Source organism: Triticum urartu, chromosome 7A, assembly GCF_056163025.1.
Source record: "Triticum urartu cultivar PI428250 chromosome 7A, HENAU_Tu73, whole genome shotgun sequence".
In the NCBI taxonomy this organism is placed as follows: domain Eukaryota; kingdom Viridiplantae; phylum Streptophyta; class Magnoliopsida; order Poales; family Poaceae; genus Triticum; species Triticum urartu.
The window spans coordinates 500,519,191-500,663,369 of NC_141879.1; the positions used below are offsets into that span (position 1 = coordinate 500,519,191).

Below are 144,179 nucleotides of genomic sequence, written 5' to 3' on the forward strand. Positions count from 1 at the left end.
GCGCAGTTAAGAACGACTTACGGTCGCACACATGCATGTGGCCTCGAATCGATGGACGGACTGTACGCATGCTCGAGTCTGGATCATCTATTCTAGCCCGCCTGCCAACACGCATGGTCCAGCGATCTAGTCAGGCAAGCTGCGGCTGTTGCTGATTTCGACCAAAGGCGTCCAGGAGCGTGCTTGCCTGCCCTACTAGCATAGCATCGTGTGACAGACAGGTAGGGGTATGGATGCTGGACATGTTTTGTACTACAAGAAGCTGCCAGGCACGCCGCAGGTAGCTTGGACTTCACCAAGACCGGTGTTTATGAAGTACTACGTACTATACATTACACATACTTAGAAAATGTTTATTCTTCTTTCATTAGTAAGTACTCCCTCCGTTTGGAATTATTTGCCGTAGAAATAGATGTATCCAGATATATTTTAGTTTCAAATACATTCATATCCGAGACAAGTAATTCCGAACGAAGGGAGTATATGACAGTGCGTTATAATGGGAGATAAAAAATACTTACACATCCCTTTCCTGTAAGGGCATCTCCAACTCTGAGCGCTAGTGCACGAGGCTAGGAATCGTATTTTGGCCGATAAACAGCTAAGGTATTTAATCCCCAGCCAGGCCTGGCATAGGCGCACAAAAAAGCAGCAGGCGCTTGGATGCAGCTAGCGACTAGTACAGTTTAGCGTACACGTCGTTTAGTCCATACTTAGCAGAGCACTGCTACACAGACGACGATTGCGGACCATTTCAGCACGACACTCCATATCGCAGCATCCATTTAAAACGCTAATGTACAGGAAGTTGTTGGAGCAGGCATCGGCCCAGGATCGTGCAACCACATGTCGTCCGTGAAGTAGTTTCGTACTTAGCACGTGCCGTTAGCATCTATTCCTTCCGTTTCAAATTATTTGTCGCAGGTATGGATGTATCTAAATGTATTTTAATTCTAGATACATCCATTTCTGCGACGAGTAATTTGAAACAGAGGAAGTAGAAGCAGAGAGCGCTTAGATATTTTCTCAGCCTTATCATATTTACTTTTCTCTTTTTATAAGCATCTATCTAAGCGTCTCCCATCCCTAATTGAGTTGGAAGCCAAATATGATAAAGGCTCGGTTCTTTTGGTCGATTCAATCATAATATTGAGAATCGACCTTTCACCCAGCTTTTTTCAGAATCTTGAACCTATATTTTTTACAATCCTAACTAGTTAGGATATGAATAACTAGGATTGTAAAAAAGATATGGATACAAGATTCTGGGAGAAGCTGGGTGGAGGGTCGATTCTCAAGATTCTAGAAGAATCGGTCAAAAGAACTGGGCCAAAGTGCTCTTTGGTAGAACTATAACTCAAATGAAACTTACTCCAAACTGAATTTGATAGAATGAAACTGATATCGGTAAAGCGGAGCAGTCCCAAAAGGACCCTTAGTGGCAACGGTGTCATTCCTGGTCTTTTTCTCCTTCGTTGATTGGAACTGTTTCTACAAGTACATATACAACACGCCAAAATAGGGTTTGGTTTATTCCATGGTTTGAAAGAAAAGGCTTCGGCGAATAAGTTTGTGGTTGGATGGTTAGGTGAATAATGGTATCCCTAATCAATCAGGGTTTAAGTCTTAGACTTTACATTGGTGCTTGCATTTTTCTGGATTTATTTCAAGCCTTTCGATAATGTGCCTTCACTCTCTCGGATGTGATTGTAAGGATAGGATGTACGTGACTCCGTTTATAGTGGTGAGTGTATATGCGTATGTACAAGCATCATCATTCTCAAGATGATATGTCGGTTCGGTCTCTTAAATATGATTGTAAGGATAGGATGTGCGTGCGTCCGTTCATAATGGTGAATGTATATGCATATATATGAGCATCTAAAAATATATTTTTCCTAATGAATCTGAAGTTCAATTAAGAATTCCCCTTTATTTCTTCCGAACGAGCGAGACTAGCTTTTTTTTAGGGAAAATGAACGAGACTAGCTGACGTCGAGGGGGCCTCATATTCATGTGAGCCAGCGCATGTTCTCTCCGTTTCAAATTACTTGTCGTAGGTATGGATATATTTAGATATATTTTTATTCTAGATACATCTATTTCTTCGACGAGTAATTTGGAACGGAGGGAGTAGATGCGAGCGCATTTTATTCCTCCTGCCTCACTCGATCGCATTTTAAAAAGAGAAAAAATGCCAAAAAAAGAAAAAAAATCATGAATTCAAATATGTTCATGAAATTTGAGAAAAAATTCTTGAACTTGAAAAAACTTCATTGATTTGAAAAAAGGTCATCAAATTTTAAAAAAGTTCATCAAATTCCAGAAAAAATCATTGATTTTGAGAAAAAATCATCCAAATTGAAAAGTTCATGAAGAATTCATTCAAATTTGAGAAAAGTTCATCAAATGAATTTGAGAAGGCTGTAGAGCCCTCGGGCACTTGTGGACAAGCGCTTGAGATGCCCTGGTGGTTGCTGCGCTTCCTTTGGAAAAAGTCGAAATCACTAGTTGAGTACTCATTGCAAAGATCATTCTATCTCCCTGACCGTGATAAGTGGCGCACATGCAGCGCGTCACATGTCGCAACCTAGGAGTTTTCTTTTTTTTGTACATCTGTTTATTCAAAACGTTTTATCTCTCAAACCGTGTGTCCGAATCTCGAATCGCTTTCACCATTGGATTCCTCGCGTCGAGATCTTCAAAACTAGACCCCATGTTGATAAGTTTTGATGAACTTTGTTTCACGAAAAAATCGAACGAAAAACGGAACCGGGAGCACGTGTTTTTCCCTTTCGGTAAGAGGCATGCCCATGCCTCTCACGAAATCACAACCGTGCCTCTCGCCGAAGCAAAACCGTGACTCTCGTGGAAAAAAAAGAGAAAACTCATTTTTTTCGTTTCCGAGGAGGCATGACCGTGACTCTCGCGAAAGCAAAAACGTGCCTCTCGCGGAAGCAAAACCGTAACTCTCGCGAAAGGAAAAAACAGAAAACACTTTTTTTTCATTTTCGAGAGGCACGGCCGTGACTCTCGCGAAAGCACAACCATGCCTCTCGCGGAAGCAAAATCGTGACTCGCGAAAGGAAAAAAAACGCGTTTTTTTCGTTTCCGAGAGGCACGGTCATGACTCTCACGAAAGTACAATCGTGACTCTCGCGGAAGCAAAACCGTGACTCTTGCAGAAAAAAACCATATTTTTTTCATTTCCGAGAGGCACGGCCGTGACTATCGCTAAAGCACAACCGTGCCTCTCGTGGAAGCAAAACCGTGCCTCTCGCGAAAGAAAGAAAAAACAGAAAACGTGTTTTTTTTTGTTTCCGAGAGGCACAGCCGTGACTCTCGCGAAAGCACACCCGTGCCTCTTGTGGAAGTAAAACCGTGACTCTCGCGAAAGGAAAAAACAGAAAACATATTTTTTTTTCTGTTTCCGAGAGGCATGGCCGTGACTCTCGTGAAACAAAAATCGTGCCTCTCGCGGAAGTAAAACCGTAACTCTCGCGAAATGTAAAAAAGATTTTTTTTTTCAAAAAGCTAAGGAAGACCGTGAAAAACTAAAATGTCGAAAAAATCGAAAACACGTGCGGAAAAATAGAAGAAAAATAAAATCCGAAGGAAGCGCTCAGAGCGCTCGTTAGCTAGTTGCTCTCGGAAAAAGTTAACGGGAAATGGGCTTGCCCAGAGCGGGGGAGGGGGGGAGTGGGGGGAGGGAGGGGTGCGCTCATCTGCAAAGGGAAGGGGGGGAGTGGGGGGAGGGAGGGGTGCGCTCATCGCCTGACGTGCCGAATTGAAAATGCCGGTGTTGAGTGGGGCCTGGCTGGCTGGTCTTGGAGGCAAATAAGCTTGGGCCGATCCATTCTTGTCCATTAGCTTTCTTTGGTTTCCATTTTTCTTTTATGGTTTTCTTTGTTTGTCTTTTTTGGTTTCTATTGCATTTCTTTGTTTTTCATTTTCTTTGTCCATTTTAACAACTTTTTTTGTTCAACACATGTCAACTTTTTTAGATACACATACTATATTTTTTGTATACATAAAAAAATATTTTCTATCCATGTTGAATATTTCTGAAATACATGATTAATATTTTTTGAAAACCACTTTCTATGTCTAATTTTTTCCAAACATATTGTGCATTTTCTTCTATATCTACATTTTTATATCCACATTTAACATTTTAAAAATAAAATATTAGTATTATTTTAATACATGGCCAACAATTTTTTGTAGATGGCAACCATTTTTTAGTGGAAACAAACTTTTTTTCATAACTGGGTTTTGCTCTTTTTTTTTCTTCTCTTCTTCACGAGTTTCTCTAGGGGTTTTCCCACCGGTTTACTTTGTTTTTAGTTCTGGCTTTTACAGGTTTTTTATCTGTTTTTTTGGTTTTATTTTAATTTCTTCTTCGCTTTTAGTGGGGTTTTATTTTGTTTCCTATTTTCTTTTTTTCTTTGTTTTTCTATTTTTTGTTGGTTTTTATCGGTTTTTCTTCATTTTCTTTGTTTATTTCCCAGTTTTCACTTTTCCAGTCCTTTCCATTAGCTTTCTTTGGTTTCCATTTTCCTTTTATGGTTTTCTTTGTTTCTCCTTTTTTGCTTTTTTATTGGATTTCTTTGTTTTTCATTTTCTTTGTCCATTTTTAGCAAAGGTCAACACATGTCAACTTTTTTAGATACACATTCTATATTTTCGTATACATCAGAAATATATTTTATATACATGTTGAATATTTTTTAAATACATGATTAATATTTTTTGAAAAGCACTTTATGTCTATTTCTTTCCAAACATATTCTGCATTTTTGTTGTATATCTACATTTTATATACATATTTAACATTTACAAAATACAACATTAATATTATTTTAATACATGGTCAACATTTTTCTGCACACGGCGACCATTTTTTAATGGAAACAAGCTTTTTTCATAATTGGGTTTTACTCTTTTTTTCTTCTTTCTTTATTCACTAGTTTCTCTGGGTTTTTTCCACCGTTTCACTCTATTTTTATTTCTGTTTGTTACAGGTTTTTCCTCTTCTTTTTGTTTTAATTCCTTCTCTATTTTAATGGGGTTTTATTTTGTGTCCTATTTTCTTACTTTTCTTCATTTTTCTGTGTTTCTTTGTTGGTTTTTATCAATCTTTCTTCATTTTCTTTGTTTCTTTCTGAGTTTCCACTTTTCCATTCCTTTTGCAAATGTTTTATGTGTGTGTGTGTATATATATATATATATGAATATTTGGAGCTTAATCAGGAATGAAAATAAAACAAGAAACATGAAAAAATAGAAGAAAATACATGTTTATGGGAACAAAAAAGCAACAAGGCAGTTTAGGGAAGCGCCTGACGCGAGCGCGGCCTACGCTTTGAGCTCCTAGTCAACGCTTTAGCGCCGATTAGAGATGCTGGCGCTCACAAGGGCACGTAGCGGACCGGCCCATTTGTTTTTTCTCTTTTTCTGTTAGAAAGAGGAAAAGAGGGTGCGTGTGGAACCGGATGGATCCGAACCCGGGACCTCACCTTCACATAGCAGTGCCCCAACCACTACGACATCAAACGACCCATTGTCACTATTCTCGTTTGCTTTCTTTTATTCTTTCTCCACCCCGCGAAGCCCCTGGTGTTGATGCTTCCCAAACCGTCTTTTTTTTTTCTTTTTTCTCTTTCTCAGTAACGGCTTTGTTCGCATTTTTTCTTTCCTGCTTTTGCTAAATGCGTGCACTTTTACAAAAAAAAAATTCAAAGAAACTCTTTTCAAAATGCATGATCTTTCTCCGAATTTGAAAAAAAATATTGTTTTTTCAATTTCATCAAATTTGAAGCAAGTTCATCGAATCTGAAAAAAAAATTCAACGAATTTGAGAAAAGTTCATCATAATTGGAAAATTTTCGTCAAAACTTAGAAAAGTTCATCGTAATTAGAAAAAGTTCATGGAATCCAAAATAAAGTTCATCGATTTTGAAAACAGTTCAGCGGATTTGAAAAAAGTTCATAAATTTTGAAAAACAATTCATTAGAAAAATGAAAAAAGTCATAGATTTGAAAACAATTACACAAAAAATTGGAAAAAGTTCATCAATTTGAAAAAGTTCATCGAATTTCAAAATAATTTCATTGATTTGAAGAAAAAGTCACGTATATGCAAGACAATTCATTGACCCAGGAAGAAGATGAAAGAAAAAATAGAAAGCAAAAAAAGGAAAAGGCAAAATGATAAAAATTAAAAAAGAGAAAACGGAAAAGAAAGAATAAAAGGAAGGAAAGGTTCTAATTAACCTTTTTTTAGAACTAGGTTCTAATTAACCAGATCCGGCTGGTTGGTGGTGTGGTTGCACCAATCCGTATTGAAGAGGGAGGTCGTTGGTTTGAATCACCACAAGTGTGCGCATTTTTGGGGGATTAAAAACACAGAAGAAAAAATCTATATGGGCCGGCCCAGCGCAGCGCGCTGCAGGCGCCTGTTTGCAAAATACACGTGTGCAGGCATCAAATGAGGATTCGCCAGAAATGAGACATGGGCGCGCCCGGCTAAGGACGGCTTGACGAAAGAAGAAGCGTATTAGGGAACGTTACATTTTTCTAGTTAGAAGAGAAGATATATATACTTTTTTTAGGGGAGAATATATATATACATGTGGACGTGCTCTGCAACGGACCTCAATTCCTTGCTCATCCATTTCCAAGAAGAGCCCAGCAAAAGCCACAATCCTACAAAGAATTGACATCTCTACGGCTTGTTGCGCAATGCACAATTTCATATACGGCTACTTAATGGTGACAAGTCATCACCTGAGAGATATACCGAAGATACAAGAGAAAGTAATATGCACGATGTACCAGATGGAGATGCCCAACACATCGTTGATGTGCCATTATCTGACAGCATATGCAGCAAGCTGGGAATAAACATGCGAGATGCCATGGCAAAAGGGGCTACGTCGCAAGGCGATGAACCATATGTAATAAATCTCGAACAGCTTGGTTCATGATGCAACTAGTTATATTCAATTAAATTAAAAGGATTTGTGATCAAGCGCTACTTAACATTGCGTTAGTACTAGCACACCTGCCCAGGGATACATACACACAAAAGTTAGCCCTACACCTTAGCACTAAGATGCTAATTTGCTACCACTAACATTGCATTAGTTTAGCACCACAAGTGTCTAGAACCGCATACAAAAGGTCTTCTCCAGGGGGCATATTTCCATAGCCATTTCATGAGGCGTTCTGAATTTTCCTTCTTACCCAGCCAAGCCGTAATGCATTACTTGAAAAAGAGAGGAAGACTTCGCGATTACCCTTGTTGTCGGTGAAGAGGTCAGCTGCTTTTAGCACATCTTCCATTTGTAAATCCGGCAATCCTTCAAGCGCAGCAATGCATTTTGGTATGCCATAGGGATCCTCCAAGTTCCTCTCCTCAATGCCAGCAAACCGAACTCTCTTTTCTCTTTTGAGGCTCGGGTACCTCCCATGGGAATCATCAGCTTGTTCCAGTTTTGGAGTACCACCATCAGCAGGTTGCTTTACAAGGGGCTCCGTAGGTTTTTCAGTCGGATCAGGAGTTCGATCATGCAACAAACCATTCGCAGTTTCAGATGATTTTGGGACATCTCTCTCTTTTCTTTTGAGGCTCAGGTACCTCCCATGGAAATCATCAATCTGTTCCAGTTTTTGAGTCCCGCCATCAGCAGGTGGCTTTACAAGGGGCTTTGTAGGTTTTTCAATCGGATCAGGAGTTCGATTAGGAAACAAACCATTGGAAGTTTCAGATGATTTTGGGAGTTCATCGTAGGCCATCTGTACCTCCACCAAGGCTTCTTCAAGACCTTTCGCATGTCTTGTCGGGAATTGTTTCTCTCGAGCTTTATTTACCAGGTCACTCATCACCTCTTCCGTAAATGGCAAGAGATCATGCAAAGCTACAAAAGCACTGCAGGAGATATTCTTTCATTAGCAAAAAAGTAATACTTATACTTTAACCTTCAAAGAGTTGTTACAATAAGCTAAAAATAGCAAAGAGAACACAGAAGTGGAAGACAGCAATGACAACAAACCAATTTGTATCCCGAGGAAATGGTTACAGGGTTTTAAAGCAATCAAATAAAGGCTCGACGTAGAGAGAACCTTAGGCCATCATCTCCAACGGAGGCGCTTGTGGTAGGTGCCAGGTTCTAATTCCTGGCCGTTGTGGCAGAATCGGCATGATTCCTGGTCGTATCCCTTTTGTCAATGCCTAACGTTGCATTGGGCGTTTCGGCCGAATCCTGTGCACGCTAAGTGGGTTTTTGATTGTTTTTTTAACTATCTAAGTGTCTCACAATCGCTCAATGCATTGGAGGCTAGGTTCATAAGTCGGCGCTTCATTCCACGAAAATACATTCCCTTTCCGTAAGCGTCTAATTAAGCGTTGCTGCGTTGGATATGGCCTTATAAGCTAAATCAACCGACTGAATAAATCAAATTTAGTTATTTAGTTATTCTATTAGCACCAAAGTAATTTAAACAGATCTAAAGAGAATAAAATAGTCAACAATCTCTAGGCCAGTTTGCTGCACGGGCTAAGTTACAATAGAACTTAAAACATTCTCATTTTTACTACCTGAGAGAAAATGAAAGACCATAGGAATGGTCACAAGTAATTATGAATAGTCGAAAAGCCTACTATTTTTTCTTTTCTTTTTTGAAATGATCAAAAACACTACTCTAATTAGAAAGAAATAGTGTTAACTTCAGAATTCAACAAAAGTAAAAGTACTACTTTCATCTTTCGGTCTATGAATAATTGTACCTCCTAGACTGATCTTGCACAACAATGCATAACCTTAGATCATTGGGGGAGCCAATAATCACATGACTTAAACTTTTGCACCATAATATGGAGATTTAGTATAGACAAAGACATACCGAAGAATATCTAATTGATGCCCACCCAATCCCAAAGTCAGATGAAGTATCAATCAGGCAAAATAACATAGGAAGAATGAAAACTGAAAATTCTAAATCAGAATCAAATGATCGTTTTGTCTTATGATAACAGAGTGTGGTGGTGGAGGCCTCAAATAGTATTCCCTCTGTTCACAAATACAAGATGTTTTAGATATTTCAATATGGACTACACACGGACTGAAATGAGTGAACAAACACACTAAAACGGATCTACATACATCCGATTCAGAAAAAAGTTAAAACATCTTATATTTGTGAGCGGAGGGAGTACTTATGTATTTTTCCATCATTCATGAATTAGTAAGTAAAATTCATCTTGCCAAAAATAAGAAATATATTCTCATTATAGCAGACAGAGTACTTGTGTTCCCAAAAAAGAAAAGAAAATTGTAACTACTTACCCACACGTGGCGGTGCCTCGACACAGATGAACTTAGACAGATTAGAGGCAATAAATTGGGGATAAAAAACTAAATATCTACAGGAAAGTGTTAGTGTCTCCTGCAAGTGATCTTGACTGTTAGTTTTTGTGCAGCTGCTAGATGACTCTGAAAAGATGCGCGATGCAAAAAGGCAAATATGAAGTGGTGCATTTATCAAGAGTGTGGCGCAGTGCGGCATTTATGTATCGGATAAGTCATCCATGGTAGAACTGGCGGTTAGAATTCTGTTAAACATGGCCACGAAAAGGGCTAGTAGCTGATGAGCATGAGTGCGGTCTTACATCTCTTTGGTGCCGAAGAAGAGAACAAAGAACTTGCGTGGAGCAGGCTCCTGATTCCAATCCTCCGGCCTGCTCACCTGCATAGAGAACAAGCATTAACCCCGGAGACTGAAGCACATGGTCAGTATCCTGGACATATCAGAATTCAGGCAGGCAGAGATGCCAGGAAAGAAGCAGAGGGGGAGGGAATTGGCTAGCAATGGGGGAGGAAAACCCTGGGTAGCAGGCAGGGCAGGGGTGTAGGCTGGACCTTGGCTGGCCAGAAAGGGTAACCCTTGACCTTGGCGAGGACGAGGTCCCCGAGCTGTGGATCTCTGGTCCATTTGTTGCCTCGGGCGACCTGCTTTGCGGCGGGATCCATTGGGCGGCGAGGCCCTAGGCGACCTTCTTCCGCAGCGTCCGGCCGCACCCCGTTGAACGGGAGAGGCCAGTCGGCCATGCCAACGGCGGCGTGGCGAAACCCTAGGAGCTCGCAGAGCGGCACGAAAGGACCCAAGACCCTGCGGGGGCACCCAAAAAAAAGGGAAATGATATTCTTTTTTTAGGGAAGGGGAAATGATATTCTTTTTTTTTGAGGATAGGGAAATGATATTCTAGAGATAACAAATTCATATACAAGAACTTTTTTAAATGATAACTGACTAACGTCAGATAGTTTTTAGGCTACCAGCAAACGTCTTCAAAGCCGTCTGATCACGATTCAATGAACGGTAATTTTTCTGTCAAATGTGGCATTTTCTTTTTTGCTTTATTTTACACTACATGACACCTTTCGCCTCTGATCATGGCAAATCCTACTAAATTGCCATAGCCAGTTCAGTTGTTTTGGCATGACAAGTTTGGTGTTGCTAGTAAGATGCCCCGGGAAACGTTCTCCAGATATTGCGGTCCATTTTTATAATTCAAGAGCTTTATTAATTACTCAAAGGTAATACGTTCATGGGTAATACGATTACAGAAGAAAAAATTACAAATTTATCAAGAGACATTTCCGTTGAACCTCACTAGTCTGTTAGACGCAAAGGTGAACAGCCATATTGGCCTCACACCTAACAAAGTTATACAAGGCTAATAAAGTTCCCGCACATCTCCTTAATTTCCTGAAGAGGGTCTGCAATGTGGGTTCTTGAAAAAGTTTGAGAGTTCCATAGATTAACATCTTTTGGGGCACCGCTTTCAATTTAGATCCGTCATTGTCCCATATCATTAGCAAGTTTGATAGCATCCCGTGTTGCGAACGCCTTCATCATCCTTGAACTGCCTGAGAACTCATATCAACATTATTCATTATACCGGTAACATTAAATAAAAAATATTTATTGATCCAAGTAACTTATCAAATTCATTGTTGTGCTACTATACCAGTGCAAAGTTAACTAGAAAAAAATTATAATTAATGCATACATTTATTGTTGCGGTGAACTATCAATCATTGAAGTCTCTCAAAGTTTATACAGTATATCTATGGAACAATAAAAATTTCAGAGATCAAATTCATATTGTAATTCTCTTACTGTATGTGACATTCATGTCAAAATTACACATTATATTTATAAAACAATTAGATTTTCAGAGGTCAAATTCATAATGTAATTCTCTTACTGTATGTGACATTCACATATGTAACTAATTTTCGCAAACTTAAATTATATTTTACATACATATGTGAGTACATTTGTTTTATGTTTATATAATAATCCATATTCAAATATTTAGTAACTGTATTCGAATTCTTCTAAGTATAGCTTACAGTTGATCCGCAAAAAAAAGGGTACCATACAGTTCAAGTGCTCTAAGTTTCACTTTGTACAACTAAAATAATGCCCCAAGTTTCGGTGTCTGCAACTAACGTACTGTCCGAAGTTTCTAAGTTTTAATTTTCGATACTTACAATCACGTCCTAGATCCGTAAACCACATACGTACATCATTATTTGTTATTTGTGTTCTAAGAACCAACGTCAAATTTTTCCTTACTAGCAAGATTGGATAAAACAAAGATCTAAGTTCTTAAAACATAACAAACTAGTAGAAGACCCTAAAAGAAAAAAAAAGATTGAATAACTAGCAACCATATGCAAAACTTGTGCGAACATCAAAGATACAACAATGACTAACATGTGCCATAGAAGCCTACGAAATACTCCTATTGTCGCTCCGTCGTCCCATCTTTGAGCTACTTGCAACAGAATAGCCTGGATCCTTCTCATCTATGGCACTACTGCTAGAACACAAGAGTTATAAGAAGAGGAGCAGAGGGTATTTCAAGAGCAGATAGAGAGAGAGAAGAATAGACTGAACGATTTCAACACAAGGCTACCATTTTAATTGTAACGCCCCGAGATCGATGCTTGAAAAGACTTCCATATATTCCGGGTTTCGCCGTGTGTTTCATTTGTGCCTGCCCTCTTATTTTTGCATTGCATCATGTTACCATGCCATCTTCTCATAAATCTTTTGCAACTCAACTAAATAAATGGCATGGATATTTGATCCATTTAAACCGAGGGAATTCACCTGATGACTTCTCTTTATAACATACCCTCCCGATAGTAGGGAGCTATATTAAATATTCCATCTTTGGAATCACCCATAACACACGTGCAAAATATTTTCCATGTCTATTCCTCTTCGAGTTTGATCTTCAAACCTTGCCAATATTTTCTCATCCCTATTATCGAGGCTCCTCTAAAATTCTCAGGCCATTTAAAGTCCTTTCGAATGGGTTTCAAAATTTAAACATGTTGAATTAAATTCAACATGTGCGAATCTATTGTTCTCCAAAAATCCTCTTGCCATTTTATTTAAATTCCTCACATTTTTGTGAGTCCAAGAAAATTATCCGCTTGTCCAATTTCTTCCCCTAACACCTCCTTCCTTTTTTCTTCTCTTCTTTGTTATTTTTTTTCCTGTTTCAGATATGAGAGAGAGGAGTTCAGCCTATCTGGCCTTCTGGGCCTCTCAATCACCCGTCAGCCCACCTAAGCCCTCTCTCTCTACTAGGCCTCCCTAGGCCAACTCCCCCGCAGGCCCAGCCCGCACCGGACCTAACCCTAGCAGCCACTAGGCCCGACCTAAACCACCCTCTCCCTCTCTCGTTCCCATCCGCCGCCACCCACACCCGCGCGTTGAACCAGGGAGAGCCTTGCTCGATCCGCTCGCACGGCGCTCGCCCGATCCATCGCCTTGTCTCCCTGTTCCTTCCCGCAGCGCCGCATGCACGTTCACATCAAGCACCAGGAGAGCCTCCGCCACCCTATACCCTCGTCCCCTGCCGAATCTTCGTCCTCTGCGACCCGGACGACCGGCCAGAGCCGCCATCTCCCTGCGCCTCGCCCCGACTCCGTTCGGCTTCCTCGCCGGGGGCCGCCGCCGCGGCCCTGCTGGACTTCGACGACCCGGAGCGCGGCGCCTCCGCCTTGCTGCTCCGTTTTTGACCTCCGTCGTACCTTTCCTGCAGCCTCGCGCGCCGTGCTCCCGATCCCCCTCGTCCAGGAGCTCCATGAGGAGAGGAGCAACAACGTCGGAGCGTCGGCTTCGCCCGCTGCTTCTCTGGATGCCGCGCCGCAGCGAGCTTCCCCATCCCCTCCTCCGCCAGTTCCCCTGTCGGGCTCCTCTTCCTTCGCGCCGTCTTCGTCGAGCACCAGGAGCTCGACCTCGAGCCTCTCCACGCGCGCTCGCACCAACGCTTTGCTCCTAAAGACATGCAACCGCCCCGAGCTCCCTTTCCTCGCTTGCTGTAACGCCCCAGATATACTTTCCATATTTGTATCCAACTCTTGCCGTTTTCGGCATTAAGTTATATTTATTTCTTGGGTTCGGGTCTTTGTCTCCGTGTGTTGTTTTTCTTTTTCGTGCATCTCTTATCATGTCATCACGTGCATTGCATTTGCATACATGTTCATCTCATGCATTCGAGCATTTTCCCCGTTGTCCGTTTTGCATTCCGGCGCTTCGTTCTCCTCCGGTGGCCTTTTCTAGCGTTCTTTCGTGTGTGGGGGTTAAACATTTCCGGATTGGACCGAGACTTGCCATGCGGCCTTGGTTTACTACCGGTAGACCGCCTGTCAAGTTTCGTATCATTTGGACTTCGTTTGATACTCCAACGGTTAACCGAGGGACCGAAAAGGCCTCGTGTGTGTTGCAGCCCAACACCCCCCCAAATTTGTCCCAAAACCCACCAAACTCTGCTCCATGTCCTAGAGCGTTCGATCACGATCGCGTGGGCGAAAACCGCACCTCATTTGGACTCTCCTAGCTCCACTTATGCCTATATATACACCCCCCCATTCCTAATCTCAGATTCCTCCCCGTCCTCCTCGAAAAAAAAACAGATCAACCCCCCCCCACCGACGGACGTGTCCGGATCCGACCGGACAACGTCCGCCCGCCGCCGCCAGCCACCCAGCGCCCGCCACCTGTCCCCAGGGCGGGACCGCATCGCCGCCGGCCCGCCTAGCCCGCGCCCGACCCCCGCGCGCCGCCTCCCGGGCCCAGGCGCCCCGCGCCTCCCCGCCTCCAGCGCCGCCGCCCCTTCCGGCTCCGGCGGCCGGAGCAGCCGCCGCCGCCGCGCCGCAACTCCGCCGCCGGCGCACGCCTCCCCGTCCGAGCCGGCCGCCGCCGCCTCCCCGTCCCCGGCGCCGCGCCGCGCCGCCCGCCTCCACGCCGGCGCCGCCCCCGGCAACCTCCTCCCCGACCGGCGGCCCGCGTCTCCGGCGAGCTCCGACTTCGGCGAGCTACAGTACCCCGGCCGCCTCGGTTCCCGTGCCTCGATCTGGATCTCAGATCTGGAATTTTGAAACCCTAGGGGTTGACTTTCCCCTCCCCCGTCTAATTATTTTATGCAACTTTGACTGCTTATATCTCCGCAACCGTAGCTCCGTTTTGGGCGTATGATATATCAAAATCTTCGTCTCGACATGTACATCATTTCATTCCATTGCATCATTTGCATTTGAGGTCATATTGTTGCCCAAAATGCTGTTAGAAGGAGGCTTCGTGAGTAAAATTGCAGATCCGTTAGTTCATCATGCACTTTTGTCATTTTTGCCATGTTTAATTCGTGCATGATATGCCTGTGCCCCTTTGGGATGAATTGTTAAGCATTTTGTCTTCTTTCCAGAGGTGCCACCCATGCATTTTTAGGATGTGTGTGTTGTCTTGTGCAAGCTTGCGAAGGGAGGTGCCTGAGATTGCTGATTCCAGGGACTTAGTGATTTTCACTAAGTCTGGGATATTTTAGTTCATGATGCTATATGTCCAGCTTGTTTCCTAGTGATCCGTGCCTCTTTTGAGGAAGATCAGTAAGGGAGTTTTGATATTTATGTTATGCTCTATCCATCCATGTCTTTGTTTGCATATATGGAGTGCTCTAGGTTGACTCAATCGAGCTCAACTTTTGCTTCGTTGTTAACCTGGGCAGATCGTCAACTTGTTTGCGATTTTGCCGATACTACCGTTAGTGATCCATGCATGCTATGCCTTTGTTCTTGCCATGTGTAGCTAGCATATTGTGCCTTCTTGCTGGTTATATGCTTTCCTTGCCATGACTTGCACCGTAGTGAGTGCATCGAGCTCGTTTACATGCCTTCGTGGGTTATATTTCAGCATGTCTCAGTTTTCACTAAGTCTGAAAACTGATTGTGTTCGAGCTATGTTCGTGAGCTCGGTAGAGTATTTTGTGAACCCTTTTGGCCCCAGGTCACTTTGGGTGTTTTGTTAAGCTTGTTGAGTAGCTCCATGCCATGTTCTTAATTGTCATGTTCAGGTCATCTATCATGTTGTTTTGCTGCTCCGAAGAGGGCTTCGTGATCTGAAATTTCAGGCTAGTGTTAATTTCACTAAGTCTGGAATCTGTTTTGCATATTCATTTTTGCCATGCTTGTTTGAACCTCTTAATGGATGAATTTGCCTATGGCTCAGTGATAGTGTTTTGTTAACCATCTTGTGTACATCACTGTCATGTATTTTTTTTCATGTTTGGTGGCTGTAGCATGTTCATTTCGTTGCATTTAGGAGCCTACTTGCTGTATATCGCAGATCGGTTCGTTTCGTAAAACGCTAGCCATTTCCAAACCGTAACTCCGATTCCAATGATCTTTATATCGTTTTCAAGCGATTTCAGCCCCTCTATCCAGTGGCACCCTTGGAATTCCAAGTTGAGGCCAGGTTCATGCATTTCCTGTCATATCTTGCATTTTGCATCCCGCATCGCATCCCGCATAGCATATCATCATTTTATCATATTGCTTGGTCTTGCACGTGGTTGATTGTATCCTTGTTGCTTGTTTGTCTTGTTGGGTAGAGCCGGGAGACGGGTTCGCTACCGAGGAGCCCGTTGAGTTTGCTTGTGAGGATCCAGTCAACTCTGACGACTGTGCAGGCAAGATGATCATACCCTCGAAATCACTACTATCTTTGCTATGCTAGTTTGCTCGCTCTTTTGCTTTGCCACTGCTACGATGCCTACCACTTGATTGTCAGCCTCCCAATTGCATGATTGAACCTCTAACCTACCATTGTCCTAGCAAACCGTTGATTGGCTATGTTACCGCTTTGCTCAGCCCTTCTTATAGCGTTGTTAGTTGCAGGTGAAGATTGGAGCCGTTCCTTGTTGGAACATTTATTTACTTGTTGGGATATCACTATATTACTATGTTATCTTAATGCATCTATATACTTGGTAAAGGGTGGAAGGCTCGGCCTCTCGCCTAGTGTTTTGTTCCACTCTTGCCGCCCTAGTTTCCGTCATATCGGTGTTATGTTCCCGGATGTTGCGTTCCTTACGCGGTTGGGTTATAATGGGAACCCCTTGATATTTCGCCTCGATTAAAGCTTTTCCAGCAATGCCCAACCTTGGTTTTACCATTTGCCACCTACCCTTTTCTTTCCTTTGGGTTCTGCAGACCCAAGGGTCATCTTATTTTTTTAGCCCCCCCACGGGCCAGTGCTCCCTCTGAGTGTTGGTCCGACCGAGTAGACTGCAGGGCCACCTCGGGGCAACTTGAGGGTTGGTTTTACTCGTAGGATGTCTCATCTGAGTGTGCCCTGAGAAAGAGATATGTGCAGCTCCTATCGGGATTTGTCGGCACATTCGGGCGGTGTTGCTGGTCTTGTTTTAACCTGTCGAATTGTCTTGTTGTACCGGGTTACCGAGTCTGATCGGTGTGACTCGGGTGGAGGTCTATTCCTTCGTTGACCGTGAGAGCTTGTCATGGGCTAAGTTGGGACCCCCTGCAGGGATTGAACTTTCGAAAGCCGTGCCCGCGGTTATGGGCAGATGGGAATTTGTTAATGTCCGGTTGTAGATAACTGAACCTTAATTAATTTAAAATGAACCAACTGTGTGTGTTACCGTGATGGCCTCTTCTCGGCGGAGTCCGGGAAGTGGACACGGAGTTGGAGTTATGCCTGCGCAGGTTGTTCCTCTAGTTTCTCGCTCGCGCCTTGCCTCCTCTTCTCGCTCTCTTTTGCGGATAAGTTAGCCACCACATATGCTAGTCGCTTGCTGCAGCTCCACATACTTGCCTTATCCTTCCTATAAGCTTAAATAGTTTTGATCGCGAGGGTGCGAGATTGCTGAGTCCCTGTGGCTCACAGATACTATAATTCCAGATGCAGGTCCAGGTGATTCCGCTCCAGGTGACGAGTACGAGCTCAAGTGGGAGTTCGACGAGGACTCTCAGCGTTATTATGTTTCCTTTCCTGATGATCAGTAGTGGTGCCTAGTTGGGGTTCGATTCAGGGCCTTGTCGCATGTTGGGTTCTTTTCCATTTTGGCGCTGTAGTCGGGCCATGAGTGTTTGTTTGATGGATGTTATTTATGTACTCTGATGTGACGTGGTGAGTGTAAGCCAACTATGTTATCTCCCCCTTTTATTATGTATTACATGGGATGTTGTAATGATTGCCTGACTTGCGACATTGCTTTCAATGCGGTTATGTCTCTAAGTCGTGCCTCGACACATGGGAGCTATAGCCGCATCGAGGGCGTTACACTTGCCTCCGCCCGGAGCCGTGCCTTCGATGGGATCCATGTCCTCCTGCCCGTCTCGCCTCCTGCAGACCTCCTCGTCGCCATGCCAAGCTGCTGCTGCCGCCGCTGCTTCACCGGTGAGCGCAGGCCTCGCCGCGTTGCCTTGCCTTCGCCTCCCGGCTTCGTCCGCGTCCCGCTCAACCCTGTGAACGCCAAGTACCACCTCGGCCTGCAGCCCCGCACCACGCCCTGAACTGCCTTGCTGCTGCCCACCCGAGGCCTCCTTGGTCTGGTTTTCAATTTGGTTTTGACCGGCAAGTTCGTCTTCACTGAACGTCCACACGACCGCAACCGGGGCCTCGTTCTGCTATGTTTTGGACACGCCGAGTTCCTCGAAGGCACCGATGCCTAGTATGTCTCAAGACCCGGATCGACAAGTACCACGACGTCCGGAGCCCTCGGATCCGTCAAGTTCGTCTACCCTCGTGTGTACCACTACCGTCGCCCCGAAGACATTGGAGTCATCAAGTACCTCTCTGAACGAACGTGAACGACTACCATAGCAAGAACGAGACCGGCAAGTCCGAAGACCCCAAGTACCACGACACCGATGACATGAACATCTACGGAAACTCGTGCTACGATAAACATGTACCACTACCATCGTAGAGATCGCGAGAACCTCTACCGTTGACCCTAGAGCATGCGAGAACGACTAATTCCACTACGAACGTCCCGAGAACGTCTACTTCCCCTACACCGCATCGAATTCGAACCGCTTTGAGAATGCTCCTTTGGGAAGGTATAACCCTGAGACGACCGTCCGAGAATGATTGCTTGTATTGTATGTAATGCTCGCGTTTGCACCGTGCCCGACATGTGTCTTGCATGTTCCCCGTTGCCATACCGTCGTCTCATGGGACACACGGTAACCGGGATCACCCCATCATCTCTAACTCGTTCCACACATCCGCACACTTGTCCTTTTCACCGGCATCTCTATCGAATTACCGGAACCGATATGTTGCCGTGGCATCATTTTCAGATTCGTTGCCGTGGCACCCCTTCCGTTTCCGCCACGATGACAAATGCTTCATAATGCTCTTGTCAACTTTTAATAAAAATTGCACAAACTTGTTCATGTCATCCGCATCATGATAACAACAATTAAAATGTTTAGATTGTTGTTGCAATACATTACTAAGTCATATGGGGATTTACCGGATTCGTTATTTGTTATATCCGGCCCCATTTAAATTGTTTAGATAGTATAGTTTTGTTATGCTTCACCAAATTGCCATGTTAACCAACATTTAATCTTGTTGAGTACTTAACCGGGAGTGAACTAAATAATTGATGTGGTGTTCCGTCAATATGCAACCCGTTGCATATTGAGCTCCACTTAATTTGTAGTTTTGGTTGTTGCACTTTGCCATGTCATGCATATTTAAACCGGACATGCATCATACTTGGTTGTGCATCATGCCATGCTTATGTGATGGTTGTTTACCATGTTGTTTGCTTTCTTTCCGGTGTTGCTTCTTCGGGTTAGTTCCGATAACGTCGCGTTTGTGAGGATCCGTTCGACTACGTCCGTTTGTCTTCTTCATGGACTCGTTTCTTCTTCCTTGCGGGATCTCAGGCAAGATGACCATACTCTCGAAATCACTTCTATCTTTGCTTGCTAGATGCTCGCTCTTTTGCTATTGCCTATGCTACGATACCTGCCACCTTGCTTATCATGCCTCCCATATTGCCATGTCAAACCTCTAACCCACCTTGTCCTAGCAAACCGTTATTTGGCTATGTTACCGCTTTGCTCAGCCCCTCTTATAGCGTTGTTAGTTGCAGGTGAAGATTGGAGTTTGTTTCGGAGTTATTCTCAATTCATTTCAAAGTTTGACGTAAGAATGAGTTATCATCAGTCATATGTATTTCTCCAAGATCTGTCAAATTCTTTAATTGTTGATTCAACCTTTATAATTTTCATACCAGAGTGTCTCAACAACTCATGGTGGTTTTTCTCGTCGTCATTCTCAACATTTGAAGACCGAAGAAGAGTTTTCCTCCAAATCTTATCCGTTCTCTCAAAGATTCGTCATTCTAGCTTGTTGCCATCCTCTCATAATTGTTTTTAATTGTGAGAATTCTTTTCACCTATCCGGAGCAATTCAAGATTCTTTTCAATTTGATTCTCTGGAGCCCATCTTTTCAGAAGACTTACTCATTCTCAGACTTCAGCTCTCATTCTCCAAATCTTACTGGTGCATCATTCAAGTATTCTCTAATCAGTTCGTATTTTATTCGTTCATTTGTATCTAAATTCCCTCAAGTATCTTCATTTTTTCTCTAATTCTTCCTGGTGCTTCTTTATCTTTTCTTCAATCGTTTTCAATTCTTACGGTGGTTCTTCAAAGATTTTTCTTCCTTCGTTTATCATATCAATTTATTCGTTGTTTCAAACCAACCGGTGATTCGTTGAAGACCTTCTCAAGTTTGCACTATATCTATCTCATTCCTTTCTACGAGAATTAGTAGGATGCCAAATCCGTTGCTTGTCATCAATTATATTGGTGAAGGATATGCATAACATAATTCTTATTCGTGTTTCATCCAAGTGATTAATTCCTTATTCCGAAGGCTCGTCAAATTCGGTTTCACTTGATTCATCTTTTCTTTTCCCGAAGTTTCAAGCTCTCTCAATTTTCTCGTCATGAAGATCCATCTAATCATTGCAAGTCTTCACCTTGTGTTTTCAACTTCTCTTTCATTTTCGTTTGATCATTCTTTTATTACCGGAGTTCTTCATGGAGGTTCTACATGATGGTTCATCAAGGATTTAATTCCTTCTCGAAGTGTTCATCGAGATTCTTTTCAGAGAAGCTCAAGTATTCTTCATCTTGCAACCCGGAGTGCAATTCTTTTTACCTTATCTTTTGAGGTGGTGTTATGTCATTGTTGACAATTTCCCTTCATGTTTCATGATTCAAAAGTTGTCAGGAATGAGATATTTAAACCCATCAATCTCGTCATTGGAGTTATCTTGGGTTATATTTCACCTAAATCCTTCCCTAAGGATTGTTGCTAATTATGGTGCTTGTAAATGACACACGTTCTTCATAAGTTCCTCGTCTCCTTGTTCATATCAATCCAATCTTTTGTATCCATTAGTGGCAGAATTTCACCTCATAGTTTTGAAATGTTCTCCATAAGCCCACTACAACCTTGTCTTTGCGTTGTTGGTTTTCCAACAACTCCGCTCGAACTTTCCCTAAAGATAATTTTCAAGATCATTTGAGATAGAAGATATTGTTTTCTCCTCCATTCATTCCATTCCATCCTCTCATTTCTTCCGGAGGCGTTGTGATGTTGCTCTTTTCTCTCATCATCTTGGATGGTGTTCTTTTCGTGCTTACCCATTTAACCGGAGTGTTGTGCCCCTTTGCTCAAATCCTTTTCATCCTATCAAGTCTTGCATCTCTTTTCAACCGGAGTGCTATACGAATTTGTTCTTCCTTGTTCCTCTTTTCTAACGGAGTGTTTTAAACTTCGTTCATCTCTGTTGTATTCTTTCTTTTAATTTGTTCAACTTTTCAAGGTTCTTTAGTTTCACTCGTTTGTCAAAGAAGCAACTTAGTTTTACCTTTTCTCTTCTTCTTCCTTTTTTCCCTCCGGTGCCATCCTAGATCTCGGGACGAGATCCTCTCGTAGTGGTGGAGTGTTGTAACGCCCCGAGACCGATGCTCGAGAAGACTTCCATATGTTTCGGGTTTCGCCGTGTGTTTCATTTGTGCCTGCCCTCTTATTTTTGCATTGCATCATGTCACCATGCCATCTTCTCATAAATCTTTTGCAACTCAACTAAATAAATGGCATGGATTTTTGATCCATTTAAACCAAGGGAATTCACCTGGTGACTTCTCTTTATAACATACCCTCCCGATAGTAGGGAGCTATATTAAATATTCCATCTTTGGAATCACCCATAACACACGTGTAAAATATATTCCATGTCTATTCCTCTTCGAGTTTGATCTTCAAACCTTGCCAATATTTTCTCATCCCTTTTATCGAGGCTCCTCTAAAAATCTCAGCCCATTTAGAGTCCTTTCGAATGGGTTTCAAAATTCAAACATGTTGAATTAAATTCAACATGTGCGAATCTATTGTTCTCCAAAAATCCTCTTGCCATTTTATTTAAATTCCTCACATTTTTGTGAGTCCAAGAAAATTATCCGCTTGTCCAATTTCTTCCCCTAACACCTCCTTCCTTTTTTCTTCTCTTCTTTGTTTTTTTCCTGTTTCAGATATGAGAGAGAGGAGTTCAGCCTATCTGGCATTCTAGGCCTCTCAATCATCCGTCAGCCCACCTAAGCCCTCTCTCTCTACTAGGCCTCCCTAGGCCAACTCCCCCGCAGGCCCAGCCCGCACCGGACCTAACCCTAGCAGCCAACTCCCCCGCAGGCCCAGCCCGCACCGGACCTAACCCTAGCAGCCACTAGGCCCGACCTAAACCACCCTCTCCCTCTCTCGTTCCCATTCGCCGCCACCCACACCCGCGCGTCGAACTAGAGAGAGCCCTGCTCGATCCGCTCGCACGGCGCTCGCCTGATCCATCACATCGTCTCCCCGTTCCTTCCCGCAGCGTCGCATGCACGTTCACATCAAGCACCAGGAGAGCCTCTGCCGCCCTATACCCTCGTCCCCCGCCGAATCTCCGCGACCCGGACGACCGGCCAGAGCCGCCATCTCCCTGCGCCTCGCCCCGACTCCGTTCGGCTTCCTCACCGGGGGCCGCCGCCACGGCCCTGCTGGACTTCGACGACCCGGAGCGCGGCGCCTTTGCCCTGCTGCTCCGTTTTTGACCTCCGCCGGACCTTTCCTGCAGCCTCGCGCGTCGTGCTCCCGAGCCCCCTCGTCCAGGAGCTCCACGAGGAGAGGAGCAACAACGCCGGAGCGTCGGCTTCGCCCGCTGCTTCTCTGGATGCCACGCCTCAGCGAACTCCTACATCCCCTCCTCCACCAGTTCCCCTGCCGGGCTCCTCTTCGCGCCGTCTTCGTCGAGCACCAGGAGCTCGACCTCGAGCCTCTCCACGCGCGCCCGCACCCACGCTTTGCTCCTGAAGGCATGCAACCGCCCCGAGCTCCCTTTCCTTGCTTGCCTCTGCCCGGAGCCGCGCCTTCGACGGGATCCATGTCCTCCGGCCCGTCCCGCCTCCTGCAGACCTCCTCGTCGCCATGCCAAGCTGCTGCTGCTGCCGCTGCTTCATCGGTGAGCGCAGGCCTCGCCGCGTTGCCTTTCTTTTGCCTCCCGGCTTCGTCCGCGTCCCGCTCAACCCTGTGAACGCCAAGTACCACCTCGGCCTGCAGCCCCACACCACGCCCTGAACTGCCTTGCTGCTGCCCACCCGAGGCCTCCTTGGTCTAGTTTTCAATTTGGTTTTGACCGGCAAGTTTGTCTTCACTGAACGTCCACACGACCGCAACCGGGGCCTCGTTCTGCTATGTTTTGGACACGCCGAGTTCCTCGAAGGCACCGATGCCTAGTATGTCTCAGGACTCGGATCGACAAGTACCACGACGTCCGGAGCCCTCGGATCCATCAAGTTCGTCTACCCTCGTGTGTACCACTACCGTCGCCCCGAAGACGTTGGACTCATCAAGTACCTCTCCAGACGAACGTGAACGACTACCATCGCAAGAACGGGACCGGCAAGTCCGAAGACCCCAAGTACCACGACACCAATGACATGAACATCTACGGAAACTCGTGCTACCATAAACATGTACCACTACCGTCGTCGAGATCGCGAGAACCTCTACCGTCGACCCTAAAGCACGCGAGAACGACTACTTCCACTACGAACTTCCCGAGAACGTCTACTTCCCCTACACCGCATCGAACTCGAACCGCTCTGAGAATGCTCCTTTGGGAAGGTATAACCCCGAGACGACCGTCCGAGAATGATTGCTTGTGTTGTATGTAATGCTCGCATTTGCACCGTGCCCGACATGTGTCTTGCATGTTCCCCGTTGCCATACCGTCGTCTCATGGGACACCCGGTAACCGGGATCACCCCATCATCTCTAACTCGTTCCACACATCCGCACACTTGTTCTTTTCACCGGCATCTCTATCGAGTTACCGGAACCGATATGTTGCCGTGGCATCATTTTCGGATTCGTTGCCGTGGCACCCCTTCCGTTTCCGCCACGATGACAAATGCTTCATAATGCTCTTGTCAACTTTTAATAAAAAATGCATAAACTTGTTCATGTCACCCGCATCATGATAACAACAATTAAAATGTTTAGATTGTTGTTGCAATACATTACTAAGGCATATGGGGATTTACCGGATTCGTTATTTGTTATATCCGGCCCCATTTAAATTGTTTAGATAGTATAGTTTTGTTATGCTTCACCAAATTTCCATGTTAACCAACATTTAATATTGTTGAGTACTTAAACGGGAGTGAACTAAATAATTGATGTGGTGTTCCGTCAATATGCAACCCGTTGCATATTGAGCTCCACTTAATTTGTAGTTTTGGTTGTTGCACTTTGCCATGACATGTATATTTAAACCATACATGCATCATACTTGGTTGTGCATCATGCCATGCTTATGTGATGGTTGTTTACCATGTTGTTTGCTTTCTTTCCGGTGTTGCTTCTTCGGATTAGTTCCGATAACATCGCGTTTGTGAGGATCCGTTCGACTATGTCCGTTTGTCTTCTTCATGGACTCGTTTCTTCTTCCTTGCGGGATCTCAGGCAAGATGACCATACCCTCGAAATCACTTCTATCTTTGCTTGCTAGATGCTCGCTCTTTTGCTATTGCCTATGCTACGATACCTACCACCTTGCTTATCATGCCTCCCATATTGCCATGTCAAACCTCTAACCCACCTTGTCCTAGAAAACCATTGTTTGGCTATGTTACCTCTTTGCTCAGCCCCTCTTATAGCGTTGTTAGTTACAGGTGAAGATTGGAGTTTGTTCTTTGCTGGAACATGGATATTTGTTGGGATATCACAATATCTCTTATTTAATTAATGCATCTATACACTTGGTAAAGGGTGGAAGGCTCGGCCTTATGCCTAGTGTTTTGTTCCACTCTTGCCGCCCTAGTTTTCGTCATATCGGTGTTATGTTCCCGGATTTTGCGTTCCTTACACGGTTGGATTATAATGGGAACCCCTTGACAGTTCGCCTTGAATAAAACTCCTCCAGCAAGGCCCAACATTGGTTTTATCATTTGCCACCTAGCCTTTTCTTTCCCTTGGGTTCTGAAGACTCAAGGGTCATCTTTATTTTAATCCCCCGGGCCAGTGCTTCTCTAAGTGTTGGTCCAACTGAGCGATGTCCGGGGCCACCAGGGGCAACTCTGGGCTGGCCTACCCGACGTCTTGCTCATCCGGTGTGCCCTGAGAACGAGATATGTGCAGCTCCTATCGGGATTTGTCGGCACATCTGGGTGGCTTTGCTGGTCTTGTTTTACCATTGTCGAAATGTCTTGTAACCGGGATTCCGAGCCTGGTCGGGTCTTCCTGGGAGAAGGAATATCCTTCGTTGACCGTGAGAGCTTGTGATGGGCTAAGTTGGGACACCCCTGCAGGGATTTGAACTTTCGAAAGCCGTGCCCGCGGTTATGGGCAGATGGGAATTTGTTAATGTCTGGTTGTAGAAAACCTAAAGTTTATCTTAATTAAAATGCACCAACCGCGTGTGTAACCGTGATGGTCTCTTCTCGGCGGAGTCCGGGAAGTGAATACGATGTTGGAGTTATGCTTGACGTAGGTTGTTCTAGGATCACTTCTTGATCATAGTTTCTCGATCATGCTTTTGCCTTCTCTTCTCGCTCTCATTTGCGTATGTTAGCCACCAAATATGCTAGTCGCTTGCTGCAGCTCCACCTCATACCTTTTACCCTACCTTAAGCTTAAATAGTCTTGATCGCGAGGGTGTGAGATTGTTGAGTCCCCGTGACTCACAGATACTTCAAAAACCAGTTTGCAGGTGCCGATGATACCATGCAAGTGACGCAACCAAGCTCAAGGAGGAGCTCGATGAAGACCGTGTTCGTTATGTTGTTCTGTTTTTCAGTTGATCGGTAGTGGAGCCCAATTGGGACGATCGGGGATCTGTGTAGCATTTGGGGTAGTCTTCTTTTATTTTGGTTCCGTCGTCGGACCTTGATTGTATTTGGATGATGTAATACTTTATTCATGTATTGTGTGAAGTGGCGATTGTAAGCCAACTATGTATCTCTTTCCCTTATGTATTACATGGGTTGTGTGAAGATTATCTCACTTGCGACATTGCTTTCAATGCGGTTATGCCTCTAAGTTGTGCTTTGACACGTGGGAGATATAGCCGCATCGAGGGCGTTACATTAGTAGACACTTGTTACAGGCACTGTTCATCCAAATATTTGTACCTTTCAAAACGGACCCGCAAAAACATGTATAATGCTTTTGTTTTGAAATCTCAATACAGATACGTAGGTACAGGTATACGAAGACAAATACACGAAATATGGAGACAGATGTGGGTGTCTTGACCCAGATCAGCAGCCTACAATGTATGTGCCCCCGCCCCTGCGTGCCACAAATCTTTAAAGATGCCCTTAGTTAGAAATCATTATGACCACTTATATAGTGTTAAAATTTAATATTTCTATGCACGCCGCTAATTATAGGATTGATTATTCTATGTTCAAAAGAATACAATATTCATAATTGAAGAGGGAGAAGATTGTAGGCACTGCAATATGAGATACAAGCATTTGGTTCTTGGTGCATATACGCCCTATATGCAAAAAGATAGTAATTGTAAACGTAAAAAAATTCTGATTTAGAATTTTTTAAATGAAGTTAACATTGTATTGTACTCGTAAAAATACCATGAAGGAAAACCCCCGTCGCCTTTAGGGCAAAAAAAGAAGAAGAAGAAATGGGTTTTTTCTTGAAGAAAATTTATATAGTAGTGCAAAAGAAAGTCAAGTTTATTCAAAAAAGGTCTGCTTTTTCTTTACCTTTTTCATAATTATTTAATTTATTTCTCTTATAGGGTGAATATACACCCGAGAACCAAAGGGCATTTCCCATACAATTTTCAGCATGTAGAGGTATGCTCTTTTATTGCCACCTAGGATCTGTCCTGAATTAATCCCGTATATACAGAGTGCTGCGAGGCTAAGATCTACTTCACAAATTTCTGTACTTCGCTGGTGTCAACAAACTCATTTACTCCACTTGTCAACAAGAACCTGTAGTTAGGAAGTAAACAATATTACTCAGTGCGTCGAAACAAATTGAATATCATGACTTAGTGCTGCTGTGGCTATAATACCTTTCAAACAGATCCACCGCCATGGATCTGCAACCACCGGGAACACATGACTGCAAGTTGAGTGCTATGTTGGGGTTATGAACACTTTGGCGAATGTGAACCCACCCGAGCGGTCTCTGAGACTCGTCATAGAACTTTGCTCTGCTTTCACAAATCAATGAGAAATTTACTGTAGTTAAAACATGTCCGCTCTTTATCATAGATTTTCTTTTTGCTAAATCAACGACAATTAATATGGATCGGAGGAAGTAGTACATATTTTCGCAAATCAAGCAGCGGCATGCATACCTGTACATGTAGGCGTCAACATCGATTGGATGATCGTTGTTGTCCACAAGGCATCCCTCATCAACCGAGCAGTCGCCGCAATCGTCCAGCACCCAACCGCTAAGTTTCCCTTCCTAAACCATGCAGGTACAAGCAAGAGTAGACTACATCAGCAGAAGAATGTAGTACGTAGATCTTCCGATTATTCGCTAGCTAGCTTCATGGATCATGCAGCAGTAGTTAGTAAACTGTTCTCGAGACGCACCTCGATGTATGTCTTGAAAGCCTCGACGGCTTCGACGCCCCGCTGTTTCGCGCTCTTGGGTTCGCCCACGATGTCCATCCTCAGCAGCACGGACTCGGCGGGCTCCTCGAGGTCCCGGATGAGGCCGCCGACCCCGCCCTCCAGCCCCGCCAGCCCCGCCAGCCTCATCCGGACCATCTCGATGATGATCTTCACCACCATGTAGGCGCCGTCGTCGAGGAAGTGGTTCTCCCTGAGCGCGCCGTGCCCGGTGGTCTCCATCATGACGTGCGTCTCCACGCCGTCCGCGTTGAGCTGCGCGCCCTTGTCGATCACGTTGCGGTAGCCGACGCGGTACAGGCAGTGCCGCCCGCCCCTCGCCTCGATGAACCGCGTGAGCCCGTCGCCCGCCCGCGCGTCCGTCACCACCGTCGTCCCGGGGTGCTCCGCCAGCACGATGGCGGAGATGAGCGCGATGAGGCGGTCCCCGTTGATGGCCGCCCCCGCGTCGTCCACCACGCCGCTGCGGTCCACGTCGGTGTCGAACACCACGCCGAGGTTAGCGCCGCGGGCCAGCACCGCGCCGCGCGTCAGCGACATGGCCATCGCGTCCTCCGGGTTGGGCATGTGGTTCGGGAACATGCCGTCCGGCTCCAGGTGCAGGCTACCGGTCGTGTCGGCGCCCAGCTTCTCCAGCACGTCCCACGCGAAGAACCCGCCGCAGCCGTTGCCGGCGTTCACGATGACCTTGAAGCCCTCCAGCGGGGTGTCGTAGTGCGTCGGGTGGGCGACGCGCTCCTTGATGATGTCCCGGAGGTGCTGCGCGTAGGCGCTCATCAGGTCGACGCGCATGACCACCGGAGGCATGCCGAGGCCGCCGCCGCCGAGGCCCATCTTCCTCGCGACGTACTTGCGTGCAGCGCGGTCGCAGATCCCTTCCACCTCCACCGAGGATAGCCCGCCGCGCTTGGTGAAGAACTTGAGCCCGTTGCGGGTGTAGGGGAGATGCGACGCGGTCATCTGCAAGCGTAGGATGATTCATTCATGAAGTTTCAGGGTAATTAACTTAAATTTTGGGCCGCGTTCTTTTTTAATGCGTTAACCATGTAAAAAATGGGATGCTCTTCCTTAATTATACTTTGACTAAGCTGAGAACCACGACGCCGTTCACCTTCACTGTGAACGTAAAGAGAAACCAGGAGTGCGGGGGTGTACCATAATGGACGCGTCGTAGCTGAAGCGGGGCAGTATGGTGCTCATGAAGCACGCCGGCGTGGTGGCGAGGCCCATGTCGAAGACGGCGCACCCCGCCTTGGCCAGCCCCGCGAACAGCACCGCGCTGAGCCGCGACCCGGACAGCCGGGGGTCCCGGCCGACGGACACCCGCAGCTGCTCCCCGTCCTCGCCCTCCCGCTCCCGCCGCTGATCCCGCAGCCACTCCCCGAAGCTCTCGCCGATCACCTCGACGGCCAGCGGCGTGAGGTCCACGGCCCGGCCCTTCTCGCCTTCCAGCGCCACGCCGCGCACGTCCGGCCCGTTCTGCAGCCTCCGGATCACGTCGCCCTCCTCGCCGCCCGCCGACGCCCCGAGCGCCGTGCTCTCGAGCTGGCCGCGGGAGCTCGCCGTGGCTCTGATCACCTGGCAGCACCTCCTCCTCCCACTCCACGCGCGAGGAGGTGACCGGAGCGCGCGGCCCGGCCTCGCGTGCTCGCGTGGCTGCAGAGCGGCCGGAGGAGCGGTGATGGTGGCCATGGCAACGTGCTAGAATGACGGCGCCGGCAGTGCAGGCGACGAGACGAAATGGCACAGCACACAATGGCGGGCGGTGCACGCAGGCGATTGGTATGTGATCTGCGCGTACCGGACTGGAGAAATATCTGCAGCAGGGCGTGCGGAAGGGCAGCAGCTAGCTGGTGGCCGCATCGCCGGAGGGATATTTTGCACGTCGGGACGCGCCGACGCGGCGGAGGCTGCGTGGACATGATAGACCGTGTGCGGTGGAGGCGCTGCCGTAACAGTTCTGTGGTGCCGCTGCCATCGACCCTGCGAGCTGCAACGTACGTAATTGGCATGTGTTGCGAGTGTGACAAATGGCAGCTGGGCTGGCCAAAACTGAAAAGGACTTGCCGTGGTTCCAAGGATCGTTTTTTTCTTTTTTTTTGAGTGGTTCCAAGGATCGGTAGATGCCGTATATACCAGAGCGAATTTTGACACAGCCCAACCAAACATGTACACTTTTACAACCTGAACCCTGCCATTTACTGGTGTGTCTTGCCTGAACCCTCATCAATTCAGACTTTTGGAAGTAGAATTAAAATTGTTTTGTAGAAGATTATTTATTGATAGTTCTCTGTAAAAAGAAAAAAGTAAGGAAAACAATCCAATTTTTTTGGTGATGCAAGATGCTCAATTACTTGATGTTCGTGCAAAATTTTGTGAAGTTTGGATATTCGAGGAGCTCGTGAGAAAAAGATCGGGTATGTGAGAAACATTTGAAAACAACATTGTTCACGCCTGATTTTGTCTTTTTTTCTACGCGCTGCTCGAATGTTCAAACTTCATCAAATTTTGCACGAACATTATGCACATGTATATCTTGCTTGCAAAACAAAATCGGATTTTTTTTGCAATTGTTTTTTTAGTAATTTTAGTGCTTACCGGGTTTCATGGGTACCGAAGTAAATATTCCAGCATATAGTTTGTTATTGTACTTCTCCGTCTGTTTCCCCTCCTTTACGTGAGCATAGACTGATCGGTACCCATGGCATCAGCGACGAGCCAGGACAAACTTGTAATTGAATTCGTCAAAAATGGTGTAACATGTGCGCAGTGACGAATATAGACAGAAAATGAAGGATGGGCTTAAAATTTATGCAAGCCTGTATGTGTGAACATATTTGTTGGGTTGGGCTGGCAAGTGACTGAATTGGCCTTGAGACTAGTAGTAAAAGACTTTTTTTTAGTGCTGGAGGGGGGGCTAAGCTTGTTAAAGCACCCCTAATAGATTCGCCCCTGCATGTGTGCATGTTGTTGTTGTTGTTGTTCTTTTTTGCAAAAAAAAAACTCAAGTTCTATTTAAAAAATCACTAGAAGTACAAAAGCATCCTAAATATAATAATAATTACATTGAGGTTTTTGAACTACCAAACGCGCACTATCATCACCAAAATGAGCTGTTGATGCACTGCTGTCGCCGCTCTATTACCGAAGCCAGCACGACCTTGTTGATGATAGCATGAAAGTCTTTTGTGCATGTGTCCTTAAAGACCAGCGCCCTGGAGTCGTGCTTGTCTCCGTTGAATCGGTCTGATGCTCCTAACACAAGATATATAGCCATTGCGCACACATGACAAGAAACCTTAATCTTGTTACCCCAAGAAACTACAACGAAGCTCCGTCTAGATGGACAAACTCAAAGAGAAGCAGAGCTTGAAAGACCAACTCGAAAAATAACACTGCCATCCGTTCGAGCATGAACCTTGCGATGACTAAAAGAACCCTTACTTAATACGGAAGGCGGATAAATGGGCTCATCGACGAAGCCTGGATGGAAAGAGTTTGCCTTGACTGCAGTTTACGAGGAGAAGGGAAGAAAACTTGGATGTACCTACGTTTAAATTTTAAAGTGATATTTCTTTTTCATGAAAAGTAACAACATTGCATTTCATTGATGAAGAAGAACACATTACAAAGCTTAAATTGAGCTCGGAACACTCAACAGTACAACAATGACACCACATGACCAAGAACTTGGGTCTATTTTTTATTTTCTAATTCTGTTTTTACATATACATAAACATGTGTGTATGAATCTTCAGCAAGATATATTTATACTTTTTAGATTACAATAAATATTTATATGTGGTGTGTAAAAAAACAAATATCAAAATAACCTCGTTAACTCAAAAAAGGCTTGCGTTTTTTTTTTTGCAAAAAATCGTTTTGTTGTTGTTTTTGAGCCAGAAATTTGTCTTTATGTGTTGTCTATATATTTCGGTGCAGACTTTTAAAACATGGGTGTACCGTGCACTCAATTAGGCAAAAAAAAATAGCTAATAACTTTTTTAAGAAAAATATGAAACTTTGTCGAAACAAGCATTGTCTAGTGTATCACTCATGTACAAAGTTTCGCGACAAAGTGACTTTTATGGTATTATTGACAAATAATACAAAATTGTAACTACAAACTGTGTAAATAGTAAGATTAATATATTATTAATTTTGCTTTTATTCGTTCAGAATATCACGAAAGTCATTTTGTCACGAAACTTTACATGTGAGTGATACACTAGACAATGCTTGTTTCGACAAAGTTTCACCTTTTTTGGTTCTTTTTACTATTTTTAAATTCGGTTATCCTAAATCCATTTGCCGTCGTGTATTTTCGATATATTTCGTCTTATTTAGTAATTCTTTTGCTGATACCTAAAGAATATCCATAATAATCCGTATAGATTATATATATTTTTTCGCAGGGGTTAATACGCCAGCGCCGCCGCGAAAGTCAGATCGGAGTCTCGCACAAGGGAGAACAGACGGAGCCGGCGATCCGAGAGGATGATGACGCGAGGGCAGCGGCGGCGCTTGGGCCTTGCCGATCCACCGGCTCCTTGCGCCGGATCTGGCCACCCGAGGAAGCGACCGCGTCAGGGTCTGCGCCGCTGTACCGCCGCGCGCCTCCCCGGTCATGAGCCCCGCTCCTCCACCGACGGCGCGCATCGCACCGGCCATCCGGGAGAGACCGAATGGAGGGACTGGGCGAACCTGACGACCGAGATCGCCGACGACGTCGCCGTCCGGCTCCTCTCCCACAACGTGTCGGAGTATCTCCGCTTCAGGGCCGTGTGCAAGCCCTGGCGCGAGCTCAAGGAGGACCCGCGGGCGCACGGCGTCCTGGATAGCCGGTTCCGCCCGCACGGCTGGTTCCCGCTGCCCAACCGAGGGGAGCCCCCGTCGCGCCGGCGCCTCGTCCACGCAACCGCCAGGGCCCGCGTCGTCAGAGTCCACCACCAGATATTCTCCACCAGCCGCCTCCTCAGCGTGGCCTCCGGCCTCCTCGTCATGCGCGACGAGGCAACCTGCATCGTCCGCCTCCTTCACCCGTTCACCGGCGCGCTCGCCGAGTTCCCCGACATCACCGACGTGCGGCCCCACGATGGCGCGGAGCCGAGCGCCCGTCTCGGCATGGACGCCTTCAAGGCCCGCTTCCCTGGCCTCGGCGTTGACCCGGACGCCTACCTCGCCACGGACGACTACAAGTCCGGCTACCCCGCCGAGGGCACGGTCATGGACTTCGCCAGCATCGACGACTCCACCTCCCCGCCGACCCTCCAGCTCTGCGTGAATAATGGGAAGTGGCTCGTCATCTCCGCCAAGCCTGGCGATGAGCACTGGGTGTCCCTGAGCCGGCGGAGGGGCAGCGTACGGGCCATGTTACACCGCGCTTTACTTAGGCTGGTAACAGCGAGAATCAACTTAGATTAGGCATGCATGTGTTACTGCAGTACCTTCATAATAATGAGTAGCAAGGGCATCTTCAACGGCAACTTGCAAATTTTCTCACGCATCCGGGACTAATCCACAGACACGGAAGCGAGAGGCCACTATCCAAGCGTAGCCATATACATTTCAAACTCTTTTTCAACAAACCGGATGAAATTCGTGCAAACAAAATTGAATTTCATATAAACATGACGGGTTTTATACAATCACGATGGATTTTCATTACATTTCAAATATTTAGAAAAAGAAAATGACCTGACCCTAAACTTATCCTACGGTGGCGGCGCCTGGCGTCCAAGCCCGTGTTGTCCTCCATCCGCCGTCTCCATGAGCACCGGCGATAAGATCGATGAAGTGAAGGTTCGGTCTCCGGCGAGGAAGAGTAGAGCACGGGAGACGAACTGGCCCACATGGGACACAAGGTCCTGCTGCCTCCCGTGGTCTACTCATCCTCGGAGGAGTACGCGACCTGCCCGTCGCCAGTGGACGTGAGGTCCATGATGGAAATGGTGGCGTCGATGTTGTCGCCATCCCACGAGACCAACTGATGGTTCGTCGGCGGCGCGTAGGAGGCGCAGTTGGCGTTGTTCTCGTCCGCGATCACCTGCAACCGTGCCTCCACGGCGGCCGCTTCCTGGCGAGTGGCGGCTTGAGCGCGGACGACATTGTAGATGGCACGCTGCTCCGCGACGAAGTTAGGTTTTGCCACGACATCCTCACTCGCACGCTTGTCGTAGATCTGGCCCTCCGCCAGCCGATGCTGCTCCATGAGGAACAGGTTGTACCACTGTTCCTCTTGCGCCTGCTGGAACACCGACAAAGGCACTAGCGCAAGCCGCACTTCCGCAATGGCGACGTTGTAGTGTGTCGGTTCTTGCTCCATGGTGAAGCCGGCATGCACATGAGGCGCGGGAGCCGGGGTGGTGTCATCGGAGCCCGTATCCATGGTGGTATCGTCCTCGTCCTCGGAGACCTCGGACGCGCCGGAGTGGGTTTCTCGGCCAACGAGCCTGCTTAGTGGCAGCATACGGACGGACAGCGGCATTGAACGGGCGTGTTAGATATCCGTCCCGTTCCGTCCAGTCACGCATGCATTGAACATGCGCGGACACCGAAGACACGTCGCGGGCAGTGCCCATGGCCGACGCGCCGCTTCAATGGCGGAGACAGTGAGAGGTCGCTTCCGCCTTGAGCCGTCTTCAATGTTGAGCGACGCGCTCTACAGCAGTATGAATGCGGGCAGCTGGCGCCAGGAGGAACGTGCGCAGGCGAGAGAAGGGGTTTTGGTGGGCCAAGGGTGTCAAAAGCGAGCGTGGGATTGGTTCGGACTCCCACAAAGCCCCCCACCCCCTCCCCCCATGCGTTTGTCTCTGGTTTGCAGGAGAAATCACGTCCGGACTGCGCCGCGGACCAATACAGGCCTGCATTGGATGACTTCTGATGTCCGGACAACACGGTCCGGACGCATGCGGAACGTATGCGGGTCGGTGTTGGAGATGCCCTAATATATACATAATGAGTAGTAATGTATGCGTAGTGTCATGCAATACTTCATTTATTTAGATGTAGACTCATTTTGCTTTGAGGTGCATTATGTTAGGCTACTCATAGTGGGTAGTACCATATACTAGTATCACGCATATGTTATTGGTGTCGTGCAGTCTTCATTTATTTAGATGTAGACTCATTTTGCTTTCACCTGCAAAAAAAAAACTCATTTTGCTTTGAGGTGCATTATGTTACTACTGCAAACACCTATCTTCTCATTAAATGCTTGCCACATAAGCAAACTTGTATTGTGATGCATTACGTTACTAGCTAAGTTACTTCCACTATGACCAACATAAGTAAAGACTAGTGAACTGAAAAAGTAGTGGGCCTCGATTACTGAAGAACACTTAAATGTTACTATCTCTGTCCAGATTTATTTTAGATCAAACATAGTATCACTGAAAACCCGTTTCGAATATGAATCCAACAATATAAGTTTTGTGACATACAACTTATATTTTATCAGTCAAATCTACAGTCAATATATGGCATAAAAACAAAGACGACGAATAAACCCGGATGGAGGTAGTACTTTCTACCTCCCCTTGTCTGGATGAGCGTTTACTTATGATCGAGTACCCATTTTGCGATGACATTAGTTTAGTTTATTGTTATGCATGTTTTGTTAGCCTTTTCAGACTCTCTATTCCCAATAATTTATTGTGTGTCTTCGAATTGTGTTGTGTAATTAGTTGACAGAACATGGCATACCTTTTGCATGATGATGCCTTAGAACTACTCGTGGCCTGGATTAACCATTGTGGGATGTAATCGTTTGGTTGATCTTTTGGTAAAAGCAAAACCTTCCTATGTTTCGAACTAAGGGACTTCGGAAAATTTATAATTATGTGGGAAAAGAATATCAAGAACGAAATGGATGTATTTCTCTTGCACGCCTCGAGCTGTTGTGTGAAAAAGGACTATTTGAGGCAATATAAATCTATTAGAGGAAGTGAGGAACACCTGACCTGCATAGGCTTTATTAAAAGAATGATTAACAGTATATATCGCATTGTCTGTACGATCATCAGCCATATTTTGTTGACATAGGGAATAACATTCTTTTATTAGCTCTGAGAATTACCTTGCATGCCATTTCTGGTCTTATTATAAAGCATGCATCACAAACAGTTTAACTGAATGTAAATGGGCCTGAAATGTACAAAAAATGAAGTGAACAGAGTTGTATGTTCTTTTATTCACACAAAAGTTGTAGTATGTGATCCTAAGTGATAACCATGACCTTCATATGCTAGAAATGCGTTGATAGCTTCCTTGACAGAATACACTGAGCGATAAAATCCGTGACGTATCGTCAGTCTCTTACAGTCTTATTGTACTAGCTAAAGTTAGTTGATAACATGCTATCTAGCTGCTTTAACATTGAGGGGCAAGTATTATATGCCAAAAGCAGCTTGGAACCACTAGTATGACACTACACCGAATTATCCTCGTCGTCTTCACTGTTTTCCAGAACGTGTGCAAGGGAATTGGCTTGCAACTTCTTAAACTGGCCTATGAAGTCTGTTGCTTCTGAAATGAGAGCATTCTTTGCAGCCTTCACACTACCAGCTCGTTGCTCCGAAAGAGGCCTCTCAGGATCAGTTGCATTGGTGCCAGCAGCCTTCTTACGAGGCTTTTTTGCGCCATCTCTTCGGGTCAACTGATTAATGTACTTCTCATGCAAAACAGTATTCTTTAGAGGCTTCAGAACTGCTGGACTCGGTTCAGCTTGCTTAGTTTTCAACCTTGACAACGGTCTCTTACGTGCTGAAGAACTCGCGCTGTACTTGTGCAGGGAAAAGGACTTTAGATAATTGTCAGGGGTCCCAGGAGAATCGTCAAGAGGAATGTTCAATTGTAAAGCAGACGGTGAAGTTTCAAATAGCGAGAAGTGATCAGCCTCTTGAGCTTGGTCAATGAGGGAATGCTTCTTCAGCAAATGTCTCACTGTCTTCTGTGCTAATAGGCTCTTTTGTTTGGCAGTCCTTGGTCTTCCGGCTAGAGGTTCCAAAAGGTTTGGAAACTTTGGATCAGACAATGTGAAATGTGCTAGAGGAGAAAACTGTGTTTTACTTCGAGGACGAGGGGCGATTGGAGTGGGCGTTGAGAGGTCAGCATGAACTCGATTGAAGCAGTCTTCAGCAGATTTCCCTGGGACCTGAAAGGATGTGTGTCAAATTGCTGAACTAACAAAAATAATAAAGTAACAAGTCACCTAGGAAAATACTGAGTAATCTATAGGACATACTACTTGACATGTTGAAGTACAAAATAGATTGTCAAAGCAACGTGACATGTTGTCGGATATGACATGTGGTAAGCATCACTAGAAATGGCTGAAATCAATTCCATGTGAGACTACTAAAAGAGCAGCACCAAAATGTTAGTTATCTAAGCTCACAGTACTATATTTTTTGAACCTGTGCTCAAAGTATTTTTGTTTTTGCATGTATCTTGTATCTAGCAACATTAACAATCTTCTGATGACCAGTTTTTCACATCCATGTTGGTGTCAACATGTGATGAGAGGATCACTCACATGTGCACATTAAATAATAAACAGACAACATTCTATTGACTGTTAATTCTTCCCCTTCAATGCAAAAAAACAAATACAGCGTGAAATGTTATGTTTCAGTATGATTATTAACCAACCCTTGTAAATATTACCAGTTGTCCACATTCCCAGAGAACGCTCTCTACAATTTTTCATTTCTCAGATACGCGCCTAAATATGCATCATCTCGTATTAGAAGAAAACATCCAAATGACACCGAACTTACAGCCTTCAAACAAAGGCAGAAAAGAAAGCCAAAAATGGAAGAACACAGAAGTCCAACAAACTATACAACTATCCTACTGCTACTATTTGACTTATTCATCATTCAGACACTACTGGTATGTTGTAGTTAGACTCTGGAAGTGTTTTCAGTATGTTCAACTCTAGCCTACTCCAACTTGTTTGGGACTGAAAGGCTTTGTTGTTATTGTTGTTGTTGTTGGACATTCAATGTTGTATACATGATTTATATTGACTGCTTAACAAAAGGAACTCAACAAAACAATGCAGTGGAATATCACAAAGTCTAGCACCAAGATCCATGAATAACTCATGCACATTCATGCACATTTTTAAAACTGGAAACCCCATTCTGAGAGCAACATTTTAACTGCAGCATTCTAATTATTTATTATTATGCTTTCTCAAGGCAGCTTGTGCAACTAGATATCAAACAGGTCTGCAACTACCAAGATATGATCATCAAACCACTAAAGGAACAAAATCGAAGGATTGGAAATACCATTTTAGAAACTTTCTTCCAGAAATGTGGGGATGGTCGAGCAGTGAAGTAAGCCTGGCGCAATATAGTGTCCTGCTCTTCTGTCCATTCATCTGACGCGCAACACTGTTGCTGTACCCCTTCTTTAATCCCGCTTAGCTCTTCACTGCATTCCTTGGTGTTCATCAGTATATCATCACCAATTTTAGGCTGCACTATGGAAGAAGGATTATTTTCACTCTTCTTGTGGATGATGTTTCTGGGTTCAGTGATGGGTACAATTTCTTGACAATCAGATTTGTGCTCCTTGTGAGTTTGTTTCCTTGATGCCTGCTTTCTTCCGGTGCCTCTCTTCCTCTTTCCTGTCAGCTCCTCACCACGACTGGGCTTTGGCTCTTGCATCTCACTCTTTTTGTAAGATGCATCTGCAGTCTTTCTCCTGGCAGGAGCATCTTGGGAATCTTCATACACTGTCTGGAGCTTATTGTGTTTTTCCATCCTTGCAGAAGCTTTTACTGCAGCAATTCTCTGGCTACTCCTTGGTGGATTCTCTAGTTTTTTGTCTTTCTTAACAGCATTTTGAGTCTTGCTGTTATGGGGAATGTCGCGGGGATTTGGTGTGAACGGCAACAGTTTGTGGTGACTTTGCTTCTCCACTAAGGGCTTGCTCACACTCTTATCACCTCGTTGGAACCGTGTAGATCTCTGAACAGGCGTAATCGCCCATTGGTTACCCCTGACTTCGCATTCCTGCAACAGAAGGTAAAACTTAAACACTGTTGCCGCAAGCTATGCCATTGAAAGATCCGAACAGAATCATCCAATGATGAACTATGATATTTGTAATCAAGTGCCAACCGTGAAATGGATGAAGCAGTCCAGTTAGCAAGCATGTTAGATTATTAATATGATGATCGGACAGGCATGAAATGGATAAAATCAAGAGGCGGGTGAACAAACTATTAGTGGCATATAAACTAATCTTTGTTTTGGGGGGTGGAAGAAACTAATCTGTTGTTGGATAAGTAGAATATATAAGGAATAGAGCAAGATTGTACTTGGTAGCATGACATACTGGAATATGTTAAACCATTGATAGTTGGTTGTTGTCACGGAATCCCCAGAAATCAAGAAATGGTGACAAATTTTGGGAAGAAAATTGGGTTTTGTCTAACTAGTGGAGAAAGATCTAAACAACGTGGCCAAATCTCCTTCTCAGGCAACTAAAATGCGCAGAAGAGGAGGAAACTAAGCACATAAACGTAACATCCCGTGCCCCCAGATTGGAGCCGGTATCTGCAACCAGGAAGAGATTTGCCCCCCTATACCTCTTCCGCCTCGTCGAGCACAATAGGGTGGTCCGGATCCCGGCCGGTAAGCCGCGCCGACCGGCGTGGGAGAGCCTTCGGAGGTCGTCCCGCAGCTCCGCCGCTCTCGTCGCGGGTGCATCGGCTTCTCCCCGGGGTTGTGGGGGCGGCCTGCTTCTTGAACTTGGAGGCCTCCGCGTCCTCGTCCCGGTTCCTGGATGGGGACTGGATCCACGGAGACGGAGAGTTGAGCGGAGTCGCGTGGTGCGAGCGCAGCCGCCCCTTCCACTGCGTCCCGCCGGCCGCCGGGGTGGAGGGTTCCTGCTTCTTTACCATGTTTGTTGGCTGGAGAAAGGAGAGGGAGAGAAAGGGGATCGATTACTGGAGAGGCTGGAGTTTGGAATGAACGGGAGGGGATTTTGAATGGAGAGAGGAATGGGGGCGGTCGTCCTGGACCCTGGGCCGAATGGGCCAGGTGAGTGTTTGATAGGCTCGGTACCATGTTGCTCATTCCCGGCCGGCCATGCTTCAGGTCAATAGAATGCTTCGGGTCAAGAAATTAATATGAAAGTCATCTAGGAGTACATAAGTTGCCTCAAAAAAAATCTAGGAGTACATAATTCTCAAAAATCTAGGAGTACCTATTTATCTCAAAAAAAATCCTGGAGTACCGTTTCATAGCTTCCTTTAAAAAAATATCCTTTTTAGCACGTGGTACATTCTTTGTAGTCGCTTAGGAAGTTTCGACTGGTTTTGCTCGGAATTTCTAACATGATCACAGAAGGTTTACCATGTTGCTTCGGTGAGTCTGAGTGGAATGTTGGAGGCTCGGAACAAATTAGGTTTTGAAACAAACACCTATATGAGTTTCTCGGTGGCTCCGGATGAAAGTGGTTTGGTGGCACCGAGGTGAAAGAGAATAGGTAGGTATAGTGGAATTTCTTGAGGTGGTTTGAGGAGTTTTTGGAGTTTGATCTTTAAGTACCTAGAGCAAAGAGCTCGTTGTCACACCCTCATCCCTTCTAGTAGTATCGACATGCCTAAGGACTCAATGTGACCTCGAATTACAAAAATAAAAATGAAGAATCATATGGCTTGACCAACACTTGAAGTTTTTTTAGGGGTCACCTTCCATTCCAATGTTGTTTCTATGAAGAACTTTGTCTGAAATAAACTTGAAGCATAGTTAGTTCTTCAGAATATGTTGGCATGAATTATTGAAATACACCTTGGGGATTAGATGCACTTTCACATCTTTTGATCTGCCTCATCCATCACTCACACTAGAATCTTGATGGGAGGAGCAAAACCAGACGCAAGTATCCGCTTGGTGTGCTTTCGTCGCTACCCTGGATTAGATCGTTGACATTGGGGAACCATGATGTAATCTCCATCATCTTCGCAAACTTCACCATATCGCCTTGCGTGTACCCCACCACCAGCGCCGTCCAGCTCGCCCCCTTCATCTTCCTGAGCAGTGGTGAGAGAGATCAATGCTGAGAGAGAAAGAGAGAGTGGTGGGGAGCTCCGTGGTGAAAGAGAGTCAGCGAGTGGTGAATGCAAGGGGGTGAATGTTGTGGGTGAAGTTGGCAATACAGTAAACATTCAGTGCAACTGAAATTCAATTAGTTGTTCGTAAAAAAGTTCAATTAGCTACATCACACCAAAAATGCAGCAAAAAGTTCAGTTACCTTCAGTGAACAAAAAATGCACTAAAAAGCCTAGTTAGAGGGAGTGCACTGAAAATTCAGTTAGTTGTTCAAACACTCAACAAAAATTTAGGTTAAATTGTCATTCTAACAATCAACAAAAATCTAACTCAGTGCAGTTTTAGTGTGTCAAAACATTTAGGGGCAATTCTTTTTGGGGCTTATATTTGCAGCCACTCATAAGCCTCAAAAGAACTGACCCTTAGTCTAACTGTAGTTAGTGTGTTCAAAAAAATCTCATTAAAGTTTCATTTCACACCTGTCCAGTGTCAAAAGATTCAGTTTCTAAATTTCCAGTTTGACTCAAATTCAATGCAAAATTATGGCATAAAAATCAGCATGAGGTGTCCAAAATCAGTATGAGAGACCTTTCACTAATCAAGAGATTAATGATGTAGTGAAGGAGCTACCAAATGATAAATCTCCAGGTCCAAATGGCTTTAACAATGAATTCTACAAAGCTTGTTGGGATATTATTGGGCCAGACATCGGAAAGTCAATCCATGATTTCTATGAGGGTAATGTAAACTTGGAAAGCATAGACTCTTCTTATATCACACTGATTCCAAAAATGGATAACCCTTTAAGTCCTAATGATTTTAGGCCAATTTCACTACTCAATAGTTGCCTTAAGATCATTACCAAGTTGTTGGCCAATAGATTACAGAAGATTATATTGAAGATAGTCCACATCAATTGGTATGGTTTTCTCAAATAAAGAGCAATTCAAGACTGCTTGGGCTGGGCATATGGGTATTTGCATCAGTGACATGCATCAAAAGAGCAAGTTGTGGTGCTTAAACTTGATTTTGAAAAGGCCTTTGACACTTTAGAACATCAAACGATTTTGGAAATGTTGAGAGCAAAAGGCTCTGGAAACAGATGGATTAATTGGATGAAATTATTATTCAACTTTGCATCTTCCTCAATTATTCTCAATGGGGTACCCAGAAAGAAATTCTACTGTAAGAGAGGAGTTAGGCAAAGAGAACCTTTTTCCCCTTTGCCTTTTGTCTTAGCTGCAGTTCTTCTCCAGTCAGTATTAAACTTGGCCATGACTAAACAACTTGTGAGCTCACCATTGCATGTTACAAGTTGCCCATACTTCCCTATTGTGAAATATGCGGATGATACTCTTGTCCTCATGAAAGCAGACACTCAACAACTTCTCTGCCTTAAAGCTCTACTCAACATCTTTGCAAGTGCCACTGGTTTAAAGGTTAACTATAACAAGTCCAATATGGTTCCAATTAATATTAGTGAAGAAATGACTGAAATGTTGATTAACAACATGGGCTGTAAGAGAGGTGCTTTCCCGTTCACATACCTTGGTCTACCTCTTGGGCTGTCAAAACCTACTATGGAGCAGTGCTTACCATTGGTTCAGAGAATTGAAAGAAAACTAATGGGGCTGGCAACATCCATGACAAAAGAAGGAAGACTCTTATTGGTTAAATCAATCCTAGCTTCTTTGCCAATCTTCTTCATGTGCCGTTAATATGTCTCCAAAGTATCTATAACTTTTGGTTGTTCCATGTTGTTATATTATCATTCTTGGATGTTTTACAATCATTTTATAGCAACTTTATATAATTTTTTGGTACTAACCAATTGACATAGTGCCTAGTGCCAGTTGCTGATTTTTGCTTGTTTTTCACTTCGCGGAAAATCAATACCAAACGGAGTCCAAGCCCAATGAAACTTTTTGGAGAATTTTTATGGACCAGAAGGAACAACATGGGCCAAAGAAGTACCAGAGGGGTGGGTGCCCCGAGGGGGGCACAACCCACCTGGGCGCGCCTGGGGGCCCAGGCACGCCCTGGTGGGTTGTGCCCACCTCGATGGCCTCCCGCACCGCCTCTTCGCCCTATAAATACCCAAATATTCTAGAACCCTAGGGGAGTCGACAAAACACAATTCTAGCTGCCGCAAGTTCCAGAACCACGAGATCCAATCTAGACACCAGCACGGAGGGGTTCATCATCCTCATTGGTGCCTCTCTGATGATGCGTGAGTAGTTCATTGTAGACCTACATGTCCGTAGGCAGTAGCGAGATGGCTTCCTCTCTATCTTTTGATTCTCAATACAATGGTATCTTGGAGATCTATTTGATGTAACTCTTTTTGCGGTGTGTCTGTTGGGATCCGATGAACTTTGAGTTTATGATCAGATCTATTTATCCATGAAAGTTATTTGAGTTTTGATCTCTTATATGCATGACTATTCATAGCCTCGTATTTCTTCTTCGAATCTTTGGTTTAGTTAGGCCAACTAGATCGTTTTTTCTTGCCATGGGAAGATGTGCTTTGTGATGGGTTCGATCGTGCGGTGTTCTTTCCCAGTGACAGTAGGGGCAGCAAGACACGTATTGATCGTTGCTATTAAGGATAACAAGATGTGGTATATTCCTACATGAATAGATCTTGTCTACATCATGTCATCGTTCTTATTGCATTACCCCATTTCTCCATAAACTTAATACACTAGATGCATGCTGGATAGCGGTCGATGTGTGGATTAATAGTAGTAGATGCAGGCAGGAGTTGGTCTACTAATCTTAGATGTGATGCCTATATATTGATCATTGCCTGGATATCATTATAATTATGTGAGGTTCTATCAATTTCCCAACAGTAATTTGTTTACCCACCGTGTGCTATTTCTTGAGAGAAGCCACTGGTGAAATCTACGGCCCTCTATTCTTTATCATATTTGCTTTGAGATCTATTCTAGTGTTTTTACCAAGTAAAGCCTTTGGGATCATGTTGGGTGATAGTTGATTTGAACTTGTTGAAAATAGAAACTTTGTGCGCCAGTAATAGGATTGTTTAAAATTACAGAAGCATGATAAAATTCTTAATTTTTTACACAAGATTGATATAGAAATTTCCTATGTTCTCCTAATTTTCAAAATTTTGGGAGTTACAGAAGTATACTAAGTTTTCAGATTGCTACAGACCGTTCTATTTTTGACAGATTCTGTTTTTGATGCATTGTGTGCTTATTTTGATGAATCTATGGGTTGTATCAGGGGTTATGGGCCATAGAAAAGTTGGGATACAGTAGATATAATGCAATAATAAAATATGAATGGGTTTGCAACAGTACTTAGAGTGGTAATTTGCTTTGTTATACTAACGGATCTCACGAAGGTTTTGTTAAGTTTTGTGTGATTGAAGTTTTCAAGTTTTGGGTGAGATCATGATGGATGAAGGAATAAGGAGTAAGAAGAGCCCAATCTTGGGGATGTCACCCCAAGATAATATTCAAGGAGAAATAAGCAACTAAGCTTGGGGATGCCCCGAGTGGCATCCCCTCTTTCTTCTAACGACCATCGGTATTTTACTCGGAGCTATATTTTTATTCGTCACATATCATGAGTTTTGCTTGGAGCGTCTTGTATTATATGAGTCTTTGCCTGTTTTGTTTTTTGCTTTGTGTCAAGTATCCTTGCTGAACAAACCTATTTGAGAGCCAAAATTATTCTATGATTTGTTAGAATTGCTCTATGTGCTTCACTTAAATTTTTTGAGCTATGGAATTGCTCTAGTGCTTCACTTATATCTTTTTGAGCACGGTGTGCTTTAATATTTTTTAAGAAATGCTCTCATGCTTCACTTAGATTTGTTTGAGAGTTAGTAAAATTTTGAAGAAAATTCTCTCATACTTCACTTATATTATTTTGAGAGACGAAAATTTTTATGCTCATGTTCTTCACTTAGATTTGTTTGAGCTATCAAAAGAAACATATGAATTAGTCCCAAAGTGATAGATATCCAAGAGGGATATAATAAAAAATTTCAAGAAGATCATTGGACAAAATAAACTTGATTCTTTGTAATAGTTTTGAGATATGATGATAGTGATATGTGAGTCATGTTGGTGAGTAATTATGCTTTAGTGAGAATATTGGTGTTAAGGTTTGTGATTCCCTATGCAAGCACGAAAGTCAATAGTTATGCAATGAAATTATATCCTACTTGTGGTGCATTATTTGGTGTTAGTTATGCTTAATACTCGCTTATGTGATTTTTTGTTTCTTGGTTGGTTGCTTCTCAATCTTTTTGCAAGCCTCCACTTGTACTAAGTAGAAATACTACTTGTGCATCCAAAATCCTTTAAACCAGTTTTGCCACATGAGTCCACCATACCTACCTATATGTGGTATTTCTGTGTCGTTCTAAGCAAATTTGCATGTGCCATCTCTAATTTGCAAAATAGATTTCCCTTTTGTGTGCTCGTACCGCTCATGAAGCGACAAGGGGTGGCCAATATTTTCTATGCTAGATGTGTTATTCTCAAGATGAGTGTTTATTCACTTGTCATTACACGGGAGTGTGGTAAAGGTATTAGGTATGCCCAGTCCCGAAATGAAAAAGAAATTTACTTTACGTTGTCAAATAATAAATTCCTTGGAAAGCGTTGGTATGGAGGGCACCCGTGGATACAACTAGCCATGGATTGTGAAAGAATGGTGGAAAAAGGAATACACTTTATTTTCTGTTTGGGAACTGCCTATGATATATCTAGCATGGAAAGCGTTGGGAATTACTTTGTCGTTTTTGTTGACGGGAAAAGTATGCCTCTCAAAAAAATTTATCTCTTAATTTTTGCTTTGAGCTCTGGCACCTCTACAAATCCCTACTTCCCTCTGCGAGGGCCTATCTATTTACTTTATGCAATTTTTATTTTTGCTTGAGTCTCCATCTTCTCTTATAAAGTGCCAACTAAGGGGGCACTGGTGCGCTTCGGTCCTAAACAAACGGTTTTTAACCCCTTTCCGCGACGGCAGTTGGAACCGTCGCCATGTGAGTGTGTGCGATAGGGTGTCCTTCCCACATGACTCAGAAATCGTCGGGGATAGGCCCTCCTGGGACCCATGCTGGGGCCGTGTGCGATCGGGCGAGGCATCGAAACCCAATCATTTCCGTAGGTATGTACATCCCACACGGTGAATCTCAGAAATCATTTCCGTAGGTATGTACATCCCACACGGTAAATTTCAGAAATCATTTCCGTAGGTATGCACATCCCACACGGTGTATTCTAGAAAATCATTTCCGTTCGTTTGTATATCACACACAGTCAATCCAAGGAATATGTTTCCGTTCTTATGTACATCCCACATAGTCAATCCAGTGAAAACATTTCCGTTCGGACGTAAATCCCACACAGTTTTATGTGTAGGCTCGTGCGTGAAAGGTGTAACTATCACACACGGTCTTCCTTGGTTAACTGTTTGCTTTTATCAACTATATCACACACGATTTGATGAAGAAAACCACGTGACATTGGGCTATCCATCGCAAGAGCTTTTACTGCTAGAACCGTTTGCAAAGGTCCATGACACATTTAGCAGGTTTATTAGTTTACAATTAATAATTCCAGTATTACGCAAATTCACATTTCATATCGAACAACCGTTTGCCAATTTCATATCAGGCACATAAATATATTATAACATCACAGTATGGTAGCTACATGAAAACAGCACAGTACAACATATAGCTAGTTCAACTTCATAAGAACAATATATTCATTTCCCTAATAGAGATCATCCAGGCTCGTCTTATCCACCTTTGCTTTCAGTTCAGTAAGAACCCGTTTTGCACGGGCCAACTGGGAAAGTGACTCCTCCTTCGCCAACACCATCTTAGCAAAGTCTGATTTAAAAAATCTGAGTTCATTCTCCACCTTCAACTTTTTATCCCGCATCTTGAAATATGCTTCAGCGTTGACAAGACTTTCTGTAAGCCTACGTGTGTTCACTTCCTCATACATGCTCGAGAGCTTCGTTAGGCACATCTTCAAAGACTCTGGCCTCTCTTGATCAACCCACTCCAAGTAAGAACACTTCCGTTCATCCTATAATATTTAAAACTAGATTAGTAACAATTGTATGGGAAATGGGTTTATAGCAACATAGAAAATCACCAATGCTTATTTTGAAAAACTAAAGAAACATGTTAATTATGACATATCTTCTCAAAAAGATCAATGTGCAAATGAAATAATTGGTACTGAGACAACAACCAAATTCTGGAACATCAGAAGCTATAATTAACTACAATGACGCTACAAGTTCTTACTCATGTACAATAAATAACAAATTGAACATTTTATGAGGAAGGTAAATATAACTGCAACAGCATAGCGACAGTGTTTGGATGACAGCAAATTGATACTAACAGGTGTATACATGCACAAATTTAGTAACATATAACTAATAGCACTAAGGTCATCCACTATGTATGCCAAAACTGGTGTAAAGACAACTGTTGCTACATCTCGCACCGGTGCCCTGAACTGGTGAGCCGATGCAGCGGAAAAAAAATCAGGGACCCGGACTCCGGAGCACGTAGTTACTCCGATGCCCAGTTCCTTCGTGCCATAAAGATTTAGTATTTTACTGCTTGGCAGCTCGGATGTGTGGACCAAAGTTGGCTGCATAAACTGCTGAAGCGGTGCCAAATAATTTTCTAATGGCACCGCTGATGAGATGGCAACAATTTAAGATACTAGGTACAAACTGTGACACTGTCTTAGGATGCGTTTGGTTGAAGGTGTGGTATGAATGGGTTGGGACTGTGACAGTGTCTGAATCACATCTAACAAATGATTTGTAACAACGGAGGAGGGTCTAACCTTCTCTGCACATGCCAGAAACTTCCTCCCAGTGTCCACAGAATCAAACGCAAGTAGCTTCACACATGGAGGTTGATGGTGACAACGAGCAGATAGATCTTTAGCCACCCCGCTCCATTCGTTGCCACTGATGGTCTTAGGGAGCTACAAGAGGAAGAAACGACTCAAATCGACCTCCGGGTAAAAATCCTTCATTCCAAGTCATAGCCCGAGAGAGAGAAGAGAGGCATACCTGGGCGGTGAAGGAGTAGTCGCCGGAGGAGGAACCGCTGGAGATGTCTTTGAAGAAGACCATGGCGACCCCGGCGTAGGATGCGAGACGACGAGAGCGAGGAAGCGGCTATAGCTTAGCAAGGAAGGAAGAAAGGAGGAAACAGGGGAAATGTGATTTGTGGTCGGGGAGAAAAGGGGGTGGGGAAGGGGGGAAAGGGGGGCGGGGAAAGATATTTTGGCGGTAGGCCAAAATTTTGGAAATGTGGAGGGAAACTTTGCGCGTTGTGCCGCCGGACCATTCACTTTGAACGATTGTGTGCATCGCAAACGATTCTTCTGCTTTACGCGCATGGGATGAGTTTGATAATTCAAATTTGGGTGGAAATTTCTCTGGGTACGTCATTACATAATTTAACATCGCTTGCTAATTTGGGCACACAAAAGAGCGTACAGCAGACAGACCACACTTACTGAATCGAGCAATTTTAGTAATTACACAGAGCCAGTTGACCTAAACGTTGCTCTAACAAAAGACCAGCATTAAAAACAAAGCCTAAGTATGCATAATTAAAAATCCGCCGCCGCGCCGGCCTATGCATTGCCGGTGTGAGATGAGACGTCGATGACTTGTCCTGGCGACATGCCGCCGTTGGTGGACTCCGCGTCCCCCGAGCTGAAGTCGACCGCGTCCTCGTCCTCGTCCTCGGCTACGCCCTCAAGGTTGTAGTACTCGTAGTAGTGGTTGCGCCAGAGCTCGCGTTGGTAGTCCACCGCCGATTCCTCGACGGACAGACTCTTCTCTACCTCGACCTCGGCCACGCGCAACTCCTCCTCCTGGCGCTCCTCGATCTCCGCCGCCTCCTGCATCTTCAACTCCCGCTCGGTGACCTCATGAGGAAGCAGGTGCTCCATGGCCACCGTCGCCTTTTCAGACGTGGGTTGCATGCTGTAGTCCGAGGTGGCCTGGAATATCTTGGCATGTGCATCCTCGATCTTGGTGTGGATGGCCTTGACCCGGGCCAAGGTGACATCAGCGGCACAGACGGCAGCTCGAGCGCTCTCGACGTTTGCAGCCGCCGTCGCAGCAGCAGCTGTAGCTGTCCCGGCTGCTGCAGCTGCCCTGTCGGCTGCCGTAGACGCCCTCTCAGCGGAAGCGGCTGCGCTCAATGCGGATGCGACGACACTCTCGGCGTAGGCGGCGGCGCTCGGGGGGGGGGATGCGGCCATCGTATGGGCCTTCACGAAGCGTTTCCATGGCGTCATCTTTGCAAGAAGGGGGGGTGAGGGAATGGGGATCGGGATTTGTGGATTCGGGGGTTGCCGGCACTAGAGCAGACGAGCCGACGAAGCTTAAGGAGGGAGACTTAAATAGACCCATATATTTTCATCGCAAACGGTTCCTAGAAAACAACTGTGTGTGATGTTGTAGATATTTTTTATTAGCTGTGAAAGACGAATTTGGAATAAAGTGCCAACGGATGGTGTTTTAAATGAATGAGAAATTTTGTAGTACTAATGCAACTGTCATGTCAAATTTTGGAAAATTTCAGGGGTCATTTGACCTTCTAAGACATTTAAGTGATTTTCGAGCCATTTAATGACCGTAATTGAAATTTGAACTACATGTACATGTAGGGTAACGTAGTAATTTCAAAAAAATTCCCACGCACACGCAAGATCATGGTGATGCATAGCAACGAGAGGGGAGAGTGTTGTCTACGTACCCTCATAGACCGTTCACGAAAGCGTTATATCAACGCGGTTGATGTAGTCGTACGTCTTCACGATCCGACCGATCCAAGTACCGAAAGCACGGCACCTCCGAGTTCTGCACACGTTCGGCTCGGTGATGTCCTCGCCTTCTCGATCCAGCAAGAGGGGCAAAGTAGTAGATGAGTTCTGGCAACACGACGGCGTGGTGACGGTGTTGGTGAAGAACAATCTCCGAAGGGCTTCGCCTAAGCACTACGAAAACTAGGACGGAGGATAAACTAGAGGGGACGGGGTTGCCGGCACAGGGCTTGGTGTTTCTTGATGTGTCTTGGGTGCTAGCCCTACCCTTCTATTTATATGTTGAGCCTTGGGGTCGAAACTTGGAGTAAAAGCCTCCACAAAGTCGGTTTCACCCAAAAGGCAAGAGTCCTTCTCGGACTCCAGGGCCAGACGCCAGAGAAACATCCGGAACCCCTTCCGGTGAATTCCGGAACCCTTCCGGTGACCAAACACTATTATCCCATATATCAAACTTTATCTACGGACCATTCCGGAGTTCCTCGTCATGTCCGTGATCTCATCCCGGACTCCAAACAACATTCAGTCACCAACATACATAACTCATATAGTACTATATTGTCAACGAACGTTAAGCGTGCGGACCCTACGGGTTCGAGAACTATGTAGACATGACCGAGACACCTCTCTGGTCAATAACCAATAGCGGGACCTGGATGCCCATATTGGCTCCTACATATTCTACGAAGATCTTTATCGGTCAGTCCGCATAACAACATGCGTTGTTCCCTTTGTCATCGGTATGTTACTTGCCCGAGATTCGATCGTCGGTATCTCAATACCTAGTTCAATCTCGTTACCGGCAAGTCTCTTTACTCGTTCCGTAATACATCATCCCGCAACTAACTCATTAGTTGCAATGCTTGCAAGGCTTATAGTGATGTGCATTACCGAGTGGGCCCAGAGATACCTCTCCGACAATCGGAGTGACAAATCCTAATCTCGAAATACGCCAACCCAACAAGTACCTTTGGAGACACCTGTAGAGCACCTTTATAATCACCCTGTTACGTTGTGACGTTTGGTGGCACACAAAGTGTTCCTCCGGTAAACGGGAGTTGCATAATCTCATAGTCATAGGAACATGTATAAGTCATGAAGAAAGCAATAGCAACAAATTAAACGACCAAGTGCTAAGCTAACGGAATGGGTCAAGTCAATCACATCATTCTCCTAATGATGTGACCCTGTTAATCAAATGACAACTCATGTCTATGGTTAGGAAACTTAACCATCTTTGATTAACGAGCTAGTCAAGTAGAGGCATACTAGTGACACTCTGTTTTTCTATGTATTCACACATGTATTATGTTTCCGGTTTAATACAATTCTAGCATGAATAATAAACATTTATCATGAAATAAGGAAATAAATAATAACTTTATTATTGCCTCTAGGGCATATTTCCTTCAGTCTCCCACTTGCACTAGAGTCAATAATCTAGATTACACAGTAATGATTCTAACACCCATGGAGCCTTGGTGCTGAGCATGTTTTGCTCGTGGAAGAGGCTTAGTCAACGGGTCTGCAACATTCAGATCCGTATGTATCTTGCAAATTTCTATGTCTCCCACCTGGACTAAATCTTGGATGGAATTGAAGTGTCTCTTGATGTGCTTGGTTCTCTTGTGAAATCTGGATTCCTTCGCCAAGGCAATTGCACCAGTATTGTCACAAAAGATTTTCATTGGACCCGATGCACTAGGTATGATACCTAGATCGGATATGAACTCCTTCATCCAGACTCCTTCATTTGCTGCTTCCGAAGCAGCTATGTACTCCGCTTCACACGTAGATCCTGCCACGACGCTTTGTTTAGAACTGCACCAATTGACAGCTCCACCGTTTAATATGAACACGTATCCGGTTTGCGATTTAGAATCGTCCGGATCAGTGTCAAAGCTTGCGTCAACGTAACCATTTACGATGAGCTCTTTGTCACCTCCATAAACAAGAAACATATCCTTAGTCCTTTTCAGGTATTTTAGGATGTTCTTGACCGCTGTCTAGTGATCCACTCCTGGATTACTTTGGTATCTCCCTGCTAGACTTATAGCAAGGCACACATCAGGTCTGGTACACAGCATTGCATACATGATAGAGCCTATGGCTGAAGCATAGGGAATATCTTTCATCTTCTCTCTATCTTCTGCAGTGGTCGGGCATTGAGTCTTACTCAACTTCACACCTTGTAACACAGGCAAGAACCCTTTCTTTGCTTGATCCATTTTGAACTTTTTCAAAACTTTGTCAAGGTATGTGCTTTGTGAAAGTCCAATGAAGCGTCTTGATCTATCTCTATAGATCTTGATGCCCAATATGTAACAAGCTTCACCGAGGTCTTTCATAGAAAAACTTTTATTCAAGTATCCCTTTATGCTATCCAGAAATTCTATATCATTTCCAATCAGCAATATGTCATCCACATATAATATCAGAAATGCTATAGAGCTCCCACTCACTTTATTGGAAATACAGGCTTCTCCAAAAGTCTGTATAAAACCAAATGCTTTGATCACACTATCAAAGCGTTTATTCCAACTCCGAGAGGCTTGCACCAGTCCATAAATGGATCACTGGAGCTTGCACACTTTGTTAGCTCCCTTTGGATCGACAAAACCTTCTGGTTGCATCATATACAACTCTTCTTCTAGAAATCCATTCAGGAATGCAGTTTTGACATCCATTTGCCAAATTTCATAATCATAAAATGCGGCAATTGCTAACATGATTCGGACAGACTTAAGCATCGCTACGGGTGAGAAGGTCTCATCGTAGTCAATCCCTTGAACTTGTCGAAAACCTTTTGCAACAAGTCGAGCTTTATAGACAGTAACATTACCGTCAGCGTGAGTCTTCTTCTTGAAGATCCATTTATTCTCAATTGCTTGCCGATCAACGGGCAAGTCAACCAAAGTCCACAGTTTGTTCTCATACATGGATCCCATCTCAGATTTCATGGCCTCAAGCCATTTTGTGGAATCTGGGCTCACCATCGCTTCTTCATAGTTCGTAGGTCCGTCATGGTCTAGTAACATAACTTCCAGAATAGGATTACCGTACCACTCTGGTGCGGATCTTACTCTGGTTGACCTACGAGGTTCAGTAACAACTTGATCTAAAGTTTCATGATCATCATCATTAACTTCCTCACTAAATGGTGTAGGTGTCGTAGAAACCGTTTTCTGTGATGAACTACTTTCCAATAAGGGAGCAGGTACAGTTATCTCATTAAGTTCTACTTTCCTCCCACTCACTTCTTTCGAGAGAAACTCCTTCTCTAGAAAAAATCCGAATTTAGCAACAAAAGTCTTGCCTTCGGATCTGTGATAGAAGGTGTACCCAACAGTCTCCTTTGGGTATCCTATGAAGACACATTTCTCCGATTTAGGTTCGAGCTTATCAGGTTGAAGCTTTTTCACATAAGCATCACAGCCCCAAACTTTCAGAAACGACAACTTTGGTTTCTTACCAAACCATAGTTCATAAGGTGTCGTCTCAACGGATTTCGATGGTGCCCTATTTAAGGTGAATGTGGCTGTCTCTAAAGCATATCCCCAAAACGATAGCGGTAAATCAGTAAGAGACATCATAGATCGAACCATATCTAGTAAAGTACAATTACGACGTTCGGACACACCATTACACTGTGGTGTTCCGGGTGGCGTGAGTTGCGAAACTATTCCGCATTGTTTCAAATGAAGAACAAACTCATAACTCAAATATTCTCCTCCATGATCAGATCGTAGATACTTTATTTTCTTGTTACGATGATTTTCAACTTCACTCTGAAATTCTTTGAACTTTTCAAATGTTTCGGACTTATGTTTCATTAAGTAGATATACCCATATCTGCTTAAATGATCTGTGAGGTGAGAAAATAACGATATCCGCCACGAGCCTCAACATTCATTGGACCACATACATCTGTATGTATGATCTCCAACAAATCTGTTGCTCTCTCCATAGTTCCGGAGAACGGCCTTTTAGTCATCTTGCCCATGAGGCACGGTTCGCAAGTACCAAGTGATTCATAAACAAGTGGTTCCAAAAGTCCATTAGTATGGAGTTTCTTCATGCGCTTTACTCCGATATGACCTAAACGACAGTGCCACAAATAAGTTGCACTATCATTATCAACTCTGCATCTTTTGGCTTCAATATTATGAATATGTGTATCACCACTATCGAGATTTAGCAAAAATAGACCACTCTTCAAGGGTGCATGACCATAAAAGATATTACTCATATAAATAGAACAACCATTATTCTTTGATTTAAATGAATAATCGTCTCGCATCAAACAAGATCCAGATATAATGTTCATGCTCAACGCTGGCACCAAATAACAAGTATTTAGGTCTAATACTAATCCCGAAGGTAGATGTAGAGGCAACGTGCCGACCGCGATCACATCGACTTTGGAACCATTTCCCACGTGCATCGTCACCTTGTCCTTAGCCAATCTTCGCTTAATCCGTAGCCCCTGTTTCGAGTTGCAAATGTTAGCAACAGAACCAGTATGAAATACCCAGGTGCTACTGCGAGCATTAGTAAGGTACACATCAATAACATGTATATCACATATACCTTTGTTCACTTTGCCATCCTTCTTATCCACCAAATACTTGGGGCAGTTCCGCTTCCAGTGACCAGTCTGGTTGTAGTAGAAGCACTCAGTCTCAGGCTTAGGTCCAGACTTGGGTTTCTTCTCCTGAGCAGCAACTTGTTTGCTGTTCTTCTTGAAGTTCCCCTTCTTCTTCCCTTTGCCCTTTTTCTTGAAACTGGTGGTCTTATTGACCATCAACACTTGATGCTCCTTCTTGATTTCTACCTCTGCGGCCTTTAGCATCGCGAAGAGATCGGGAATAGTCTTATTCATCCCTTGCGTATTATAGTTCATCACGAAGCTTTTGTAGCTTGGTGGCAGTGATTGAAGAACTCTGTCAATGACACTATCAACTGGAAGATTAACTCCCAGTTGAGTCAAGTGATTATGATACCCAGACATTTTGAGTATATGTTCACTGACAGAACTATTCTCCTCCATCTTGCACCTATAGAACTTATTGGAGACTTCATATCTCTCAATCCGGGCATTTGCTTGAAATATTAACTTCAACTCCTGGAACATCTCATATGCTCCATGACGTTCAAAACGTCGTTGAAGACCTGGTTCTAAGCCGTAAAGCATGGCACACTGAACTATCGAGTAGTCATTAGCTTTGCTCTACCAGATGTTCATAACATCTGGTGTTGCTCCTGCAGCAGGCTTGGCACTTAGCGGTGCTTCCAGGACATAATTCTTCTGTGCAGCAATGAGGATAATCCTCAAGTTACGGACCCAGTCCGTGTAATTGCTACCATCATCTTTCAACTTTGCTTTCTCAAGGAACGCATTAAAATTCAACGGAACAACAGCACGGGCCATCTATCTACAATCAACATAGACAAGCAAGATACTATCAGGTACTAAGTTCATGATAAATTTAAGTTCAATTTAATCATGTTATTTAAGAACTCCCACTTAGATAGACATCCCTCTAATCCTCTAAGTGATCACGTGATCCATATCAACTAAACCATGTCCGATCATCACGTGAGATGGAGTATTATCAACGGTGAACATCACTATGTTGATCATATCTACTATCACGCTCGACCTTTCGGTCTCCGTGTTCCGAGGCCATATTTGTTATATGCTAGGCTCGTCAAGTTTAACCTGAGTATTCCATGTGTGCAACTGTTTTGCACCCGTTGTATTTGAACGTAGAGCCTATCACACCCGATCATCACGTGGTGTCTCAGCACGAAGAACTTTCGCAACGGTGCATACTCAGGGAGAACACTTATACTTTGATAATTTAGTGACGGATCATCTTATAATGCTACCGTCAATCAAAGCAAGATAAGATGCATAAAAGATAAACATCACATGCAATCAATATAAGTGATATGATATGGCCATCATCATCTTGTGCTTGTGATCTCCATCTCCGAAGCACCTTCATGATCACCATCGTCACCGGCGCGACACCTTGATCTCCATCATAGCATCGTTGTCGTCTCGCCAATCTTATGCTTCCACGACTATCGCTACCGCTTAGTGATAAAGTAAAGCATTACAGGGCGATTGCATTGCATACAATAAAGCGACAACCATATGGCTCCTGCCAGTTGCCGATAACTCGGTTACAAAACATGATCATCTCATACAATAAAATTTAGCATCATGTCTTGACCATATCACATCAACATGCCCTGCAAAAACAAGTTAGACGTCCTCTACTTTGTTGTTGCAAATTTTACGTGGCTGCTACGGGCTTAGCAAGAACTGTTCTTACCTACGCATCAAAACCACAACGATAGTTTGTCAAGTTGGTGCTGTTTTAACCTTCGCAAGGACCGGGCATAGCCACACTCAGTTCAACTAATGTTGGACAAATTGACACCCGCCAGCCACCTGTGTGCAAAGCACGTCGGTAGAACTAGTCTCGCGTAAGCGTACGCGTAATGTCGGTCCGGGCCGCTTCATCCAACAATACCGTCGAACCAAAGTATGACATGCTGGTAAGCAGTATGACTTATATCACCCACAACTCACTTGTGTTCTACTCGTGCATATGACATCTACGCATAAAACCTGGCTCAGATGCCACTGTAGGGTAACGTAGTAATTTCAAAAAAATTCCTACACACACGCAAGATCATGGTGATGCATAGCAACGAGAGGGGAGAGTGTTGTCTACGTACCCCCGTAGACCGTTTGCGGAAGCATTATATCAACGCGGTTGATGTAGTCGTACGTCTTCATGATCCGACTGATCCAAGTACCGAAAGCATGGCACCTCCGAGTTCTGCACACGTTTGGCTCGGTGACGTCCTCGCTTTCTCGATCCAGCAAGAGGAGCGAAGTAGTAGATGAGTTCCGGCAACACGACGACGTGGTGACGATGTTGGTGAAGAACAATCTCCGCAGGGCTTCGCCTAAGCACTACGAAAACTAGGACGGAGGATAAACTAGAGGGGACGGGGTTGCCGGCACACGGCTTGGTGTTTCTTGATGTGTCTTGGGTGCTAGCCCTACCCCTCTATTTATATGTTGAGCCTTGGGGTCGAAACTTGGAGTTAAAGCCTCCACAAAGTCGGTTTCACCCGAAAGGCAAGAGTCCTTCTCGGACTCCAGGGCCAGATGCCAGGGTTCCCGGCGTCTGGAACTAGACGCCAGGGACCCTGGCGTCTGGCCCCTCGACTCCGCAAACTTCCTTTTGCACTTTCCAAAAACCTTGTGGGCTTTCCCCTTTGGCCCAAATAAAGTGTTCTCGTACCCAAACATTTCGGGAAACATCCGGAACCCCTTCCGGTGAATTCTGGAACCCTTCCTGTGACCAAACACTATTATCCCATATATCAAACTTTATCTCCGGACCATTCTGGAGTTCCTCGTCATGTCCGTGATCTCATCCCGGACTTCGAACAACATTCAGTCACCAACATACATAACTCATATAGTACTATATCGTTAATGAACGTTAAGCGTGCGGAACCTACGGGTTCGAGAACTATGTAGACATGACCGAGACACCTCTCTGGTCAATAACCAATAGCGGGACCTGGATGCCCATATTGGCTCCTACATATTCCGCGAAGATCTTTATCGGTCAAACCGCATAACAACATACGTTGTTCCCTTTGTCATCGGTATGTTACTTGCCCGAGATTCGATCATTGGTATCTCAATACCTAGTTCAATCTCGTTACTGGCAAGTCTCTTTACTCGTTCCGTAATACATCATCCCGCAACTAACTCATTAGTTGCAATGCTTGCAAGGCTTATAGTGATGTGCATTACCAAGTGGGCCCAGAGTGTAACGCCCTCGATGCGACTATATCTCCCACGTGTCGAGGCACGACTTAGAGGCATAATCGCATTGAAGACATATGTCGCAAGTGAGTTAATCTTCACACAACCCATGTAGTATAATAAGGGAAAGAGATACATAGTTGGCTTACAATCGCCACTTCACACAATTACATGAATAAAGCATTACATCATCCAAATACACTCAAGGTCCGACTACGGAACCAAAATAAAAGAAGAACCCCAAATGCGACAAAGGTCCCCGATCAACCCCAACTGGACTCCACTACTGATCAACTAGAACGAAACAACACAAAGGACAAGATCTTCATCGAGCTCCTCCTGAGCTGGGTTGCGTCATCTGCACGGACTCATCGGCACCTGCAAGCTGGTTTTGGAAGTATCTGTGAGCCACGGGGACTCAGCAATCTCGCACCCTCGCGATCAAGACTATTTAAGCTTATGGGTAAGGTAAAAGGTATGAGGTAGAGCTGCGGCAAGCGACTAGCATATATGGTGGCTAACATACGCAAATGAGAGCGAGAAGAGAAGGCAAAGCACGGTCGATAAAAGTATGATCAAGAAGTGATCCTAAAACAACCTACGTCAAGCATAACTCTAACACCGTGTTCACTTCCCGGACTCCGCCGGAAAGAGACCATCATGGTCACACACGCAGTTGATTCCTTTTAATTAAGGTCAAGTTCAGGTTTTGTACAACCGGACATTAACAAATTCCCATCTGACCGTAACCGCGGGCACGGCTTTTGAAAGTTGAAATCCCAGCAGGGGTGTCCCAACTTAGCCCATGACAAGCTCTCACGGTCAACGAAGGAATAGACCTCCTCCCGAGACGTTCCGATCAGACTCGGCGCCCCGGTACAACAAGACATTTCGACAGGGTAAAACTAAACCAGCAACACCGCCCGAATGTGCCGACAAATCCCGATAGGAGCTGCACATATCTCTTTCTCAGGGCACACTCAGATGAGCGCTCCATACAACTAAAACCAAATCTCGAGTTTCCCCGAGAGGGCGCTGCACAGGACTCTAGTTTGGACCAACACTCAGAGGAGCACTGGCCCGGGGGGGTAAAATAATGATGACCCTCAGGAGCGCGACTCCCAAGAGAAAAGAAAAGGCTAGGTGGCGAATGGTAAAACCAATGTTGGGCATTGCTGGAAGAGCTTTACTTAAGTCGAACTGTCAAGGGGTTCCCATTATAGCCCAACCGCGTAAGGAACGCAAAATCCGGGAACATAACACCGATATGACGGAAACTAGGGCGGCAAGAGTGGAACAAAACACCAGGCATAAGGCCGAGCCTTCCACCCTTTACCAAGTATATATATGCATTAATTAAATAAGATATATTGTGATATCCCAACAAGTAAACATGTTCCAACAAGGAACAACACCTCCATGTTCCAACAAGGAACAGACTTCAATCTTCACCTGCAACTAACAACGCTATAAGAGGGGCTGAGCGAAGCGGTAACATAGCCAATCAATGGTTTGCTAGGACAAGGTGGGTTAGAGGCTTGGTTCAACAATAAGGGAGGCATGATAAGCAAGTGGTAGGTATCGCATCATAGGCATAGCAAAAGAGCGAGCAACTAGCAAGCAAAGATAGAAGTGATTTCGAGGGTATGATCATCTTGCCTGAAATCCCGCAAGGAAGAAGAACGAGTCCATGAAGAAGACAAACGGACGTAGTCGAACGGGTCCTCACAAACGCGACGTTACCGGAACCAACCCAAAGAAGCAACACCGGAAAAGAAGCACACAACATAGTAAACAACCACCACAACAACATGGCATGATGCGCAAACAAGTATGATGCATGTCCGGTTTAATGATACATGGCATGGCAAAGTGCACAAACAATCCTACAAATTAAGTGGAGCTCAATATGCAACGGGATGCATATTGACGGAACACCACGTCAATTATTTAGTTCTCTCCCGGTTAGGTACTCAACAATATTAAATGTTGTTAAGCATGGCAAGAGGTGAAGCATAACAAAACTATACCATCTAGTCAAGTTTAAATGAGGCCGGAAGCAACGAACAACAAATCCGGAAACTCCTGATGTGCATATATTAGGTTAGGTCCTGTTCTGTCCTAAAACATATTTTAGAGTTGTTTAACATGCAAAGTAAAGCCACCATGTTAAACAAGACATTTTTCCACCCCATTTACATATAAAGTTTATTAAATTTGGAGTTACGGTTATTTAGTTATGAATTAAACCGTTTTAGCATGGCATAAGAGTAAATCTACACAAACAGCAATTTAAACATTTTAACCATGGATGAAAATGACAAATTATTAAACTACATGAAAAACTAAGCAAGTTTCATATATAACTTATTTTAATCCGATGCACGGTTATTAAGTTATTATATGCATGAAGATGAGGGTCTTTTCCGCAAAACAGGTCTTCTCTGGAATATTAGGAAAAGCCTCCTGAACTGAAAAAAAACACCACAGGCTGAATCTGCAGGCTGCTGGGGCGCTCACCATGGGCTGAGGCCCGGTTCGGTGAAGAGGTAGGCTGGAAGGGGCGGCGCGGATCTGGCCCGACTAGAAGCGGTGTTGGGCCGCGGTTGGAGCGGAGGCCGGCCCACCTGCGTGGACGAGGTCAGCGATACGGACGCCGACTCCGGCAATGAAAGCGCAACGGCGCGGCAGTAGTGGGCTCGTGGCGGGGCTGGAGGAGGCCAGGCAGGCGAGGCAATGCGGATCTGGCCACTCCCGGCCAGATCCGGCCGGCGGAACCCGCCGTGGCGACGTGGGCGACGGGATCCGGCCAGTTGGGCTCGCCGGAGATCCAAGGCGGCGGCAGCGCTGCTGTTCGAGGCAGAGAGAGGAGGGAGATTAGGGAGCAGGGAGAGAAACAGAGATGGAGGAGACGGGGTCAGGGTGAGGTCAACCTGGTGGCGATGCAGAGCACCCGAGCGGAGAGGGTCGCCGGCGGTGACTCCGGCGGGAGGAGGCAGGCGAGCGCAACGCGCTGGTGCGGGCGCGCTTCGGGAGCCACGGGGAGGCGAAGCGGGCTCACGGTGGCTCCAGATGGGCTCGGCGGGCTGACCCCGGGCCCGGGTGGGCCGCGGCGGAGGGGTGCGAAGCAGGGGACAGGTGGCGCGCTAGGGATGGCTGCGGGTGGCGGCTGGGAGGTGAGGTGGCGTGAGCGGGTTGGCTGGAGACAGCTCGCGGCGGCGCTGCAGCGACAAGGGCGCGCCAAGTGGCGGCGGCGGGATAGACCGGCGCTGAAATTGAGGAGGGGGGTAGGTGGCTGCCGGCTGAGAGGTGGAAGGAGGGTTTGGGTAGGTTTAGGGGCTAGGGACGCCCAAAATGGCAAGGGGGGTTGCTTAAATAGGAAGGGGCTAGGGTTTTGGGGGGTTTGGGGGGCTTTAGAAGCGTACGATCGCGATCATGCGGCTTCGGACAGAGGGGGGACTAGGTGGGCTGTGAAGAGAGGCCTCGGGCTGAGAGGAGAGAAGAGAAGTGAGGCCCGGTGACTATTCCGGAGACCGAAACGTCCGGCGAAAATACCGGCAACGGTGCCGCTATAAATTTAACGGTTGGGCTATCAAACGAACTCCGAATGCGATGAAACTTGACAGGCGGTCTATCTACACTATAGTAAGACCACATGCCAACTTTCAACCCAATCCGAGAACATTTGTCGGCCACTTATAAAATACTAATTCGGAGGTGCCGCGGGCGCATGCAAGTGTTTCTGGGCTCAGAACGGACAACAGACGGAACGAGGAGACCGGAACGGATGCAAGTTTTGAAAACATGATGATGCAATGCACATGATGACAAGATATGCAATGCATGACACGCAAGCAATGACAAGGCAACAACAGCGAATAACTGCGCGACACCTGGCACATCGGTCTCGGGGCGTTACAACACTCCACCACTACGAGAGGATCTCGTCCCGAGATCTAGAATGGCACCGGAGGGACAAACGGAAGAGAAAGAGAAGAGGTAAGACTAAGTTGCTTCTTTGACAAACGAGTGAAACCAAAGAACCTTGAGAGGTTGAACAAATTGAAAGAAAGGAAAACAACAGAGATGAACAAAGTTGAAAACACTTCGTTAAGAAAGAGGAACGAGGAAGAACAAATTCGGACAGCACTCCGGTAGAAAAGAGAAGCAAAATTTGATAAGATGAGAGAACTTGAAAAGAGGGTACGATACTCCGGTTAAATGGACAATCATAAGAAGAACATGATCTTTGATGACACAAGATGATGGTTGAAGAAAGCAACATCACAATGCCTCCGGAACGAAAGAATAGAATATAGATAATTGAAATAAAAGAATGGAGAAGAAAATGCCAACTTCTGCCACAAAAGAGCTTGAAAAGGCATCCTCAGGAGAAAAGTCGAACGGAGTTGTTGCATCAACAATGAAAAGAGTAAGCTTGTAGTGGGCTTATGAAGAACATCTCAAAACTACGAGGTGAAATTCTGCCACTAATGAAAACGATAAATTGGATTGATACGAACAAGGAGACGAGAAGATTCTTTCACCGGGAGGATTAATGAAGAACTTGGAGCATTTATAAGCACCATAGATAGTAACAATCCTTAGGGAATGCTTTAGGTGAACTATAACCCAAGATAATTCCAACGAAGAGATTGATGGATTTAAAATACCTCATTCTTAACAACATGTGAATCATGAAACATGAACTCACATTATCAAGACTGATATAACACCACCTCAAAAGATTAGATAGGAAGAACTGCACTCCGGATTACAAGATGAACAATGCTTGAACTCCTCTGAAAGGAATCTCAATGAACACTTCGAGAAGGTGTATCAAACGAAAAGAAAAAGAAGTTGAAAACACAAAGTGAAACCTTGTAATGATTTAGATGGATCTCCGTGATAATTAGAGCTTGGAACTCCGAGAAAGAAAGATGAGCTATTGGAACCAAGAATAAGAATAATGAGCCACTCTGAAAAACAGGAATTAAATAAACTCGATGAAACAATAATAAGAATTACATTATTTGTATCCTTCATCAATTAAATTGATGACAATCAACGGATTTGACATATTACTTATTCTCGTGGAAAAGATTAAGAGAGATATACCATAAACTTGAGAAGGTCTTCAAGGAACCACCGGTAGAATTTGAAAAGCACGAATGCATAGATATGATACATGAAGGGATATGATACACGAAGGAAGAAAACTCTTGAACGAACCACCGTAAGAATTAAAATGATTGAAGAAAAGATAAAGAAAACACCGGGACGAATTATAAAACGAACGAGGATGCTTGAGAGGATTTAGATACATGAGAACGAAGAGATCATGAGCCGATTAAAGATCACTTGAGCGAAACACCGGTAAAATTGGAGAATGATAGCTGAAAGCTGAGAATGAATAATCCCGAAATGATGGCCTCCGGATAATTAAACTGAAAAGAATCTTGAATAGCTCCGGATAGGTGAAAAGAATTCTCACGATCAAAACAAATACGAGAGGATGGCAACAAGCTAGAATCACGAAACTTGAAGAGAATGGAGCAAGATTAAGAGAAAAATCTTCTTCGGTCTTCAAATGACGACGAGAAACACCACCAAGAATTATTGAGGCACACCGGAAGAATCAAACGAAGAGGTTGAACCAACGATGAAAAGAATTTGGAAGATCTTGTAGAAGACATTTGACTGATGATAAATCATTCTTACGTCAAATTTTAGAAAAGAATTTGAGAAGCTCCGGAAAATTAGAAGAGTCAGGTAAGATCCTGGGAAGAGACCTATGGGTTAGGGCCCACTCAAAAGAAAACACCGTTGAAATGATTTAAAAGAGAGAATGCACCGGTTGAATTAAATGGCTTGAATGGGATAACAGCCTCGAAATAGGTTGAACGAAAGCAGAGTGGAAAACACGAATCATTGAGATATCTTGAGCACTCTGGAACAATAGTATAGCTAGAGGTGAGCGATTAAGAATTGCACCGGCATGAGAAAGCCTTGAAATGAGGAAAGGATATGATCAACAAAGCTTGAATTGAAACCACCGGAGAAGATAAATAAAAAAGAATGATGAACTAGAAGCTCCGTTAGTATCTTCATGAGAATCACCGGATAAGAATATTGATAGAAAAGAATGGAGAGACCTCACATCAATAAAAAGGATACTTTAATAAGAAATCTGAATCGTTGAAGAAAAAGGGTGGGTGGGCGGGAAAAACAAAGGCAACTAGGAGACGGATGAAACAAACGCCGTTGAGAAGAACTGATAATTGATCTTGCGAATGTTGAAGTGATCGGATCCACTTGAAGAGAGACACACCGGTTAAAAGGGATTGGCATGACAAACTTGATGACCAAGAAGGACTAGTATTCACATAGGAATATGAGAACACCATTTGGGAAAGGTATGGAATCAACATTTGACTTCGAAGCAACTCGAATACCACAACTAAAAACAAAACAAAGGATTGGCTTGCAGAACAAGCCAGAACAAACATATGATAGAGATTTCGTCCGAAGTTTTCATGGTGGGGCCTACACGGGCTCGATCGTGCAACACCATCATGTACAAGGCAGTGCACATGACATACGAAGCGTCCCCGAGTCGGCATAGCCAAGGACTCTTTAAGACACAACGAGACCACTGTAAAACCAACCGTGAATAGGCGGACCACTAGACGTCGAACCCCAATTTCATATCATACATCCGTCGGAAGGATATCCTAAGAGCTACTTGAATTCCCACTTATAAACTCCCGAAATTTTCCGGTTATGCAACCAGGTGTTGGGGATATAGGGGAAGCATAATATCTCACCCAAAACTAGCAAAACCTACATCCAGCTGTATCCATCCTTCAACACATAACCAAGAAACCTTCGGAAATCATCTACCTCAACCTTCGAAAAGCATCCGTTATACAAGTTATGGCAATACTCCCGAACTCCCGCCCCAGTACTGGGTGGCGTCGAGGTTATCTCACCAACGAACTGCATAAAAGAGATTTTCGATGTCGGCGTGCTAAAACTCAGGTATTCCAGAATTGCAACGATAAAATTATGACGACAACACCTCAGAGCTCAACTCCCCGGGACACTTCCACTAAACCCCTGACAGGAGGCACCAAGACAATGTTCTCGTCACAAAACCATCGAAACGATTCCAAGATACCCGTGTTATCCTAAAAAATTTTTTATAGTGAAATTTGAGAAGAGAAGAGTCAAAACTCTACGTTAGGATGCCTTACCAGAGCGATGAGGAGATTGGGAAGTAAAAAGAATTCCTAAACTCTCCGATGTATAATTCCTAAATGACTCAAAACATTTTTCTAGACTCAACAACGGCTGCTAAAAACGATCAAGCAGTGGGGGCTCCTAAGGTCGGGGAAGGCTCTGATACCAACTTGTAACGCCCTCGATGCGACTATATCTCCCACGTGTCGAGGCACGACTTAGAGGCATAATCGCATTGAAGACATATGTCGCAAGTGAGGTAATCTTCACACAACCCATGTAATATAATAAGGGAAAGAGATACATAGTTGGCTTACAATCGCCACTTCACACAATTACATGAATAAAGCATTACATCATCCAAATACACTCAAGGTCCGACTACGGAACCAAAATAAAAGAAGAACCCCAAATGCGACAAAGGTCCCCGATCGACCCCAACTGGACTCCACTACTGATCAACTAGAACGAAACAACACAAAGGACAAGATCTTCATCAAGCTCCTCCTGAGCTGGGTTGCGTCATCTGCACGGACTCATCGGCACCTGCAAGCTGGTTTTGGAAGTATCTGTGAGCCACGGGGACTCAGCAATCTCGCACCCTCGCGATCAAGACTATTTAAGCTTATGGGTAAGGTAAAAGGTATGAGGTGGAGCTGCGGCAAGCGACTAGCATATATGGTGGCTAACATACGCAAATGAGAGCGAGAAGAGAAGGCAAAGCACGGTCGATAAAAGTATGATCAAGAAGTGATCCTAAAACAACCTACGTCAAGCATAACTCCAATACCGTGTTCACTTCCCGGACTCCGCCGGAAAGAGACCATCATGGTCACACACGCAGTTGATTCCTTTTAATTAAGGTCAAGTTCAGGTTTTCTACAACCGGACATTAACAAATTCCCATCTGCCCATAACCGCGGGCACGGCTTTTGAAAGTTCAAATCCCTACAGGGGTGTCCCAACTTAGCCCATGACAAGCTCTCATGGTCAACGAAGGATAGACCTCCTCCCGAGACGTTCCGATCAGACTCGGCGCCCCGGTACAACAAGACATTGCGACAGGGTAAAACTAAACCAGCAACACCGCCCGAATGTGCCGACAAATCCCGATAGGACCTGCACATATCTCTTTCTCAGGGCACACTCAGATGAGCGCTCCATACAACTAAAACCAAACCTCGAGTTTCCCCGAGGGGGCGCTGCACAGGACTCTAGTTTGGACCAACACTCAGAGGAGCACTGGCCCGGGGGGGGGGGGTAAAATAATGATGACCCTCAGGAGCGCGACTCCCAAGAGAAAAGAAAAGGCTAGGTGGCGAATGGTAAAACCAATGTTGGGCATTGCTGGAAGAGCTTTACTTAAGTCGAACTGTCAAGGGGTTCCCATTATAGCCCAACCGCGTAAGGAACGCAAAATCCGGGAACATAACACCGATATGACGGAAACTAGGGCGGCAAGAGTGGAACAAAACACCAGGCATAAGGCCGAGCCTTCCACCCTTTACCAAGTATATATATGCATTAATTAAATAAGATATATTGTGATATCCCAACAAGTAAACATGTTCCAACAAGGAACAACATCTCCATGTTCCAACAAGGAACAGACTTCAATCTTCACCTGCAACTAACAACGCTATAAGAGGGGCTGAGCGAAGCGGTAACATAGCCAATCAACGGTTTGCTAGGACAAGGTGGGTTAGAGGCTTGGTTCAACAATATGGGAGGCATGATAAGCAAGTGGTAGGTATCGCAGCATAGGCATAGCAAAAGAGCGAGAAACTAGCAAGCAAAGATAGAAGTGATTTCGAGGGTATGATCATCTTGCCTGAAATCCCGCAAGGAAGAAGAACGAGTCCATGAAGAAGACAAACGGACGTAGTCGAACGGGTCCTCACAAACGCGACGTTACCGGAACCAACCCGAAGAAGCAACACCGGAAAAGAAGCACACAACATAGTAAACAACCACCACAACAACATGGCATGATGCGCAAACAAGTATGATGCATGTCCGGTTTAATGATACATGGCATGGCAAAGTGCACAAACAATCCTACAAATTAAGTGGAGCTCAATATGCAACGGGATGCATATTGACGGAACACCACATCAATTATTTAGTTCTCTCCCGGTTAGGTACTCAACAATATTAAATGTTGTTAAGCATGGCAAGAGGTGAAGCATAACAAAACTATACCATCTAGTCAAGTTTAAATGAGGCCGGAAGCAACGAACAACAAATCCGGAAACTCCTCATGTGCATATATTAGGTTAGGTCCTGTTCTGTCCTAAAACATATTTTAGAGTTGTTTAACATGCAAAGTAAAGCCACCATGTTAAACAAGACATTTTTCCACCCCATTTACATATAAAGTTTATTAAATTTGGAGTTACGGTTATTTAGTTATGAATTAAACCGTTTTAGCATGGCATAAGAGTAAATCTACACAAACAGCAATTTAAACATTTTAACCATGTATGAAATGACAAATTATTAAACTACATGAAAAACTAAGCAAGTTTCATATATAACTTATTTTAATCCGATGCACGGTTATTAAGTTATTATATGCATGAAGATGAGGGTCTTTTCCGCAAAACAGGTCTTCTCTGGAATATTAGGAAAAGCCTCCTGAACTGAAAAAAAACACCACAGGCCGAATCTGCAGGCTGCTGGGGCGCTCACCATGGGCTGAGGCCCGGTTCGGTGAAGAGGTAGGCTGGAAGGGGCGGCGCGGATCTGGCCCGACTGGAAGCGGTGCTGGGCCGCGGTTGGAGCGGAGGCCGGCCCACCTGCGTGGACGAGGTCAGCGATACGGACGCCGACTCTGGCAACGAAAGCACAACGGCGCGGCAGCAGTGGGCTCGTGGCAGGGCTGGAGGAGGCCAGGCAGGCGAGGCAATGCGGATCTGGCCACTCCCGGCCAGATCCGGCCGGCGGAACCCGCCGTGGCGACGTGGGCGACGGGATCCGGCCAGTTGGGCTCGCCGGTGATCCAAGGCGGCGACAGCACTGCTGTTCGAGGCAGAGAGAGGAGGGAGATTAGGGAGCAGGGAGAGAAACGGAGATGGAGGAGACGGGGTCAGGGTGAGGTAAACCTGGTGGCGATGCAGAGCACCCGAGCGGAGAGGGTCGCCGACGGTGACTCCGGCGGGAGGAGGCAGGCGAGCGCAACGCGCTGGTGCGGGCGTGCTTCGGGAGCCACGGGGAGGCGAAGCAGGCTCACGGTGGCTCCAGATGGGCTCGGCGGGCTGACCCTGGGCCCGGGTGGGCCGCGGCGGCGGGGTGCGAAGCAGGGGACAGGTGGCGTGCTAGGGATGGCTGCGGGTGGCGGTTGGGAGGTGAGGTGGCATGAGCGGGTTGGCTGGAGATAGCTCGCGGCGGCGCTGCAGCGACAAGGGCGCGCCAAGTGGCGGCGGCGGGATAGACCGGCGCTGAAATTGAGGAGGGGGGTAGGTGGCTGCCAGCTGAGAGGTGGAAGGAGGGTTTGGGTAGGTTTAGGGGCTAGGGACGCCCAAAATGGCAAGGGGGGTTGCTTAAATAGGAAGGGGCTAGGGTTTTGGGGGGTTTGGGGGGCTTTAGAAGCGTACGATCGTGATCATGCGGCTTCGGACAGAGGGGGGACTAGGTGGGCTGTGAAGAGAGGCCTCGGGCTGAGAGGAGAGAAGAGAAGTGAGGCCCGGTGACTGTTCCGGAGACCGAAACGTCCGGCGAAAATACCGGCAACGGTGCCGCTATAAATTTAACGGTTGGGCTATCAAACGAACTCCGAATGCGATGAAACTTGACAGGCGGTCTATCTACACTATAATAAGACCACATGCCAACTTTCAACCCAATCCGAGAACATTTGTCGGCCACTTATAAAATACTAATTCGGAGGTGCCGCGGGCGCGTGCAAGTGTTTCTGGGCTCAGAACGGACAACGGACGGAACGAGGAGACCGGGACGGATGCAAGTTTTGAAAACATGATGATGCAATGCAAATGATGACAAGATATGCAATGCATGACACGCAAGCAATGACAAGGCAACAACAGCGAATAACTGCACGACACCTGGCACATCGGTCTCGGGGCGTTACACAGAGATACCTCTCTGACAATCGGAGTGACAAATCCTAATCTCGAAATACGCCAACCCAACAAGTACCTTTGGAGACACCTGTAGAGCACCTTTATAATCACCCTCTTATGTTATGACGTTTGGTGGCACACAAAGTGTTCCTCCGGTAAACGGGAGTTGCATAATCTCATAGTCATAGGAACATGTATAAGTCATGAAGAAAGCAATAGCAACAAACTAAACGATCAAGTGCTAAGCTAACAGAATGGGTCAAGTCAATCACATCATTCTCCTAATGATGTGACCCTGTTAATAAAATGACAACTCATGTCTATGGTTAGGAAACTTAACCATCTTTGATTAACGAGCTAGTCAAGTAGAGGCATACTAGTGACACTCTGTTTGTCTATGTATTCACACATGTATTATGTTTCTGGTTTAATACAATTCTGGCATGAATAATAAACATTTATCATGAAATAAGGAAATAAATAATAACTTTATTATTGCCTCTAGGGCATATTTCCTTCAGTACATGCAACCGCTAACCATAACGGTTTGAAAACTCATATTTCGTGTACTTATGTGCGATTTAATTCCATGTGTAGTAAATTGGAAGGAACTTTCAAACATATTGGTCTAACGGCTATGACAGAATTAAGCATGGAGTGACATGGCGGTTCAATTCCAAAAAAATTAAAAAAATTAGAAACACATGAAACCTTGGTTGATGTAATGTCATGCCACCAAGATGATGTGGTAAAAGAATTGGCATGTTTGACCAAAGTTTAGACACACACCCCTCAAAAACCAGAGCAACTCACTAGAAGGCTCGTGGTTCTGAGAAGGAACAATACATGTTTGATGACGAACGGGAGATAGCTTCCTCTTACGGCCTTCAAATTTTTTTCTACGTCTAACGTGCACTACTACAACTGTAATGTGAAATTTTTGAAAATTCTAGGGGTCATTTGACCTTTTAAAGACATTTAAGTGATTTTCTAGCCATTTAATGATCGTAATTCAAATTTGAACTACATCTACATGCAACGCGTAACCAAAACGGTTCGAAAAATCATATTTGTGTACTTGTGTGTGAGTTAATTCCATGTGCAGTAAACTAGAAGGAATTTTCAAACAGATTTGTATCATGACATGGACACATATGCACGAATACGTATGCATGGAGTGGCATGGCATTTTAATTCCAAAAAAAATCAGGAACACATGAAACCTTGGTTGATGTAATATCATGGCACGAAGATGATGTGGTAACGAAATTGGCATGTTTGATGAAAGTTTGGACACACACCCCTCACAAACCGGAGCAAGTCGCTAGAAGGTTCATGGTTCCGACAGGGAACAATGCATGTTTGATAACGAACGGGAGATAGCTTTCTCTTACGGAATTTTTTCTACGTCTAACGTGCACTACTACAACTGTAATGTGAAATTTTGGAAAATTCTAGGGGTCATTTGACCTTTTAAAGACATTTAAGTGATTTTCTAACCATTTAATGACTGTAATTAAAATTTGAACTACATCTACACGCAACGCCTAACCAAAACGGTTTGAAAAATCATATCTGTGTACTTGTGTGCGAGTTAATTCAATGTGCAGTAAATTATAAGGAATTTTCAAACATATTGGTCTCACGACATGGACACATGCATACGTATGCATGGAGTGACATGACATTTTAATTCAAAAAAATAGGAAAAATGATCAGAAACACATGAAACCTTGGTTGATGTAATGTCATGCCACCAAGATGATGTGGTAAAGAAATTGGCATGTTTGACGAACGTTTGGACACACACCCCTCACAAATCGGAGCAACTCGCTAGAAGGTTCGTGGTTCCGAGAGGGAACAATGCATGTTTGATGACGAACGGGAGATAGCTTCCTCTTACGGCCTTCAAATTTTTTCCTACGTTTAACGTGCACTAATACAACTGTCGTGTGAAAAATTAGTAAATTTCAGGGGTCATTTGACCTTTTAAAGACATTTAAGTGATTTTATAACCACTTAATGACTGTAACCGAAATTTGAACTACATCTACATGCAACGCCTAACCATAACGGTTTGAAAAATAATATTTTTGTGTACTTGTGTGTGAGTTAATTCCATGTGCAGTAAATTAGAAGGGATTTTCAAACATATTGGTGTCAAGGCATGGGCACATGCATGGAGTGCATGCCATGGCATTTTAATTTCAAAAAATTAAAAAATGATCAGAAAAACATGAAACCTTGCTTGATTTAATGCCATGCCACCAAGATGATGTGGTAAAGAAATTGGTATGTTTGACGAAAGTTTGGACACAAAGCCCTCACAAACCGGAGCAACTCGCTAGAAGGTCCGTGGTTCCGAGAGGGAACAATGTATGTTTGATGACGAACGGGAGATAGCTTCCTCTTACGGCCTTGAAATTTTTTCTACGTCTAACGTGCACTACTACAAATGTAATGTGAAATTTTAGAAAATTCTAGGGGTCATTTGACCTTTCAAAGACATTTAAGTGATTTTCTAACCATTTGATGACCGTAATTGAAATTTGAATTACATCTACATGCAACGCCTAACCAAAACGGTTTGAAAAATCATATCTGTGTACTTGTCGACGAGTTAATTCCATGTGCAGTAAATTAGATGGAATTTTCAAATATATTGGTCTCACGACATGGACACATGCATACGTACGCATGGAGTGACATGGCATTTTAATTCAAAAAATAGAAAAATGATCAGAAACACATGACACCTTGGTTGATGTAATGTCATTCCACCAAGATGATGTGGTAAAGAAACTGGCATGTTTGACGAACGTTTGGACACACGCCCCTCACAAAGCGGAGCAACTCGCTAGAAGGTTCGTGGTTCCGAGAGGGAACAATGCATGTTTGATGACGAATGAGAGATAGCTTCCTCTTACGGCCTTCAAATTTTTCCTACATTTAACGTGCAACTGTCATGTGAAATTTTGGTAAATTTCAAGGGTCATTTGACCTTCTAAAGACATTTAAGTGATTTTCTAACCATTTAATGACCGTAATTCAAATTTGGACTACATCTACATGCAACGCCTAACCAAAACGGTTTGAAAAATCATATTTTTGTGTACTTGTGTGTGAGTTAATTCCATGTGCAGTAAATTCGAAGGAATTTTCAAACATATTGGTGTCAAGGCATGGGCACATGCATGGAGTGTATGCCATGGCATTTTAATTCCAAAAAATTAAAAAATGAACAGAAAAACATGAAACCTTGCTTGATTTAATGTCATGCCACCAAGATGATGTGGTAAAAAACTTTGCATGTTTGACGAAAGTTCGGACACACACCCCTCACAAACCGGAGCAACTCACTAGAAGGTTCGTGGTTCCAAGAGGGAACAATGCATGTTTGCTGACGGATGGGAGATAGCTTCCTCTTACGACCTTAATTTTTTTTCCTATGTTTAACGTGCACTAATACAACTTTCATGTGAAAATTTGGAAATTTTCAGGGGTCATTTGACCTTCTAAAGACATTTAAGTGATTTTCTAACCATTTAATGACCGTAATTCAAATTTGAACTGCATCTACATGCAACGCCTAACCAAAACGGTTTGAAAAATCATATTTTTGTGTACTTGTGTGCGAGTTAAAAAATCATCTGACGATGTAAATATCTGGTGTTCAAAAAAGAAAATGTAAAGATCTCGCAAGACAAACGCCCCCCCACACGATTGGCACTCTATCTCGCGGCTCAAGGTTTGATAGGTGAATGGCGGGGATCATTAATTAGACACGGTTCTGCATTGGAAACCGTCAGCTATTATGGTCACACACGGATTTTGGCTATTATGTTCGCACACGGATTTTGCTGTGGGAATCGTGTGTAATTCAAACTACAGTACTCATAAATTCTGGCGACCGGTGTGTGTACTGTCCCCGTCGATCTATATTCCGGCTGCCAATAAATACTACCTTGCTCACGTTGTCCCGCCTGCATTCTCATCTACATCCTCCCCTCGCTCGCCCTCTCTCTCTCTCAAATCTCTACCATGGCGCCGCCGGTCTTCCCACGCGCCGACGAGGAGTCGCCGCCCCCCGAGGATGCTCACTCGATTAGCAGCAATGAGGACCCCTACACGCCGCCTGACGAGGTTGCCCCGGACCCCCCAATTTTGGATTGGTTTTGGGGCTAGTACAATCTTTGTCTGTGGAAGTCGCTGCCGCCGACTGAGAAAGCCAGGCAAGTGGCGTTCAAGAAGGAGATGATGGAGGAGGAAGCTAGGTACCAGGCGGCCTATGAAGCCCGTGATGCCGCCTGGAAAAAGGAGGCGGCGGAATTGTGGGGGCGGGCGCGTCGTCGTGCCGAGGAGGTGTACGAAGACGGGTACTTCACGAGGAAGGTCATAGGCGCCGGGTGCCTCGTCGCTGCGTGGAGGTGGGCCGATAAGCTCCAGCATGCCACCGACGAGGAGCTCCGGTGGGCGCCCAACGAAATGGTAAGATCGGTCGCACGCGTCCGCCAGCAAGAGGCACATCGGTACGTCAAGCGCCGCGAGGCAGAGGAGTCGGAGTACTACCTCTGCACTAGGAAGACGCCGCACACCAGGGAGCTGCTGGCGAGGGGCTGCCGGAATACTGGCCCCAGGAGGAATTATTAGTTTTAGTATTGATCGTTTTTAATTTTATGCATTGTACCTAGTAGTTAAGTATCATCACGTATATGTGATGATATTATATATATATATATATATATTCTGTGATGATCTAATGAACAATTAATATATATATATATATATATTATGAATTCCATTTTCTATCTGTTTTTGTATACTAATTTGAATCTAGCTGTTATCATCCACATATACAGAATAGAAAGCGTATACACACACATTGAAACAGAACATATAAGAATGGAAAACAGAGTACACACATTGAAATAGAGCAATACTATGATTGCTATGAATACATAGCTATCCACGTCGAAACGAATTTCCAAAATAAAACACATCCATGAGACCATGACCAACAGCCTTTGCCTAGGGTAGCTCTTGGCTTTGCCTGAACTCGTGCAGGCGTTCGTCCAAGCGGTCGATACGCTCGCAGTACCTCTGGAGCACGATCTCGAGCTCCAAGTTGGCTATTTCATCGGAGATCACCAGCTCGAGGATGCGACGGCCATGTTCCTCTACTGCACCCAGGTGGACACCTGGGCCAAGGAGGCGGTCGAGCCTACGGACCAGCGCGTTGGCATCCAGCGGGCCGCGGACAAGGCGAACAACGGCACCCACGCGAATGGCGTAGCAGGCGTCCAGTGCAAGTACGGCGCGGCCAACCTCTGGTGCAAGTACGGCGCTGAGGGCCTCTGCCCACTCCTAGCGAGGAATGGGGGTACTGACGGGATGTGTACCCAGCTGCGACGCCGTGTCGACAACAGGCAAGCGCCGATGGATCCGCTGTTGCTGTGCGGCGCACCGCGCCTCTCGCTCTGTGGCGCTCCAATGGTCTCGCCGTGCGGCGAGCCACAGCTTATCAGCGCGGACGCGCCTAGCTTGCTCTGCGGCGCGCCATCGATCATGTTGTGCGGTGAGCTGCAGCCTATCGGCGCTGACATGCCTATCTTGATCCGCGGCGCTCAAGCACCATGCGGCAAAGGTCTGCTCAACCCTGGCGATGATGCGCATAACGGCGTCGTCCATCGCGTTGCCGGGGAGCACCTCGGCCTCGACGGGCCGTGGCGCCTGCTCGTTTTCCTCGTCGACGAGGTCGATGGCAGAGGCGGCGCTTTGGTGGGTTAGCATGCTTGGAAAAGGTGGATGTGCTACAGGCTGCGCTTGTCGCCTCCGTGCGTCGTGCGCCCCCTATGCGTAATATAGCAGGGTGGTGGGAAACATGTGAGGAAATGGCGGGAAACGGTGGCGTGTTCATAAAACGCCATCAATTAATGAAAACTTAGCATCGAGCTAGCACAAGTCGTAGATGATGATCAGATGAACACATACCACACTAGGGAACCCGTCGGTGATGAATTCATCAATCCCAAATGGTTGAATACTAGCAAGCATTTGCCCACAACACACACGGCCTATTCCATCCCAAATAGGTTGGATGGATGAACTGTATGCCACGTATCGCACATTGGCAAAAAGTAATGTAGTAGACCTTCTTTAATTAACATGTGTTCAAAAATAAAAAACAAGGACCTCTAGCCTGAGCACACTTAACTTGATAGTTTTCTTACATGAGCTACTGGTGGAACAGCTAGTCCTTGCTGACAGGAATGCCTCTTCACATCCTTATGGCGTATCCAGATGACCGTCCGTCCCACAATGGCCAATAGATGTTGTGTAGACAGAGCATATCACATACGTCTTATTAGAAGCAATCGTCTGCATTATTATCGGTCTTCGCACACATTTGTGATTACAGACCTGTTTGCCGTGTATCACACACATCTTGTTATATTGAACCATTTTTGTTCTCTTGCCTAATCACAAATAGTTCATCCGAGTGAACCGTATGCTGTATATCGCACACACCTTCATCTGGCCGCCCGTTTCTTTTGTGTTGCCTAATCACAAACAATTCATCCGAGTGAACCATATGTTGGGTATCGCACACGCCTTCATCTGGCTGCCCGTTTCTTTTGTTCCTCCTCACCGCAAACAGTTAATTGAACTGAACCGTATGCCCTTCATCGCTCACACAACTAAAATCTGAACCATTTTTGATGCGTCCTCCATCGCAAACATTTTACACATTTCTGACGGTTTTCATACATCACCGCTTGTGATTATGGCATGCATACAGTTTCTCGAAGGGTCTCTGATTGTAGTGTCGCGTTAGCAGCATCCTGCAGTAGTGGGGCACTATGATCGTACTTGAGCATTGGATGTAGCTAATATACGAGTGTGTTTCATGAATGGATCAATGATTGAGCATGATAGGCTAGGGATAACTTTCTTTAGTGGTGATATTTTGAAAGACATGGCTGCTTATTGATATGCTTGAGTATTGAAATCTTCATGTCAAAACTAGACTATTGCTTTGAATTATATAAAAGTCCATATGTCCATGCTACAAAAGAAAAGAATATGTGATGAACATGTTAGGTAGCATTCCACATAAAAATTTCTGTTTTTATCATTTACCTACTCGAGGACGAGCAGGAATTAAGCTTGGGGATGCTGATACGTCGCCAACGTAGCTTGGGGATGTTGTTATGTTATCATTCTTGGATGTTTTACATTCATTTTATAGCAACTTTATATAATTTTTTGGGACTAACCTATTGACATAGTGCCCAGTGCCAGTTGCTATTTTTTGCTTGTTTTTTACTTTGCAGAAAATCAATACCAAACGGAGTCCAAATGCAGCAAAACTTTTTGGAGAATTTTTATGGACCAGAAGGAACAACATGGGCCAAAGAAGTAGTGGAGGGGTGCCCCGAGGGGGGCACAAACCACCTCGGTGGCCTCCCGCACCGCCTCTTCGCCCTACAAATACCCAAATATTCCAGAAACCCTAGGGGAGTCGACAAAACACAATTCCAGCCACCGTAAGTTCCAGAACCATGAGATCCAATCTAGACACCATCACAGAGGGGTTCATCATCCTCATTGGTGCCTCTCCGATGGTGCGTGAGTAGTTCATTGTAGACCTACGGGTCCGTAGATAGTAGCTAGATAGCTAGATGAATTGAGTTTTCCCTTTGAGATTTCGTTCTTACCAGATTGAATACTTTTATGGATTTGAGAGCACTTGATATATGTCTTGGATATGAATACCCGTGGTGACAATGGGGTGTTATATTGATTCACTTGAGATATATTTTGGCATTCAACTCGCGGTTACTGAGGTGACATTGGGGTAATCTATGCAGAGGGGTTGATGCACGTTCTCGTCTTTTGTTTCTCCGGTAGAAATCTTGGGGCACTCTTTGAGGTTCTTTGTGTTGGATTGAGTATTATGAATTTGAATTTGCTTTGGTGTTATTTTAGTATGAACTCTTTATAGATTGACCAGAAATAATAACTTAGTGTTATTTTAGTACGAAGTCTTGATAGATCGATCAGAAAGAATAATTTGGTGTTATTTTAGTACAAACTCTTGCATAGATCGATTGGAAAGAATAGCTACAAACAATTTCTTCTTATGTTCTCCGCTAGATAAGAACTTTGGAGTGATTCTTCGTCGCATGTCGAGGGATGGTTATATGATCCAATTATATTAGCATTGTTGATAGATTGCACTAGCGAAAGTACGGACCCTAGGCCTCATTTTCAAGCATTGGAATGTTGTTTGTGCTCTGTTTTATCAATTGCTACCTTGCTATTTTTTATTGTTACTATTACAAAAATTAATATCTACTATCATTACTACACTTGTATCACCATCTCTTTGCCGAACTAGTGCACCTATACAAATTACCATTGTATTTGGTGTGTTGGGGACACAAGAGACTTTTTATTATTTGGTTGCAGAGTTGTTTGAGAGAGACCATCTTCATCCTACACCTCCCACTGATTGATAAACCTTAGGTCATCCACTTGAGGGAAAATTGCTACTGTCCTACAAAACTCTACGCTTGGAGGCCCAACACGAGTCTACAAGAATAAAGTTGCGTAGTAGACATCAAGCTCTTTTCTGGCACCGTTGCCAGGGAGGTGAGTGCTTGAAGGTATATCTTTAGATCATGCAATCGAATCTTTTAGTTTCTTGTTTTATCACTAGTTTGGTTTATAAAAAGAAAAGTACAAAAAATGGAATTAAGGTTGAAGGAAATATGCCCTAGAAGCAATAATAAAGTTGTTATTTTATATTTCCTTATATCATGATAAATGTTTATTATTTATGCTAGAATTGCATTAACCGGAAACTTGATACATGTGTGAATACATAGACAAAACAAAGTGTCCCTAGTATGCCTCTACTTGACTAGCTCGTTAATCAAAGATGGTTAAGTTTCCTAACCATAGACATGTGTTGTCATTTGATGAACGGGATCACATCATTAGGAGAATGATGTGATGGACAAGACCCATCCATTAGCTTAGCATAATGATCGTTAAGTTTTATTGCTATTGCTTTCTTCATGACTTATACATATTCCTTTGACTATGAGATTATGCAACTCCCGAATACCGGAGGAACACCTTGTGTGCTATCAAACGTCAAAACGTAACTGGGTGATTATAAAGATGCTCTACAGGTGTCTCCGAAGGTGTTTGTTGGGTTGGCATAGATCGAGATTAGGATTTGTCACTCCAAGTATCGGAGAGGTATCTCTGGGCCCTCTCGGTAATGCACATCACTATAAGCCTTGCAAGCAATGTGACTAAAGAGTCAGTTGCGGGATGATGCATTATGGAGCGAGTAAAAAGACACTTGCTGGTAACGAGAATGAACTAGGTATAAGGATACCGACAATCGAATCTCGGGCAAGTAACATACCGATGACAAAGGGAATGACGTATGTTGTCATTGCGGTTTGACCGATAAAGATCTTCGTAGAATATGTAGGAACCAATATGAGCATCCAGGTTCTGCTGTTGGTTATTGACCAGAGATGTGTCTCGGTCATGTCTACACAGTTCTCGAACCCATAGGGTCCGCACGCTTAACGTTCGATGACGAATTGTATTATGAGTTATGTGTTTTGGTGACCGAAGTTTGTTCGGAGTCCCAGATGAGATCACAGACATGACGAGGAGTCTCGAAATGGTCAGGAGGTAAAGATTGATACATTTGAAGGTAGTATTTGGACACCGGAAGGGTTCCGGAGTGTATCGGGTACATACCGGAGTACCGAAGGGGTTACCGGAACCCCCGGGGGAAAGATATGGGCCATATGGGCCATAGTAGGGAGGCTAACCAGGCCACAAGGGGCTGGTGCACCCCCCACAAGGGAGGAGGCCGAATTGGATTAGGGAAGGGGGTGCCACCCCCCTTTCCTTCTCCTACTCGCTCTCCTTTCCCCCTTCCCCCCTCCATGAGAAGGAAAAGAAAGGGGGGCCGAATCCTACTAGGACTGGGAGTCCTAGTAAGACTCCCCCCTTGTGGCGTGCCCCCTAGGGCCGGCCTCCTCCCTCTCCCTCCTTTATATACATGGGTAGGGAACCCCTTGGAGACACAACAATTGTTCCAAGACGTGTGCGGCGTCTCTCTCCACAGTTTGCTCCTCCGGTCATAGCGTCGTAGTGCTTAGGCGAAGCCCTGTGCGGATCACATCACCATCACCGTCACCACGCTGTCGTGCTGACGAAACTCTCCCTTGACCCTCTGCTGGATCAAGAGTTCGAGGGACGTCATCGAGCTGAACGTGTGCAGAACTCAGTGGTGCCATACGTTCGGTACTAAGATCGGTTGGATCGTGAAGACGTTCGCCTACATCAACCGCGTTAACCTAATGCTTCCTCTTTCGGTCTACGAGGGTATGTGGACACACTTTCCCCTTCTCGTTGCTATGCATCTCCTAGATAGATCTTGCGTGATTGTAGGGATTTTTTTGAAATTGTATGCTACGTTTCCCAATAGTGGCATCCGAGCCAAGTCTATGTGTATATGATATGCACGAGTAGAACACAAAGAGTTGTGGGCGATAATAGTCATACTGCTTACCACCAACGTCTTACTTTGATTCAGCGGTATTGTTGGATGAAGCGGCCCCGACCGACATTACATGACCGCGTTCATGAGACTGGTTCTATCGACGTGCTTCGCACACAGGTGGCTGACAGGTGTCTGTTTCTCCAACTTTAGTTGAATCAATATTGACTACGGTCGGTCCTTGTTGAAGGTTAAAACAACAAACTTGACGAAAAATCGTTGTGGTTTTGATGCGTACGTAAGAACTGTTCTTGCTAGAAGCCCATAGCAGCCACGTAAAACTTGCAACAACAAAGTAGAGGATGTCTAACTTGTTTTTGCAGGGCATGTTGTGATGTGATATGGTCAAGACGTGATGAGATATAAATTGTTGTATGAGATGATTATGTTTTGTAAAAGTTATCGGCAACTGGCAGGATCCTTATGGTTGTCGCTTTATTGTATGAAATGCAATCGCCATGTAATTGCTTTACTTTATCACTAAGAGGTAGCGATAGTCGTAGAAGCAATAGTTGGCGAGATGAAAATGATGCTACGATGGAGACCAAGATGTCAAGCCGGTGACGATGGAGATCATGACGGTGCTTTGGAGATGGAGATCAAAGGCACAAGATGATGATGGCCATATCATGTCACATACTTTGATTGCATGTGATTTTTATCCATTATGCATGTTATTTTGCTTAGTACGGCAGTAGCATTATAAGATGATCCCTCACTAAATTTCAAGGTATAAGTGTTCTCCCTGAGTATGCACCATTGTGACAGTTTGTCGTGCCAAGACACCACGTGATGATTAGGTGTGATAAGGTCTACGTTCACATACAACGGGTGCAAGCCAGTTCTGCACGTGTAGAATACTCGGGTTAAACTTGACGAGCCTAGCATATGCAGATATGGCCTCGGAACACTGAGACCGAAAGGTCGAACGTGAATCATATAGTAGATATGATCAACATAGAGATGTTCACCATTGAAAACTACTCCGTCTCACATGATGATCGGATATGGTTTAGTTGATATGGATCACGTGATCATTTATATGACTAGAGGGATGTCTATCTAAGTGGGAGTTCTTAAGTAATATGATTAATTGAACTTCAATTTATCATGAACTTAGTCCTGATAGTTTTTGCATATCTATGCTATAGATCAATAGCTCGCGTATAGTTCCCATGTTTTATTTATTTTTGATATGTTCCTATAGAAAAATAAGTTGAAAGATGATAGTATCAATGATGCAGACTGGGTCCGTGATCTGAGAATTATCCTCATTGCTGCACAGAACAATTATGTCCTTGACGCACTGCTAGGTGACAGACCTATTGTAGGAGCAGATACAGACGTTATGAAAGTTTGGCAATCTCGGTATGATGACTACTTGATAGTTTAGTGTGCCATGCTTTACGGCTTAGAACCGGGACTTCAAAAATGTTTTGAACGCCACAGAGCATATAAGATGTTCCAAGAGCTGAAATTGGTATTTCAGACTCATGCCCGTGTTAAGAGGTATGAAACCTCTAACAAGTACTTTGCCTACAAGATGGAGGAGACTAGCTCAGCTAGTGAGCATATGTTCAGAATGTCTGGGTACTATAATCGCTTGAATCAAATGGGAGTTAATCCTCCAGATAAGATAGTGATTGACAGAGTTCTCTAGTCACTATCACCAAGTTACTAGAACTTTGTGATGAACTATATATGCAAGGGGTAACGGAAATGATTCCCAAGCTATTCGCGATGCTGAAATCGGCAAAGGTAGAAATCAAGAAAAAGCATCAAGTGTTGATGGTTGTCAAGACCACTAGTTTCAAGTAAAAGGGCGAGGGAAAGAAAGGGAACTTCAATAAGAATGACAAGCAAGTTTCCACTCCCGTGAAGAAGCCCAAAGCTAGACCTAAGCTTGAAACTGAGTGCTTCTACTGCAAAGGGAACGGTCACTCGAAGCGGAACTACCCCAAATACTTGGCGGATAAGAAGGATGGCAAAGTGAACAAAAGAATATTTGATATACATGTTATTGATGTGTACTTTACTAGTGTTCATAGTAACCCCAGGGTATTTGATACCGGTTCAGTTGCTAAGATTAGTAACTCGAAACAGGAGTTGCAAAATGAACAGAGACTAGTTAAGGGTGAGGTGACGATGTGTGTTGGAAGTGATTCCAAGGTTGATAAGATCACCATCGCACACTCCCTCTACCTTCGAGATTAGTGATGGACCAAAATAAATGTTATTTGGTGTTTGCGTTGATCATGAATATGATTGGATCATGTTTATTGCAATATGGTTATTCATTTAAGTCAAAGAATAATTGTTGTTTTGTTTACATGAATAAAACCTTATGTGGTCATACACTTAATATAAATGGTTTATTGAATCTCGATCATAATGATACACATATTCATAATATTGATGCCAAAATATGCAAAGTTGATAATGATAATGCAACATATTTGTGGCATTGCAGTTTAGGTCATATTGGCGTAAAGCTCATGAAGAAACTCCATGCGGATGGTGCTACCTCTTGAGCATGCGTTGGTTTTCCCTTGAAGAGGAAAGGGTGACGCAACAAAGTAGCGTAAGTATTTCCCTCAGTTTTTGAGAACCAAGGTATCAATCCAGTAGGAGATTACACACAAGTCCCTCGTACCTGCACAAACAAACAAGAACCTCGCAACCAACGCGATAAAGGGGTTGTCAATCCCTTCACGGTCACTTACGAAAGTGAGATCCGATAGAGATAATAAGATAATTTTTTTTGTATTTTTATGATATATATTGGAAAGTAAAGATTGCAAAATAAACGGCGACATATATTGCTAGTTGACGGGAGATTAATAATGGAGAATAGACCCGGGGGCCATAGGTTTCACTAGTGGCTTCTCTCAAGATAGCAAATTCTACGGTGGGTTAACAAATTACTGTCGAGCAATTGATAGAAAAGCGAATAATTATGAGAATATCTAGGCATGATCATGTATATAGGCATCATGTCCGCGACAAGTAGACCGAAACGATTCTGCATCTACTACTATTACTCCACACGTCGACCACTATCCATCATGCATCTAGAGTATTAAATTCATAAGAACAGAGTAACGCATGAGGCAAGATGACATGATGTAGAGGGATAAACTCAAGCAATATGATATAAACCCCATCTTTTTATCCTTGATGGCAACAATACAATACGTGCCTTGCTGCCCCTGCTGTCACTGGGAAAGGACACCGCAAGATTGAACCCAAAGCTAAGCACTTCTCCCATTGCAAGAAAGATCAATCTAGTAGGCCAAACCAAACTGATAATTCGAAGAGACCTGCAAAGATATTAAATCATGCATAAAAGAATTCAGAGAAGAATCAAATATTGCTCATAGATAATCTTGATCATAAACCCACAATTCATCGGATCTCGACAAACACACCGCAAAAAGAATTACATTGAATAGATCTACAAGAGAATCGAGGAGAACTTTGTATTGAGATCCAAAGAGAGAGAAGAAGCCATCTAGCTAATAACTAAGAACCCGAAGGTCTGTGGTAAACTAATCACACATCATCGGAGAGGCTATGGTGTTGGTGTAGAAGCCCTCCGTGATTGATTCCCCCTCCGGCGGAACATCGTAAAAGGCCCCAAGATGGGATCTCACGAGTATAGAAGGTTGCAGCGGTGGAAATAGGGTTACGTGGTGCCCCCGGATGTTTTTAGGGTATATGGATATATATTGGAGGAAGAAGTAGGTCGGTGGAGCTGCGAGGGGCCCACGAGGGTGGAGGGCGCGCCCTCCTGCCTCGTGGCCTCCTTGCTTCTTTCTTGACATCCACTCCAAGTCACCTGGATCATGTTTGTTCCAAAAATAACTCTCCCGAAGGTTTCATTCCGTTTGGATTCCATTTGATATTCCTTTTCTGCAAAACACTAAAATAGGCAAAAAAACAACAATTTGCACTGGGCCTTTGGTTAGTAGGTTAGTCCCAAAAATAATATAAAAAGGTATATTAAAGCCTATTAAACATCCAAAATAGATAATATAATAGCATGGAACAATAAAAAACTATAGATACGTTGGAGACGTATCAGATGGATTTTTGGAATCACTTGATTATGAATCATTTGATGCTTGTGAACCATGCCTCATGGGCAAGATGACTAAGACTCCGTTCTCCAGAACATTGGAGCGAACCACTGACTTATTGGAAATAATACATACCGATGTATGCGGTCCGATGAGTATTGAGGCTCACGGCAAATATCATTATTTTCTGACCTTCAGAGATGATTTGAGCAGATATGGGTATATCTACTTAATGAAACACAAGTCTGAAACATTTGAAAAGTTCAAAGAATTTCAGAGTGAAGTGGAGAATCATCGTAACAAGAAAATAAAGTTTCTACGATCTGATCACGGAGACGAATATTTGAGTTACGAGTTTGACCTTCATTTAAAACAATGTGGAATAGCTTCACAACTCACGCCACCTGGAACACCACATCGTAATGGTGTGTCCGAACATCGTAACCATACTTTATTAGATATGGTGCGATCTATGATGTCTCTTACTGATTTATCACTATCGTTTTGGGGTTATGCATTCGAGGCAACTGCATTCACATTAAATAGGGCACCATCTAAATCCGTTGAGATGACACCGTATGAACTGTGGTTTGGCAAGAAACTTAAGCTGTCATTTCTTAAAAGTTTGGGGCTGCGATGCTTATGTGAAAAAGCTTCAACCTGATAAGCTCGAACCCAAATCGGAGAAATGGTTGTTCATAAGATACCCAAAGGAAACTGTTGGGTACACCTTCTATCACAGATTCGAAAGGCAAGATATTCGTTGCTAAGAATGGATCCTTTCTAGAGAAGGAGTTTCTCTCGAAAGAAGTGAGTGGGAGGAAAGTAGAACTTGATGAGTTAATTGTACCTTCTCCCGAATTGTAAAGTAGTTCATCACAAAAATCAGTTCCAGTGATTCCTACATCAATTAGTGAGGAAGCTAATGATGGTGATCATGAAACTTCAGAACAAGTTACTACCAAACCTCGTAGCTTAACAAGAGTATGATCCGCACCAGAGTGGTAAGGTAATCCTGTTCTGGAAGTCATGTTACTAGACCACGACGAACCTACGAACTATGAGGAAGCGATGATGAGCCCGGATTCCACGAAATGGCTTGAGGCCATGAAATCTGAGATGGGATCCATGTATGAGAACAAAGTATGGACTTTGATTGACATGCCCGATGATCGGCGAGCCATTGAGAATAAATGGATCTTTAAGAGGAAGACGGGCGCTGATAGTAGTGTTACTATCTACAAAGCTCGAATTGTCGCAAAAGGTTTTCGACAAGTTCAAGGTGTTGACTACGATGAGATTTTCTCACTCATATCGATGCTTAAAGTCTGTCTGAATCATGTTAGCAATTGCCGAATTCTGGCAAATGGATGTTAAAACTGCATTCCTTAATGGATTAAAGAAGAGTTGTATATGATGCAACCAGAAGGTTTTCTCAATCCTAAAAGTGCTAGCAAAGTGTGAAAGCTCCAACAATCCATATATGGACGGGTGCGAGCATCTTGGAGTTGGAACATACGCTTTGATGAGTTGATCAAAGCATATAGTTTTATACAGACTTGCGGTGAAGCCTGTTTTTACAAGAAAGTGAGTGGGAGCACTACATCCTTTATGATAAGTATATGTGAATGACATATTTTTGATTGGAAATGATGTAGAATTTTCTGGAGAGCATAAAGGAGTGTTTGAAAGTAGTTTTGCAAAGAAAGACCTCGGTGAAGTTGCTTACACATTGAGCATCAAGATCTATAGAGATAGATCAAGACGCTTGATAAGATTTTTCAATGAGTACATACATTGACAAGATTTTTAAGTAGTTCAAAGTGGAACAGTCAAATAAGGAGTTCTTGCCTGTGTTGCAAGGTGTGAAGTTGAGTAAGACTCAAAACCCGACCACGGTAGAAAATAGAAAGAGAAAGAAAGTTATTCCCTATGCCTCAGTCATAGGTTCTATGAAGTATGCTATGCTGTGTACCAAACCTATTATGTGCCTTGCCATGAATTTGGCAAGGGGGTACAATAGTAATCCAGGAGTGGATCACTGGACAACAGTCAAAGTTATCCTTAGTTATCTAAGAGGACTAAGGAAATATTTCTCGGTTATGGAGGTGATAAAGAGTTCGTCGTAAAGAGTTACGTCGATGCAAGCTTTTACATTAATCCAGATAACTCTAAGTCTCAATCTAGATACATATTGAAAGTGGGAGCAATTAACTAGAGTAGCTCCATGCAGAGCATTGTAGACATAGAAAATTTGCAAAATACACACGGCTCTGAATTGGCAGACCTGTTGACTAAGCTTCTCTCACAAGCAAAACATGATCACACCTTAGTACTCTTTGGGTGTTAATCACATGGCGATGTGAACTAGATTGTTGACTCTAGTAAACCCTTTGGGTGTTAATCACATGGTGATGTGAACTATTGGTGTTAAATCACATGGCTATGTGAACTAGATTATTGACTCTAGTGCAAGTGGGAGACTGAAGGAAATATGCCCTAGAAGCAATAATAAAGTTGTTATTTTATACTTCCTTATATCATGATAAATGTTTATTATTCATGCTAGAATTGTATTAACCGAAAACTTGATATATGTGTGAATACATAGACAAAACAAAGTGTCCCTAGTATGCCTCTACTTGACTAGCTCGTTAATCAAAGATGGTTAAGTTTCCTAACCATAGACATGTGTTGTCATTTGATGAACGGGATCACATCATTAGGAGAATGATGTGATGGACAAGACCCATCCGTTAGCTTAGCATAATGATCGTTAAGTTTTATTGCTATTGCTTTCTTCATGACTTATACATATTCCTTTGACTGTGAGATTATGCAACTCCCGAACATCGGAGGAACACCTTGTGTGCTATCAAACGTCACAATGTAACTGGGTGATTATAAAGATGCTCTACAGGTGTCTCCGAAGGTGTTTGTTGGGTTGGCATAGATCGAGATTAGGATTTGTCACTCCAAGTATCGGAGACGTATCTCTGGGACCTCTCGGTAATGCACATCACTATAAGCCTTGCAAGCAATGTGACTAATGAGTTAGTTGCAGGATGATGCATTACGGAGTGAGTAAAGGGACTTTCCAGTAACGAGATTGAACTAGGTATAAGGATGCCGACGATCAAATCTCGGGCAAGTAACATACCGATGACAAAGGGAATGACGTATGTTGTCATTGCAGTTTGACCGATAAAGATCTTCGTAGAATATGTAGGAACCAATATGAGAATCCAGGTTCCGCTATTGGTTATTGACCGGAGATGTGTCTCGGTCATGTCTACATAGTACTCGAACCCCTAGGGTCTGCACGCTTAACGTTCGATGATGATTTGTATTATGAGTTATGTGTTTTGGTGACCGAAGTTTGTTCCGAGTCCCGCATGAGATAACGGACATGACGAGGAGTCTAGAAATGGTGGAGAGGTAATGATTGATATATATGGAAGGTAGTATTCGGACACCGGAAGGGTTCCGGAGTGTATCGGGTACATACTGTAGTGCCGGAGGGGTTACCGGAACCCCCCGGGGAAAGATATGGGCCATATGGGCCATAGGAGGGAGGCTAACTAGCCCACAAGGGGCTGGTGCACCCCCCACAAGGGAGGAGGCCGAATTGGATTAGGGAAGGGGGTGCCACCCGCCTTTCCTTCTCCTACTCCCTCTCCTTCCCCCCTTTCCCCCTCCATGAGAAGGAAAAGAAAGGGGGCCGAATCCTACTTGGACTGGGAGTCCTAGTAGGACTCCCCCCTTGTGGCGTGCCCCCTAGGGCCGGCCTCCTCCATCTCCCTCCTTTATATACGTGGGCAGGGCACCCCTTGGAGACACGACAATTGTTCCAAGCCGTGTGCGGCGTCTCTCTCCACGGTTTGCTCCTCCGGTCATAGCGTCGTAGTGCTTAGGCGAAGCCCTACGCGGATCACATCACCATCACCGTCACTACACCGTCATGCTGACGAAACTCTCCCTCGACCCTCTGCTGGATCAAGAGTTCGAGGGACTTCATCGAGCTGAATGTGTGCATAACTCGGAGGTGCCGTGCATTCGGTACTAAGATTGGTTGGATCGTGAAGACGTTCGCCTACATCAACCGCGTTAACCTAACGCTTCCGCTTTCGATCTATGAGGGTACGTGGACACACTCTCCCCTTCTCGTTGCTATGCATCTCCTAGATAGATCTTGCGTGATCGTAGGAATTTTTTTTGAAATTGCATGCTACATTCCCCAACAAAGGTTGCATCATATTATTCATCTTTATCATGTCTTTCTTGAAAATGATGGAAAGGAAAATTGTGCTCAGTTTTTAGAAGAAGTCAATAAAATGTTTGGCACGAAATATTTGAATGATGAGCATGATTGCAATGTTGTTAGTATGAATTCTATTAATATCCAAAATACTATTGATGATTGCACTAGTCATAATAAAAATGTTTCTTATAAGCATGTCAATTTTTGTGGAGTGGAAAGAATTTGTGAAGACGTGCCTTATAGGGAAGATAGTTTTTGCAAGAAGCATAAACATGATAGAACCAATTCTTTGCTCAAAGTGAAAGATGAATTTGCTACAAAATTATGTTCTCTTTGTCCTATTACTTGTGAACTTTGAAATAAGGTTGGTCATCTTAATTTCCAATGCAAACTTTTTCATGATCGAATCATGGCCAAATATTGTAATAATTTGATCACCCTTGAACTTTATAATGAGCTTTGTCTATTTTTGGGGAGTGAAGAATTGACACATAAAAAATGTTGGTTTGAAGTATTCATTCTCATGGATGATATTGAAACTAATCTAAAAAATATCTATATGTTTTGCATGGTAAATTGCAATGAGAATGCTTATATTTCCAACTATAGAAAGATGGGGAAACCAATATAATATAAAAGGGATACTAATGAAAGGGTAAAGATTTCTACTTTCCCTCCTATTGTCTCTCATGATGAAATAGGTGATGAGGAGGAGCTCCCTATTCAACCAGTCTCATCAATAAGAAGCTCGAAGAAATTAATTAAACCCACACATGATGTGGTGAAGAAGAAGAAAAGAAGAAAGAATAGAGGTAAAAAGGTATCGCTCCCAAATAATGTTGCTCCTATTATTGTTGTGCCTCATGAAAATGAATCAAAAATAAGTGTAGAAGGTGATGCACTTGATGATGATATTGCTTCTTTGTCTTATGGCACAATGTCGGAGAGCACTATGGATGATGATTTTGTTATGCCTATTGCTTGTTGTGATGATTATGATTGGTAAGATAATGATACTTCTTATAATCTTGGAAATCTTTTTGGCACCAACTTGGGAAACTATGATGATAGCAATTGTTATACCATTGGTGCTATTCATACTATTAATGATGAGAGTGATTATGCTTATGATATGTGCTACCTCTTGAGCACTGCGTTGGTTTTCCCTTGAAGAGGAAAGGGTGATGCAACAAAGTAGCGTAAGTATTTCCCTTAGTTTTTGAGAACCAAGGTATCAATCCAGTAGGAGATCATGCTCAAGTCCCACGCACCTACACAAAAAAATAAGAACCTCGCAACCAACGCGATAAAGGGGTTGTCAATCCCTTCACGGTCACTTACGAGAATGAGATCTGATAGATATGATAAGATAATATTTTTGGTATTTTTATGATAAAGATGCAAAGTAAAATAAAAGGTGAAAGAAATAACTAAGTATTGGAAGATTAATATGTTGGAAGATAGACCCGGGGCCATAGGTTTCACTAGTGGCTTCTCTCAAGAGCATAAGTATTACGGTGGGTAAACGAATTACTGTCGAGCAATTGATAGAATTGAGCATAGTTATGAGAATATCTAGGTATGATAATGTATATCGGCATCACGTCCGCGACAAGTAGACCGAAATGATTCTGCATCTACTACTACTACTCCACACGTCGACCGCTATCCATCATGCATCTAGAGTATTAAGTTCATAAGAACAGAGTAATGCTTTAAGGAAGATGACATGATGTAGAGGGATAAACTCATGCAATATGATATAAACCCCATCTTTTTATCCTCGATGGCAACAATACAATACGTGCCTGTCGGTGTACTAAAGTAGGGGTACCCTTAGTACCCCGAACTTGTGCACGGGCAGTCGCAGCGTCCCGCGGCAAGGCCTGCCAGGTCACCGCCAAGATCCTCCGTGGTCCCTTTGAAGACCATTCAAGAACAAAGTACTCAAGACAAGGCCCTGGCAAGAGGAGCTTGCCGGGAAGAAGGCAAGACCCCGGCAAGAGGAGCTTGCCGGGAAGGCCATCAGAAGCATCCCAAGGCCCCGGCAAGAGGCGCTTGCCGGGAAGGCCATCCAAGGCATTCCAAAGAACTTGCCGCGGCACGCTACGCGCCCCGACAAGGCCCGGTGAGCGACAAGCTCCCGGAAGCGACAAGTCGACGGCCGCGGCAAGGCGCTTGCCGCGGCAAGCCCCCACTCCACGCCCGCGCTCCAGCACATCCGCCCACGCGTCGCTCCGGGGCCCCTCCCAAGCGCACGTGGCAGGAGGCTGTGCAGCTAGGGGCGTGCGGTGGCACGCAGGCGCTGACAAGACAACCATCGTGGCAAGACAGTGGCGTCCCTAGCGGTCCCTTTCGGTACTGTTTAGGCGACACAGATGGGCATTTAATGCCCTTGTCCCCTGCCGTTAGGGTTAGGTATGATAACACTGTAGCCGCTAGCTGTGCCTACTACAGCACCTAGCTGTGCCTACCCACGGCACCCTTCCCACTTTTGCCCTCTGTTGCCCTATGTCGGTAACCCCTTGAGCATATAAAAGGAGGCCCGGGGCAACGTAGAAGGGGGTTCAGCAATTCCACACACTCACGCTCGATCTCGCTCCCGAGCTAGAAATCAATACCAATCCACAAAGCAGGAGTAGGGTTTTACGCATCCGTGCGGCCCGAACCTGGGTAAATCGCTTGCGTGCTTCGCTTCGATTTACTCCTCGCACGACCAACCGCCCGCGTGCTTCGCCTCGATCTACTCTTTGCGCAACCTCCGCCCCCCGCCGAACCAAAAGGGACCCGGTCCGCCGGTCCCATAGGTGCCTGTGGATCAGAAACCCCGGCATCTCTGGCGCGCCAGGTAGGGGGCGTCGAAGTTGTGTGAATCAGATCCGGCGTCCTTGCGAGCCAGATCTTTTTCATCTTCATCAACATCAGATCCGGCGTCCTCTCGGGCTAGATCTTCATCTTCTTCATCTGCATGCCGCCGAAGAAGAAGGTTTCGGAGGCAGCTGCTCCGTCCGCGCCGAGCCACCCACCGCCGGAGCAAACGGCCGATGGGGCAGGCGCCGGCGGAGGAACACGCGTCGACGAGGGAACTCGCGGTGCTGCCAGGTCCCAGGGCAAGGCTGCGCTGCCCATCGGCGGCGTAGCCGGCTCCCACGACGACCGGGCGCACTCCAAGACCTCGGCGTCCGTGCATGCACCGCGCCCATCTCAGGAGGCGCGGGACCGACAGCGTCATGGTACTCACGGTACCATGCACTCGCTGGATCAAGATCGAGCTGGTGGATCTCGGAACATCCAAGACCACCATGCACGTCAACACACCCAGAACAGATAAGTTGCCAAAGCCTGAGCAACCAGATCTCTAATTTTTGAGTTATCTCCCCTGGACGGCCGCACTTTGTGTGGAAAGCCTGTGCGCGGAGGAGCCAACTCGTAGCTGGCTGCGCCCTTGCGTTGTTTCGAGCTCGCTCAACAACATTAGGTGAGCCGCGGCTAGTTGCTACACTAGCCGCGCCCTTGCATCGTTTTGAGCCTGCTCAACAACGTAAGTTAGCTGCGGCTAGTTGCTTAACTAGCCGCGCCCTTACTTTGCTTCGAGCCCCGCTCAGCAACTTAAGTGAGCTGCAGCTAGCTGCGACGAGGTTTCTTGCCGGTAGCGGCACCGCCAGCAGCCTGCTGATGTTCCGCACTCAGCGCTCGCGGCCCTGGTGCCTGCGCCGGCAAGTTCCCTAAAAAGCGTGGGGTAAAAACATACAAAGTTGACGCCGAAATGGGAAGGCCCTTACCGGGTGAAACGAGTCACAAGGCCCGGCGCTGTCCGCCCTGGGACCGAAGATAGCATCCCAGTGAGTAATTCCTGGAGCATCGAGCATCTTCGTAAGTTTTACCCGTAAGGCGCGGTTGTCGGAACCCGTTCCGGCAACCACCTCTTGTACAAAGTCTTGCCGCTGTTGCATGTAATCCTTTGTATGAGGCCGGGCGCAGATCCCGTGCGCAGCAGAGCTCGTGTGCTCCGCACATTTTGTCGATTTTATGCTTTCTATTTTCTGGCATATATGATCTGACATTTGTGCAGCACCAACCCCACGGTAAGCGATAACGAGCCGCAAGGCCCTATATCCTTATTTTCTCTTCTTTCTTTTCTTCCAAGGAAAGAAAGGTTCCCTCGCCCACAGGTTTGCCGGGGGGAAGGGAGAAGAAAAGGGTATGGACAGGGCGTCGTTCAAGAATTTCGTCTTGCCGGGAAGCAAACGACAGAAAAGCTAAGTTGCCAAAGTTTGAGCAGCCAAATTTTTTAAATTTCAAGTTATCTCCCTTGAACGACTGCACTTTGTATGGGAAACCTGTGCGCGGAGGAGCCAACTCGTAGCTGGCTGCGCCCTTGCGTTGTTTCGAGCTCGCTCAACAACATTAGGTGAGCTGCGGCTGGTTGCTACACTAGCCGCGCCCTTGCATTGTTTTGAGCCTGCTCAACAACGTAAGTTAGCTACGGCTAGTTGCTACACTAGCCACGCCCTTACTTTGCTTCGAGCCCCGCTCAGCAACTTAAGTGAGCTGCAGCTGGCTGCGACAAGGTTTCTTGCCGGTAGCGGCACCGCCAGTTCCGCGCTCAGCGCTCGCGGTCTGGATGCCTGCACTGGCAAGTTCCCTAAAAGCGTAGGGCAAAAACATACAAAGGGAGGAGTCGAGTAAAGGGAATAACATTGCAATGGCTACCCAGAAGAAAGTTATATTACAAAATAGCTTGTCGCAGCTCTAATAAATGTTTTCTATGACATAGCTAGCAGCGACAAGGAAAGAAGGAAGCCGACGGCCTAGTCGACGCGGTCGCCCTCGACCCTCTTGATCCCGCTCACCTTGTCCACAATGGGTGCGACGAGGGCCTTGAGCTCTTCCTGATCGATATCAGGCGGCAAGGATCTGAGGACGTTGTGGAGGCGGAGGCCTGGATTGCGGAAGGCCACCTTCATCAACACCTTCTGAAGGGCTCCCGCACAGATCTCGCGCGACTCGTCGGCCAGCCGCTTCGGGATCTCATCCCGGATCTGCTGGAGCGCCGTCGCCACGCCTTAAAAGAACATAGTGAGCTTGGCGCTAGGTTGGAGGTTCTCGTCGGAGGAGTACCCGAAGTCCTCCACCCCCAGCTGCGCCAGCTCCTTATCGATGTCCCCGGCGGCGTTCACGAGGCTCTCCGTCCAGTGCTCCACCGTATCCCTAAAGGCGTTTTGGGTGGTGGCAGCACTCTCCAGCAACGCCTTGTCGGCATCGATCTCCTTCTTCAGGGCCGCCTCCCGCTCCTTGGCGACGTCCAGCGCCTTGGTCAAAGTGACCAGCCTCGACTCGAGGGCGGCGTTGGAGTCCTTGGCGGCGCTGAGCTCTTCGCCATATGCTTTGCGGTCAGCCTCCAGCTGCACCACCTTCATCTCCAGCACCTTTTTGGCGGCCTCGGCAGCGGCGGCAGCGTCCTCCGCTTGCTTGAGGGCTCCGCCAAGCTTCTCCTCGCGCGCGGCAAGTTCCTCCTCATGAGCGTCGAGGTGGACCTTCCGCTGCGCCTGCTCACCCTCTTCCGCGGCTAGCTTCACGGCGGCAAGTCGCTGCAGCTCCTCGGCTTCGGCCTTCTCGAGGAGAAAGGCCTTCTTCGCTTCAGCGAGCTGCTCCCGCTCCTCCGCCAGGGATCGGAGAGCTTCCCGGTGGAAACCCCCAAGCTCGTCTGCGCGCTTCTCGATGTCTCCTCCTGCCTTCGCGACAAGCGCCTCGCGGGACTCCAGCTTGGCTTGTCGCGCGCGGTAGAGCGACATCAACCTGCGCAGCAGCCGCTCCTCTTCGGGCTCGCTGCTGCTGCTGCTCGGCGCGTCGACCAGCTTCAGACCCGCGGAAGCAAGCACTTCCCCGTCAAAGACCTCCCCCTCGACCGTGCTCTGGAGCTTGACGCCCAGGGGAGGTTGATGAAGACGCCTTCGCCGGCCTTCAAGTAAGCGTCCGGCTGGGGCTCCTCGGTACTGGGCGCTGCGGCTTCGGCGGATGGGTCGGCGGTCGGCGTAGCGCCTGGCGCTCCTGCGGCCCCAGGGCCGTCAGTACGATCGCCAGATTCCTCGCCAGTTGCTGCGGCGCCAGCCTTGGCGGCCTCAGCGCCGGCGGCGTCTCCAGCACCGGCAGCTTCGTCGGCGGCGACCTCTGTCTCCATCTGCTCCGCAGCGGATGGATCTGACGGCCGGCAAAGGGGGGGAAGAGTCAAGCAAAATCCAGCCAGAAACTCAAGAAGATCAGAAGAAGAAGAACCCAAGGGAAGTTTTGAAGCAAGAAGATTACCTGCGCTGGGCTCGGTGGCCATGGTCTCTGCCGCTGGGGGGATGCTGGTGCCGTCCCTTGGCGGAGAGCTTCCCCTTGCCGGAGAGCCACCCCCTGCCGGAGAATCTCTTGCCGGAGAATTTTCCCTGGGCGGCGTAGTTGAAGCAGATGGCATGCCGGGGGCTGTCTCCGGACGCTCCTGGTGAGGCTGCTCTGCTCCTACACAAGTCAACAAGCAGATATCAGCAAAGACAAGTACCCATGCGCGCCTCACCACGGCAAATAGTTCACACACTTACGCTGGGGGCTGCCATGGAGGAAAGTCGCCAGGTCCGGCAAGGTTGTCTCGGGCGCGCCACCTGTTGTCGCAATTGGCACATCCTCGATGATGACCGCCGGGGCCTTAGCTCTCTTTGCCGCTCTCTGGGCCAGAGTCCTAGAAAGGGGCAGGTTCAGGGAGACGCAATTGAGAAACAAGAACAACAGCAAAAACCGAAGAAATGTGAGTGCAGCAGGAGAAGCTTACTCTTCTTCATCCTCCTCGTCGGAGCTCAGCGCAGAGAAGTCGAAGCCCGGCGCGCTCCCAGAGCGAGGAGGCGGAGGAGAAGCTTCCCTTGGCCGCTTAGCGGGAGCAGTGGTGGCGGTCTGAGAAGACCCCGCTCCGGCTGTCGGCGCGGCACGGGAAGCAGCAGGGACCGAAGCGGTGGTCCGGCTGGACGCCGCTCCAGTTGCCGTCGTAGCACGAGGCGCTCCCGTGGCAACGGTGTTTGCCGTGGTCGAGCGCGTCACGCGGCGTGGTGACTGTTGACCCGCTTGCCGCTCCGCCACGTCGCCAACCTTGCGGAGACGCCTTCTGGGCGGCGTTGGGGGCTCTGCTTCTGGTGGGCTGTCCGAAGGCAAGGAGGAAGAGGAGTCGATTTGCCGCGAGCTGCCCGTGTCTTTCGCAGGCTCGCCCGGATCGGCGTCTTGCCCGGCAAGCCCCTCCTTGCCGGCAGGCTCCCCTTGCTCGCCACAGCTCACCACTTCTGCCGCGTCTGCTTCCGCGGTGGTGAACCCAAACTCGCCCGCGGCCGCGGCTTCCGCCGCCTCCTCCAGCCTGGTGGCGATGTGTGCCATCTCCGCGTCGGTGGTGTCGCGGGTAAGGCCGTCCTTCTCGTCGGGGCGGACTGCCACTTCCACCAAGTTGTCGAAGAAGTGCTGCACGACCTCGTCGGCAGGCTCCTGCCAAGTTGGCACAATCCCGTGCGAGTCGCATTCCGGCATCATTGCACGGATGCGGTCGAGCGCGGAGTTGTTGCACAAAGGCACGACGCCCCCCGGCAACCTGAACACCTCGGGATGCTGGGGGTCATATCTGAACAGCTCCTGCAGCATCGCATGGAGCTCCAGAACTGTGAAGTTGAAGTTGAGGCCCGGCCGCAGCCTCATAATGTCTGCCGCGTTCTTGAACTCCCAAGTTGGCCTCCCCCGCTCTTGCAGGGGGGCGATGCGGCGGCGGAGGAAGTCTGCGCCAACCGCGCCGACAGTGAGCCCGGCATTCCGGAGGCGCAAGATCCTGGTGACGGCGATCTCCAGCCTATCGTCCTCCGGGGCCAGGTCGCTCCAGTCGTCGCCGCGCGCCACCGGAGTTTGGCGCCGGGCGGTGAAAGGCTGCGGACTCTCCTCGACAATCCAGCACCAATCAGCCCTCCACTCCTCCCACTTGCCGCGGAACTCTCCCTCCAGATAGGTCTCCTTCTTGCCGGTCCTCGAGATCCAGGCGATTCCGCCGGATAGAGGCTCTCCCCTCTCTACTCGAGGAGTGAAGAAATGGCGGAAGAGGGCTACGTTGGGAAGAACTCCGACAAAGTTTTCGCACAGATGCGCGAAAACTGCCATTGTCAGAACGGCATTGGGGGTGAAGTCGAGGAGGTGGAATCCATAGGTGTTCATGACATCGCAGAAGAAATCAGAGAAAGGCGGGCAGAGCCCGCAGTGGAAGAACAATGCGAAGAAGGCGTATCCAGTCGGAGCCTCCTTGCAAGCGGCGGCGGGGAGCACCTTTGTGCGCGGATGCGCGCGCGTCTCCGCCGACCAAAACAGAGAGTAGTCCTCCCACAGCTCCTTCGCGCCGAGCCTGGGGGGGAAAACAGCCCGCGTCTTCCGCAGCGCCGCGAGCCGATGCGCCTCGGTCGTCTTCACGGTCTTCCCCCTGTCGGCTTTCGGAGCCATGGCGGAAGCAGTGGAGGGGGTCGACGGCGTTGGTGGTGCTGGCGGCGGTGGGGGGCGAAGCGCTGCCCTCTCTTTCTCTCTGCTTTGGGGAGGCGAGGAAGCGGCGGACATCTCTGAGATTGGGAACGGCAACAGGCGAGTGAGCCGATCACCCCTGTTTCCCCTGCTTATAAAGAGGGAAGGGGCGGACGTTCCGCATTCCCAGACGAAGAAACCCCCACGACCTCTCCCACGGCGTCGCGTTTGACGCGTACCGTTCGGGGAGGGCGTGGCGGAAGCGGAGGGATGTGCGGCGTGACCTAGGCCGCGCGTGCCCGTGCACTGTCTTGGGCCTGGCCCAACAGCGCTCGGCACCGTGTCTGGCCCAGGCCCGGGGGCTCCTATCGGTGTACTAAAGTAGGGGTACCCTTAGTACCCCGAACTTGTGCACGGGCAGTCGTAGCGTCCCGCGGCAAGGCCTGCCAGGTCACCGCCAAGATCCTCCGTGGTCCCTTTGAAGACCATTCAAGAACAAAGTACTCAAGACAAGGCCCCGGCAAGAGGAGCTTGCCGGGAAGAAGACAAGGCCCCGGCAAGAGGAGCTTGCCGGGAAGAAGGCAAGACCCTGGCAAGAGGAGCTTGCCGGGAAGGCCATCAGAAGCATCCCAAGGCCCCGGCAAGAGGCGCTTGCCGGGAAGGCCATCCAAGGCATTCCAAAGAACTTGCCGCGGCGCGCTACGCGCCCCGACAAGGCCCGGTGAGCGACAAGCTCCCGGAAGCGACAAGTCGACGGCCGCGGCAAGGCGCTTGCCGCGGCAAGCCCCCACTCCATGCCCGCGCTCCAGCACATCCGCCCACGCGTCGCTCCGGGGCCCCTCCCAAGCGCACGTGGCAGGAGGCTGTGCAGCTAGGGGCGTGCGGTGGCACGCAGGCGCTTACAAGATAACCATCGTGGCAAGACGGTGGCGTCCCTAGCGGTCCCTTTCGGTACTGTTTAGGCGACACAGACGGGCATTTAATGCCCTTGTCCCCTGCCGTCAGGGTTAGGTATGATAACACTGTAGCCGCTAGCTGTGCCTACTACAGCACCTAGCTGTGCCTACCCACGGCACCCTTCCCACTTTTGCCCTCCGTTGCCCTATGTCGGTAACCCCTTGAGCATATAAAAGGAGGCCCGGGGCAACGTAGAAGGGGGTTCAGCAATTCCACACACTCACGCTCGATCTCGCTCCCGAGCTAGAAATCAATACCAATCCACAAAGCAGGAGTAGGGTTTTACGCATCCGTGCGGCCCGAACCTGGGTAAATCGCTTGCGTGCTTCGCTTCGATTTACTCCTCGCACGACCAACCGCCCGCATGCTTCGCCTCGATCTACTCTTTGCGCAACCTCCGCCCCCACCGAACCAAAAGGGACCCGGTCCGCCGGTCCCATAGGTGCCCGTGGATCAGAAACCCCGGCAGTGCCTTGTTGCCCCTGCTGTCACTGGGAAAGGACACCGCAAGATTGAACCCAAAGCTAAGCACTTCTCCCATTGCAAGAAAGATCAATCTAGTAGGCCAAACCAAACTGATAATTCGAAGAGACTTGCAAAGATAAACCAATCATACATAAAATAATTCAGAGGAGAATCAAATATTGTTCATAGATAAACTAGATCATAAACCCTCAATTCATCGGATCTCGACAAACACACCGCAAAAGAAGATTACATCGAATAGATCTCCAAGATGATCGAGGAGAACTTTGTATTAAGATCCAAAGAGAGAGAAGAAGCCATCTAGCTAATAACTATGGACCCGTTGGTCTGAAATAAACTACTCACACATCACCGGAGAGGCCATGGAGTTGATGTAGAGGCCCTCCGTGATCAATTCCCCCTCTGGCGGAGCTCTGGAAAAGGCCCCGAGATGGGATCTCTCGGGTACAGAAGGTTGCGGCGGTGGAATTATGTTTTCATGGTGCTCCTGGATGTTTGGGGGGTACGTGGACTTATATAGGAGGAAGAAGTACGTCGATGGAGCAACGAGGGGCCCATGAGGGTGGTGGGCGCGCCCCCCTGCCTCGTGCCCTCCTCGATCGTTTCTTAACGCACACTCCAAGTCTCCTGGATCACGTTTGTTGAGAAAATCACGTTCCCGAAGGTTTCATTCCATTTGGACTGCGTTTGATATTCCTTTTCTTCGAAACCCTAAAATAGGCAAAAAACAACAACTTGGGCTGGGCCTCTGGTTAGTAGGTTAGTCCCAAAAATGATATAAAAGTGTAAAATAAAGCCCATTAACATCCAAAATATATAATACAATAGCATGGAGCAATCAAAAATTATAGATACGTTGGAGACGTATCAGGCATCCCCAAGCTTAATTCCTGCTCGTCCTCGAGTAGGTAAATGATAAAAGAAGAATTTTTGATGTGGAATGCTTTCTAACATATTTCTCAATGTAATTTTTCTTTATTGTGGCATGAATGTTCAGATCCGAAAGATTCAAGATAAAAGTTTAATATTGACATAGAAATAATAATACTTCAAGCATACTGACTAAGCAATTATGTCTTCTCAAAATAACATGGCCAAAGAAAGTTATCCCTACAAAATCATATAGTTTGGCTATGCTCTATCTTCTCCACACAAAATATTTAAATCATGCACAACCCCGATGACAAGCCAAGCAATTGTTTCATACTTTTGATGTTCTCAAACTTTTTCAATCTTCACACAATATATGAGCGCGAGCCATGGATATAGCACTATATGTGGAATAGAATGGTGGTTGTGGAGAAGACAAAAAGGAGAAGATAGTCTCACATCAACTAGGAGTATCAATAGGCTATGGAGATTCCCATTAATAGATATCAATGTGAGTGAGTAGGGATTGCCATGCAACGGATGCACTAGAGCTATAAGTATATGAAAGCTCAACAAAAGAAACTAAGTGGGTGTGCATCCAACTTGCTTGCTCATGAAGACCTAGGGCATTTTGAGGAAGCCCATCATTGGAATATACAAGCCAAGTTCTATAATGAAAAATGCCCACTAGTATATGAAAGTGATAACATAGGAGACTCTCTATCATGAAGATCATGATGCTACTTTGAAGCACAAGTGTGGAAAAAGGATAGTAGCATTGTCCCTTCTCTCTTTTTCTCTCATTTTTTATTTTTTTATTTGGGCCTTCTTTCTTTTATTTTTCTTTTTGGCCTCTTTTTTTTCGTCCGGAGTCTCATCTCGACTTGTGGGGGAATCATAGTCTCCATCATCCTTTCCTCACTTGGGACAATGCTCTAATAATGATGATCATCACACTTTAATTTCTTACAACTCAAGAATTACAACTCAATACTTAGAACAAAATATGACTCTATGTGAATGCCTCTGGCAGTGTACCGAGATGTGCAATGATGCATGAGTGACATGTATGAAGAATTATGAATGGTGGCTTTGCCACAAACACGATGTCAACTACATGATCATGCAAGCAATATGACAATGATGAAGCGTGTCACAATAATGGAACGGTGGAAAGTTGCATGGCAATATATATCGGAATGGCTGGAAATGCCATAATAGGTAGGTATGGTGGCTGTTTTGAGGAAGGTATATGGTGGGTGTATGATACCGGCGAAAGTTGCGCAATATTAGAGAGGCTAGCAATGGTGGAAGGGTGTGAGTGCGTATAATCCATGGACTCAACATTAGTCATAAACAACTCACATACTTATTGCAAAAATCTACAAGTTATCCAAGCAAAGTATTACGCGCATGCTCCTAGGGGGATAGATTGGTAGGAAAAGACCATCGCTCGTCCCCGACCGCCACTCATAAGGAAGACAATCAATAAATAAATCATGCTCCGGCTTCATCACATAACGATTCACCATACGTGCATGCTACGGGAATCACAAACTTCAACACAAGTATTTATCAAATTCACAACTACTCAACTAGCATGACTCTCATATCACCATCTCCATATCAAAACAATCATCAAGTATGAAACTTCTCATAGTATTCAATGCACTTCTATGAAAGTTTTTATATTAAGGAAAATTTCCATGTTGTTCTAAAGGACTCTCAAAATAATATAAGTGAAGCATGATAGATCAATTATTTCTATAAAATGAAACCACCGTCGTGCTCTAAAAGATATAAGTGAAGCACTAGAGCAAAAACTATATAACTCAAAAGATATAAGTGAAGCACATAGAGTATTCTAATAAATTTCAAATCATGTGAGTCTCTCTCAAAAGGTGTGTACAGCAAGGATGATTGTGGTAAACTAAAAAGCAAAGACTCAAATCATACAAGACTCTCCAAGCAAAACACATATCATGTGGTGAATAAAAATATAGCTCCAAGTAAAGTTACCGATAGACGAAGACGAAAGAGGGGATGCCTTCCGGGGCATCCCCAAGCTTAGGCTTTTTGGTGTCCTAGAATTTTACCTTGGGGTGCCATGGGCATCCCCAAGCTTAGGCTCTTTCCACTCTTTGTTCCATAATCCAACAAATCTTTACCCAAAACTTGAAAAATTCACAACACAAAACTCAAAATAGAAAATCTCGTGAGCTCCGTTAGCGAAAGAAAACAAAACACCGCTTCAAGGTACTGTAATGAACTCATTCTTTATTTATATTGGTGTTAAACCTACTGTATTCCAACTTCTCTATGGTTTATAAACTCTTTTACTAGCCATAGATTCATCAAAATTAGCAAACAACACACAACAAACAGAATCTCTCAAAAATAGAACAGTCTGTAGTAATCTGTAGCTAACGCAAACTCTGGAACCCCAAAAATTCTAAAATAAACTGCTTGACGTGAGGAATTTATATATTAATCATCTGCAAAAATAATTAACTAAATATCACTTTTCAAATAAAAATGGCAGCGATTCTCGTGAGCGCTAAAGTTTCTATTTTTTACAGCAAGATCAAAAAGACTTTCCCCAAGTCTTCCCAACGGTTCTACTTGGCACAAACACTAATTAAACACAAAAAACACAACCAAAACAGAGGCTAGATAAATTATTTATTACCAAACAGGAGCAAAAAGAAAGGAATAGAAATAAAATTGGGTTTTCTCCCAACAAGCGCTATCGTTTAACGCCCCTAGCTAGGCATAAAAGCAAAGATAGATCTAGGTATTGCTACCTTTGGTATTAGAAAGAAAAGAGAAAATTTCTTTTCTATAGCATTTATCTTTCTATTTTGAGATAATAGTTGGCCATTAATGGTGGAATAAAGATTAAGCACGTTACAGAAATTGGCATCTAAGCTAGTCTTCATTTCTTTGATAATTTCATTTTGATAAAAGCACAAAAGAGAGGTAGATTCAACCTTCTCATACATGGGGTGCCCAAATATAGTTTTCATCTTTTCATAAGTATCAATGGGATCCCCCTCAAGAAAAACCCTCTTCAAAAATAGAATCTAGAACTTGCTTGAACGAGGAGGGTAGACCAATATAAAAGCTTTTCAGGTAAACCTCAATTTGATATTGTGGCACATAGCTAGCTCGGATCCTTAATAGCCTATCCCAAGCATCTTTCAAAGATTCATCAAGTAAATAACGAAAAATTCCGGGATCATCTTCATCAAAATTATCCAAATCCTCATTGATAACCCCGGTAGGTCTTTCCATAGCATCATTATTTATGAGCTTAGAGAGGACATAAGGACTATCCAAGGTAAAACCCGAGAGAGAACCCTTAGCCCTTTTTAAATCGGCCATGGTACAAGAAAACAAATGGGAAAGGAGACGCATAAAATGGCAAGGGTGAAGTGGGGGAGAGGAAAACGAGAGGCAAATGGCAAATAATGTAATGCGAGGGAGAAGAGTTTGTGATGGGTACTTGGTATGTCTTGACTTGACTTGGCGCGAATCCCCCCGACAACGGCGCCAGAAATCCTTCTTGCTACCTCTTGAGCACTGCGTTGGTTTTCCCTTGAAGAGGAAAGGGTGATGCAGCAAAGTAGCGTAAGTATTTCCCTCAGTTTTTGAGAACCAAGGTATCAATCCAGTAGGAGATCACGCTCATGTCCCACGCACCTACACAAACAAATAAGAACCTCGCAACCAACGCGATAAAGGGGTTGTCAATCCCTTCACGATCACTTACGAGAGTGAGATCTGATAGATATGATAAGATAATATTTTTGGTATTTTTATGATAAAGATGCAAAGTAAAATAAAAGGCAAAATAAATAACTAAGTATTGGTAGATTAATATGATGGAAGATAGACCCGGGGGCCATAGGTTTCACTAGTGGCTTCTCTCAAGAGCATAAGTATTACGGTGGGTAAACGAATTATTGTCGAGCAATTGATAGAATTGAGCATAGTTATGAGAATATCTAGGTATGATAATGTATATAGGCATCACGTCCACGACAAGTAGACCGAAACGATTCTGCATCTACTACTATTACTCCACACATCGACCGCTATCCAGCATGCATATAGAGTTTTAAGTTCATAAGAACAAAGTAATGCTTTAAGGAAGATGACATGATGTAGAGGGATAAACTCATGCAATATGATATAAACCCCATTTTTATCCTCGATGGCAACAATACAATACGTGCCTTGCTGCCCCTGCTGTCACTGGGAAAGGACACCGCAAGATTGAACCCAAAGCTAAGCACTTCTCCCATTGCAAGAAAGATCAATCTAGTAGGCCAAACCAAACTGATAATTCGAAGAGACTTGGAAAGATAAACCAATCATACATAAAAGAATTCAGAGGAGAATCAAATATTGTTCATAGATAAACTGGATCATAAACCCACAATTCATCGGATCTCGACAAACACACCGGCAAAGAAGATTACATCGAATAGATCTCCAAGAAGATCAAAGAGAACTTTGTATTGAGATCCAAAGAGAGAGAAGAAGCCATCTAGCTAATAACTATGGACCCGTAGGTCTGAAATAAACTAACACATCACCAGAGAGGCCATGGAGTTGATGTAGAGGCCCTCCGTGATCAATGCCCCCTCCGGCAGAGCTCCGGAAAAGGCCCCGAGATGGGATCTCTCGGGTACAGAAGGTTGCGGCGGTGGAATTAGGTTTTCATGGTGCTCCTGGATGTTTGGGGGGTATGTGGACTTATATAGGAGGAAGAAGTACGTCGGTGGAGCAACGAGGGGCCCACGAGGGTGGAGGGCGCGCCTAGAGGGGGTAGGCGCGCCCCTGCCTCGTGCCCTCCTTGATCGTTTCTTGACGCACACTCCAAGTCTCCTGGATCACGTTTGTTGAGAAAATCATGTTCCCGAAGGTTTCATTCCGTTTGGACTCCATTTGATATTCCTTTTCTTCGAAACCCTAAAATAGGCAAAAAACAACAATTTGGGCTGGGCCTCCGGTTAGTAGGTTAGTCCCAAAAATGATATATAAGTGTAGAATAAAGCCCATTAACATCCAAAATAGATAAAATAATAGCATGGAGCAATCAAAAATTATAGATACATTGGAGACGTATCAATATGCCAAGCCACAAGCTTGGGGATGCTATGTTTGATGAGAATGACATATTTGAGAATTTATTTGCTACATTTAATGAGCACAACTAGGAAGTGGTACGAAGATGCACTGATGCTCAACAAGATCGTCTTGGAGCTAGGTATGAACTTGCCAGTTCTCGATCCTGTGATGCACTTCAAGGAATGCGTGGATCATATTTGGATCATGCTCCAGCTCAACAGTAGTCCCCTTGGTGATGTACCAAAAGTTCTCAGGCGTGTTTCTCATCTTCAATGATCATGTTATGCAAAATGATGCAACAAGTCATGATTTTGCATAGAACTTGGAGCTCCAGTACTCGGTAGGGCCATGAACTATTGAAAGAGCTTTTCAAGCACACCGAAGGTTCTATCTACATCCTTCCTAGACGCTTCTTGACGTGTGGCAAACTAAGATTTTTTGGTTACCTACTTACCTTTTGGACGCGAAATTGTTTTAACAAATGTGGCAAGGTTATGCCTCAACCCATGACCTTACTCAATTACTCACACATGGCGATCACATCGCAAGAAGAAATCATTGAAGAACACATCAAGATGAATAGTTTTTTGATAATTAGTCTTACAATGGTTGCTGGATGTGATACATGGCTACAAGTTTGGGTAACTCATAGGTGGTTTGTTGAGGTGATGGTGATGGTGGCTGTCGGTGTCAAAACCGGACGATCTCGGGTAGGGGGTCCCGAACTATGCGTCTGAGGATCGAAGGTAACAGGAGACAAGGGGGACACGATGTTTACCTCGGTTCGGGACCTCTTAATGGAGGTAAAACCCTACGTCCTGCTTGATTGTATTTGATGAGTATAGGGGTTACAAGAGTTGATCTACCTCAAGATCGTAATGGCTAAACCCTAGGTGTCTAGCCTATATGAATTCTGATAGCCTCTACGGACTAACCCCTTTTGTTTATATAGATATCGGAGAGGCCTAGGGTTGTACAGAGTCGGTTTACAAAGAAAGGAAACTACACATCTGTACACCAAACTTGTCATCCACGCAAAGGAGAGTCCCATCTGGACACGGGGGAAGGCCTTCTACCTTGTATCTTCACGGCCCATTAGTCCGGCTCACAACACACGGGCCGGTCTCTCGAGGACCCCTTAGTCTAGGAATCCCTCAGTAGCCCCTGAACCAGTCTTCAATGATGATGTGTTCGGCTTGTAGATTGTGTTCGACATTGCAAGGCGGGTTCCTTCTCCGCATACTTCAAAGCAGTCTTCTGAGCAAGAGAACTGTATCCGGCTCTGTATAAAAGTTACAACCTTCAACCACAAGGGTACAATACTTAATAAAAATAAGGTATGTCTACTGACAGCTTTTGCGGCAAAATGTTACGTCTGGCGTTTTGATACGTCTCCGTCGTATCTATAATTTTTGATTGTTCCATGCCAATATTCTACAACTTTCATATATTTTTGGCAACTTTTTATACTATTTTTGGGACTAACATATTGATCCAGTGCCCAGTGCCAGATCCTGTTTGTTGCATGTTTTTTGTTTCGAAGAATATCCATATCAAACGGAGTCCAAATGGGATAAAAACTGACAGAGATTTTTTTGGAATATATATGATTTTTGGGAAGAAAAATCCATGTGGGACGATGCCCGAGGGGGCCACGAGGCAGGGGGCGCGCCCCAGGGGGGCAGGCGCGCCCCTGACCCTAGTGGCCACCCCGTAAGGCGGTTGATGCCCTTCTTTCTCCACAAGAAATCTAATATCCGGATAGAGATCGTGTTAAAATTTCAGCCCAATCGGAGTTACGGATCTCCGGGAATATAAGAAACGGTGAAAGGGTAGAACCTGAAACGCAGAAACAGAGAGAGATAGAGAGGCAGATCCAATCTCGGAGGGACTCTCGCCCCTCCCATGCCATGGAGGCCAAGGACCAGAGGGGAAACCCTTCTCCCATCTAGGGAGGAGGTCAAGGAAGAAGAATACGAAGGGCCCCCCTCTCCCCTTCTCTTCCGGTGGCGCCGGAATGCTACCGTGGCCATCATCATCACCGCAATCTTCACCAACAACTTCACCGCCATCATCACCAACTCTTCCCCCCTCTATGCAGCGGTGTAACCTCTCTCTTACCCGCTGTAATCTCTACTTAAACATGGTGCTCAACGCTATATATTATTTCCCAATGATGTATGGCTATCCTATGATGTTTGAGTAGATCCGTTTTGTCCTACGGGTTATTTGATGATCGTGATTGGCTTGAGTTGCATGTTTTATTATTGGTGCTGTCCTATGGTGCTCTCCGTGTCGCGCAAGCGTGAGGGATCCCCGCTGTAGGGTGTTGCAATACGTTCATGATTCGCTTATAGTGGGTTGCGTGAGTGACTGAAACACAAACCCGAGTAAGGGGGTTGTTGCGTATGGAATAAAGAGGACTTGATGCTTTAATGCTATAGTTGGGTTTTACCTTAATGATCTTTAGTAGTTGCGGATGCTTGCTAGAGTTCCAATCATAAGTGCATATGATCCAAGTAGAGAAAGTATGTTAGCTTATGCCTCTCCCTCATATAAAATTGCAATAATGATTACCGGTCTAGTTATCGATTGCCTAGGGACAAATAACTTTCTCGTAACAAAAAGCTCTCTACTAAAACTAACTTAGTTGTCTCTTTACCTAAACATCCCCTACTTTTTATTTACGTAATCTTTATTATCTTGCAAACCTATCCAACAACACCTACAAAGTACTTCTAGTTTCATACTTGTTCTAGGTAAAGCGAACGTCAAGCGTGCGTAGAGTTGTATCGGTGGTCGATAGAACTTGAGGGAATATTTGTTCTGCCTTTAGATCCTCGTTGGGTTTGACACTCTTACTTATCAAAAACTGTTGTGATCCCCTATACTTGTGGGTTATCAAGACCTTTTTCTGGCGCTGTTGCCGGGGAGCAATAGCGTGGGGTTAATATTCTCGTGTGTGCTTGTTTGCATTACCACTAAGTAATTTTTATTTGCTGTTCTTAGTTGTTCTCTATCTTTAGTTATGGATATGGAACACGAAATACCAAAAAAATTAGGTGTACTTTCTACTCATGGAGATGGGGAACCTCCTTAAACCCTCGATGCTTGTTATGTGATAGATATTATGTACTACTTTAATAATCCTGAGAAACCCCCATTCAATTATGTAATGTGAGTAACGTTGGATCAACTTGAATACTTTAGGGATTACCGCTTGACACAAAAAGGGAAACTGTTATGCGATCAAATTCATATATTGAATTGGTATGCTAGGCAACTATGCTTGAGATATGATTATACTTGTTGCTCTAGGATGAAGGCTCCACACCTTCCCTTTTTATGCGAATTGAATGATAATAAAACCTTAGCTTCTTATGCTAATGGTATATATGATTACTATGATGTGGAACAAATAGAAGAATTTGTTGCTTTTATGGGTGCTTATGAAATTGAATCTATGTTTAAAGAGTTTGAAGATTTTGATGATCCGGTTTATAGACCTGAAAATTTAGCTATCCTTAAATATTGCTATGAGAATTATGAATACAATTCCGATATTAATGCACTTATTGAGAAAGTCTCCGCTGCCAAGAAGAGACTAATATTTTGCAGGAATCTATGGAAGAAGAAGTTGATGAAACTGTGAGCTCATTGGATGAAAAAGATGAGGAGGAGAGCGAAGAACAAAAGGAGGAAGAGCGGATTGATCACTCATGCCCACCTTCTAATGAGAGTAACTCTTCAACTCATACATTGTTTAATTCCCCTTCATGCTTACCGAAGGATGAATGCTATGATAATTGCTATGATCCCATTGATTCTTTTGAAATATCCCTTTTTGATGATGCTTGATATGCTTGTGGCCAAGATGCCAATATGAATTATGCTTATGGAGATGAACTTGCTATAGTTCCTTATATTAAACATGAAATTGTTTCTATTGCACCCATGCATGATAGTCCTATTATCTTTTTGAATTCTCCCAACTACACTATATCGGAGAAGTTTGCCCTTATTAAGGATTATATTGATGGGTTGCCTTTTACCGTTACACATGATGATTTTGATGAATATAATATGCATGTGCTTGCTGCTCCTACTTGCAATTATTATGAGAGAGGAACTATATCTCCACCTCTCTATGTTTCCAACACGATAAAATTGCAAGAAACTGTTTATACTATGCATTGGCCTTTACTATGTGTGCATGAATTGTTCTTTTATGACATGCCGATGCATAAGAAGAGAGTTAGACTTCGTTGTTACATGATATATGTTACTTTGTGCTCACTACTAAATGCCAAATCATTGTTAATTAAAATTGGCTTTGATATGCCTTGGGATCCGGGTGGATTCACTACTTGAGCACTATATGCCTAGCTTAATGGCTTTAAAGAAAGCGCTGCCAGGGAGACAACCCGGAAGTTTTAGAAAGTCATTTATTTCTGTTGAGTGCTTTCATATAGTTTAAAAACAACAAAAATAAAGAGGGGAACCCAAAACTTTTTCAAAAAGGAAAGTGAAAGTGGGAAAGACAAGCATTGTTGAAGTGGGAGAGCTCCTTGAACTTTGTTCATGCTCACGGCAACTTTGTGAATCTTGATTACAAAAAATTTTCAACAAAATAATTATCCCCTTGTACAATTCCATTGTATTATAAAAATAATGTGCCAAGGTTTGCCTTTAGGATTTTTTAGATGCTTGTTGGTTTGTACGGTGCAGGACAGAAACTTTGGCTGTAGTGCACGAGTTTACATTTTTAGCTGGAACATCAAATGGTTCTGATTCTTTTGCACTGTCTTTCTATACAAATTTTTTATTTTTCCTAATTTTGGAAGAATTTTTCAAGTATCAGAAGTATGGTGAATGTTCAGATTATTACAGACTGTTCTGTTTTAGACAGATTCTGTTTTTGATGCATAGTTTACTTGTTTTGATGAAACTATCGATTTATATCAGTGGATTAAGCCATGAAAAAGTTATATTACAGTAGACACAATGAAAAACAAAATATGAATTTTTTTGCAACAGTACTTAGAGTAGTGATTTGCTTTATTATACTAATGGATCTTACCGAGTTTTCTGTTGAAGTTTTGTGTGGATGAAGTGTTCAATGATCGAGAAGGTCTCGATGTGAGAAGAAGGAAGAGAGGCAAGAGCTCAAGCTTGGGGATGACCGAGGCACCCCAAGTAAATATTCAAGGATACTCAAGCGTCTAAGCTTGGGGATGCGCCGTAAGGCATCCCCTCTTTCTTCAACAAGTATCGGTATGTTTTCGGATTCGTTTCGTTCATGCGATATGTGCAATCTTGGAGCGTCTTTTGCATTTAGTTTTCATTTTTCTTTTATGCACCATGCTGGTATGAGGTAGTCCTTGGTTGATTTATAGAATGCTCTATGCACTTCACTTATATCTTTTGAGTATGGCTTTATAGAATGCTTCATGTGCTTCACTTATATCATTTGAAGTTTGGATTGCATGTTTCTCTTTACATAGAAAACCGCCATTTGTAGAATGCTCTTTTGCTTCACTTATATTTGTTAGAGCACGGGCATATCTTTTGTAGAAAGAATTAAACTCTCTTGCTTCACTTATATCTATTTAGAGAGATGACAGGAACTGGTCATTCACATGGTTAGTCATAAAATCCTACATAAAACTTGTAGATCACTGAATATGATATGTTTGATTCCTTGCAATAGTTTTGCGATATAAAGATGGTGATATTAGAGTCATGCTAGTGGGTAGTTGTGGATTAGTAGAAATACTTGTGTTGAGGTTTGTGATTCCCGTAGCATGCACGTATGGTGAACCGTTATGTAACGAAATCGGAGCATGATTTATTTATTGATTGTCTTCCTTACGAGTGGCGGTCAGGGATGAGCGATGGTCTTTTCCTACCAATCTATCCCCCTAGGAGCATGCGCGTAGTACTTTGTTTCGATGACTAATAGATTTTTGCAATAAGTATGTGAGTTCTTTATGACTAATGTTGAGTCCATGGATTGTACGCACTCTCACCCTTCCACCATTGCTAGCCTCTCTAGTACCGCACAACTTTTGCCGGTACCATAAACCCACCATATACCTTCCTTAAAACAACCACCATACCTACCTATCATGGCATTTCCATAGCCATTCCGAGATATATTGCCATGCAACTTCCATCATCATCATATACATGACTTGAGCGTTCATTGTCATATTTCTTTGCATGATCGTAAGATAGCTAGCATGATGTTTTCATGGCTTGTCCATTTTTTAGATGTCATTGCTATGCTAGATCATTGCACATCCTGGTACACCGCGAGAGGCATTCATATAGAGTCATATCTTTGTTCTAGTATCGAGTTGTAAGTAAATAAAAGTGTGATGATCATCATTATTAGAGCATTGCCCCAGTGAGGAAAGGATGATGGAGACTATGATTCCCCCACAAGTCGGGATGAGACTCCGGACAAAAAAAAGAGAAAAAAAAGAGAAAGGACAAAAAAAGAGAAGGCCCAAAAAAATAAAAAAATGAGAGAAAAAGAGAGAAGGGGCAATGTTACTATCCTTTTACCACACTTGTGCTTCAAAGTAGCACCATGTTCTTCATATAGAGAGTCTCTTGAGTTATCACTGTCATATACTAGTGGGAATTTTCATTATAGAACTTGGCTTGTATATTCCGATGATGGGCTTCCTCAAACGCCCGAGGTCTTCATGAGCAAGCAAGTTGAATGCACACCCACTTAGTTTTCAGTCTGAGCTTTCATACACTTATAGCTCTTAGTGCATCCGTTGCATGGCAATCCCTACTCACTCACATTGATATCTATTGATGGGCATCTCCATAGCCCGTTGATACGCCTAGTTGATGTGAGACTATCTTCTCCTTTTTGTCTTCTCCACAACCACCATTCTATTCCACCTATAGTGCTATGTCCATGGCTCACGCTCATGTATTGCGTGAAAGTTGAAAAGGTTTGAGAACGTCAAAAGTATGAAACAATTGCTTGGCTTGTCATCGGGGTTGTGCATGATGTGAATATTTTGTGTGGTGAAGATGGAGCATAGCCAGACTATATGATTTTGTAGGGATAACTTTCTTTGGCCATATTATTTTGAAAAGACATGATTGCTTTATTAGTAGGCTTGAAGTATTATTGTTTTTATGTCAAATGATAGACTATTGCTTTGAATCACTCGTGTCTTAATATTCATGACATGATTAGATAGATGATTAAGATTATGATAGGTAGCATTCCACATCAAAAATTATCTTTTTTACCATTTACCTACTCGAGGATGAGCAGGAATTGAGCTTGGGGATGCTGATACGTCTCCGTCGTATCTATAATTATTGATTGTTCCATGCCAATATTCTACAACTTTCATATATTTTTGGCAACTTTTTATACTATTTTTGGGACTAACATATTAATCCAGTGCCCAGTGCCAGTTCCTATTTGTTGCATGTTTTTTGTTTTGCAGAATATCCATATCAGACTGAGTACAAACAGGATAAAAACTGACGGAGATTTTTTTGGAATATATATGATTTTTGGGAAGAAAAATCCACGCGAGACGATGACCGAGGGGGCCATGAGGCAGGGGGGGGCGCGCCCCAGGGGGGCAGGCGCGCCCCTGACCCTCGTGGCCACCTCGTAAGGCGGTTGATGCCCTTCTTTCGCCGCAAGAAAGCTAATATCCGGATAGAGATTGTGTTAAAATTTCAGCCCAATCGGAGTTACGTATCTCCGGGAATATAAGAAATGGTGAAAGGGTAGAATCAGAAACGCAGAAACAAAGAGAGACAGAGAGACAGATCCAATCTCGGAGGGGCTCTCGCCCCTCCCACGCCATGGAGGCCAAGGACCAGAGGGGAAACCCTTCTCCCATCTAGGGAGGAGGTCAAGGAAGAAGAAGACGAAGGGCCCCCCTCTCCCCTTCTCTTCCAGTGGCGCCGGAACGCTACCGTGGCCATCATCATCATCAGCGCAATCTTCACCAACAACTTCACCGCCATCATCACCAAATCTTCCCCCCTCTATGCAGCGGTGTAACCTCTCTCTTACCTGCTGTAATCTCTACTTAAACATGGTGCTCAACGCTATATATTATTTCCCAATGATGCATGGCTATCCTATGATGTTTGAGTAGATCCGTTTTGTCCTACGGGTTATTTAATGATCGTGATTGGCTTGAGTTGCCTGTTTTATTATTGGTGCTGTCCTATGGTGCTCTCCGTGTCGCGCAAGCGTGAGGGATCCCCGCTGTAGGGTGTTGCAATACGTTCATGATTCGCTTATAGTGGGTTGCGTGAGTGACTGAAACACAAACCCGAGTAAGGGGGTTGTTGCGTATGGGATAAAGAGGACTTGATGCTTTAATGCTATGGTTGGGTTTTACCTTAATGATCTTTAGTAGTTGCAGATGCTTTCTAGAGTTCCAATCATAAGTGCATATGATCCAAGTAGAGAAAGTATGTTAGCTTATGTCTCTCCCTCATATAAAATTGCAATAATGATTACCGGTCTAGTTATCGATTGCCTAGGGACAAATAACTTTCTCGTAACAAAAAGCTCTCTACTAAAACTAACTTAGTTGTCTCTTTACCTAAACAGCCCCTACTTTTTATTTATGTAATCTTTATTATCTTGCAAACCTATCCAACTACACCTACAAAGTACTTCTAGTTTCATACTTGTTCTAGGTAAAGCGAACGTCAAGCGTGCATAGAGTTGTATCGGTGGTCGATAGAACTTGAGAGAATATTTGTTCTGCCTTTAGCTCCTCGTTGGGTTCGACACTCTTACTTAGCGAAAACTGTTGCGATCCCCTATACTTGTGGGTTATTGATACGTCCATTTTGCATCATGCTTTGATATCAATATTTATTGCATTATAGGCTGTTATTACACATTATGTCACAATACTGATGCCTATTCTTTCTTATTTTACAAGGTTTACATAAAGAGGGAGAATGACGGCAGCTGGGATTCTGGGCTGGAAAAGGAGCAAATATTAGAGACCTATTCTGCACAGCTCCAAAAGTCCTGAAACTTCACGGAAGATGTTTTCCAAATATATAAAAAATACTGAGAGCAAGAACTTCACCAGGGGGGCCACATCCTGCCCACGAGGGTGGGGGGCGCGCCCTACCCCCTGGGCGTTCCCCCTACCTCGTGGGCCCCCTGGTGGCCCTCCGGTGGCCATCTTATGCTGTATGGAGTCTTTTGATGGGGAAAAAAAATCATAAGCCATCTTCTCGGACAAGACTCCGCCGCCACGAGGTGGAACCTTGGCGGAACCAATCTAGGGCTCTGGCGGAGCTGTTCTGCCGGGGAAACTTCCCTCCCGGAGGGGGATATCATCGCCATCGTCATCACCAACGCTCCTCTCATCAGGGGAGGGCAATCTCCATCAACATCTTCATCATCACCATCTCATCTCAAAATCCTAGTTCATCTCTTGTATCCAATTCTTGTCTCCAAATCCGGGATTGGTGCTAGTAGGTTGCTAGTAGTGTTAATTACTCCTTGTAGTTGATGCTAGTTGGTTTATTTGGTGGAAGATCATATGTTCAGATCCTATATGCATATTAATACCCCTCTGATTATGAACATGTTTATGCTTTGTGAGTACTTACTTTTGTTCCTGAGGACATGGGAGAAGTCTTGCTATTAGTAGTCATGTGAATTTGGTATTCGTTTGATATTTTGATGAGACGTATGTTGTCTCTCATCTAGTGCTGTTATGTGAACGTTGACTACATGCCACTTCACCATTATTTGGGCCTAGAGGAAGGCATTGGGAAGTAATAAGTAGATGATGGGTTGCTAGAGTGACAGATGCTTAAACCCCAGTTTATGCGTTGCTTCATAAGGGGTTGATTTGGATCCATATGTTTCATGCTATGGTTAGGTTTACCTTAATACTTTTGTTGTAGTTGCGGATACTTGCAATAGAGGTTAATCATAAGTGGGATGCTTGTCCAAGTAAGGGCAGTACCCAAGCACCGGTCCACCCACATACCAAATTATCAAAGTACCGAACGCGAATCATATGAGCGTGATGAAAACCAGCTTGACGATATTCCCATGTGTCCTCGGGAGCGCTTTACATCTTATAAGAGTTTGTCCAGGCTCGTCCTTTGCTACAAAAAGGATTGGGCCACCTTGCTGCACCTTATTTACTTTTGTTACTTGTTGCTCGTTACAAATTATCTTATCACAAAACTATTTGTTACCACTTATTTCAGTACTTGCAGAGAATACCTTTCTGGAAACCGCTTATCATTTCCTTCTGCTCCTTGTTGGGTTCGACACTCTTACTTATCGAAAGGACTACGATAGATCCCCTATACTTGTGGGTCATCAAGACTCTTTTCTGGCGCCGTTGCTGGGGAGTGAAGTGCCTTTGGTAGGTGGAATTTGGTAAGGAAAAATTTATATAGTGTGCTGAAATTTACTGTCACTTGTTACCATGGAAGGTAATCCTCTGAGGGGCTTGTTCGGGGTATCTTCACCCCGACCAGTAGAGCAAAGAGTTTCTCCTCAACCTACTGAACCTACTGAAAACGAAAATAAAAATGAAAATGCTTGCTTTGAAGTTCCTTTGGGTATGATAGAAAAAATGCTAGCTAATCCTTTTTTAGGAGATGGAACAAAACATCCTGATGAACATCTGATATATGTTGATCAAGTTTGTGGATTATTTAAGCTTGTAGGTGTATCCGGAGATGTTGTTAAGAAGAAGGTCTTTCCCTTATCTTTGAGGGGAGATGCATCGACATGGTATAGGCTATGTGATGATATGAGGTCTTGGAATTACAAACGATTGAAATTGGAATTTCATCAGAAGTTTTATCCTATGCATCTTGTTCATCGTGATCGCAATTATATATATAATTTTTGGCCTCGAGAAGGAGAAAGCATCGCTCAAGCTTGGGGGAGGCTTAAATCAATGTTATATTCATGCCCCAATCATGAGCTCTCAAGAGAAATGATTATTCAGAATTTTTATGCTCGGCTTTCTGGTAACAATCGCACCATGCTTAATACTTCATGTGTTGGCTCTTTTATGATGAAGACTATTGAATTAAAATGGGATTTATTGGAAAGAATTAAACGCAACTCTGAAGATTGGGACCTCGACAATGGTAAGGAGTCAGGTATGACACCTAGTTTTGATTGTGTTAAATCTTTTATGGATACCGATATTTTTCGTAAATTTAGCACTAAATATGGACTTGAGTCTGAGATAGTAGCTTCTTTCTATGAATCTTTTGCTGCTTATGTTGATCTCCCCAAGGAGAAGTGGTTTAAGTATCATCCTCCCATAGAAGTAAAAGTAGCTCCACCTATTAAAGTTGAAGAAAAGACTATCACTTATAATGATCCTATTGTTCCTACTTCTTATGTTGAGAAACCACCTTTCCCTGTTAGGATAAAGGATCATGCTAAAGCTTCAACTGTAGTTCGTAAAAGAAATATTAAAACATATACACCTCCTGAGAAAGTTAAAGTTGAACCTAATATTGCTATCGTTAAAGATCTCTTGTCTGATAATATAGATGGGCATGTTATTTATTTCTGTAATGAAACTACTAGAATTGCTAAACCCCGTGATAAAATAAACCTAGACCTGTGGTAGGCATGCCTGTTATTTTTGTTAAAATAGGAGATCATTGTTATCATGGCTTATGTGATATGGGTGCTAGTGCTAGTGCAATACCTTATTCCTTATACCAAGAAGTTATGCATGATATTGCACCTGCTGAGATGGAAGGTATTGATGTCACAATTAAACTTGCCAATAGGGATACTATTTCACCAATGGGAATTGTTAGAGATGTCGAAGTCTTGTGTGGGAAAACTAAATATCCTGCTGATTTTCTTGTTCTTGGTTCCCCACAAGATAGCTTTTGTCCCATTATATTTGGTAGACCCTTCTTAAATACTGTTAATGCTACCATAGATTGCAAAAGAGATGTTGTTACTATCGGTTTAGATGATATGACTCATGAATTTAATTTTTCTAAATTTAGTAGACAACACCGAGAACAAGAATTACCTAGTAAGGATGAAATTATTGGTCTTGCTTCTATTGCCGTACCTCCTAGTGATCCTTTAGAACAATACTTGCTAGACCATGAAAATGATATGTTTATGAATGAAAGAAGGGAATTAGATGAAGTATTCTTTAAATAGGTGCCTATTCTGAAAAACAATTTACCTGTTGAAATCCTAGGGGATGCTCCTCCACCCAAGGGTGATCCCGTGTCTGAGCTTAAACCGTTACCTGATACTCTTAAATATGCTTATCTTGATGAGAAAAAGATATATCCTGTTATTATTAGTGCTAACCTTTCAGAACATGAAGAAGAGAGATTATTGAAAACTCTGAAGAAGCACCGTGCTGCTATTGGGTATACTCTTGATGATCTTAAGGGCATTAGTCCCACTCTATGTCAACATAAAATTAATTTGGAAGAAGATGCTAAACCATTTCGTGATCATCAACGCCGGCTGAATCCTAAAATGAAAGAAGTGGTAAGAAAGGAGATACTAAAGCTCCTTGAGGCAGGTATAATTTATCCCGTTGCTGATAGTCAATGGGTAAGCCCTGTCCATTGTGTCCCTAAGAAGGGAGGTATTACTGTTGTTCCTAATGATAAAGATGAATTGATTCCTCAAAGAATTATTACAGGTTATAGGATGGTAATTGATTTCCGCAAATTAAATATGGCTACTAAAAAAGATCATTACCCCTTACCTTTTATCGATCTAATGCTAGAAAGATTATCCAAACATACACATTTTTGCTTTCTAGATGGTTATTTTGGTTTCTCTCAAATACCTGTGTCAGCCAAAGATCAATCAAAGACTACTTTTACATGCCCTTTTGGTACTTTTGCTTATAGACATATGACTTTTGGTTTATGTAGTGCACCTGCTACCTTTCAAAGATGCATGATGGCTATATTCTCTGACTTTTGTGAAAAGATTTGTGAGGTTTTCATGGACGACTTTTCCGTCTACGGATCTTCTTTTGATGATTGCTTGAGCAACCTTGATCGAGTTTTGCAGAGATGTGAAGAAACTAATCTTGTCTTGAATTGGGAAAAGTCCCACTTTATGGTTAATGAAGGTATTGTCTTGGGGCATAAAGTTTCTGAAAGAGGTATTGAAGTTGATAAAGCCAAGGTTGATGCTATTGAAAAGATGCCATGTCCCAAGGACATCAAAGGTATAAGAAGTTTCCTTGGTCATGCCGGTTTTTATAGGAGGTTCATTAAGGACTTCTCGAAAATTTCTCGGCCTCTGACTAATTTATTACAAAAAGATATACCATTTGTCTTTGATGATGATTGTGTAGAAGAATTTGAAATACTTAAGAAAGCATTGATCTCTGCACCTATTTGTTCAGCCACCTGATTGGAATTTACCCTTTGAAATTATGTGTGATGCTAGTGATTATGCTGTAGGTGCTGTTCTAGGACAAAGAGTTGATAAGAAACTAAACGTTATTCAATATGCTAGTAAAACTCTAGACAATGCTCAAAGAAATTATGCTACTACTGAAAAAGAATTCTTAGCAGTTGTATTTGCTTGTGATAAGTTTAGACCTTACATTGTTGATTCTAAAGTAACTATTCACACTGATCATGTTGCTATTAAATATCTTATGGAAAAGAAAGATGCTAAACCTAGACTTATTAGATGGGTTCTCTTGCTACAAGAATTTGATTTGCATATTGTTGATAGAAAAGGAGCTGAGAACCCCGTTGCAGACAACTTGTCTAGGTTAGAAAATGTTCTTGATGACCCACTACCTATTGATGATAGCTTTCCTGATGAGCAATTAAATTTCATAAATGCTTCTCACACTGCTCCATGGTATGCTGATTATGCTAATTACATTGTTGCTAAGTTTATACCACCTAGTTTCACATACCAGCAAAAGAAAAAGTTCTTCTATGATTCGAGGCATTACTTTTGGGATGACCCACATCTTTATAAAGGAGTAGATGGTGTTATTAGATGTTGTGTACCTGAGCATGAACAGGAACAGATCCTACGCAAGTGTCACTCCGAAGCTTATGGAGGACACCGTGCTGGAGATAGAACTGCACATAAGTTACTGCAATCTAGTTTTTATTGGCCTACTCTCTTCAAGGATGTTCGTAAGTTTGTCTTATCTTGTGATGAATGTCAGAGAATTGGTAATATTAGTAGACGTCAAGAAATGCCTATGAATTATTCACTTGTTATTGAACCATTTGATGTTTGGGGCTTTGACTATATGGGACCTTTTCCTTCCTCTAATGGTTATACACATATTTTAGTTGCTGTTGATTATGTTACTAAGTGGGTAGAAGCTATTCCAACTAGTAGTGCTGATCATAACACTTCTATTAAAATGCTTAAAGAAGTTATTTTCCCAAGATTTGGAGTCCCTAGATATTTAATGACTGATGGTGGTTCACATTTTATTCATGGTGCTTTCCGTAAAATGCTTGCTAAATATGATGTTAATCATAGAATTGCATCTCCTTATCACCCTCAGTCTAGTGGTCAAGTGTAGCAACCAGACCTCAAACGGTCCAATCTCCGTGCTCCGGTGTCATCCCTGGATCAGTAATGCTGACACCACATAGTACTTGAAGGATTTATAACAGAGTAGCAATCACACACTTATTACATCGAGTGTCTCAAAAGAGAACTTATTACAATAAATATGGCTTAAGGCCATCTAATAACGATAACAGCGGAAGGCTTGGAAGATAAGTGAGTCCATCAACTCCAACGGCATCACTGAGTATAGAACCACGACCTAAAGGCACCTTACTCGTCATCTGAAAAGTCTGCAACATGAACATTGCTGCCCGAAACGGGTCAGCACATGGAATATGCTGGCAATGTAACACATAGAGAGCAATGAAGGAATAATAGTATACTACATGCATATTTGGCTGGTGGAAAGCTCTATGGTTACAGTTTTGCGTAAAGCCAATTTTTCCCTACTACAAAGGAATAAATTTTATTTAACTATCATGGTGGTTGTTAAACATTGAGAGTGTAGACACCCTCTCAATCCCAATTAAACATCATCATTAAAAACCCAACAAATTAATTAGAGTAACATGATGAGATTCACATGATAATCCAAATACTAGATACTCAAGATGTCCATAACCGGGGACACGGCTAACCATGATTAGTTTATACACTCTACAGAGGTTTGCACACTTTTCCCCACAAGACTCGATCTCCTCCGTTGGGATTCTCGCACTTCATGGTGTTTGAGAAACGGATGACCGAGACATAGTCTTTCAGAAGCGCTAGCACCTTACGATCGGGTAGACCGTTACACCTACTTTCCCCTACATCTGCTAGTCTACCACTATAAGAGTTCGCACAACTTAGTCAACTATGCTAGAGCCCATAGTAGCTTGTGGCTGCACACGGAAGTTTCTAGTATGAATAATCTCATGATCCCTTTGAGCCTGGGTGGCGGTCCAAAAGAAAAACATGCAATCGCTGGAATACCCAGGTGCCTCAATCCACCCAGATGTGTATTTAAGTTGCCACCTTAGATAAACCATTAATTTATCAGACTCACATCTGTCATGGATTTCACTCACCCAATCCACGTCTACTAGCATAGCATGGCATAATAAGCAAACGTAGAAGTAACTCCCAAAGGTTTGATAATAAAACAGGTGATAGGTACTACCTCATCTACTTCCCAAACCCACAATTTAATTAGATCCTAATCATGCAATGTGTGAGGATTGATCTAATGCAATAAAAACTGGGTAGTAGGAGGTATGATCAAAGTGTTACTTGCCTTGCTGATGATCCGCAAAACCTAGAGATTCGAAGTAGCAAGCGGCACACTCCGGGTACTCTATCGCAAACGAACAAGCATACAATAAGTACTCAACTAATGCATAGGTAAAACTCAAATAAGAGATCTAACCAGAAAGTTCAACTTAAGAACTCCGGTTGGCAAAAAGAATCAAATCGAACGAAACAACGGAAGACAAACGGCAAAAGAAACAAGCTTCGTTTACTATTCTGAATCTAGGTCAAATTTTACAGAGGCAAAAACTTGTTTGAGTTGGTTAAACAGAAAGAGGGTTTCGAGACGAAACTCCACGCGCCTGAATCGCCTGATTCAGATAAATGAGCGAAAAGTTATACTAGAACGAAAATCGGATCATGAATCGAGATCAGAAAAATCGCGGATTTAATACGAGAAAAAGAAAAACGACGAACAGATTAACGAACGAACGTTCGTTATCTGGATCTAAACGATGAATGCGTTCATTAAAACGAACGAACAAGCGAACGCTCGCTAATTAACTAAACCGAGAAAAGAAAAACCGATCTATCTAAAAAACGAATCTAAAAAACCGAAAAAACCGGTGAAAACCAACGGTTTTCTAAAAAAACCGGCGGCGGGTCAACCTCGTCGGCGGCGGGGCGGCGGCGGCTGGGGCGGCGGGCTTCTCGGGCTAGGGTTTGGGGCGGCGGCATTGGGCTGGGGCGGCCCGGGTGGCGCTATATAAAGCCCTCGGCCAGGCGGAGTCCTGGCCGGACACGGCCCAAGGTCGGTTCGGATTTTTTTAAATAATTACGCTCAGAAAAAAAACAAAAGGAATACTTAAAGGACTCCAAAAATCCCGAAATAAATTTTCCCCGGCTTCTAAAATCAAGCCGCACAGGATGAACATTTATTTGGGGGCCTAAATGCAATTTTGAAAAACATGCATTTTTCCTAAATTCAAATAAAATAGCAAATAAAACCAAAATAAAATCTTATTTGATTTTTTTATTAAATCCTCAATATTTCTTTATTTTGGGAAAGTCATTTTATTCCCTCTCTCATATTTTGACAATAGAAATAATTGAAGATAAAATAAATAAAATCAAATGATCCTATTTTCAAAATTTGAGAAAACTCAAATATGAAAATAACGAAATCCCCAACTCTCTCCGAAGGTCCTTGAGTTGCGTAGAATTTCTAGGATCAACCAAATGCAATAAAATATGATATGCAAAGATGATCTAGTGTATAACATTCCAAATTGAAAATTTGGGATGTTACATCAAGTAGAATTGAGTAATAGAGAACTCAAATTAATTTTGCAAAAGACTGTTAATAGGTCTAGAAAGTATTGGTCCAAGAAACTTGATGATGCATTATGGGCCTATAGAACTGCATATAAAAATCCTATGGGTATGTCTCCGTAAAAATGGTCTATGGAAAAGCATGTCACTTACCTCTCGAACTAGAACACAAGGCTTATTGGGCTATTAAAGAACTTACTTCTGATTTTAAACTTGCCGGTGAGAAGAGGTTATTTGATATTAGCTCACTTGATGAATGGACAACCCAAGCCTACGAAAATGCCAAGTTGTTTAAAGAAAAAAGTTAAAAGATGGCACGATAAAAGGATACAAAAGCGTGAGTTTAATGTAGGTGATTATGTATTGCTATACAACTCTCGTTTAAGATTTTTTGCAGGAAAACATCTCTCTAAATGGGAAGGTCCTTACGTTATCGAGGAGGTCTACCGTTCGGGTGCCATAAAAATCAACAACTTCGAAGGCACAAATCCGAAGGTGGTGAACAGTCAAAGAATCAAACACTATATCTCAGGTAATCCCATAAATGTTGAAACCAATGGTATTGAAACCGTAACCCCGGAGGAATACATAAGGGACACTTTCCGGAACGTTTCAGACTCCGAAAAGGAATAGGTATGTGGTACGGTAAGTAAACCGACTCCAAAAAAGTTTTTAAGGCAATATTTCTCCGTTTTGGAATATTTCGAAAAATAGAAAAATAAGCAGAAGTCCGGGAAGGAAACGAGGGCTCCATAAGGGTGGAGGGCGCGCCCTACCCTACTGGGCGCGCCCCCTACCTCGTGGGCACCTCGTGTGCTCTCCGGACTCCGTTTTCGTACACGACACGTATTTTGGTCGATAAAAAATCATTATATAATCTCCCGGGGGTTTTAACTCCCGCATCACGCAAAAATCTCCCGTCTTTGTTTCGAGCTGTTTTTTTTGACAGATCTAGATTATCATGGCGTCTCCAAGTGCTCCCAAGGACAAGTTCTTTGAGAAGGTCATCAACCCTTACCTCGCGGAGGTGCAGAGAAACCCTCAAACCATTGAGATGTGTGATGGGTTGCTGCACATCCGTGATGCTGAGGGACCGAAGGGGACCGAAAGCGTGGAGACGAGGCTCGAAGCAATGGAGCAACAAGTTTTCAAGTGTCAGGGGATGGTGGAGCGTGGACTCAACTCCAACCACATGATGATCGCAGAATTCACCAACAAACACAAGCTGGATGCCGACAACATCGGGGAGACCATCTTCAAGCTTCACGAGAAAATTGAGCACCCTCAAGCTCAAATCTATGACCTGCAAAACCAAAACTGTGAGTATGAATATAGATTCAAAAGGATGAGTTTGGCTGCAGATTTGAGGATCCCGGAGACTCGGTCATCTTTCTATGATGGTGAGCCTATGCCTTGGAAGAAGGACGACAAGCCTACGCCATCAACAAAATCACCACCATCTCCACCAACAAAGAAGAATTGAGTATCTGGTATGGGCACTCCACTTGGCAACTGCCAAGCTTGGGGGAGTGCCCCGGTATCGTATCACCATCACTTTATCTTTACCGTTTTTCTTAGTTCGGTCCTTTTTTGGTAATATCTTGATCTAGTAGAATAAAAGTTCTTAGTATGATCTAGTCAAGAGTTTTGCTTTATTATCCTTCTATGTAATCGAGTCCGTGAGCTATATAATAAAGATTAGTGTTGAGTCAAGGGCTTGATTATTTTGCCATGATCCTAAGTGAATAGAAGAAAATAGAAATAAATAAAAAGAAACATAGAGATCATGTGAGTCTTATGGAGAGTAGTGAGCTCACATAGAAAGAGTATGATGAATAAAAGTTGTTGAGGGTTGACAAACACAGTTTTGGCCATCATTGCAATTAATAGGAAGTAATAAAAAAGAGAGGTCTTCACATATAAATATACTATCTTGGACATCTTTTATGATGAGCACTCATTAAAATATGACATGCCAAAGAGTTGACATTGGACACGAAAGACAACATAATGGGTTATGTTTTCTTACATCTGAGATGAATTATATTGTCTTGGATCTTCCAACATGGTGAGCTTGCCTTTCCCCCTCATGCTAGCCAAATTCATTGCACCAAGTAGAGATACTACTTGTGCTTCCAAATACCCTTAAACCAGTCTTGCCATAAGAGTCCACCATATCTACCTATGGAATGAGTAAGATCCATCAAGTAAGTTGTCATCGGTGCAAGCAATAAAAATTGCTCTTTAAATATGTATGATTGATTGGTGTGGAGGAAATAAGCTTTATACGATCGTGTGATATGGAAGTAATAAAAGCGACAGACTGCATAATAAAGGTCCATATCACAAGTGGCAATATAAAGTGACGTTCTTTCGCATTAAGATTTTGTGCATCCAACTAGAAAAGCGCATGACAACCTCTGCTTCCCTCTGCGAAGGGCCTATCTCTTACTTTTATCTCCTACATTGCATAAGAGTCATGGTGATTTTCACCCTTGCTTTTTACACTTTATCCTTTGGCAAGCACAATATGTTGGAAAGATCCTGGTATATATGGCTAATTGGATGTGAGTTTTCATGAACCATTACTGTTGACATTACCCTTGAGGTAAAACATTGGGAGGCAAAACTATAAGCCCCTATCTTTCTCTGTGTCCGATTAAAACTCCATACCCATAAGTATTGCGTGAGTGTCATCAATTGTGAAAGATTATATGATAGTTGAGTATGTGGACTTGCTGAAAAGCTCTTATACATTGACTCTTTCCTATGTTATGATAAATTGCAATTGCTTCAATGACTGAGATTGTAGTTTGTTAGTTTTCAATGAAGTTTACGATTCATACTTGATATTGTGATTGAATTATTACTCTAGCATTAGAGATCATATGACAAGAATTATATAAGTTGTTGTTCTAAGAATGATCATGATGCCCTCATGTCCGTATTTTATTTTTATCGACACCTCTATCTCTAAACATGTGGACATATTTTTCGATTCCGGCTTTTCGCTTGAGGACAAGCGAGGTCTAAGCTTGGGGGAGTTGATACGTTCATTTTGCATCATGCTTTTATATCAATATTTATTGCATTATAGGATGTTATTACACATTATGTCACAATACTTATGCCTATTCTCTCTTATTTTACAAGGTTTACATAAAGAGGGAGAATGCCGGCAGCTGGGATTCTGGGCTGGAAAAGGAGCAAATATTAGAGACCTATTCTGCACAGCTCCGAAAGTCCTAAAACTTCACGGAATATGTTTTCCAAATATATAAAAAATACTGAGAGCAAGAACTTCACCAGGGGGCCACATCCTGCCCATGAGGGTGGGGGCGCACCCTATCCCCTGGGCGCGCCCCCTACCTCGTGGGCCCCCTGGTGGCCCTCCGGTGGCCATCTTCTGCTATATGGAGTCTTTCGATGGGAAAAAAAATCAGAAGCCATCTTCTCGGACGAAACTCCGCCGCCACGAGGCGGAACCTTGGTGGAACCAATCTAGGGCTCTAGCGGAGCTGTTCTGTAACGCCCTCGATGCGGTTATAGCTCCTACGTGTCGAAGCACGACTTAGAGGCATAACCGCATTGAAAGCAATGTCGCAAGTAAGGCAATCTTCACAACATCCCATGTAATATAGATAATAAAAGGGGAAGGTACATAGTTGGCTTACACTCGGCACGTCAAACAAAGTACATAAATAGCATTACATCATCCAATCACACATGGCCCGACTACGGTGCCAAAATAAAAGATCAACCCAACATGCGACACGGTCCCGATCGCCCCAACTGGGCACCACTACTGATCAGCAGGGAAAGACACATAGTAACGGCGTGAGTCCTCGTCGAACTCCCACTTGACCTCAAGCGCGTCATCTGGAATGGAGTCATCAGGCCCTGCATCTGGTTTGGAATTAATCTGTGAGCCACAGGGACTCAACAATCTCGCACCCTCGTGATCAAGACTATTTAAGCTTATAGGTAAGGCAAGGTAAAATATGTGGAGCTGCAGCAAGCGATTAGCATATATGGTGGCTAACCAGTTCGCAAAAGAGAGCGAGAAGAGAAGGCAAAGCGCGAATGAATAACTAGAGAACAACCTGCGGCAAGCATTACTCCAACACCGTGTTCACTTCCCGGACTCCGCCGAGAAGAGACCATCACGGCAACTCACACAGTTGATTCATTTTAATTAAGTTAAGGTTCAAGTTATCTACAACCGGACATTAACAAATTCCCATCTGCCCATAACCGCGGGCATGGCTTTCGAAAGTTCAAATCCCTGCAGGGGAGTCCCAACTTAGCCCATGACAAGCTCTCACGGTCAACGAAGGAATAAACCTTCTCCCGAGACATTCCGATCAGACTCGGCATCCTGGTTCTACAAGACAACTCCGATAATGGTAAAACAAGTCCAGCAACACCACCCGATGTGCCGACAAATCCCGATAGGAGCTGCACATATCCCGTTCTCAGGGCACACCGGATAAGCTAAGCGTACGGGGGCCAACGTAACCCAAGTTGCCAAGGGACGGCCCCGCACGGTGCTCTAGGTTGGACCAACGCTTAGAGAAGCACTAGCCCGGGGGTTTAAAATAAAGATGACCCTTGAGTCCGCGAAACCCAAGGGAAAAGGCTAGGTGGCAAATGGTAAAACCAAGGTTGGGCATTGCTGGAGGAGTTTTATTCAAGGCGGACTGTCAAGGGGTTCCCATTATCACCCAACCGCGTAAAGAACGCAAAAATCCGGGAACATAACACCGATATGACGGAAACTAGGGCGGCAAGAGTGAAACAAAACACTAGGCGAGAGGCCGAGCCTTCCACCCTTTACCAAGTATATAGATGCATTAAGATAACAAGATAATATAACGATATCCCAACAAGTAAACAATGTTCCAACAAGGAACGATCTCCAATCTTCACCTGCAACTAGCAACGCTATAAGAGGGGCTGAGCAAAGCGGTAACATAGCCATTCAACGGTTTGCTAGGACATGGTGGGTTAGAGGTTTGACATGGCAATTTGGGAGGCATGATAAGCAAGTGGTAGGCATCGTAGCATAGGCATAGCAAAAGAACGAGCATCTAGCAAAGCAAAGATAGTAATGATTTCGAGGATGTGATCATCTTGCCTGCAAAGTTGTCAGAGTTGACTGGATCCTCGAAAGCAAACTCAACGGGCTCCTCGTTAGCGAACTCGTCTCCCGGCTCTACCCAAACAAGACAAACAAGCAAACGGAACACAATCAATCACGTGCAAGGCTCAAACAACATGGTGCAAACATGGTATGCTATGCGGGATGCGATATGCGATGCATATGCAAGATTTGACAAGGAATGAAAGAACCTGGCCTCAACTTGGAAATCCAAGTGTGCCACTGAAAAGGTGAGATGATTTCGCTTGAAAACGATATAAAGAATGCCAGAATCGGAGTCACGGTTTGGAAATGGCAAGCAATTCAAATATGGCACCGGTCTGCGATAAACAGCAGGTAGCCATCTAAATGCAACAAGATGAACATGCTACAGCACCCAAACATGGCATCAAAATACATGGCAAGGATCCATTCATGATGCTTAACAAAATATGAACACTGAGCTACGGCCAATTCATCCATTAGCAGGTTCAAACAAGCATGACAAAAGTGCATTTGGTAAACAGATTTCAGACTCAGTGAAATTAACACTTGTCTGGAATTTCAGATCAGGCAGCACACTTTGGAGTATGAAAACTATATTCTACAGTAACTTAACATGGCAAAGTAAAGCATGGCATGGATCTACTCAAAGAGCTTAACAAAATTCCCTTAGTGACCTTGAGCCAAAAGGGATCAGAAAATACAATTGCAAGCATGTGAACATGGCAAAAACATAATCAGTTCACAGACTTTGTGAAAACTGGAGCATGCAAAATCAGATATCAAGTAGGCATGTTTACGAGCTCGATGCACTCACTACAGAGCAAGTCAAGACAATCTAAGCATACACCCATCAAGAATACACATTATACAATATAGACATGGCAATAACAATAACATAGCATGCACGGATCAACTACAACATCCTCGGCAAAATCGCTAACAAGTAGACAATCTGCCCAGATTCACAAAATAGCAAAAGTAGAGCTCGATTGACTCAAGCTAGGGTGCTCCATAATTGCAAACAAAGACATGGGTGGATAGAGCACTACAAAATTAACAAAACATCCTTACTGACCCTCCTCAAAAGAGGCACGGATCACTAGGAAACAACATGAACATATGGCATATTGATATAAACAGATCAAGGACTTAGTGGAATGAAATCAGCATTAACGAATGCTCCACTTCGCAACCTTATGCTAGTCACCACACACATCACAAAAATACATGGGTTGCACCTCTGGAAAGATGGAAAAGCATATAACAAAACTCATGAAGAGCTCAGGGGCATATCATGCACACATTAATCATGGCAAAAATGACAAATGGCTATTTGGAGCAGCAGATCTGACAATTATCTCAAATAGCATTCTTCCAACAACATTTCGGGCATAAAGATGAACTCAAATGAAAATGATGCAATGAGATCAAATGATGTACTCTCTGAGATGAACATTTTTATATGCTATATGCCCAAAACGGATCTACGGATGCAAAGTTATAGCACGATGAAAAACGCAAAATATCTAGGGTTTTCGGGAGAAATTCAACCCTAGGTCAGATCTGGATCAGGATCTCGCCGGTTACTGTAGTTGCACGGACTTCGAGTTTCGTCGCTGGACTTGCCGGACTTGGGAGGCACGGCGGCCGGAGTTGCGAGGGAGGCCGGCGTGGAGGAGGAGCTTGAGGCCGGAGTTGCGGGCGGCGAGGGGCGGCGCTCGGCCGGAGCTGCACCGGCGAGGTGGCGGGACGGCCCGCCGGTGATGGCGCGCGGCGCTGCGGCAGAGGTGCGGCGGCTCGGTGCCCGGAGCGGGGGAAGAGGGGCGGACGGCGTGAGGGGCCTCGGGGCCCGGTCGGCGAGGTAGAGGGACGGTGCTGGGCCTGCGGGCCCGCGTCGGTGGGAGGCGGCGAAGAGGTCCCCCCGGGGACACGTGGCGCGGCGTGGTAGGTCGGCGGCGGTGGCGGACAATGTCCGGCTATCCGAATTTTTGTCCGGTGGCTGGAGGAGGAGGGGGACTAGGGTTTTACCCGAGATTTCGAAAGGGGGAGATATATATAGGCATAGAGGGATCTAGGAGAGCCCAAATGAGGTGCGGTTTTCGGCCATGCGATCATGATCGAACGCTCTAGATGATGGAGAGGGTTTTTGTGGGTTTTGGGCCAAAATGGAGGGGTGTTGGGCTGCAACACACACGAGGCCTTCTCGATCCCTCGGTTAACCGTTGGAGCATCAAACGAAGTCCAAATGGTACAAAACTTGACAGGCGGTCTACCGGTAGTAACCCAAGGCCGCTTGGCAAGTATCGGTCCAATCCGGAAATGTTTAATCCCCACACATGAAAGAAAGGTAGAAATGACCACCGGAGGAGAACGGAGCGACGAAATGCAAAACGAACAACGGGGAAAATGCTCGAATGCATGAGATGAACACATATGCAAATGCAATGCACATGATGACATGATATGAGATGCATGACAACGACAACAACACATGGAGACAAAACCCGAACCCGAGAAAATAAAATAACTTAACGCCGGAAACGGCAAGAGTTGGATTACATATTAGGTAAATCATATCCGGGGTGTTACAACACTCCACCACTACGAAAGGATCTCGTCCCGAGATCTAGGTCTGGAAGAACGCCCGGTATTCAGAACGGAGGTGATCCTCGCGTTACCAGGTGGCTTCACGGTCAGAATGGTGTGACCACTTGACTTTGAGGAATTTGATTGACTTATTGCGAGTCTTGCGTTCAGTCTCTTCAAGAATAGCCACGGGGTGCTCACGATAAGAGAGATCTTCTTGGAGCTCAATGTCTTCGAAGTTGACGGTGCGGTCAGGAGTCTTGAAGCACTTTCGGAGCTGAGAGACATGGAACACGTCATGCACATTTGCAAAGTTTGAAGGAAGCTTGAGTTGATAGGCGAGATCGCCTCTCTTGCTGACGATCTTGAACGGTCCCACATATCTAGGGGCAAGCTTCCCTTTTATACCGAAGCGACGAGTACCTTTCATAGGAGAGACGCGGAGGTAAACATGATCTCCGATCTCGAAAGCCAAATCACGATGCTTACTATCATAGTAGCTCTTCTGGCGGGATTGGGCTGCTTTGAGGTTATCTCAAATGACTTTGCACATTTCCTCTGCCTTTGTGATTAAGTCATTTCCCAGAAGTTGACGTTCACCAGTTTCAGACCAGTTGAGAGGGGTACGGCACTTCCTGCCATACAGAATTTCGAATGGTGCCTTGCCCGAACTTGCTTGAAAACTGTTGTTGTAGGAGAATTCAGCATATGGAAGACAATCTTCCCACTTCATGCCGAAGGAGATCACACAAGCCCTGAGCATATCTTCAAGAATCTGGTTGACCCGCTCGACTTGACCGCTAGTTTGAGGATGGAAAGCTGTGCTGAAACGGATGTTGGTGCCCATGGCCTTCTGAAAAGAATCCGAAAACTTGGAGGTGAAGATGCTGCCACGGTCTAAAGAGATCACCTGTGGAATACCATGCAGAGAGACAATTCGAGAGGTATAGAGCTCCGCCAATTGAGCTGCAGTGATAGACTCTTTGATAGGCAGAAAGTGAGCCACTTTAGTGAGTTTGTCGATGACAACGAATATAGAATCATTGCCACGTTTGGACTTTGGAAACCCAGTCATGAAGTCCATCTCAATGTGGTCAAACTTCCATTCTGGAATGGCAGGAGGTTGGAGGAGACCAGCTGGCCTTTGGTGTTCTGCCTTCACTCTTCTGCAAACATCACATTCATTCACGAACTGAGCAATCTCGCGCTTCATTCGAGTCCACCAATAAGCCTGCTTGAGGTCCTGATACATCTTCATGCTCCCAGGGTGGATGGAGAGGAGTGAATTGTGAGCCTCGTTCATGATAACTTTATGAAGGTCACCTTTGGGCACAATAATACGATCCTCGAAGAAGAGAGTGTGCTTGTCATCAAGGTGGTAGCACTTGTACTTGGGTTGGCTCTTGGCAATCCCAATCTTCACCTCCCTCACCATAGCATCAAGAAGTTGGGCTTGGCGAATCTGGTCTTCCAAGGTAGGAGAGACTTGAAGGTTGGCGAGGTAACCTTGAGGAACAACTTGCAGATTAAGTTTGCGGAAAGCTTCACAAAGCTCGGGTTGATAAGGCTTGAGAATCAGACTGTTGCAATAAGCCTTCCTGCTCAATGCGTCAGCAATCACATTGGCCTTGCCTGGAGTATACTCTATACTCGGATTATACTCTTGAATGCGACCCATCGAGTTTGCCTGAGGTTGAGATTAGGCTGAGTGAAGATGTACTTGAGACTCTTGTGGTCAGTGAATATGTCCACTTTTCTTCCCAATAAGAGATGTCTCCAAGTCAAAAGAGCATGCACAACTGCCGCCAACTCAAGGTCATGAGTGGAGTATTTCTTCTCGTTGGGCTTCAACTTGCGAGAGGTATAAGCCACAACTTTCTTCTCTTGCATCAACATTGCACCAAGACCTTGAAGAGAGGCATCGCAGAAGACCTTGAACGGTTTGGATTCATTAAGAGGAGTCAGAACTGGAGCAATGACCAATTTCTCTTTCAAAGTGTTGAAAGCGATGTCACATTCCGGAGACCAAACATACTTGACGTGCTTCTGGAGAAGATTTGAGAGAGGCTTCGCGATCTTAGAAAAGTTTTCAACGAATCTTCGACAGTAGCTTGCGAGACCGAGGAAGCTACGGAGTTGCTTCACGTTCTGAGGTGGTTCCCAATTCACAATTGCAGACACCTTCTCAGGATTTACCGCAATGCCCTTGGCAGAGATGGTATGACCAAGATAAAGAACCTCATCGAGCCAAAATTCGCACTTTGAGAACTTGGCGTAGAACTGGTGTTCCCTGAGCTTATCGAGTACCAAACGCAAGTGCTTGGCATGATCTTCCTTGTTCTTCGAAAAGACCAGAATGTCTTCGAGATAGACCAAAACAAAGTCATTGGTGTAGGCTTTGAAGATGAAGTTCATTATGCGAGAGAAAGTTGGAGGAGCGTTGACGAGGCCAAGAGACATGACAGTGTATTCATATGAACCATAGCTTGTCCTGAAAGCCGTCTTGGGAATATCTTGCTCACGGATTCGAATCTGATGATAACCCATATGGAGATCAAGCTTGGAGAATACTTGGGCGCCTTTGAGTTGTTCGAACAGCTCGTTGATGTTGGGAAGTGGGTATTTGTTCTTGATAGTCTTCTTGTTCAATGGACGGTATTCAACACAAAGTCGGTCCGTTCCATCCTTCTTCTTCACAAAAAGAACACCACAACCCCACGGAGAAGAACTAGGTCGGATGAGACCCATTCGCTCTTGAATATCGAGTTGCTTCTTCAGCTCCTTCAACTCTTCAGGTCCGAGCTTGTAAGGACGTTTGCACACTGGTTCCGTGCCAGGCTCAAGATCGATGACGAATTCCACTGGCCGGTGCGGAGGCATTCCTGGAAGCTCTTCTGGAAAGACATCTTGATATTCACAAACGACTGGAATTTGTGAGATAGCATCCAGTTCACCCTTCTCATTGAGAGAAAACAGACGGATGGTATCATCACGAGCGGCAAAGACAATTACATCCTCAGACGAATGAGTCAATTGAATCTGCCTGGCTGCACAATCAAGCTGAGCCTTGTTCTTAGAAAGCCAATCCATCCCGAGAATAAGATCAATATCCGAGTTACCAAGGACCATTGGAGAAGCTAGAAACTTGAAATCACCCATCATGATAGAAACATCCGGGACTATTGAAGTAGCCCTCATAGACTTAGCCAGAGAAACCACTCCCATAGGTTTAACCAATATTTGCGAAACGAAGTCATGCTTGGAAACAAATGATCTTGACATGAAACAATGCGATGCACCAGTGTCAAAAAGAACTTTTGCGGGAAAAGAGTTAACTAGAAAGTTACCCATGATGACATCTGACGAGTCCTCTGCCTGAGCTGCATTCACCATGTTAACCTTGGCGTGCTTGGGGTTATGCTTGACCACAGCTGTACTTGCCGATCTCACAGGAGGAGGAGGAGGAGGGAGGCACCTCTGATTGAAACACTTGTTGGCATAGTGACCCTTCTGTTGGCACTTGTTGCACGTGACCTCTGAAAGCGGACGATGATACAGAGCACTCGATCTTGGAGCTTGAGATGAAGTCTTGTTCTGAAAGCCAGGGTTGGGTGGGTGGGAAGATCCACTTCCACCTTTGGTCTTCTGCTGATACGGCTGACGAAACGGAGGAGGAGGAAGCCAATACTTCTGCTGCTTGGCCACTTGAGTAGAGGAAGAAGGAGTAGCATCTTTGACTCCCTTCTTGGAAGCATCACACTTCAGTTGAGCAGCCTCTTGCTTCAATGCCATGTTGTAGAACTCATCGTACCTCAAGGGCTCAAAGAGAACAAGGGCTAGCTGGATTTCTTCTTTGAGACCACCCCTGAACTGGTATATCATGCTCTTCTCGTTAGGGACGTCCTGCTTAGCAAAGCGGGCGAGCTTCTGAAACAACTTGTTGTAGTCATAGACAGACAAAGAACCTTGCTTCAGGTTGCGGAATTCCTCACGCTTGCTTTCAACCACGCTCTGAGGGATATGATGAGCTTTGAAATCTTGACGGAATTCATCCCAGGTTATCACACGGCCTCCTCTAGAATCTTTGTACTGCTGGAACCATTCTGCAGCTTGGTCTTTGAGTTGGAAGGAAGCGAACTTGACAAAGTCCTTAGGCCTGACGTTACTGCACTCGAAATGCTTGCACAGATCCACGAGTCAATCGTCAGCATCAGTTGCCTCAACACAATTGCTGAAAGTCTTTGGCCCGTTAGCAAGGAACTGGTTGAGTGTAGCAAAGTGATTCTGATTGTTGCCTTGGTTGCCTTGGTTCGCTTGGTTGCGCTCTTGAAGAATTTGCATGATCAACTGCGTGTTTGCATTGGTTGTGGCCATCACAGCTTGCCATGCCTCCGGAGGAGGTGGAGGTGGTGGCGGATCAGGATTCGGAGTCGCGCGCGTTGGAGGAGCCATCCTGAAGAGGTTGACATCCATTAGCACATTGATAGATAAATATTGAAGTTGAATCCAACGGAATGAAATTGCAACATATAGTCTTCACATCCGAACAAAATGAACGAATGCATTCCACTTGAAATGGTCACATATCCATAAATTGAGAAGCCACTTAGAATTTAGGTAGAGGAATAAATCAACAAGGTACGGATCAAGAACGAATACTCGGTAAGAAATCCCAATCTCAAACCAAATATCCGTGGAAGAAGAACTAGAGCTACAAGAATTCCCACCTATGAAACTCCCGAACCTTTCCGGTTATGCAATCAGGTGTTGGGGATACAGGGGAAGCATAATATCTCACCCAAATCTAGCAAATCCTACATCCAGCTGTATCCATCCTTCAACACATAACCGAGAAAAACTTCGGAAGCCATCTACCTCAACCTTCGAAAAGCATCTGTTATACAAGTTATGGCAATACTCCCGAACTCCCACCCCAGTACTGGGTGGCGTCGAGGTTATCTCACCAACAACTGCATAAAAGAGATTTTCGATGTCGGCGTACTAAACTCAGGTATTCCAGAACCGCAACGATAAAATTGTGACGACAACACCTCGGAGCTCGACTCCCCGGGACACTGCCACAACCCCTAAAGACAGGAGGCACCAAGAACAATGTTCTCATCACAAATTCATCAGAACGATTCCAAGATACCCACGTGATCCTAAATTATTTTTAGTGAAATTTGAGAACAGAAGAGTCAAAACTCTACGTCAGGAAGCCTTACCAGAGCGATGAAGGGACTGGGGAGTAAAAAGAATTCCTAAACTCTCCGATATATAATTCCTAAATGACTCAAAACATTTTTCTAGACTCAACAATGGCTGCTAAAAACGATCAAGCAGTGGGGGCTCCTAAGGTCGGGGAAGGCTCTGATTACCAACTTGTAACGCCCTCGATGCGGCTATAGCTCCTACGTGTCGAAGCACGACTTAGAGGCATAACCGCATTGAAAGCAATGTCGCAAGTAAGGCAATATTCACAACATCCCATGTAATATAGATAATAAAAGGGGAAGGTACATAGTTGGCTTACACTCGGCACGTCAAACAAAGTACATAAATAGCATTACATCATCCAATCACACATGGCCCGACTACGGTGCCAAAATAAAAGATCAACCCAACATGCGACATGGTCCCGATCGCCCCAACTGGGCTCCACTACTGATCATTAGGGAAAGACACATAGTAACGGCGTGAGTCCTCGTCGAACTCCCACTTGAGCTCAAGCGCGTCATCTGGAATGGAGTCATTAGGCCATGCATCTGGTTTGGAAGTAATCTGTGAGACACAGGAACTCAGCAATCTCGCACCCTCGCAATCAAGACTATTTAAGCTTATAGGTAAGGCAAGGTAAAATATGTGGAGCTGCAGCAAGCGACTAGCATATATGGTGGCTAACCAGTTCGCAAAAGAGAGCTAGAAGAGAAGGCAAAGCGCGAACGAATAACTAGAGGACAACCTGCGGCAAGCATTACTCCAACACCGTGTTCACTTCCCGGACTCCGCCGAGAAGAGACCATCATGGCAACTCACACAGTTGATTCATTTTAATTAAGTTAAGGTTCAAGTTATCTACAACCGGACATTAACAAATTCCCATCTGCCCATAACCGCGGGCACGGCTTTCGAAAGTTCAAATCCCTGCAGGGGAGTCCCAACTTAGCCCATGACAAGCTCTCACGGTCAACGAAGGAATAAACCTTCTCCCGAGACATACTGATCAGACTCGGCATCCCGGTTCTACAAGACAACTCCGACAATGGTAAAACAAGTCCAGCAACACCACCCGTTGTGCCGACAAATCCCGATAGGAGCTGCACATATCCCGTTCTCAGGGCACACCGGATAAGCTAAGCGTACGGGGGCCAACGTAACCCAAGTTGCCAAGGGACGGCCCCGCACGGTGCTCTAGGTTGGACCAACGCTTAGATAAGCACTAGCCCGGGGGTTTAAAATAAAGATGACCCTTGAGTCTGCGAAACCCAAGGGAAAAGGCTAGGTGGAAAATGGTAAAACCAAGGTTGGGCATTGCTGGAGGAGTTCTATTCAAGGCGGACTGTCAAGGGGTTCCCATTATCACCCAACCGCGTAAAGAACGCAAAAATCCAGGAACATAACACCGATATGACGGAAACTAGGGCGGCAAGAGTGGAACAAAACACTAGGCGAGAGGCCGAGCCTTCCACCCTTTACCAAGTATATAGATGCATCAAGATAACAAGATAATATAATGATATCCCAACAAGTAAACAATGTTCCAACAAGGAACGATCTCCAATCTTCACCTGCAACTAGCAACGCTATAAGAGGGGCTGAGCAAAGCGGTAACATAGCCATTCAACGGTTTGCTAGGACATGGTGGGTTAGAGGTTTGACATGGCAATTTGGGAGGAATGATAAGCAAGTGGTAGGCATCGTAGCATAGGCACAACAAAAGAGCGAGCATCTAGCAAAGCAAAGATAATAGTGATTTCGAGGGTGTGATCATCTTGCCTGCAAAGTTGTCAGAGTTGACTAGATCCTCGAAAGCAAACTCAACGGGCTCCTCCTTAGCGAACTCGTCTCCCGGCTCTACCCGAACAAGACAAACAAGCAAACGGAACACAATCAATCACGTGCAAGGCTCAAACAACATGATGCAAACATGGTATACTATGCGGGATGCGATATGCGATGCATATGCAAGATTTGACAAGGAATGAAAGAACCTGGCCTCAAATTGGAAATCCAAGTGTGCCACTGGAAAGGTGAGATGATTTCGCTTGAAAACGATATAAAGAACGCCGGAATCGGAGTCACGGTTTGGAAATGACAAGCAATTCAAATATGGCACCGGTCTGCGATAAACAGCAAGTAACCATCTAAATGCAACAAGATGAACATGCTACAGCACCCAAACATGGCATCAAAATATATGGCAGGTATCCATTCATGATGCTTAACAAAAGATGAACACTGAGCTACGGCCAATTCATCCATTAGCAGGTTCAAACAAGCATGGAAAAAGTGCATTTGGTAAACAGATTTCAGACTTAGTGAAATTAACACTTGTCTGGAATTTCAGATCAGGTAGCACACTTTGGAGCATGAAAACTATATGCTACAGGAACTTAACATGGCAAAGTAAAGCCTGGCGTGGAGCTACTCAAAGAGCTTAACAAAAGTCCCTTAGTGACCTTGAGCCAAAAGGGATCAGAAAATACAATTGCAAGCATGTGAACATGGCAAAAACATAATCAGTTCACAGACTGTGAAAACTAGAGCATGCAAAATCAGATATCAAGTAGGCATGTTTACGAGCTCGATGCACTCACTACAGAGCAAGTCATGACAATCTAAGCATACACCCATCAAGAATACACATTATACAAGCTAGACATGGCAGGAACAATAACATAGCATGCACGGATCAACTACAACATCCTCGGCAAAATCGCTAACAAGTAGACAATCTGCCCAGATTCACAAAATAGCAAAAGTAGAGCTCAATTGACTCAAGCTAGGGTGCTCCATAATTGCAAACAAAGACATGGGTGGATAGAGCACTACAAGATTAACAAAACATCCGTACTGACCCTCCTCAAAAGAGGCACGGATCACTAGGAAACAACATGAACATATGGCATATTGATATAAACAGATCAAGGACTTAGTGGAATTGCTAAGTCCCTGAAATCAGCATTAACGAATGCTCCACTTTGCAACCTTGTGCTAGTCACCACACACATCACAAAAATACATGGGTTGCACCTCTGGAAAGATGGAAAAGCATATAACAAAACTCATGAAGAGCTCAGGGGCATATCATGCACACATTAATCATGGCAAAAATGACAAATGGCTATTTGGAGCAACAGATCTGACAATTATCTCAAATAGCATTTTTCCAACAACATTTCTGGCATAAAGATGAACTCAAATGAAAATGATGCAATGATATGAAATGATGTACTCTCTGAGATGAACATTTTTATATGCTATATGCCCAAAACGGATCTATGGATGCAAAGTTATAGCACGATGAAAAATGCAAAATATCTAGGGTTTTCGGGAGAAAGTCAACCCTAGGTCAGATCTGGATCGGGATCTCGCCGGTTACTGTAGTTGCACGGACTTCGAGGTTCGTCGCCGGACTTGCCGGACTTGGGAGGCACGGCGGCCGGAGTTGCGAGGGAGGCCGGCGTGGAGGAGGAGCTTGAGGCCGGAATTGCGGGCGGCGAGGGGCGGACGGCGAGGGGCGGCGCTCGACCGGAGCTGCACCGGCGAGGTGGCGGGATGGCCCGCCGGCGATGGCGCGCGGCGCCGCGGCGGAGGTGCGGCGGCTCGTTGCCCGGAGCTGGGGAAGAGGGGCGGACGACGCGAGGGGCCTCGGGGCCTGGTCGGCGAGGTAGAGGGCCGGCGCTGGGCCTGCGGGCCTGCGTCGGTGGGAGGCGGCAAAGAGGTCCCCCCGGGGACATGTGGCGCGGCGTGGTAGGTCGGCGGCGGCGGCGGACTACGTCCGGCCGTCCGGATTTTTGTCCGGTGGCTGGAGGAGGAGGGGGACTAGGGTTTTACTCGAGATTTCGAAAGAGGGAGATATATATAGGCATAGAGGGAGCTAGGAGAGCCGAAATGAGGTGCGGTTTTCGGCCACGCGATCATAATCGAACGCTCTAGATGATGGAGAGGGTTTTTGTGGGGTTTGGGCCAAAATGGAGGGGTGTTGGGCTGCAACACACACGAGGCCTTCTCGGTCCCTCGGTTAACCGTTGGAGCATCAAACGAAGTCCAAATGGTACGAAACTTGACAGGAGGTCTACCGGTAGTAACCCAAGGCCGCTTGGCAAGTCTCGGTCCAATCCGGAAATGTTTAATCGCCACACGCGAAAGAAAGGTAGAAATGACCACCGGAGGAGAACGGAGCGATGGAATGCAAAACGAACAACGGGGAAAATGCTCGAATGCATGAGATGAACGTGTATGCAAATGCAATGCACATGATGACATGATATGAGATGCATGACAACGACAACAACACAAGGAGACAAAACCCGAACCCGAGAAAATAAAATAACTTAACACCGGAAACGGCAAGAGTTGGATTACATATTAGGTAAATCATATCCAGGGTGTTACATGTTCTGCCGGGGAAACTTCCCTCCCGGATGGGGAAATCATCCCCATCGTCATCACCAATGCTCCTATCATCGGGGGAGGGCAATCTCCATCGACATCTTCATCATCACCATCTCATCTCAAAACCCTAGTTCATCTCTTGTATCCAATTCTTGTCTCCAAGTCCAGGATTGGTGCTAGTAGGTTGCTAGTAGTGTTAATTACTCCTTGTAGTTGATGCTAGTTGGTTTATTTGGTGGAAGATCATATGTTCAGATCCTATATGCATATTAATACCCCTCTGATTATGAACATGTTTATGCTTTGTGAGTACTTACTTTTGTTCCTGAGGACATGGGAGAAGTCTTGCTATTAGTAGTCATGTGAATTTGGTATTCGTTCAATATTTTGATGAGACGTATGTTGTCTCTCCTCTAGTGGTGTTATGTGAACGTTGACTACATGACACTTCACCATTATTTGGGCCTAGAGGAAGGCATTGGGAAGTAATAAGTAGATGATGGGTTGCTAGAGTGACAGAAGCTTAAACCCTTGTTTATGCGTTGCTTCGTAAGGGGCTGATTTGGATCCATATGTTTCATGCTATGGTTAGGTTTACCTTAATACTTTTGTTGTAGTTGCGGATGCTTGCAATAGAGGTTAATCATAAGTGGGATGCTTGTCCAAGTAAGGGCAGTACCCAAGCACCAGTCCACCCACATACCAAATTATCAAAGTACCGAACGCGAATCATATGAGCGTGATGAAAACCAGCTTGATGATATTCCCATGTGTCCTCGGGAGCGCTTTACATCTTATAAAGTTTGTCCAGGCTTGTCCTTTGATATAGAAAGGATTGGGCCACCTTGTTGCACCTTATTTACTTTTGTTACTTGTTACTCGTTACAAATTATCTTATCACAAAACTATTTGTTACCACTTATTTCAGTACTTGCAGAGAATACCTTGCTGGAAACCGCTTATCATTTCCTTCTGCTCCTCGTTGGGTTCGACACTCTTACTTATCGAAAGGACTACGATAGATCCCCTATACTTGTGGGTCATCAGCTATCCCCTTTTTATGATTTCCAACCGTTTTTTGGCCTCCCGCTTCGTGTTTCAAGGCGCAGCCTCCATTGACATGTCTTGTCAAAGCAGAGATCATGTCCCCTTATTGTGGGATTTTCATCAATACGGGTTTGGGTAATCCAACTGTGCCATTCGCACGACCCCTTGGGAACAGGCGAGTTTTAAGGCTTGTGGGGGGGCGCTTGATATTCACTGCCTATATAAGCGAATAAAGATTGATCTTTTTACCCCACACCTTCTTCCTTCCTCAGCCTTCCCATCCTCGAGCTCCAGCGCCCAACCTTCAATCTTTCCCACCGCCCAACCTCTCCAGCCATGGCCGGATCCGGCTCGCAGGGCAAGTGGATGACTTCCTTCGTCACGGAGAAGAACGTCAGGGAACTCCGGGAAGCGGGGTACCTGGCTGCGAGTATCGTGCACAGGCTCCCTGCCAAAAAGCAGATCATCCCTACTCCGGAGCCCGACCAGAGTGTCGGTGGGAAACGACACCTATGGGATCACAAGAATCCCTACCGCGGTTGCGGGGCGCGGGGTTGAGAGAAGAGCGGGTCTAACAGAGAAGGTCCCTATCACAAGTGGCAATATAAAGTGACGTTCTTTTGCATTAAGATTTTGTGCATCCAACCATAAAAGCACATGAAAACCTCTGCTTCCCTCTACGAAGGGCCTATCTTTTATTTTTGGCTTATACCTTACAAAAAAGTCATGGTGATCTTCACCTTTCCTTTTTACACTTTATCCTTTGGCAAGCACTATGTGTTGGAAAGATCCTGATATATATCCAATTGGATGTGGGTTTTCATAAAGCATTATTTTTGACGTTACCCTTGAGGTAAAAGGTTGGGAGGCAAAACTATAAGCCCCTATCTTTCTCTATGTCCGATTAAAACTTCATACCTATAAGTATTGTGTGAGTGTTGGCAATTGTGAAATACTAAATGATAGTTGAGTATGTGGACTTGCTGCAAAGCTCTTATATTGACTCTTTCCGATGTTATGATAAATTGCAATTGCTTCAATGACTGAGATTATAGTTTGCTAGTTTTTCAATGAAGTTTCTGATTCATACTTGACATTGTGAATAGATTGTTACTTTAGCATAAGAAATCATATGACTATATATATATAAACACTATTCTGATCACGGGATCAAAATAATATTCTGATCACAACCTGACCTGCCACGCTAGTAGTACATTGAACTTCCCTGTGAACTAGGTTGAACTTCCGCCAACATTGCCCAAATGGGGCTTGCGATATACCGCTGGAAAGCTATGGACACCAATATCATGACCCAACTTAAACTTTTGGCAAAATATAAGCGGTTTAAGAGCAGTTTTGGAAACTGTTTTTTCTTCGCACAAAAAACGTGAATCATATTTTGATCGCATTGCTAAACCGTTTATTGGAATGAGGCATATAATATGGCGTTGGAAAGTTGCTGCAAAATCGCTCCTTCCACATGTTGAAAGTTTTCTATAATTCCCTATGGTTAAAGAGTAATTTGAAAAAACATAAAATTTCGTAAACCAGACAACCGAGTTCGTTTTTTTGATGTCATTTCTAAACGGCTAATCCAATGGAGGCATATGATACGGTGTTGGAAAGCTTATGAAAATGCTCTACTTTTTTGTCTTGAAAGTTTTTTTTTCTAATTTTGAATGGTTTAAGAGTAATTTAGAAAATGGTCCAAGTCCTACCGAGTTCGTATTTTCGAGCTAATTTTTTAACCGTGTGTCCGAATGTAGCAAATGATATGGCGTTGGAAAGCTTGAACAAATGCAAAACTTTTTGGTAGGTATTGTTTCTCCCAATTCTTTACGGTTTTAAGTCAGTTTCAAAAATGGCAAAAATGTATTTTCGCCATAATTTGTACAAACTTTATCGGAATGGGGCAAATACTATACCGCTGAAAAGCTACGGAAAATGCGAAACTTTTTCATGTTGATGGTTTTCTCTGATTCTTGCCATTTTCAAGTAATTTCGAAAACTGTGGGATCATGCGTTCTGCCTTTATCGCGAAATAGATTCTTCGAAAATGCACCGCGTGAAGAACCTGAACTTCTCGGAGCGTGTAACTGAACTTCACTCTGTTTTTTCACGTGATTTTTTTGCTCGTAGCTCTACATGCACTACTCATAGCTCTCCATCCACTGAACGGAATTGAGCAAGTGATATACCGGTGGAAAGCTGCTGTAAACACGCAACTTTCCCGTGTTGATCGTTATTTCATACTCGCGACGATTTTAAAACTTTTTCGTGTAAAATTCATTCAGTGCATTAGTTGAACTTCCTGCTGTTTTCACGTTGAACTTCTGTGCGTATTTTCATTTGTAATTTTCCCATCCATTCGTTAGTGTTACACAAATGATACTCATTTTGTACAAACCCCTCTCACAATAATTTTTTTTAACTTTCTCCGACCGAGGAGTTGAACTTATAACAACAAAACTTTTAGTCATTGCTTTCTTATTTTTTTTAATGCAAAATGCACTCTGTGTAGTACGTGAACTTCTGGCAGTTATCAATCGAACTTCTCTCGTTACGTGAAAATATCTGAATTTTTTATAAATATTTATCTGAATTTCTTAATATATTTTTTATGAATTTTGAAGCGCTCTATTTTTAAAAATTTGAACTTCTTGTTATTTTATTTTTGAACTTCTTGTCTCCATTGTTTAATAACGAGGAAAATCTGAGTTTTCTATAATCATTGAACTTCTCCATCTTTTTAATATGGACTTCCTAGTTTTATTTTTTCTTAATCTTTTATATGAAATTTTGAAGCGCTCTATTTTTAAAAAGTTAAACTTCTTGTTATTTTATTTTTGAAATTCTTGTTTTCATTGTTTAATAAAGAGGAAAATCTGAGTTTTTTATAATCATCGAACTTCTCCATCTTTTTCTTCAGTATGTGGTACTCGTGAACTTATGAATTTCTGAAACACAAACTTCGCATGCTATTGAATTTATAGAAAATTTTGTGCACATATTAAAATTTGAGCACAATAGTACAAGACAAATGGTGCATTTTCTGTATCCATTTTTTGACATGGCAACATGGGTGCAGGGGCTCGTCGGGGTCGTTGTGCACCAAACCAAAACAGATGTACACGCATCAACAATAGAGATGTTGTTCATTCGTTGAATTGTTTACTATGTTAAGACATAAACACCAACGGGGGAGAAAGAACCAGAGAGGGAGAGTTGGACGCGAGCGCTACGACCGCATATCAACTACTGCTCATTAAGGGGAGCAGCTGCACCTCTGCTAAGGCCACACCAATGGCACGGGCAAGGCATGGTTGTGCCCTGCAGTTTAAACTGTGGTCGGGATGCAAGCGATGAAAAACATACACCGGAAGTGAGATTGCATCCCCATGTTGGAATGCACCCCAAAAAACAACAAAAAATCACACCTTCTTTCTGCACAAACCATTCTGAACTCCACAAAAATCACACACACACACACACACACACACCGTTCTGAACTCCGACCTTCCTTCTGCACCTCACGTGACCTTCTCCTCTCCCTGATGGTGACCTTCTTCCTCTCTTTGTTCATGCGGGTAGCGAGCACCAGCGGCACGTAGGTCCCTGGAGACACAAACTTTTTGAACAAAACATTAAGAAAAAAGCAGTAAAGAACTAAACACATGAACATCAAGCAAGAGGAGTAGCCGGCAATTTTTCTTCTTTCTCGAACTGTCTTTTTTTACTGAGAATTGAAAATGTCAAATGAAGTTGACCTGTACTCCTTCTTTCTGAACCATCCTAACTTCAATTTTCACAGAAAAATGACGCCGGCTTGCCGCCCGGGATCCTCCACCATCGATGAACTCCAAACCCAGAACCGGGTTACTGTCATGGACTGCAACTCGCGATGGGATCGACCTTCCTACCGCTGCGGGGCTGGACTAGGATGGCCTGAAAAGAAATGATCTGCATGGCTGCATGAGTGAACTAGACGAAACAATACTAAACTTTCTCAATGTCTATATACACGTTTGACATGCACACTCATATTCATCTGCTGATGCACATGGAAAAAATGAAAAAAAAACTGAATTGCTGGAGCAGATTGAACTGCCTGCCCGCCGCACACAAGCATGAATTCCAGCCACCTAAATTACCAAATTTCGCACTTGGAACTTGCTCTTCCCCGAGGAGACATCCAGAAGCTCGTTGGGCTTGGGTCAGGGGTCCATTGAGCTCAACAGAGAAGCTGCGGGAGCCCCCCTAGGTGAAATTGATGTACGCCGTGTCGCTTGCTGTCAGTGCCGCGTCGGCAATCTGGAAGGAGGACGTGAGGTGGAGGAGGAGGGCAGGGGGGTCTCACCTCTGGTGGTGAGCGAGCGAACAAGGATGGACTGCGCGCACATACGAGGTTGGACAGCGAGACGGTAGCAGTTGGACGGGGAAGGGGCCGCATCTCATTGACAAATTCGATGGCGGTGCCCTACTGCTACTCAACGCCGATGCCTGTGTGACCCGGGCATCTCCCTAGCCTTCTCCCACGTAGCCGGCGAGTTCCCCTTCCTCCCGTGGGGGCGGGATGGGGTAGCAGTGGTGGTGGGGAGGCTCCAGGCCGGAGATGGTTGGTTGGGGTCGTGGCTGCGCTGGGCAGCCGGGCCGGTGATGCGTCAGGTGGAGGTGGTGGGATAGTGCCACGGAGGTGGTCGGGACCCGGGACGGCAGCGTGTCAGGTGGAGAAGGTGGGATGGTGCGGCGGTGCGACTGGGGAGGGAGGCGACGGTGGTGGGGTGATTTGGTGAGGCGTCGGCGGTGGCGGGCCGATCTGGTGAGGGCTGACGGCGGCGCGGGCCAGTGAGGGAGGCGGCGGTGGAGGAGATGCGGGATCGGGAGAGATTAGGGGAGGAGGTGGTGGGTGGATTTTTTACCTTGTACCGTCCGAATCAGTTTCTTGCGATCTTAGGAACACACTATCGGGCCCTTATAGGGCCGACCGTGATCCGAATAACTATTCTGATCCTGGGATCAAAATAATGTTACTATATATATA

The 144,179-nt window shown here is 44.7% G+C and overlaps 4 protein-coding genes across 5 annotated transcripts; all 4 read right to left on the bottom strand.

Annotated features, from left to right (window-relative positions):
• Positions 1 to 6,986: 6,986 nt before the first annotated feature.
• LOC125521780 (protein HUA2-LIKE 1) lies at positions 6,987 to 10,190 on the bottom strand. 2 transcript variants are annotated; one of them, XM_048686844.2, is made up of 3 exons: positions 9,954 to 10,190; positions 9,674 to 9,750; positions 6,987 to 7,933 (listed from the first exon to the last, which is right to left on the bottom strand). In XM_048686844.2, exons 1-3 carry the CDS (start codon positions 10,110 to 10,112, stop codon positions 7,219 to 7,221), a joined length of 951 nt encoding a protein of 316 aa, XP_048542801.1. In that variant the 5' UTR covers positions 10,113 to 10,190; the 3' UTR covers positions 6,987 to 7,218. The 2 variants fall into 2 exon arrangements, with proteins under 2 accessions (XP_048542801.1, XP_048542800.1); XM_048686843.2 differs by having other exon boundaries at positions 9,924 to 10,190.
• A 16,499-nt stretch (positions 10,191 to 26,689) lies between these two features.
• Positions 26,690 to 29,518, bottom strand: LOC125520471 (uncharacterized). Its single transcript, XM_048685410.2, has 5 exons — positions 28,732 to 29,518; positions 27,538 to 28,536; positions 27,294 to 27,406; positions 27,006 to 27,146; positions 26,690 to 26,922 (listed from the first exon to the last, which is right to left on the bottom strand). Exons 1-5 carry the CDS (start codon positions 29,266 to 29,268, stop codon positions 26,856 to 26,858), a joined length of 1,857 nt encoding a protein of 618 aa, XP_048541367.1. The 5' UTR covers positions 29,269 to 29,518; the 3' UTR covers positions 26,690 to 26,855.
• A 6,307-nt stretch (positions 29,519 to 35,825) lies between these two features.
• LOC125523416 (Homeodomain-like superfamily protein) lies at positions 35,826 to 39,571 on the bottom strand. The gene is made up of 3 exons (XM_048688450.2): positions 39,182 to 39,571; positions 37,875 to 38,603; positions 35,826 to 36,730 (listed from the first exon to the last, which is right to left on the bottom strand). Exons 1-3 carry the CDS (start codon positions 39,494 to 39,496, stop codon positions 36,005 to 36,007), a joined length of 1,770 nt encoding a protein of 589 aa, XP_048544407.1. The 5' UTR covers positions 39,497 to 39,571; the 3' UTR covers positions 35,826 to 36,004.
• An 8,748-nt stretch (positions 39,572 to 48,319) lies between these two features.
• Positions 48,320 to 48,991, bottom strand: LOC147960141 (uncharacterized). The gene has a single exon (XM_087533177.1). The coding sequence runs from the start codon at positions 48,989 to 48,991 to the stop codon at positions 48,320 to 48,322; it is 672 nt and encodes a 223-aa protein (XP_087389303.1).
• Positions 48,992 to 144,179: the final 95,188 nt, after the last annotated feature.

What these genes read in the sequence shown, in the direction of transcription:
- LOC125520471 (XM_048685410.2), bottom strand. Translation starts at nt 29,268, where the DNA reads ATGGCCACCATCACCGCTCCTCCGGCCGCTCTGCAGCCACGCGAGCAC. An exon ending in CTTTCAAGACATACATCGAG is followed by an intron (nt 27,407 to 27,537) that starts GTGCGTCTCGAG and finishes TGCATGGTTTAG; the next exon opens with GAAGGGAAACTTAGCGGTTG. An exon ending in GTTGACGCCTACATGTACAG is followed by an intron (nt 27,147 to 27,293) that starts GTATGCATGCCG and finishes TTGTGAAAGCAG; the next exon opens with AGCAAAGTTCTATGACGAGT.
- LOC147960141 (XM_087533177.1), bottom strand. Translation starts at nt 48,991, where the DNA reads ATGACGCCATGGAAACGCTTCGTGAAGGCCCATACGATGGCCGCATCC.
- LOC125523416 (XM_048688450.2), bottom strand. Translation starts at nt 39,496, where the DNA reads ATGGTAAAGAAGCAGGAACCCTCCACCCCGGCGGCCGGCGGGACGCAG. An exon ending in TGCTCGACGAGGCGGAAGAG is followed by an intron (nt 38,604 to 39,181) that starts GTATAGGGGGGC and finishes CTTCTGTTGCAG; the next exon opens with GAATGCGAAGTCAGGGGTAA. An exon ending in GGAAGAAAGTTTCTAAAATG is followed by an intron (nt 36,731 to 37,874) that starts GTATTTCCAATC and finishes ACATCCTTTCAG; the next exon opens with GTCCCAGGGAAATCTGCTGA.
- LOC125521780 (XM_048686843.2), bottom strand. Translation starts at nt 10,112, where the DNA reads ATGGCCGACTGGCCTCTCCCGTTCAACGGGGTGCGGCCGGACGCTGCG. An exon ending in ACCCTTTCTGGCCAGCCAAG is followed by an intron (nt 9,751 to 9,923) that starts GTCCAGCCTACA and finishes TTCTCTATGCAG; the next exon opens with GTGAGCAGGCCGGAGGATTG. An exon ending in TTCTTCGGCACCAAAGAGAT is followed by an intron (nt 7,934 to 9,673) that starts GTAAGACCGCAC and finishes TATCTCCTGCAG; the next exon opens with TGCTTTTGTAGCTTTGCATG.